This window comes from Arachis stenosperma, chromosome 3, assembly GCF_014773155.1.
Source record: "Arachis stenosperma cultivar V10309 chromosome 3, arast.V10309.gnm1.PFL2, whole genome shotgun sequence".
Classification (NCBI taxonomy): domain Eukaryota; kingdom Viridiplantae; phylum Streptophyta; class Magnoliopsida; order Fabales; family Fabaceae; genus Arachis; species Arachis stenosperma.
Genome location: NC_080379.1, coordinates 166,496,163 through 166,626,286, shown reverse-complemented (window position 1 = coordinate 166,626,286; position 130,124 = coordinate 166,496,163). Strand labels below are relative to the sequence as shown.

Below are 130,124 nucleotides of genomic sequence, written 5' to 3'. Positions count from 1 at the left end.
GAATTTTCACGATTTTTCTAAGACAAAATTTCTTCATTTGATTCTTTAACATTACTCGTTAACAAATACTACTATTTTTTTTTCTTTAACATCAAAATTAAGAAATACTATCTTAGTTTGTTTTGCAAATCCCAATTTCGCACGTGATGCATTGCCTTCTACTTCACCTTCCGTCCTTCCAACTTGCATCCTCCTTTTTATCCGCTCCAAATTCCAGTGTTATGTTTCTTTTCCTTTTCCCTACTCTTCTCTCATCTGATCCGTGCCAAACTTGTTGTGTCTCTTTTTCACAAAATTAAAAAGGCCAAATCAAAGGGTACGGTATTATAGTAGTACAATAATCGCGAATCATCTTCTTTTTCTCTTTTTGATTTTTATTGACCTCGTTAACTTTTTGCATGTTTGCTAGCTTTAATTGAATTTGGCTTATTATCAATGTATAAAAAATCTAACTCAAAACCGACTTAAATTCTTCAACCACAAATATAAAGGCGTGGAACGCATTGATGCTGTACATATAGTTATGGTCGCCAATAATGCAGCTTCATCTTTCATAATTTATAATTTTAAAAACTAACGGACTAGCATTTTAATTAAAAAAAATATCAGTTAATATTGATTTAAATTTAAGTCAAATATACATAAAACAATAATTAATGAAAACATTTTGTTAGAAATTTAATTTTGCTATAACGTGTAAAGGATTTGAAATTTAGTCGAATATTTGCATCTTTGCTTGAATTCGAATGATCACAACATGCCACCTCAAAACTTTCAAGGCCCCATTTAAGCTGCTTGTGATAAGCATGGGAAAATTCCTAGAGCCGACATCGTCCCAACATGTTCTTTGAAAATTTCAAACTTCATAACGTTGCTAGGTGAAAAGCATAGTATAGTAGTAGTAGTACTATTTACTTACTATTTTATAGTTTTCAAAAAATAAAAAAGTAAAAGTAATGTGATATTGAAGAAAAGAAAAAGGCTATAGCTAAACTCAAGGGAGGGAAAAGGTTAGACACACTTTTTGAGAGGCTAAGCCCACCTGGGCTTGGCAAGCCCAACAGCTGTTTTGGAGCTACATTAAGCGGACCTCCATAGATTCATGAGTCATCGAACCTGCTTCCTCCTTGGACCCAACCCCCAGCAAACCTCACGGGCATAGTATCGAAAATCCAAGGCCATGTGGACCCTACAGATTTTATATTGAAAAATCATAAAACCCTGCACTATATAAGTAAAGAAATATAAAAATAAAGTCCCATGGGCATGCGCGGCTATGATAAATTCGTTGAAACACTCCCTCGAACTCTGCATCTGACGTCAATCTCTCAGACTCTCCCTTGCGGGCCCCAACTATTCTGAGCGAGTTCCAATTATATGGTTTAGTCGCACCGTTGGATTCCCATCCGAAGGTTAATATCGCGCGTGGAATTTCCCACAGGGACCCACGCGACTCGGTTGAAACCTGTGCTGAAAAGCATGGTATTATAGCATTCTGGGGATTGAGGCCACCCACAATTTCAAATACCCATCATAAGAGTGAGGGTAAATCAGTAAAATCCCCAAAAATAAAATAAAAATACCCCTTCAAGAGAGAACCGAGTCCCCGAACGCCAACATCGACGTCGTCGTCACCGTGGACCGCCACGTCACACGGATTCTCACCCCTTACAGGCTGGCAGACAGTATACCGAATGAAAAGCGACCACGTGTCCAGGCTAGATGGTGACACCTCTTCCATTACAGCTGTCTTCTCAGCCTCGGCATATAAATATCACTCAAACGTACTGGTGTCCTTCATCCAATCCAAACTCTCTCACACTATACAATCTTCTCTCGTTTCGTTCTGATCCCTTTCCTTAAAACACTGACCCTCAACATGACTCGTAATTACAATTTTGCCATTTTGCTCTCTGTGATTGCAGTGCTGCTTCTTCCCGCGCTAACTTCAGCGGCGCTGGTGGAGCAGCAGCCGCTGGTTCTCCAGTACCACAATGGCCAGCTCCTCAAGGGACGCATCACCGTTAATCTCGTCTGGTACGGTTCCTTCACTCCAATCCAACGCTCCATAATCGTCGATTTCATAAACTCGCTTAGCTCACCGAGTGCCAAGCTTCCCTCCGCCGCATCGTGGTGGAAGACCACCGAGAACTACAAAGGTGGATCCTCTGCGCTCGTCGTAGGGAAGCAGTTCCTACACTCTGCATACACACTCGGGAAGAGTCTCAAGAATAAGGACCTAATGGCCTTGGCTTCCAAGTTCAACGCTCAGAGTAACGAACTCTCCGCCATCACGGTGGTTCTCACCGCCAAGGACGTTGCCGTCGAGGGATTCTGTATGAGGTGTGGAACTCACGGTTCGACCCGACCCGTAAACGGGAAGCCACGAACCGCTTACGTTTGGGTCGGGAACTCCGAGACTCAGTGTCCTGGTCAATGCGCGTGGCCGTTCCACCAGCCGATCTACGGTCCACAGACCCCGCCGCTAGTGGCGCCTAACGGCGACGTTGGCATCGACGGGATGATCATTAACCTTGCCACTTTGCTCGCCGGAACTGTGACAAACCCGTTTAACAACGGATACTTCCAGGGTCCGGCGACGGCGCCGTTGGAGGCTGTGACGGCGTGCACGGGGGCGTTCGGGAGCGGGTCTTATCCGGGTTACCCGGGTCAGGTGTTGGTGGACAAGGCGAGCGGTGCGAGCTTCAATGCGTACGGGCTGAGCGGGAGGAGGTACCTGTTGCCGGCGATGTGGGACCCTCAGACTTCAAAGTGCAGGACGCTCGTGTGAGGGGAGGTGCACCGAAGTTTGCTGTATGGACTCGGGCTTACGTGGCACAATCTGGTGTGCGCTAATGGCTTTGTAGATATGGAAATATTAAGTTTGTAAGGAGAAGTGGGGGATGGAAGTGTGTTGGCTTTTAGCTGCTTTTGTCGTTTAGTATGACGTGTAAATTCTGTTCCTATATACTAAAGCGGATGAATGAATATTAAATATTAATGTTATAAATATGGAAAACGAGGAAATAAGTTTTAGACCTAGCATAAAGAAGAAACGAGGCATATTATTGCTGATATTACTCTCTTTCTAAAATTGTATAATAAATGAAAAATATGTTTGTACTGTTACAAGTTATAACTTGTACTAAATAAATAATATTTTTCTGCTGTATTAAAGCTAGTTTTGTGGCGGTGATTTTGTTGGTTTGTAGAACAGAGGGAAAATGGAGTGGTGTTGGACTGTTGGGGCCGTGGGAGATCATCATGGGGACTGGGAGGGAGCAGTGATGATGATATTGACAAGGGACGAGGTGAAGTGAATCTAATTCTCATGTATGTCATAGAAAATGCATGTCTTTGTTCTTTCTGATCGGTTTGGTGGGGTCCCCTTTCTCTGCAATCATGCATCGGATAAGCTTTGCTCTTTCTTTGGATGATGTAATGTACCCTCCCCCGTTGTGTACTATTCAGGGTGCGATAGAGATGGCTTTCGCCATTCCTTTACTGTTTGAGAAAGAATGAAAACCTTATTGTCACTGTTACCCTAATACAGAAAGTTGATTGTAATTTATTTGATGATGGCAAGGGCTTTCTTCACCGAATCTTCAAATCTGGCGGACAACTCTGCGTCTGATGGGAGGATGGAGCTACATCTCATGTCTCTTTCTGTTTCCCATTCAGACAAAGCAGATAATCTAATGCAGCATCCACTTCTAGATTCATACACTTAAAACATTTATTGATTAGAAACTGGAACGTGCATACTTCACACTTACTCCTGTTCATCGGTGGTTATGTCATCTTTAGTAATTTTTTTTTACCGAATAATACTTTACTGACAATGTGTCATCTCTGAGGTGACCTATTGTTCAAGATTGTACGTACACAAATTTGATTTTTCCATGAAGTGGTTGTCACCTTATTGGACAATCATAATTGGTTCTTTTAAACTAAGCCCGGCTATCACATGAGAATTGAGGCTTACTTAAACCAAAACGGTGGCCAAGACCCAAAAAAAAACCCAAGACCGTGCACACAAGGCTTTGGTTTAGGGGTGAAACTCTTTGCCTTGTAATAGGTGTATCCGGATTTGAGACTTAGCCAAATATTGTGATATCATGTCTAGAGTGAAGAGCTGTATATCCCAGCCTGACAAAAAAGAGAAAAAAAAAGAAGCAAAACGGTGCAAAGATGAAAGTATAGCATGTAATAAGTAACACAGAAACCCATATATTAACCACTTGAACGATGGATACTTTTACAAAGAACATTTGGATATGCCAAATACCAAAGGCCGCGAAAGAAACATTAAAAGTTTACAATGTTTGCTGTGCTCAGAACCAACCACATCAGTCTAGGTGGGGCAGATAGTTCCCTCGTACTTATGCCCAAAGCATCGGCCATGATGCCATACGAGGGAGCAGATGATCAATATGTCCATTCATTTGTCAATCAAGGATCCATATCTGTATAGCTGCGCATTTAATAATAGGGGCTGTAGCGCATTGCCATCCTGAACCTTGGAACCTTTCTGTAATTGAAGGAAAAAGGTGCAATAAGACTATTGTTACATCAAGAAGAGAATGCAACAAAAAAGACAGAACTCAGTACAACATACCCGTATCCATATGGGGAAAAGGCAAATGGAGGAGCAAATGGAGCTCTGCCTCGAAACCCCATGTAAGGATTGGAACGGCGGGGTCGATACTGCTTCATCCCTGGTATGTTGGTCCTCTTTGCAGTCACCTGGTACAAAGTCAATATATATTATGATTACATAAAAGAAAGCAAGATGCTTTTGAAGACCGAACAAATGACATAAGCCTCTTAATCTAACCTTCAATTGGCGCCCATGTAGTTCAGATTCATTCAGCAGAAGAGCCTCTTGAACAGCCTCAACTTCAAGAAACTCTACATATGCATAACCCTTGGGTTGGCCAAACTTATCAGTGCGAATGGTGACACGGTTTACTGTTCCACATGATTGAAAATGTTGCTGCACTTCTTCGGGAGTACATGAATAGTCCACCTGTGGAACATACAAAATCATATAGATTATATGATAGTATAGCTTTAAGTCAAAAACTCCATATGATGGCCTTTTAATGTTTGCATGCGATTACTAATACCAACTTTGTAGTGATAATTTCATCTAGCAAATAAACCACACATAATGCACATCAGACTTCACCATGAATTTTCACTTGCCCTGCAAATTAAATTCCAAGTTATTTGGCCTTGGCCATAAAGATAGTAGTGCAGTGCAACAAGAACATTATGCCGATGCTAATATCATAAGTTCCTAGTTGACATATATCGTCTGGCTTTTTACATACATTTCACATTCACTTTATAAAGTAGGATAAAAACATTTAATTTCATTAACATACTTAACCATATTTATCACGAGAATGAGACAACTAAGCAGGAAAGAAAGCTTTTGATGTAAACAGGGGAAGAGACTGCTCACATTGCCTACAAAGACTGACCGAGCATCTACTTCCTCTCTATTGCTCTGACTTGCACCAGCAGTAGCAGGATCTATTTGGAGGTAAGAATCAATAACAAAGACAATACATTCAAGGGGGGAAAAATCGTAATAGAAACTCTTGCACATTAATAAGCACCACATGCAATTGCTAGGAGAGGATGAAAGAGACAAGAGGGGAAAATCAGCATCATAACATATCCTTCTCCATATTGGAATGTTTAAAAGCTTTAAGCGATGAGGCACTGAAGAACCCCTTTGACATTTTCCCCAATCAAGTAAGTCAAGCATTAACCAAACCTCATTCAAATTTCATTTTATTTAAACAACTGGCAAAAATCATAACAGAAAATTCTCTAAGTGGAATGTAAGAAAATATCTCCTCATTCATAACCAGCCTAGAAAATCCTTTCCCAACCTCTAACTGAAACTTTTCAGTCACAGTCAAGAAATGTATGGATTACACAATGCAATACCAAGCAACAAGCCAAATCCTAATTAGCTAGTTTACTAACTAAGAAATCATTAACTGGAGAAGTTAGTCCCCACCAAAATAAAACAACTAGTGCTAATTTCAGCCGGCATTGAGCACAGCATAGCCCATTCAACCTAGCTCAAGCCAAATGCAGATCATTTCCCGGAAAACAAAATACAGTATACAGTGTCACGAAACCCCAGAAAAAGGTGCAATTTACGCCATATAGAAAAGCACCAAAACTGCAAACAAAAAAAAATAAACATTAAAAAAGGAATGGGAAAAAGGAAGAACCTTGCATAGATCCCATCTCCTTCTCGACCTTGGCTTGCATCTCCTTCAAAGCAGCAGCTTCATCTTCCATCTCCTTCAAGCGCCTCTTCATGTCGTCCAAGTCCTGCAACCATTGCAATCCGCATTGAAGCGCGAAGCAATTAGGGTTTATGGAATTGAACAGCAGCAGCGTGGAAAGGGGGAATTGGAGAAAAAGGCATGAGGAAACTAAATGCGCAAAATAAAGACGAATGAAAAATTAAAGGAAGAGGAAAGGATGGAAAGCATTGCATACAGCTTCGGTGTGTTCGGCGCCGAGCATATCAACGTCGTCGTTTTCCATGGTGAGTGCGTCGCAGAGGGTATACGGCGGCACCTCTCAGACCCTCTTGCTCTTTTTCCTATAAACCCCCTCCCCCCTGTTTAACGTATCAGCCAGTTTTTTTTTTTTTTTTGTTCTGTTTATATTTTGTGTGTGACTTTTTTTTTTTTTGTCAACGTATGAATTTTCATTTTATGCCCCTTCTATCTTAGTTGCCCTACCAAAACTCAAATCCTTTTTGGGTCTATGTATATGGATGGGCCCAGAGGCCCATAAAATAGAGATTATATGGGTACAATTTTAGCCACGGTTCACTGATCTTTAAAAAGAATTATAAAATCTTTTAGATTTAATTATTTTATATGTCCTAATATCCGATTTTACCGAATTTTCAATTAGGTTCTTATATTTTTTTAAATTAGATTCTTTTATTATATAATTTTTTTTTAATTTAGTCTCGATTAACATTTAACATCTAAAAAATATTAATAAATTGTAAATTTACTTATATACCATTGTCTTTCACTTATGATAGATTCATATGAATTGAAATTTCTCCCTTCCTCATTTTTTCTCTTCTATTTTCTCTGAGACACACACATAAGAATTCTATTCTAAAAAAAAAAATTCATACTTTTTGTTTGGAGGCCGTTATCAAACACAAGCCAATGGATGTTTCAACAATACACTCTATTAGGTATCTACAATTTTCAAATAGAAAAGAACTAAATTTATCACAATGCTCTGGACATCACTAACATGAAATTTCATAAGAAAATTCATCACAACCTGAATATCACCTACATGAAAATATGATATATGCATAATTCACATATATATAATCACATATGTAGTTTCAGAAGAAAAATCCATCACAACCTCAATAACACAAAATCAAAACACTAACTAAAACCAACAGGGCATAACATGAAATAATCGTATGTAAGTTTTAACAGAAAATTCATCATATCCTAAACACAGATAGCAATGGAACTTATCAGTTATTTGTAAAAAAGAATAAAAATATGCACAAAATTCATCACACACTCAAACAATTCACTATAAGAAAAACGCTAAGTACCGTCGGATTTTTCATTGAAAAAACGAGAAAAAATTGACAGTAGTTAAGTTACTGTCACAATCAATCAGATGGTATAAATTTTTTCGATAACATAATCCCGGCAGATTTCTTGCGTCCGATGGTAATTTCTATCGGATTTAGTGACAAAATATAGTTAGTACAAATTGGAATCTGTTAAACGTTACCAAAAAAATTTTTCGACGGTAAAGTTGGTGCTATGTCATACGTCTCCCGCCAATTTACTGGCAGATTAATCTGGCGATAATGCCGACAAAAATGTTTTTAATTTTTTTTTAAAAAATGGTTGGGCTCCGACAGTAGTCTTTTTTATTTATTTTAATAGTCTTTTTTCCCTCTGTTTATTATGTACCCCTGATAATTAATAATTGAAATAGTGCTTTAAACCTAATGTGAAATATCAAAATATAAATTAAAAATATGGAGTGACTTGGAATTGAAATATCTAAAACAATGCTAACTATATTACATTTTTTGCAAAGTTTCTTAAAGAAATACATATCACAGAACTATGTTTACATTAAATCTATTCAGATTCATCATCTTCTTTCTCTCCTTCACCATCCTCCTTTTCCGAGGTAGTTTTCTGATTATTATCAAACTCGTCTTCCTCTTCTTCGTCGCTATCAACCTCATCTTCTTCTTGAAGATCGTCGTCCTCTAGTGGAAGTGCGTCGACATCTACTCCAAGGTCAATGATGTCATCATCCATAACAGCGAACCTAAGGGTGATTAGATCACCGTTATCAACCACCATTTTTGAAGGAGTTGAGTCGTCAATCTAGTAAGGTTCCTGTCCCTCGTCCTATTATCAGACTAGATGCGGCCTCTTGATTTAGTCTTAACTACAACCACCCAACTAGACTTGCATGAATTCGGATAAGGCAAATAATATACTTGTCATGCATTTTGAAGTAGAATAAAAGGATCGTAGTGCCAATATTTTTTTGTTATATTAGCTTCAGTGATATCATAGTCGTTGTACTTTCATGTTCCTTGTTGCCAACTTGGATCATACTATTCACATTTAAATATGCACACCTTGTACGTAGCGCGACAGAAATACTCTAATTCAATTATGTTGTGCAACAGATCAAACCAATCAGAATGACCTCCGCTTGAATCCCCCAAACCCCAACTCTGGGGTCATCTATTTTCTTTCCAATCGACCACTGTAAGGTATGGAACCAATATCCATTAACATTAATATTGTATATCAGGTAGCTAGTGTCCTTATTTATTGGGCCCCAACTATGTGTAACTAGTTTCTAATCTGTTGTGTCAGTTAGCTGTACGCTGATGTATTCTCTAAACCAACGTAAAAAATTGTTCAATGAGGTATCAAGATTTGCCTCTTAGAATAACCTATATGATTCACCATAAGATAAAGAAGTTTTAATTAGATTAAGAAGTTATTATCTTGCTGATTGCAATGTTTATGAAGACTTAAAAGAATCACATGAGTTAGGATGAAATTTGGTCACAGTTAAGCAACATATACAGATGTGCGGCATCGATTTCCTTCTGCTCTAGCCAGTAGTCACTACCCGCACCCATTGCAGCTCCTTTTGGCAAAAAGATTAGGTATGTTTTTTCACTTGACGAGGATTCTCCTCTCTCATCGTTCCTTGCAACCCTTATTATACGTGATTTAATATGAGACTGAAAATAGAATAAGCAAAATGCAGATGTTTTCTTAGTTAGGAATACTTCACAGATGCTGCTCTCAATCCGAGCTTTCTTCTTCACGGTGCGCTTAAATGAACTAACCATCCTCTCAAATGGGTATATCCACCAAAATTAGATCGGCCCACATAGTATTGCTTCATACGGTAGGTGGAATGCTAAGTGTTCCATAATGTCAAAAAATGATGGAGGGAATATCCTTTCTTGCTTACAAAGTATGATGGGAATGTTATTGTCCATGACTGCGAGATCATTAATGCTAAGTTTCGTAGCACATAAGTCCTTAAAGAACTCAATTATTTATGTGATGGTTTTTCAAATGTTGGTTGGAAGTTTTCTAAACGCGACAAGAAGCAAAGATTCCATGAAGACGTGACAATCATAATTCTTTAACCCAGAAAGCCTACCCTATGACGTTTGCACACCTGCCCAAGTTAGAGGCGTAGCCATCAGAAAATCTTAATCCTTTAATCCACTTACAAATATTTTGTCTCTGCTCATTCGTTAGAGCAAACACCGCCTTTGGTTTAGCCCACTGATAAACCACAATTTTATGGTTTATTTTCTATTAAATTTGGTGGATTTTGTCAACTTTTCTCTCATTTATTCACTAAAATAGCATGGTTTCATGAATTTCTCCTAATTGTGCTTATTGGTTAAAAATATGCTTTTTAGGCTTTTAATTAGTCAAATTTAATTCACTTTTGATTCTACTTGATGCCTTGATATGTTTGTTAGTGATTTCAGGATTAAAAGGGCAAGGAATGGATCAAGAAAATGAAGAGAAAATCATACAAGATGGAGAATTCATAAAAAATAAGGATTTGGAAGATTCAAGGTGATGCGTACGCCTGAAGAAGAAATCCGTCAAGGCAACGCATATGCGTGACTGACATGTGCGCGTGATAAGGAGAGTTGCCAGGTGATACGTACGCATGACAAGCGGCACGTGACTAACTTAAAGGCAATACGCTGGGGGCGATTTCTGAGCTCACTGATGCCCAAATCCAACTCAATTCTGAAGTATTTGAGGCAAAATTCAAGAGGAAACAAGGGGGAGCAATTAGTGTAGGTTAGAAACATGCTTTAGGTAGTTTTCTAGAGAGAGAAGCTCCATCTTCTCTCTAGAATTAGGGTAGATTTAGGTTAAACTCTCTTTAACTTAGATTTAATTTCTTATTTTCAATTAGTTTTTCTTACAATTTCTTGTTATTACATCTTTGTTCTCTTAGTTCTTCTTGTTAATTTCCCTTTTTATGTCACTTTTAGTTTTATGAACTCCTATTAATTTTCATTTCCTTTAATATAATTGATGTCTTTTTATGTTTCTTGTTGTTGTTTGAGTCATTCTTGTTATTTTCTTACATTTGGTAGTAGTAGATTTTATTATTCATGCAATTTATTATGCTTTTATTTTTATGCACAACAAGTATTTGATAAAATACTTAGGTTAGATTTAGAGTAGATTTTGAGCATTCTTGGCTTGGAAAGAGAAATTAGGTGATCTTGAGTTATTAATACCCAACTTATGTTGGTAATCTAAAGTGATTAGTTGGTCTTGTATCCATTAACATTACTTATGGATTAGGATTAACTAGGCTTATTTGACTTTTTCCCAATGTTGGAGATAACGAAATAGGATTAACTCTTGGTAACTATTGTATTATAATTAATAACTAGGATAGAAAGCCTTAATTCTCAATCCTTGCCATGAATGCCTCTTTTTATTAATTGTTATCTTTAGGTGTTGATTTACTTTATTGTCATTTAAATTTCTTGCTTCTTTATCAACCCACCCCGTGAAATTTATAACCAATAATTGAACACTCGATTGTAATTTCTTGTAGTATAGCATATAACCATTCAAACAACAATCAATTTTCACTGCATTTAGACCCAATTTTGAAACCAATTTCTTTGCTTCGTAGTGGTTTCGGGGGATGCCATTGGACTCGACAAATACCAGTTTGTTGCAAAGCGTGGCCCACTTATCAATAGACTCTCAGGTATGATTTGACTCCGACTTAATACTCATCATTCTAACACATGCAGACAACTCCGAATGAACACACTTCACGTACAAAGATTTCACAGCAGATTTTAATAGATGATAAAATCTTTTCGCCTCTGAGTTAGGCTCTTCTTCAGTCTCTTCCAATTCCGTAACACCTGTTGCATCATACACCATCTCATTGTATCTCTCTTGGTGAGCCTCCCAAGTCATTTCATCCATATATATGTCTCTCGCTACCTGAACCTTCGTTGATTGACAATCAAACCTATTCAAATTAGAGGCAAACCGGTTCATTCCTTGCTCCTCCACTTTTTCGTGTTCCGTCCACATCTAAAATCCATCCTTGAACCCATTACGGTAGAGGCAAAGAGTTATGTCCGCAGGTTTTAACTATTTAGTCAACCGACACTTTTGACACGGACACCTAGATACCTCTTCAGACTTAAACGATTCCATGTTGAAGACATGCGCGACAAACCGTCAATCCCCTCAAAGAATTCAAATTTTAAACCTCCCAACCACTGTTATCCCTCTCGTATATCCACAGACGATGAGTTGGAATCATATTAAAACACACATTCTAGAATTCAACGAACAACACAAATTATTAAATTTTTTAGAAAATTCGGCAGAGTGTACCCTGTAATTAGAATCTCTCGTCGAATACAATTATCATTTTCTGACAAACGAAACATGTGTTAAATAATTTAAACGATAGTTTGGTAGAACTTCTACTTAATTCAGAGACATCCGTCAAATAAATATAATAGTTTTCACATAGGAAACTATTGTAGGCATAAATTATAACATACACGCATTTAATAAAACATAAAATCCTAACTGTTCTAGTGCGCAACTCCTTATAACTCCACAATTTTCCAACAAACAAGGGTTTCGAGAAGGCGCCACTATGTGACCTTCTCCCACTTCCGTCCTAAAACTCTATCCTAGAAAAAGTAAGTCCAACATAAAAATTAAACAATTCATTATTATCAGAGATAGAAAATCAAGCTGGAATATTACTGCACAAACAACAAAAAAAGCAAACTCCAATTGATGTCAGAGAAAATAGCACCGTCCTATTAAAAATGACAACGTATTAAATTCACAAGTTGAAACTAAATCAGAAACTTATTTGAAAGAATAAGTAAAACTCATTCTTCCAATTAATTAAAATCTAATTCTATTTCACCAAACTAACAAGAGGCATGACAAAAATAAGCGATGATGCAATTAAAAGAAACTTATCCACTAAACTCAACTAAAATCTTGCAACAACTCAAGCACTCTTAACCTCACCTTATTTAATCTACTCTAACATTATTTTATTTTTACATCCATTAAATTAACACAACAAATCCTAACCACACACTTTATTAAATAAATTTAACCACTGATTTAAACTAAACCCTAACAAAATGCTAAAGTCATAAATTAATATGTAAAAATAAAATAACCATACTAACAATAAATTCGATGATAGTGGCTGTAGGGTCTCTTTAACGTGGTGGTGATAGAGGCGACAATGACGGCAACATGAATGGCAACCACAATGAAAGATGCTGCGGGAATAGCAACAGCAGCAGAATCAATGACAACGTGCAACGGCAGCTTCAGCGGGTTCAGTTGGTACTCCAAGCGGTTGCAACAACGACGATGGGGTCCCGGCGAGCTCCCAGCAGTGGTGACAATGCCCTCTCGACGGCGACAGAGAGAGCACGAGAAGAGAGAGAAAGAAAATAGAGAGAGAGCGCGTTCAGACAACTGAGGAAGAAGGGTTCCACATTTGAATTTTAACCCACACTTATCGTCAGATTTATCGTCGAATTTTTCCCATGGTAACTCACCAAAACGATGTGTTTCAATAAACCGTTATACTGACAAAAAATTCGACGGTAACATTGTCGTCCTTGAGTTATATTTTTGCGCCAACAATTATCCTCGATTTTAGCAACAAAAAATCTCTTCCAATGGTAATCTTTTATGGTGACAAATTTCTCTTCTTTTCTATCAGAAAATTCGATAGTATATCCGCCGGTATAACTCGACGTTAAATCCGACGGTAATTCTGATGGTATTCAGTATTTTTCTTGTAGTGATTACCACCTAAATTAACAGCTATCAAGTGATAAAAAACGAAACTTTTCCTTTCTATCAATGATAAAGTAATAGAGTATATGTATCAAGATTAAAATCAAGAATAATTCAGCTTTTCTTTTCTTCTTCACAGGTAGCCTGAAGTCACTTTTCCTTTTTCCTTTTGTTCATCTTTACTGATTTCGTCTTTGATTTTGAATCATCTAATGTAAGACCATAATCTGGAGGTCCAGTGTGTGATGCCATCTCTTTCTTCAACTGCAACATTATCGAAAAGCTATAAAGTTAAACATTTCCATCGTTAATAGAACAAAAACATACTTCTAGTGAAGCGTGCTGGTAAAGATCCAATCTTTATTAATGAAATTGCTTTGGATTCCAAGGGCTATAAAAAAATGTTTCAAATAAGTCGAGTTATCATAGAAAATTAGAAACGGAATAATGGGTTTAGTAAAAGGGGAAAAATTGGGCTTTGGAAAGAGAAAACGATTAGGGTACTAAAGCAGCTTTGGGTTGAAAAATAGCGACTTCTTCTCGAGGAGTATAGCCAACTCTGATGCGACTGGGTTTTTCGAGGGTTCCATCAGGTCACCGCGTAGGAGCAAGAATCCTTTAAATACATAAAGTTCCTTTTCCTTTTATAAAGAAACAAAAGTTTGCAAGAGGGAAGACGAGCACGCGAGGGATGCCGAACGGAAGAGACACAATGAGATGGGACCGTGCGGTGGATCGGCGGGAGCTCAACAAAGAACTTAGGGTTAGGATTGTGTGAGTGTGGAATAAAATGACAAGAGTTTTTTTTTTTTGGAATTTTTAAAATATGGAGGTGTCCTCAATTAGCTTTTTTACTCTAGTGATGAGAATATTCGTTTTTTTACAGAATATTCTATTATTTCAAATATTTTTGTCACGGTATAAATTAAATTGAAAAAAATTATATGATATAAAGACTTAATTGAAAAAAAATATAGAAATTTAATTGAAAATTCAATTAAATTATAAAGACTTGCACAGTAATTAAACCAACTTGTTACTACTGCAAAAATATGAAACTAATCATCAATAAGAAACCCTGTTCAGATGACCCGTTGGACATTGCATTTCTATAGGTAAATTTCAATATATTTTTCGAAAATATACTATCTTAGTATCTTACACATGTATCTTTATTCTTTTTTTTTTTTTTTGTCTTTTGCACGTATATCTTTATTTAACACATTTTATATCTTACATCTTCTAAACCGCTAGTAACAATAATTTTACTTGAATATATCTTGTGTGGAAGGTCTTCATACATATTATCCATTGAAATTCCTTATAACTTTTTTTTTTTCACTCTTTAGTAATAAACAAACAAAATATATAAAACCTAAGTGGTTACAAAAAAAACATTCAAGTAACATGCATCATTGTTCTGGTAAGCTAAATTAAAGTCGGGAGGCCTAACGACATATATGAAAAGTTGAATGCATTCATTTGCAACAACTATGTTCCATGTTCATACCTTGATGACGAATAAAGAGGTGCAAATTAATAGGAAGATAGACATTACTTTATCATACACCTAGTTGATGTCACAACAATTTGATTGGCCATGTTATATTCGTGTCTCTGTAATCACTGACGATTACTTTCTCCACCAGTGTTGTTGCCATTCATCTTAAGTGTTCCAACTTTTAAAAATATTATGAATACAGAAACCACTTAATTATATATTTGAAGTACTAGTAGTGCAATCTAAAAATATATTATTAGTCAATACTGTCTAATTCATTGAGCTTGCTTATGTCGTTACAATTCAATAAGTGTGCCAGTAACCCTTAATTATTTATCAGCTATAAACTTATGTGTCTATCTACTTGTTTATTAAATTCATGCATGTCCCAGCATTCATGTTGATTATATTATTGTCGAGCCCCACCCTGTACTACGTGATTGAATTTTCTGTTCACCGTGGTTGTCTCAATATTAATAGCTTTCAGATCAATCAATCAATTGGTTTGAAGTTTTGTGTATACATTTTTCTAAATACTATTGGAAGGTTATCAGGTGTACCAGGAACACCGGTATTCCAGTTATTTTAATCGTTGATCTGAATTATAAAAATTATATATAATATATATTAATTAAAATCAACGGTTAAAACAACTGAAACACCGATGTTCTCAGGAACACCTGATAATTTTCCAATACTATTATTTAGGAGTATTTGTCTGCTGCTAAACCAAGAAGGTGCAATTAAGTCAAGGATCAAAGGGTTTACTTTCACAATCTTCTTTAATCACACGGAAATCAGAGAACAAAAGTGCATTTTTAGTTTGCAATATCACAGGGCCTACATTTGCAAGAGCATTTTAATTTGGAAAAACACATTGGGTGATTGAGCAAGCAAGAATTCAATTTTTCTTTTTCTTACTAGACTATTTCTGAATCAAGCTCTTCTAAAAAAACAAGGTTGAAAAAAAAAAAAAAAAGACTCCAATTACAAATTAAATAATGTGTCTATCTTCCCAACTAATAAATTTTTCTCCTGCAAAGATAAAATGCAAATTCTGCCAATTGCAGTGAAGTAGTTGCGCAATGGACTTAAAAATCTTTAATGCAATCAGGCGTATTGTTGGAGCCGTACGTTGACAGGTCTTATTACTTAATGTTGATTTTTAAGGGGTTAGGTTCCGGAGTCCGAATTTAAATATATAATTAACTATGGTGTATGCATAATTACACAATTCCTTTAGATAATTAACAGAGAAATATAGTCAATGTATCTTATTGGGTTGCATTCTAAAGTTCACTAAATATAAAAAAAAAATATTTTAATTTATTTAATTTCTCTTATCCTAATTTATCTTTCATCTTTTATTATTTACTACACAAATCTTAATTTCTCTTTTCACATTTAACTAACAAATCCTAATCTCTCTCTCTCTCTAGATTCCCACCAACCACCTCGAGTCCTCGATCACTCCATCATGATGCGCATCGTCTTTAACCACGGCAGTTTCTCACTCGTGACGAAAAATAAACATTTAAAATAAAAAAAACATCTAAAATTATTTTTAAATTTTCAAAATTTATTTTAAAAAATCGAGAACCATTTCTAACAATTCTAAAACTTGAGAAACGTAACCAAAAAAAATCCAAAACTTAATAAAAAAGAGATATCTAATAATTTTAAAAATTCCAAAACCTGAAACGAGACATTTAAAAAAATATTAAAAAAATATAAAAAACTAAAAAAAAACATTTAAGACAATTAAAAAAATCATTCAAACCGTCAAAAAAAAAGAAACATTCAAAACATAAAGAAAAAAAAATCAGTTAAAACTAGTAAAACGAATTATCTGAAATTAAAAAAAAACATCCAAAATCAGTTAAAAGAATCATTCAAAACCAAAAAGAAGAAGAAGAACATCCAAAACTTAATAAAAAAAGAGATATTCGATAATACTAAAAACTCCAAAACCTAACAAAACGAGACATTAAAAAAATATTGAATAAAGAACATATCCAAAAACTAAGAAAAAATATCTAAAACTATTAAGAAAATCATCCAAATCCCAAAAACAAAGAAACGTCCAAAACATAGGAAAAATTATTTAAAAATAGTGAAAAGAATCATTCGAAATTTAGAAAAAAAAATCCAAAACTAGTTAATAGAATCGTCCAAAACTAAGAAGGGTGGTTGGCGATGAAGACTTCGTTGGCGCTGAGTGGACGATGGGAGACTCGCGGTGGCATTTGGCGGTGGCGCGTCATGGGACGAAGCCACGAAGGTTGCCCGTCACAAGTGGAGGAGTCACCGTGGAGTGGTTGATCGTCCATCACAAATGGGGGCCCCACGGTGGCTGCATCGCGATGGATGGAGAGCCATGGGTGCGGATTCTGCGCTTCCTGGTGCGACCGATGGGGATCACGAGACAGCAACAGTGGCGCCATGAGGATCGTGTGATTGCGTCACTCACACGACTTCTTTCTGCAATAGCAACGTGGACAATAGAGAGAAAAGGATGCGCGAGAGCTTCCACCAGCGATGACGGCGGTCTGAGCGGCAAATGTTTGACACGATGAGAGGGAATGGAATGTGGTGTGAAGGTGTGTTTAGAGGAGGTTACGTTGCCTAATCTTGATTATTCAAATTCAAAACCTGATTAATTCAAATTAATTTAAAATAAGATTTTTATAATTAATTTAAAATTAATTTTTTTAGATGTTGTTTATTGTTGAGTTTGGAAAACTTGTATAAAATTTGATGATCAAACATTATTAAACAATTACTAAAAAAAAAGAGTGTTTTTATTAAATTAAGAACGCCCTGTGATCTTCAACCAATTCTGTGCTTCAATATAATTATCGGGGGTAAGGGCTATAGCTTGTTTCCAATATTCAGCGGCTTGATCAAACCAAGCCTCAGCAATTTCGGAATCTCCCTGTCGAATGGCCTGTTCTCCGCGGTCGGAATAGGTGAGTAAATTCCTTCCCTTAGAACCGTACTAAATTATTATTTGCCTCCAATTGTTTGGTTAATGTGTGTGTTAGTGTGTAAGAAATAAAATGAGTTTTCTATTGGGTCAAAAGGCAATATAAGCTCAACTTGTTATTAATCAAGCCTTGTGCAAAATTAATATAAATGGCTGTGCATTGAAATAAAAGAAAACCAAATTGGCCCGAATCACAAGCCCAAGCAAACTCTTAACTTGGTCCAACTTAGTGGTCTGAATTAGAAGAAGAGAGAAATGGAGCATGCATGCTTCGGTTACCTACTTCCATGGACTAATGGATTTAAAATTTTAACTCAATTAAGTTCATGCTTTGGTAACTGAAAAGATAAAATTCAATTTCGTTAAACGCATGCATATGTTACCGAAACTCAAAATTAAATTGGGTTTAATATTGCATTGAAAGCTTTGTCTCTTCTCTCTCTTCTCTCTTGCTTTCAGTCATATCATGTCAATCAGAAAAGAAGATAGAAGCAAGTTATTAGAGGAAATCATCAGCGGCCTAATGGAAGAAAAGGTTAGGATGAAGAAAGGCTAGTAAAGTTCATCTCAAAAGGAAGATCTAAAGTAAGGCATGGTAAGATCTTTGCCATTGAAGGCAAGATTTTGAAGAAGAGCTTCAAGATATTCCATACCAAGAAAAGAAAGAATCCGCCTCTGTCAGAGAGAAAGATCTCAGTTGCAAAAGTTCACTTCCATTTTTGTTCATCAAAGAAAGAAGGTAGCCACCGAGCTACGTATAGGAAGAAGCAAAAATGGAAAGCAAGAAGCTGTTATGGGTCAAAAGATCATCAAGAGTCCGAATCCTTTCTTGGAGCCAAAGACAAGATCAAGGGTTCAGATTGAAGGAGCTTGATGAAAAGGGTTGAGAAAGGTACATTCATGTTGATTTTTGGTTTTCTCTCTCTTCTCTTTGTCCGAACCAAAGCTGCTTTTGATTGGAGAAGAAGTTACTTGGTTGAACCTGTTTCAACCTTGGAAGCTTCCCCTTCTATATTAAGGGTGAACGGCCAAGTGTTGAGATCAAGGAGAGAAAAGTGTAAAGCATAGAGTTCTCATAGCTACCCGAGCTTCTTGAGTTCTTCTCCTTCAATGATGTTCATTTTGTTTTCTTTTTTTTAGTATTGTCTGTCTGAGTCTCATGGTGAAAAAGGCAAACATAATGAGGTTTGTAAGAAAAAATCAGTGAGAGAAAAAATGCAGTGATCAATATTAGAAAAAAATCATAGATGTCTCAGAGTTTCTTTGTACATCTGTATGTTGTGTTTCATGATCCTATGGGGATTCCCTTACAAGTTGGGTTAGCACTCTGCGGTTGAAAGCTAGGTTTTGAGTCCTAGTCAAATTCAGATTGAGTGTAGAATCTGGGTTTGTCCCTGATAGGATTAGGTAGATCCTAGGAAAAGAATTGGTGTTTGTAATCTTGTAAAAGATAGTGAAATTCCATCATTGTTGTGATGGAGACTGGATATAGGCTGCATAGTACTTAGCAGGTGAAACAGGATACTTCTTAGTGTGATTCTCTCTTCTCTGCTTCTTCTCTGTTTCTGGTTTGCATGAGACAAAATGAAAAATGTCTCTCAACTTGTTACGAGACAAAATAAAAATGTCTTTTAACTTGTTACGAGACAAAAAGTGAAAATATCTCCTGAAGTTCCTTTAAAAGTCAGAAAGTAATATTCAACAAAAAGGAAAGCTAAGATTCAACCCTCCCTTCTCTTAACCACTGATTACCATCATTTATGTTAGCTGGTGGGTGTGTTGTCCCCCTATACTTTCTCATAATCATATTATTCTCATCATTAGGGGTGCACATGGGGTCAGGTGAAATCGGGTTCGTCTTAATCCGGACTTGACCGTAAATAATGACCGAATCTATTTATTAGACTCTTACCTGGTGCTAGACCCAGTGAAATCACACTACTTTCGGGCTACAATAAAATCGTGTCTCAACTGGGTGAAGTCCGAGTCTTGATAAATTTATGTCAAAAAATTATGATGCACTTATTTATAAAGAAGAAAAAAAACATACTTGTCACAGAGAGGTTGATAACCATACTTGAACTTGAATTTGTCCATAAATTCTAATTTCATGCTTCTTTGCTCTATTTTCTAATTCAACTAATGTGATTAAAAATAAAATAATAAACTTATAATTAATATAACATAATATTGGAATTAATTTAAAACAAATATACCTTTTTTAGTCTCCTAGGGTGCACATGATGAATTAGGTGAAGCTGGGTTCACATTGACCCGAATCCGACCCTAAATAATAACCAGATATATTTTTGAGACACTTTTTGGGTTCTAGACCTGGTGAAAATACCAAATTAGCCCCAAAATATTCGAATCCAGGCCGGGCGGATCATGTGTACCCTATCATTGTTATTCATTATATTGAGTCTTAACCCAAATTTTATCAAGAGATGTTGGTCTCATGAAGATTTTTTTAAGAGAAAGTAAAAGGACCAACTATACCATCAATCAATTTGAACAACTTATTAAAAATTAGATTTTGAATTTTTAAATATTAGAATTTTAAATAATTAGGGTTAGTGCTACCAAATTAAGATTAGCGAAACGTAATTTTTTGCTAACTATCATTGCGTAATTGGTTTGTCAACGTGAAGTATTCACTCAACGCGTTGCTGGTACTTTGTCTTCAACCTTCTGTTGTGTTGCCGTTGTGCTCTCTGCTACTATTTTTCTGTGCGCCACGTCGAGTTGACCTGCATCGAACAAAAGAAACATTTAAAATTTAACAAAAGAAACATCCCAAGTTCTATAAAACATTTCAAGTTTTACAAAAGAAACATTTCATGTTTAAGAAAAGAAACACCCATGTTTAATAAAAGAAATAAATGAATTATAACAAAAGAAATATCCTACTATTACCTTTGAATGTATTCATTGCAATCGGCTGTGAGGGGTTCTTTGTCAACCTTTCACAATGCATCAACAACAACAGTAATAAAAAAACGATGAAAATGAAACACGCGAAGAAAAAGGAGGAGAAACATAAAGAATAAGGAGAAGAAAAAGAAGGAAGAGGAGGAGGAGAAGGAGGAACGTAAAGAAGAAGTGTCTTCCATAACGGTGAGTGAGAGCGCGCGAGTAATACGCGTGTTATCATAGATTTTTTGTTAAACTTGACCCAACTTGTAAGACTTGTAAACCAAAAAGACTTGTATTTGTAGCATATGTTAGATAGTTAGTCAAATATGTTAAATTATTTGATAAATATAAACATGTTATATTAAAGAATTCAATCAAACATATCCAATTTTCTAATAATTTTTAGCTATCATCCCATCTCATGAGCAGCACAATAGTATTGTCACTTGAGCCAGTCCCCACTCTGTCCGTGGGTTATTGTTATAGTTGGTTAATTATGGTTATCTTGATGTGACAGGGTTGTTAGTTTGTTAATGAAAGTTAGTTGGCTTGCCAAATCAGGAAATTAGTTCATTTAGTGCTATTTATAGTTAGTTGGCACATGATTGTAATTTAGCATAGATTCAACTTAATGAATTTATATATGATGACTTTTGGAACAAGAAGTAACAAAACTTCAAGTCACATTCTCTCCATTATTCTTTCTCAGCTTCATGAAGCTCTTCTCCTTTGTCTCTCTAAGCTCACTGGTTTAACAAGTATAAACCAAAACGAAGGCAATAATGATAATGGTTTCGGTCAGAAATGATGGACGAATGACTTGAAAAAAAATATATAAAAAATATTATTTATACTTTAAAATTAGTAATTAAAATCAGTCATTATATATTTATGTATAAAATATTTATGTAGTTTAATTTATTTTTAATGTGTATTTTATTATTAGTAGCTAATTTTAATATGTATACCTAACTAGTAAAAAAAAAATACTTCTAATACTCAAACTCAAGTTAGTAAAATTGTGAAAAATGGTGATATATGTCATATGCAAATGAATGTGAGAGATGCTGAGAGAGTACGAGTTTGCAATGTGGCAGAGAATAATAATGAGGACTCCAAAACGAGGAGGAATTCAAGTGAACCAAGAACGCAAAAGAGAGCCTCTTGCATGTGGCAAATTTGCAAAGAAAAAATTTAGGAGGCTAATAATTTTTGCATTTTTGTATCAATACTTAATAATAATAAAAAAGTGAGTGATTTTTTATAATTAAATGTAATCTCACACCATTAAAAATATTTTTAATAACCAATTAATAATTACAAAATACAAAAATTACTAATTCCGTCGCACTCCTTGTTAGCAAATAACAATAATTGTAGTTGCAAATAGTAAGAGCAATATAAATATAAAAAAAGAAAATATATATACAAGTACGAAAAAATTGAAGAAACATATTTATTAAAGATGTTAGCATCTATTAATTAAAATTTTCTTATTTTTTATTTGCTATTTTAAGTAATTTGTTTTAATATCTCTGGTTCTTTTTTCTTACGTTGTCGTTATTGTCTTTATTACTCTTGAAACCCAGAGTACTATATATTGAAGGGTATTGATATGAAAAGAATAAAGAAGTACCAAAATGAATGGTTTAGGGTTAGTTGAATGAGTGAATAGTGAGGCATTATTCCTTCCACTTATTATCACCTATCCCTATCTTATTATTGATACAAGCTAAAAATGGATTCCCATAATGAAGCAATTCCACATGCTCCTACTAGGAGTGATTCTGATGATGATGTCATAGTAACCGTCATGGAAGCTTTGAACATTTCAAGAAGAAGTAATAGTGGTGGGAGAGAAGAAGAGGTTCCAATATACATGACATGGAAGGATGTATGGGTGAGAGCTTGGGTGGGAAAGAATGAGAGCAAATCAATCCTTGAGGGTCTGACTGGTTATGCCAAGCCAGGACAGCTTTTGGCCATTATGGGTCCTTCTGGATCTGGCAAGTCTACTCTTCTTGATACTTTGGGAGGTATCTATCTATATTTTTATGTATAAAAAAATGTTATTCATATACCAAAATCGGTCACCAATATATTTGTATATAAATATATATTATTTAATTTATTTTTAATGTATATTTATATTTTAATATGTATTTTATATTGGTGGCTGACTTTAATGACTAATTTTAGTGTACACATAGTATAATCATTTTATGTATATCTCCGTCGTTCACATATTAACTCAATAATTTCTTTTAAAAAAGTTTTATTATTACATATTCTTGTATTTAACCATGCTAAATATACACTAAAATTAATTATTAAAATTAATTAAAAAATATATATTAAAGATGAGATAAATTATATATAAATATATTTAAATTACATAAATATATAGCCATTGATTTTAATATATATATATTATTTTTTGAAGTATTATAATAATAAAATTTTTGTTTTTACTTTATTTATGTCACCATTTGTTACAACTTGCATGTTTTTATTAAGGAATTTTCTTTGTAGTTCCTCCATTTAAAAACACTACTTTTAAATTTTTATTAAATACGAGGAGACGAAATATATATAGAGAGAGAACTTTTAGTTAAATTATAATAATATATTAATATTTTATTAAAATTAAAATATACACTGACTTTTTTAATTGTATAAAATATTTTAGATATCTTTATTAATAATTACTAATATATATTATTCTCAAGAATAAATTTATATATACCACGCGTAATTGTATTTGGGTGAATTTGACAACTTCAATTTTAGACGTTACATTTCATACTCACACATACATCTAAGAGTTTTATCTATTATTTTGTCATAGTCAATATTTAAATCTTGGTGTAATATATTAAAAGATAATATATTTAGTCACTCAACCAAAATTTCAGTTGCTATTTGTTTGAAAAAAGTATATTTTTACTTTTTTTTTTAATTAAAACACGATACAGTAAAGCCCAAAAGAACTTCTGTTATATTTAATATATATGTACATGGGTGATAGATGTGATTCATAGTAATTTAAGAAAAATGCTAGAAGATGATTAAAATTTATTATATTTAGTTATTAGTTAGTTATTAATGTTTAAAGGTATAGAATAAAGTATATTATGTTAAATTGTTAAACTAAAAGAATTAAATTGATGACTAAATAAGAACTAAAAATAATAAATTTTGATAATTTTTTAATATGTTTCATAATTTATTCGTACATAAATTTTCCTAAAATGTCTTAAAACAAGATACAATTATCTAATGAGAATCACTCACATAAACACCTTAAAATGCCTTTTTTTATAGACATTTTTTAATAATTAAAATTTAACTTATATAATTTATCAAATTGTGTTATTTTTATTAAAATTAGACCTAAGAAATCGATTTGACCGAAAAATCAGTAAATCAAATCTTGAACTGATCTAAATTAATATTCTTTTTTATAATAAATGACTATAATACTCTTATTATAAAAACTAAAATACTCCTATTATATATATTAATTTTGAAAACCCTAAATTCTAATCTTATAACAATATAGAGAGAAGAGAAGGGTTAGGATTTAGAATTTTTAATATATATATATATTAAGTCATTTTCTATAATAGAGATATTATAATTATTTTTATAAAAAAATATTAATTTAGATCAGTTCAAAATTTAGTTTATCAATTTTTCGGTCAAAACGATTTATTTGGTCTAATTTTGATAAAAATAATACAATTTAATCGATTATATATGTTAAATTTTAATTACTAAAAAACGTATTTAAAAAAAGATGTTTTAAACGTCTTTATACGAGTGGCTTCCTTATCTAATAGACTAAGTAGTGGCGGCAAGTTTAAATAATTTAAGGTTGCAAGTTATAGTCAAATTATGCTATATATATATGAACTCCAATTTCAGGGAGATTAAGTTCAAACACAAGACAAACAGGGGAGATTCTAATCAATGGTCGCAAGCAATCATTGGCTTATGGAACCACGGTACAAAATCTTATATAATCTTTATATCCTTTAACAAAAAATTCAAGTTCTAATTGTTATTTCCATGTATGTGACTGCAGGCATACGTGACACAAGATGATACCTTAATAACATCATTAACAGTGAGAGAAGCAGTATACTATTCAGCTCAGCTTCAGTTACCTGATTCCATGTCAAAGGCAGAGAAGAAAGAGAGAGCAGAGTTCACAATAAGAGAGATGGGTTTGCAAGATGCCATCAACACTAGAATTGGTGGCTGGGGTTGCAAAGGAATCAGCGGTGGTCAGAAGAGGCGTGTAAGCATCTGCATTGAGATATTAACACGCCCAAGGCTCTTGTTTCTTGATGAACCAACAAGTGGACTTGACAGTGCTGCCTCCTATTATGTCATGAAAAGAATTAAATCCCTTGATCATAAAGATGGTATTCAAAGGACTATCATAGCATCAATCCATCAGCCAAGTGCTGAAGTTTTCCAATTCTTTGATAATCTCTGTTTGCTCTCTGCTGGAAAAACAGTTTACTTTGGACCTGTTTCTGATGCAATTCAGGTTAATATACAACTAAGAACTAACTAACTAAGAATAAATTATCATTTGTATTCATAAAAAATACAGATACCGACAAATGTACTCATATAAAAATAAAACAACAATTATAATCATGGAAGATGGTTTCCGTGTGCAAAAAGCACCCAGACGTTGGTTACACAATTGGTCCGTTAGAGTATTCTTAGCACACAGAAATTATCTTCCATGAGTACAATTGTCGTTTTATTCTTATATGGATACATTTGTCAGCGTTTGTATTTTTCATGGATACAAATGGTAATTTATTCAACTAACTAACTAACTAGTTCATATTTTCAATGTCCATGATTTCTATAATACTATCATAAGTACATCATCTTGTATGTAGTTTTTCGCTTCCAATGGTTTTCCTTGTCCTGCTCTTCAAAACCCCTCAGATCATATGCTAAAAACTATAAACAAGGACTTCGATCAGGTAATAAGCTTTCCCATGCCACTTTTCTTTTCTTTAACAATTCAGTTGTTCTAAATGAGAAACTTGTTGTGCAAGGAAAATGAGTTGGGTCCTGATGATGGTGGGAATGGAATCATACCAACAGAAGAAGTAATCCGGATTCTTGTAAACTCATATAACTCATCTGAGATGAACCAACAAGTTCAAGCTGAAGTAGCAAGACTTTCTGAAACGGTATAAATTTTTTCATAACTTAATGATAAATACCACAGTTAAAGATATTCTTTGTTTTATGTACAAATGAGATTTTAATGAGTTGGTACAGGAAAGTATTTGCCAAGACAAGAAGAGAAGTCATTCTGGGTTTATTAGTCAGTGCATTGTTCTGAGCAAAAGATCATTCCTAAACATGTTTCGTGATTTAGGCTATTACTGGATACGCCTTGTCGCATATATGGGGATGGCTATTTGTTTAGGAACTGTCTTCTATGATATAAGAACCACCAATAACTCAATTAAGGTAACATTATTTCTCTCTTTATGTAATTAAACACTGCATCATTAGCTCTATGTGTTAGATTTTAATAGATTTGTATTAAGAGTAAGAATATCAATACAATATGAATATAGATCCAAAATATATATTAAAAATGAGTTAAATTATACATATTTATATATAAATACATAATAGCTGTTTTAGTGTATAAATAGTATTTTCGATATAGATTAATAATAATGCATATTTGTTGCAAGTTATGGCCAATTAGTGTTATGAATAAATTCAAATGCAGTGCTTTATGGATATTAGTAGGCGAAAACACTATCTAATCTCTTCAAGAGTGACACTCATGAATTTCTTAGCCGTGAAGAAAATTAAATAGGAATATGGATCATAATTAATAGTTCAAGTAAGTCTTGAATGAACCCCAAAAGATTTATATAAATAAACGAATTTTTGTCCTTAATTTTTGAATTATATACCTTCGTTTAATTTTGATGATTAAGTAAATGATACTTTGAAGAATAACAATTCGATTTTTTTTTGCTTAGTCTATTAATAATAAAAATAGATTCTTCTAATATATAAAGTAAAAATTTCAATAACTTTTGCTACTTTAACCCTTTTTATCACCATTTTTTTCTTTTTATATGAAAGCTTTTAACTTATTCATATGAAAGTGTATTGAATCGGAAAAAAAAATTTACTTTACTTATATGACTTAGATATCTTGTATTTTTTGAAAAAACAATTTGATTGGTGGAATTTTGTATAATACTTATAACATTGAAGAGATTTCAATATTTCTTCTTATTATATACATTAATCATCAGGCTCTAAAGCCCAATAATACATGTCCAAAATTCAAAGTACATTATTTAGTCACTTTTTTGAGTTTAAAGTCTTATCGGAGTTAAACATTCAACTCATTTAGAAGTCAACTAAAAAGATTCTTACATACCTTCACTTTTGATTATTACAGGACAGAGGTTCATTTCTTACATTTGTGTCTACATTCATGACTTTCATGAGCATCGGTGGATTCCCTTCCTTTGTAGAAGACATGAAGGTACGTTAAAGACATGTGTTTCTAATTTCAAAAAAAAAAAGCCTAACTAATAATTGTTATGGCAAATGAAAGGTATTTGAACGAGAAAGGCTAAATGGGCATTATGGTGTGTGCGCCTTTGTAATTGGAAACACATTTTCCGGCATCCCATTCGTATTACTAGTTTCATTGATTCCGGGAATAATTGCATATTACCTAGCTGGCCTTCAACATGGATACGAGCATGTTCTTTACTTCTTGAGCGTCTTGTTATCTTGTGTTATGTTAGTGGAAAGCCTCATGATGATAATTGCTGCCATAGTCCCAAACTACCTTTTGGGAATCATGACAGGTTCTGCAATCCAAGGACTCATGATTCTTCTTGCTGGCTTCTTTAAATTGCCCAGTGACATTCCTAGGCCACTTTGGAAATACCCTTTGCACTACATCGCTTTCCATCGATATGCCTTTCAAGGATTGTTCAAGAATGAATTTCAAGGCCTAAAGTTTGGTACCAAAAACAACAATGTTATTACTGGTGAGGAGATTCTGAGGGATACATTTGAAGTGGACAACAGTTACTCAAAGTGGGTTGATCTATCAGTGTTGGTGGGGATGCTTGTTTTGTATCGAGTTCTATTTTTGGTAATCATTAAGGGTACGGAGAAGGTTAAGCCTTTTGTTGCATCCTTCAAACTGGTGTCTCCCAAGAAAACGATACATGTCATGGAAAATCCAAATGCCACCCCTCCTACCCATGGACACTACCTTCTATAAGTATAATCATATATATATGAAGACGATTATTTAAAATTAAACTACTGGTTAGCGTTTTTGAAACCCTTTTAAAATGTTAATGTTGAATTATTTAAAACTTACATACTCACTAATAATATTTCTCATATATGAATCCAAGTTTTTGTATATTCTGTGGTTCATGAATCTGAACCTCGAGCAGCCCCTATATCTTTTGATGAAATGGCATGCAGAGTAGAGTATGGAGTAATGTTAGGTAAATAATAATCTAAAATTATCTTATTTAATTTAATATCTATAATTTTATATATAATATGTATTTAAAATTATATTTTTATTATATTTAATATTATATATTTATTTTAATAATAATTATTGACCACGTATAAATGTATAATGATGAGTCGTTCAGTGACACGTGACATGTTGACATGGACAGTTGTGTCACATGTTACAATATTATTCATCCACGCGTCACTCGTTATGTCATTATTATAGACTAAATCTTTAAAGTGGTTATTGAGATTGACGCCGTGCAAATCGTCCTTGAGATTCCAATTGCACCAATTACGTTCTTGAGATTGAAAAAATTACACCATATTAGTCCCGGACCCGTTTTCCATTAACGATGCGTTGACGTGACTTGATGACGTAGATCTTTGGTGACACGTGTCACCTCATGATTTGACCACGTGTAATAGTATGATGTCGTGTCGGTCAATGACACGTCGCAATGCTGATGTGGTGGTTATGTCACGTGTCACAATACTATTTTGCCACATGTCACAATGTTATTTGTCCACCTATCATCCACTATGTCATCGTTACATATGCACCAAATTGGTCCCTTACTTTGCATCAAATGACTTATTTTAGTCTGTGAAATTGAATGCCGTGCATTAAATTAGTCCATTCATAAGTTTTTTTTCATTTTTTTTGCAAATTTAAAATTCTCAATATTTTTTGTACACTAATTTTAATTATATTTTTTATTATACAATTTTTTATAATAAATTTTTTAATTAATAATTTTAACTTGTATCATTAAAGCATATGTTAACTAAAACTAAAACTTTATTATTGCCTCTTATATTTATTTGTATCTATTTTAATACTATTCAAGTCATAATTATAATAAGTATTTATATTGATTAATAGTGTAATATATGAAAATGTCGCCTAACTAAGTTATAGATAAAATAAATTATTATAATCGACAATATAAATCTATCTTATTAATTTAGTGAGAAGTCAATTATATGGGGAATCGGACATTCTTAAAACGAATGAAAATAATGAATTTATATTAGTTAACAAGTGCCTTATCAAGTATTCTTAAAATATTTATTAAGGTGTTAAATATTTAAAAAATTGTATTAATAAATATTATTATACTCTTAACTTACACTCTTTACTAAATCAATATCAATATCTCATATAATTCTTTTAATAAAATATTGTAGAAAAAAATTTATATAATTAAAACTAAAATTTTAAAAATATTTTATAAAAGCAATTATATTTAAATAACTTGTGAAAAGATAAAATTAAAATTAGTGTATTAAAAGATATAATGAGAATTTTAAATTTACAAAAAAAATGAAAAAACTTATGAATTGACTAATTTAGTGCACGACATTCAATTTTAGGGATTAAAATGAGTCATTTGATGTAAAATAAGGGACCAATTTAGTGCATATGTAATGATGACATAGTAGATGATGTGGACAAATAATACTGTGACATGTGGCATAATCCAACACGTGGCAAAATAGCATTGTGACACGTGATATAATCATCCACATCAGCATGCCACATGTCGTTGACCGACACATCATCATACCGTTACACGTAGTCAAAATATGAGGTGATATGTGTCACCAAAGATCTACGTCATCAAGCCACGTCAGCGCGTCGTTAACGAAAAACGGGTCAATGACTAATATGGTGCAATTTTTTCAATCTCAATAACGTAATTGGTACAATTGGAATCTCATGAATCACTTTGAAGATTTAGTCCATTATTGTATATGCACTTTGGCGTTAAATGATTCATTTTAACTCCTGAAATTAAATGTTGTACACTAACTTAATTAATTTACTTTTTTTTGTAAATTTAAAATTTTCAGTATATTTAAATTTACTAATTTCAATTCTATTTTTTTACATATTTTTTAAAAATAAGTGCTTTTGTCATATATTTTTAAGATTTTAGTTTTAATTATATAATTTTTTACAATAATTTAACATGATAAATTTTATAATATATAAATATATTATTTTTAAAAAAAATTATATGATTGATTAAATATATATTTTTTTTAAAGTAGTTTAAACTGACTCATGTAAGAATTGAGTTGAGAAATATTTAAAAAGAGAGATATTGACTTAGCCATACGAGTTAATAATCTTATCTAAAGTACGCGTAATTTTTTTATTATTGTAAGATAAGTTAATTAGTCCATTTTGTGTAGTTATCAATACTAAAATATTATAAAGAATTTATATGATTAAAACTAAAATTTTTAACCTATTTATTAAAAATACTTAAATTTAAATAATATGTGAAAAATAAAATTAATGAGGCAAATACTTATCATTACACTGAGAAAAATATTTAACATTGGATATATATATGGATGTTATGAAAGAAAAATTATTCCTCTGTCAAGCATTCAAGAATTGCCTCAATAAATATAGGGATTTGATCCAAATAATGGTCTTTTTCAGCTCTCCAGCAAGAATCTGTAAAAGTCAGAAAGAATTAGCGTTTTTCTGTCATGAACTCATGATGGGTGTTTATTTGGTGTTATGCGGTTTTTCATTGCAGCCAAAGATGTGTTCAGATTTCAGAATGCAGACACTTATTATTATTATTATTATTATTATTATTATTATTATTATTATAGGACAAATAAACAACCATTCTCGTTTAGGATGAACAAGTCATTACACTTTTGTGGGAAAGGGTTCATCAAATTCGGATTTAGATAATATATATTTCTCTTTTCAAATTTTTTTTATAAAAAATATTATTTATATATTAAAATTAGTACATAAAAAAATTAAAAATTTTAAATTTATAAAAAAATAAAAAAATTAGTCAGAAGATTAATTAAATGCACAATATTTAATTTTATAGACTAAAATGAGCCACTTATTACAAGTTCAAAGACTAATTTATTAGTGCATCTGCAATAATAATATAGTTGATCATACATGGACAAACAATATTGTGACATGCGGCACAAGATGACACATAACCAAATAATATTATGACACGTAGCACAATCGTCTATGTTAGCATGTCATGTGTTGCTGAAAATATGGCACAATCGACTAATTATCATATTATTATATGTGGCCAAACTATGAAATGACACATGTCACTAACGATCTATATCATTAAATCATGTAAGTACACTATTAGCAAAAAATAAGTTAAGGACTAACGTAGTACACCTTTGTCAATCTTACTATTAGAATATTAATTAGAATTAGATCAACTAGCATCAATTATAATTATTTAGCATATCTATATATTTATTATGCTTGTATTACTTTGATTCTTCTAGAATCTATATACAACCTTGTATATTGTATTATTCTTCAACTTACTCGAAAACAACCCTTTCTTTATATTACTGTTTTGTTTCTAATATGGTATCAAGAGTATAGGTTTTTCTTTTCTCTATAGAAATTAGTTTATAGCCGTTTTGTTTTTTCTTTAAGCAATGTTCTTTGTCTTTAATTTTCGATACTTTTCCGACATTTTAGTTCATCACTATCCTTTCAACCGTGTTCGCCTCGTCGTCACGAGTCCAACGAACCCAACCCCCATCACTAGAGACATCCAGACGCGCCGCCGCAAGTTCCTACCGCTGCTATTTTCTTCTCCTCTCCAGACGCATTCAGTGCCGTTGGATTCGACACCAAATCAACGGCACCAAAGTCTCCACGTGTCACAACCTGCGCATCCCACAGATCTGCATCCAACCCGCGTCTAGATCCGTGTGTTGACCCAAACCGGCCTGTTTGTTGACCCACGTATTAGCCCCGTTGTGTTAGCACTGCCATGTTTTTTCTCCTCCACTCAGATGCTGCCATGTTTTCTTCATTGCTGATGTGTCATACAGTAGGACCCTCCCTAAGATTTTTTAATGAGCTCTTTTCGATTTTGTCTTCCGTTTTTTTCAATTTTTGTCCCGATTTTGCAGTTTTCTCTCTTTTTGTCTCTGTCATTATAAAAAAAATCAGATATTTTTCAGCCACAGATAGGAAGGTAAATTTTGCCGAAACTATCATCGTTTTTTGTCACATACTCCAAGATTGCCCCTCTATTGAATGTCGAAAATGCAAGCAGAAAGGACACATTGGCTTCAATTGCCCAATATTGTTTTGTCATTATTGTAAGCTCTTAAGACATTTGATTACTTCTTGTCGCACCACGTCCTGAACAGACCAAGTATCATTCTCTTCCTAACTTCTCCAAGAATGTGCCTGCTTTTGCTGCTGCTACTGCTACTGAATCTACCAGCTCTGCTTCTCTCAACTCATCTCTTGCCTCTCTATCTGATATTGAGTCTCTTCTTAAGTAACTTTTCTCCTTTTCTCGTAATACTGCCGCTCCTATTGTCATGCCTTCTCCCTCCAATTGTTCTTTTAGGGTAAGAAATCCACTTCTTCATATTCTTAATTATCATTATTTTTTTCTACTATTCTTCATCACCATGAACCTAAGTTGTTCCGAGTGTTAGGATTTGGTTGAATTAGTCCCACATTGCTTAGGATAGCAAATGGAGTGGGTGGCCTAGACTATAAATATGAGGCTAAGTTCTCCATATTTTTTGCACCAGTCGGAAACACTTAAAGCTTGTATCTGACTTTTCTTTTTCTCTATACCTTTTGATTAGAGAGTGTTGTGAGGTGTAGTTAAATATTTGCTTTAAGAGTGTGGGTGTACTGGGGTGCCAGTGTTAGAGAGAAAGAAGTCTATATGTTGTAACAATTTTCACATAGTGATATTCTCTGATTGTCATTTGACAACGGCCGTGGTTTTTTTCTCCAGTAATTGGAGTTTCCACGTTAAATTCTTGTGTTGTGATTGTGTCTATTTTATTCTCTGTGAAAGGTATTTTCTCAAGGGGGAATGGTGGATTATTCCCAACAAGTGGTATAAGAGCTTTGGTTCGGTGGGATTTATTCTTAGTATGCTCTGTGGTTGCAGCCTAGTCTGACCTTCCACATCAAAAAAATAATTTTGTCCTATAGCTTGAGGTTGATCTTTGGTTGCTGTTGTTGTTGCTAGAAGGTAGTGTGACACTGTGAGAGTGCAGTTTGGAAAGGTTCTGGCTAAGGAAAGACTTGGTATTTAAGTGTGTCCATTGTGACCCACCTCTCTTTCCTGGGGACCCTTCCTAGTGCACAGTCTACAGTTGAATTATACTATTTCAGTATACAGTTGCAACAATGTCAGGATATTCAAGTGCTATGAAGCTTGAAATAGAGAAATTTGATGGAAGAATCAATTTTGGCTTGTGGCAAATACAAGTCAATGATGTGTTGATACAATCAGGTTTGCACAAGGCGTTGAAGGAGAAGATCTCTGGTATGATTGCTCTCTCTATGAGAGAAGATGATGTTCTCTAGAAGACAAGAAGTATCCTCATGGTATTGCCGCACTGCCAAGGATAAGGATAAGTTGTGGCAATCGGGTCCACAATTGCACACGGGTATTGGTTGGCATTGAGATGCAAGATGTGTGGCGGAGTTATGTCGATGGCTGAAAAACTTCCAGAAAAAGCCAATTTGGAAGTTGCACCATGAATTTTCAGCAAGGTTTCGATCTGTACCAAGGCGAAATGCTTGGAGTGGTCTAATTCCAAGTGAGTATACTTTCATGGTGGAGTATGATAGTTCTTTGAACTATGATTGTCGGTATAGACAATTGCAGCAAAAAATTGTCGGTGTTGACTATGGAAGCTGAAGATGTGTGGCTATTTCAATCAAGGTGGAGATTGTTAGGATTTGGTTGAATTAGTCCCACATTGCTTAGGATAGCAAATGGAGTGGGTGGCCTAGGCTATAAATATGAGGCTAAGTTCTCCATATTTTTTGCACCAGTCGGAAACACTTAAAGCTTGTATCTGACTTTTCTTTTCCTCTATACCTTTTGATTAGAGAGTATTGTGAGGTGTAGTTAAATATTTGCTTTGAGAGTGTGGGTGTATTGGGGTGCCGGTGTTAGAGAGAAAGAAGTCTATATGTTGTAATAATTTTCACATAGTGATATTCTCTGGTTGTCATTTGACAACGGACCGTGATTTTTTTCTCCAGTAATTAGAGTTTTCACGTTAAATTCTTGTGTTATGATCGTATCTATTTTATTTCTCTGTGAAAGGTATTTTCTCAAGGGGGAATGATGGATTATTCCCAACACCGAGAAACCTCCACAAATTCAAATTGGCAGCAAGTAATGCAGGAAGAAATCCAAACACTTGAAAAAATACACACTTGGGACTTGGTTGATCCTCCTTCTGATCATGAAATTGTGGGTAGTAGATGTATATATAAGATCAAGACTCACTTTAATGGTTCTATTGACCATTATAAGGCACGATTGGTTGCTCAAGGATGTACTCAAGAGTATGGTATTGATTATGAAGAGACGTTTGCTCATGTTGCTCGTCCTACATATGTTTGCGCTCTCCTTGCCATTGCTGCGGTAAGAAAATAGTCTCTCAGACAGATGGATGTGATGAATGTATTTCTTCATGGAGATTTGAAAAAGAAGGTTTATATAAAACTACCTCCGAAATATCCTTGTCCTTCTAGCGAAGTCAGTCTCTTTCGTAAGGTACTTTATGGTCATAAGCAAGCTCCTCGTGAATGGTTTGAAAAGTTCAACACCACTATATACAATCTTGGTTTCACTTGCAACCCTTATGAGAATGTTCTCTTTATTTGTAAAAGTGAACATGGGTTGTTCTTCTATTTTTGTATGTCGATGACATGATCATTACTAGAGATGATATTGATGGTATCTCTGATCTTAACGTATCCCTGTACCACACTTTTGAGATGAAAGATCTTGATTCTCTCAGTTATTTTCTTGGCCTTGAAGTCATATCCTTCGATGTCGGCATCTATCTCTCTCGAGCTAAGTATGCTTCTGATCTTTTTGCTCGAGTCAAAGTTACACATAGTCGCACTGAGTCTACTCTTCTTGAGCCTAATATTCAATTTACTCCTATGTATGACACTGTTTTGGATAATCATACTCTTTACGACAGTTAGTTAGAGATCTCGTCTACTTGACTGTCACACGACCAGACACCGCCTATCCAGTTCATGTTCTTAGCCAGTTCTTGTTAGCTCTTCATACTACTCACTATGCTGCAATTCTTCGCATTCTTCGCGACATCAAAGGAACTATATTTCATGGTCTTCATTTTTCTGCCCATTCATCCTTAATCCTTCAAGTGTATTCAAATGCTGATTGAGCTGGTGTTCCCATTGATCGTCATTCTACTACTTGTTATTATTTGTTTCTTGGTGACTCTCATTTTCTGGCGAGCCAAGAAACAAACGTTCACTGCTCGATCAAGCACCGAAATTGAATATCATGCTCTTGCTGACACCACTGCTGAGATTGTCTCGATTTGTTGGCTTCTCGAAGACTTAGGTGTCCCTCAGTTGTCCTCAACTGATGTTTATTGCGACAACTGCAGTGCTATTCAGATTACTCATAATGATGTTTTTCATGAATACACCAAACACATTGAAATTGATTGTCATTTTGTTCGGCAACGTCTTCTTATTGATGTTGCTCGTCTCGTAGCCGTTGAAATTCTGATTCAGATTGCGATATCTTCACGAAGGCTCATTATCCTACTCGTTTTTGGACTTTAGTGTCCAAACTCAAGATGATATCTTTATCTCCCACTTGAATTTAAAAAAGGATATTAGAGTATAATTAGAATTAGATCAATTAGTATCAATTATAATTATTTAGTATATTTATATATTTATAAGGCTTTTATTATTTTCATTTTTTAGTATTTATATATAACTTTGTATATTGTATTGTTTTTTAACTCATTCAATAATAAATCATTTTTTTTAAATTACTGTCTTGCTTTTAATATTTATAGATATAATTAATGTAATTAAAATCTCAAAAATGATTTTGATGCATGACACAAATTTAAATATTATTTTAAAATTTAACTTAAATGTAAAATAAGATATCTTTTAACTGATTTTTATTGTCTGTGCGTACTGGGTGGTGCAATTGATTTCTTATTTCATCGTGGTTATTAGATTTATCGCATATAATTAATGGTATGTCCCTGGATGAGTAGATGGAATCCATAGATGCCATTTCAAGTTGTGTCATTGATAAAGTGGCAACGCGTTTAATTATCCACCAATTTCGTATATTATGTATTTCTGTATTAATATATTAACAATGATAGATATACACTAAAATTAATTATTAGAATAAAATATGTATTAAAAATTTAAAATATAAAATATATATTAAAATTAAATTAAATTAAATATAAAATAATTAATTTTAATAATTAATTTTAATATATAAATAATATTTTATAAATATATATTTTTTTACATATTTTATATATTTATTTTATATTTTAATATATATATTTTATATAAATTTAATATGATTTTATGATTTTAGGTGAGGGGAAAAAGTGTTTTTAAGATATGCTACTACAAATAAACAATTTTAGATTTTTCATTTGTTACGAGTTATAGGTTAATTTAATTTAGAATTTATTTGGGTGAGTTTTTTTTTTTAAAATCTTTTTGTTGATTTTTTTTAAAATACTAGAAAGTTATTAGAATTTATTATTTTTGGTTATCAGTTAGTTATCAATGTTTAAAAATATGTGCTAATAGTATGTTGTTGAATTACTAGTTATGAAGCAACATCATTTTTTTTTATTTGCCGACACTTTCTGACACGTGTGTTTTATGTGGCTAATCGTGTTTTAATAAAAAATTAAAATTTTTGTCTAAACATGTTTGGACACATCTAAATACCATCATGTGTCAACGTGTCCAACCTTATTCTCAATATGCATTTTTAAGATGAGTTTAGAAATAGTATATATTATTTATTAAAACAAAAAATATTTTAAATACTTTATATAATTAAAAAATATTAAAAATAAACAAAAATTAATTTAATTTTTAATATCAATAAAATATCAAAATATAACTACAATTTATCTAAACAATACTTTATATTTTATATATATATATATTGTGTTCCTGTATCTTATAAGAATTTTAAATTTGTGTGTCTGCGTACCGGTATCATATCATGTCCTGTATCTGTGTTGGTGTCTATACATCATAGATTACTAGACTAAAGAAATTGAATTAATGACTAAAAGTGATTGTTAAAAATAATAAATTCTAATTGTACTTAAATATTTATCTTTTTTAACTTATTCTTTAAAAACATAATTTATTTATTTATGGATGAATTTCTACTAAAATTTTTTTTTAAAAAAATATATTTAAATATCTCATATAAAAATATCTTTTTATTTAATAATTATATTTAAATACAATAATATAAAAAATAATTTTATTTATTATATTAAAAATATTTTTTAAGTAAAAATATAAATTATAGCTTTTAACAAAAAAATAATATTTTTATTTTTATTATCAAAATTTTATTAAATACATTAAAAAAATCTCATTACAATTTTTTTAATAATTTAATCACATTCAAACAAATTCTTAACTCTATTTAAATATACCAACTTTAAATAATGAAGAAACGAGAAATTCACAAAATAAGAAGAACAATGATTATTTATGAAAACAAAATAATAATATTAGAGAGACAAAAAATTTTAATTTATTTTATTTATTATTTATAAATTATTAATAAATATTATTAAAATAAGATAAATTCCGATTATTGTTAATTAGCTATTTCTTTTTATTATCCAACCTTTCCGAATACATTAACAGAAACTTTCTTAAGTGAGAACGCAACCCTTTATCCCTCTAACAAGTAACAACTTTTAATGGAACTTTCAATGAAAAATTCAGCAACCTCTCCTGCGCAGTTGGGTGCAATTAATTTCAATGTCCTTTTAGATTTGTACAAATCGTATGCTACATCACTATACTTGAAGACGTCTTCAACGGGTCATGTATGTGCTTATTATTGTGGAAAATATGGAGATATATAAGTCCAGTTTAGATAAACAACTTAATTAAATTTATTTTGACAAAATAATTTAAATAATAAATAATTATATTAAAAATATTTTATAAATAAATTATTTTATGTTTGAGTTTTTAATTTTAAAAATATTTATTTTATAGAAATATGATAAAAAATAATAATATTATAAAAAAAGTTATTTTTTATAATTTTTTTATAAATTTTTAAATAATTTTTTAGAAAATTATAATTTAATTTTGAATTAAACATTAATACTAATACTTTTTATAAATAAAAAACTTAAAAAATTACTTTTAAAACTTTCCAAACGCACACACAGTATTGATTAAATTTAGTCTTTAACTTATATGGCTGTGAAGGTGATCTTTCCCATATACCCAGAGATAATCAGCAGGGGTTTGGATATCCCTTTTATAGTTGTGTTCCACAAAATATACTTTGTATTAAAATTTTGCCATATAAATAGTAATGTATGGTCTTATTTTTTCTTTTGAAATTATGTGTTCCACAATTTGGTCTTATTTTCACCAACCTGCTTAGTGTTTGATACTGTTAACAGACTATTAATATCATTATATCAACTATTAATATCACTAGTAGTCTGTTTAAGTAAATATCGAGTATTCGAATTTCACTTTATACATATAATAATTCATTGACTAACAATAAATTTTTAAATAAAATTTTGATCTGCTATTTAAATTAAATAAGTGTCTGAAATTTAAATCTCATATAACACTAACTCAATTTGATATTTGAAAAAACTAAACTAAATTAATTGCAACATCTATAAGAGTAAACCATGACAATGATTCTCAAGATGCACTACGTCTTCATTCTTCCTCCTCTACTTTTTTGAGCATATCCACATCCCGACAAAGTAAGGGTTGTTTAATAGTTAATACTGTAATTGTCACGTTGCGCTGATAATGATGACTTTGGATTTTAGAAACTTCAATTTGGATACGTGGCTCCCCTATATGACTATATCAATCAATATATAAAAATATAGGAAAAGTCTAGGGGGCAGCAGTTTTATTGAATTTTGGCCAGCATGTAACCAGCAGAGGAAGGTGAGTCATTGGATGAAATTTCACACCCATCTCACACCATCAAATCATCATTGATGACTAATTAATAGCTAACAATCACAAAAATTGCTGGCCCCTAGCATTGCTCAAAAATATAATATGAATTAAATTTAAACATACAAATAATAGTCGTTTTTTATTTTTAATATTAAAAAGAAGATGGTATTTTACAATGTTATTGACATCAGGATGCGGAGAACTAACAAAAATTAGAATATTAGATTTATCACTTAAAATATAAATTTAATTCTTAGATTTGTATATTTTAATTTTTTTGAAATTTTTAATACACAAATAACAAATCTGATTCTTAAAATTATGTATCTCACCAAAATCAAATTTTTAGATTTTAATATTTTTTTAATATATTTGATCGTTCGATTTGTTTGGTAACCATTTTTAAAAAAATCAATTTCATATTAAAAAAATACCAACTTTTTCAGTAAGTATGCATTTTCCGCCAATTTGCTGCATATATATATATAAAAAAATAGAAAAGTATAGGGACTAGCAATTTTATTAAATTTTGACCAGCATGTAATTAATAAAAGAAAATAGAATAATTTTATACTATTAGATGAAATTTCACACCATTAAAAATATCATTAATGACTCTTTAATAACTATAAATCATAAAAGTTATTGACCCTAGTACTTCTCTAAAAAAATTTAGCCAATAATAGTATCATATATATGTGGAGAAGACACCAGTTTCCATTTAACAGCCACAGAATACGGTTTGGCTCTCCTTGTCTTCATAATAAATGCTTATTATTATATAGTTTTGTGCATGCATGTTACATGTGACATCAGATCAGCAACATGCACGAGATAAATATGTTCCCAACCCCCTCTCCTCCATCTCAGTCTCCTTCCTTTTTGCATACAGAATTAAAACTGGACCCGAAGGAAGAAAGGAATTAAAAGAGGAGGGCGTTTATATGGACCCGTAGGCATATGTTTTTTTTTTCTTCGAAATAATAACTATTTAAGAATGTGATATATATTTGGCTATTTGCATTTTGTCATAAGTTAGTTAATGAAAAGATAAAACCAAGTACAAGTAATTTTATATAAAATTGATAGTTGATAATTGTTAGATAATAATAATTTAGTCAAATTATATAATTAACAATTTTCGACTATAAATTTTATATAAAAATGTCTTTATACACATAAATTTTCACTATAAAAGATAGATTTAGGAATATAAAAATGAAGGGGTCAAAAATTAAAATATTGTATAATTAAATATAAGATTATATATTTAATAATAGATATAATTATAATTAATTTTTTAATTAAAAATTAATAAATATTTGTCAAATAAAAGAATTATCTCAATCTTTATAATTTTTTATAATTTTTTATGATTTTATCTAATAAAATATAAAAAAATCTAAAAATTAATAAATATTTGTCAAATAAAAGAATTATCTCAATCTTTATAATTTTTTATAATTTTTTATGATTTTATCTAATAAAATATAAAAAAATCTATTTTTAAATATTTTGTTAATTAATTTATTTTATTACGTATTTATGTGACAATAAATTATATTTTTATGTTTTATATTATTAAAAAATATAACATAAAATAATATAAATATAATTCATTATGTTTTATATTATTAAAAAATATAACATAAAATAATATAAATTAATTGCACTAATAATTTTATTATGTGAATTTAAAATATTTTAAAGTATTTTTATATAATAATAGAAATAAAAATTAATAAAAAAAACTAAATAAAATTAAAAAAAGAATAATATTATTATAAATAATATTAAAATATTTTTTATATAATTATAAATGTTAAAATTAATTTAAAAAAATACAAATAATATAAATGTCTGTAGAAAATTTTGAACTCTAATACATAAAGAATACTAACTTTTTTTTACTATTATTACACTATTAAATTTTACTCTATACAATGCATTTATTATAATAATATATGAATTTAAAATTTGTTGCCAATAAATTATAACTCAAATAGCATAGTCTTCCTATACTCACCTAAGAGATCACGAATTTGAATCACCTTATCTTTAATATGAAATAAAGAAAAGTTTAAAATTTATTAGAAAAACAAGACCATTACTTACCCTTTAAATCCGTCCCTGTTCACCACAAGAAAAATATTTCTAGGCACATCAATCATTTTCACCAAAATTTTATAAATCTTGTTAAAAGTATTTATAACATTTTAAAAATATTATGAAAAAATATTTTATTTAAAATAGTTTAATTTAAATGTACCAACAATATTATACATTTTATTAATATATTTGTTTAATTATATTTTTTATAATTATTTACTCATTTAATATAAAAAGTAATTACTTTAATTGACATAATATTATATAATTAGATGTACGCATAAAAATATTTTGTAATAACACTATCAAAAATAAATTTTATTAAAAATTATTAAAAAATATCTTTTTATATTTACACTACTGAATACATAAAAAAAAAGTAAAAACTTTTTATTATATATTATAAAGTGAGAAACCACGTACGAAGAGTGTCTATATAAGTTGTTACGATTCCATAAAAATTATTATGCAGAGATCGGAGCCATTCCTACTAGTATTATTTTTAGTTCCTATCTTACTCATTACTCTCAAATAATAGTTGATGGCTTCTCTTCATCATCACCCTCTTCCATATTCTGAAGCCAAACCCAACAATTCAATTGTTCCAGAGATTCATCACGATGAGACCATCACTACTACTACTACTACTACTAGTGCTGTGGCACATATGGAGGAGGCTTCAAGAAAGAGCAATGGAGAAGAGAAGAGCAATCCTATCTGTTTGACATGGAAGGATCTTTGGGTGAATGCTTCCATGGGGAAGAGAGGGACCAAAGCTATCCTTCAGGGGCTAACCGGTTATGCCAAACCGGGTCAGCTCTTGGCCATTATGGGTCCTTCTGGTTGTGGCAAGTCAACACTTCTTGATACTTTAGCAGGTATATATAACAAAATTAGTTAAGATTTAAGAGTAGTAATACCCTTCATCAAGTCACTAATAAGAAATTTTTAATCAAGATATTTTTATTTTAAATAAATTTTAATCAATAAATTACTCACCAAATTTTTATTTTATTAAACAAATCAATTTTACATCATATTATATGTTGGTTTATATATACAAAGAATTATTTGTCTGAAAATTTTAAAATTCATAAAAGTTAATGCATCTTTATTACATAGTTATACAGATAGATTTACCTAATTTTATACTAAATTTTTAATATATGAGTTGATTTGTATAACAAAATAAAATATTAAAAATTAATTTTATGATTAAAGTTATATTAAGAATTAAAATTTCAACCAAAACTAAAATTTTTTTGAAAATAGATTTGAGTTATTACTTATTACTCATTAATTAATTATATATCTTCATAAATTCTTTTACTCATCATCTTTACTTTAATTAAACAAGGAAACTTTTTCATTAAAAATTTTAAGTCATTGATAAAATATATTTACATTTTTCACATGAATTAGTTTTATATGTATTGAGAGCGTAAAATTCTATATTATTATTAACTAATAAAATAGCCCCATCAATTTCAATAATAGAACCATAACACTATTATATAAATAAAGAAAATTCATTTTTCTTTTGTCAAAGATAGTATTTATTTATAAGAAAAATGAATGACTACTAAATATCATGATTTTTTGAAAAAAAAAAAAAAACCACTAAAGGTATGTTTTTACACTTGATCCACATCTTGAAATTCATAATAATTCAGGTAGATTGGGTTCAAACACAAGACAAACTGGAGAGATTCTTGTCAATGGTCACAAACAATCACTGGCTTATGGAAGCACGGTACAAAATCTTAAATCCTTATTAATTAGTTTCAACAGCATGATAAAATTCAGCTTCTTCTAATTATTATTAGTCCTTGTGTGCATTTATATAGGCATACGTGACACAAGATGATAGCTTAATAACATCATTAACAGTGAGAGAAGCAGTGTACTATTCAGCTCAGCTTCAGTTGCCTGATTCGATGTCAAAGGCAGAGAAGAAAGAGAGAGCAGAGTTCACAATAAGAGAGATGGGTTTGCAAGATGCCATCAACACTAGAATTGGTGGCTGGGGTTGCAAAGGAATCAGCGGTGGTCAGAAGAGACGTGTAAGCATCTGCATTGAGATATTAACACGCCCAAGGCTCTTGTTTCTTGATGAACCAACAAGTGGACTTGACAGTGCTGCCTCTTACTATGTCATGAAAAGAATTAAATCCCTCGATCATAAAGATGGCATTCAAAGGACAGTTATTGCATCAATCCATCAGCCAAGTGCTGAAGTTTTCCAATTCTTTGATAATCTCTGTTTGCTCTCTGCTGGCAAAACAGTTTACTTTGGACCTGCTTCTGCTGCAATTCAGGTTACTAATAAACTAACTAACTAAACGACTATAATGTTTTTTTTGCTAATTAACTATTGATTTTGAGTGAGTGCAGTTCTTCGCTTCAAATGGTTTTCCTTGTCCCGCTCTTCAAAATCCATCTGATCACTTATTGAAAACTATAAACAAGGACTTTGATCAGGTAAATGCTAATTACTCTTTATTTTAAGTTTGTTCTTATTGTTTTAATTTTCTTAATGAGATACTTAATTATATAGGTTCATTTTTTTGGATATGAGAAGTATGTGTGTGTTGTGCGTGGTTGTGGAGGATGTAGGTGCTAGACATGAATGTGGGACAGTTTTTTCTGAATCAAGGATCTGATTTCTTTGTATAAAAAATTAAGTCTACGAATCTGATTAGTGTGAAAGAGAAAATTTAAATTTTGGCGAAGATAATCCGACCCTCCAATTTGTGTACCTAAAAATTAGACAATCCAATTTTTGTTCTTTTAACACCAAGTTGTGTAAAGCACTTATACACTCTCATAACTGCGTCCTGCACCATTTCTTCTTCCACGTCTAAATTAAAAAGTGAATTATATAATATGGTAGGAAATGGAGGTAGGTTTAGCCGGGACGAGTGGAGGAGCATTACCGGCAGAAGCAGCAATTGGAATCCTTGTGAACGCATACAAAGCCTCAGAAATAAACGAACAAGTTGAAACGGAAGTAACTGCCATATCTAAAATGGTATTGTTCAATCGAAGTGAATAGATGTCATAGTTTATTGTTCAATAGTATATAGTAGCAACCAAAATCCAATGTTTATTGATTTCAGGAAATTAGGTCCGTAGAGAAGAAGAGAGGACATGCAAGCTTCCTTAGGCAGTGCATTGTTCTTACAAAAAGATCATTTGTGAACATGTCCCGCGATCTAGGCTATTATTGGCTGCGCCTTGCTATATATATTGCCTTGGCTATAAGTTTAGCCACTATCTTCTATCATTTAGACACAAGTTATGCTTCAATTAAGGTAAGACCAACATTAGCTAGCCTAAGTTTGTTTACGGGCATGGAACATTGAGACTGGAACACAGAAATATAAAATCATTTTTGTTTTGACTACACAAAATTGTATTTGGTAAATAAGACATGTATAGATATATTGTGTCTATAAATATTGAATTAGTATATTTTGTATCCATTTTGACAAAAATAAATACAGAGTCATTAATAAAAAATATAATTTATTATTTTTATTAATTTTTATAATTATGGAAGGGTATTTTAGAAAAAAAATTATTTAATCATTAAAAAATTTTAAAAAAATATTTTCATAAAAATACAATTTAACCAATAAAAAAATAATTTGTTAAAGAATATTTTAGTAAATAAAATTTACTCACGAAAAATTATTTTTTATTACAAAATACCTTATTTTTTGGTAAAAATAGATAAAAGTTAATGTTAGTTAATAAAAAAAATTTAAAATAGATTAAAGAGGAATTTTTTAAAAGTTATAAAAAAAAAGAGCGTATATTTTTCAAATAAAAAAAATAATAATTATTTTAGTATTTCTCAGAAAATTCTTTTATTATTATTATTATATTTTTTTGAATTTTTTTAATAAAAAATTAAATTTTTATAATTTATTTTAATTTATAACCAAACAAAATATAAATATATTTTTATTTTTATATTTTATTTTTAGTATCTTATTTTATTTTATTCTCCGAACTAAACGTAGACTTAAAGTTTACCTCTATGTAATGTTTCAAGGATTAATTTTGCTTCCAGTTTTGATATAACTATTAATTATTATTTCAGGATAGAGGGTCACTTCTTGCATTTGTATCCACTTTCATAACTTTCATGAGCATTGGTGGATTCCCTTCCTTTGTGGAAGATATGAAGGTATTCGAAAGAGAAAGGCTAAATGGGCATTATGGTGTGACTGCGTTTGTCATAGGAAACACCTTATCAGCCATCCCATTTGTGTTGATAGTTTCTTTCATTCCGGGAGCTATAGCATACTACCTCCCTGGTCTTCAGAGTAGATACGACCACTTTCTTTACTTCATTTGTGTTCTATTTTCTTGCCTCATGTTAGTGGAGAGCCTCATGATGATAGTTGCAAGCGTGGTTCCAAACTACCTAATGGGAATCATAACCGGCTCTGGAATCCAAGGCATCATGATCTTAGTTGCTGGCTTCTTCAAACTGCCAAGCACCATTCCTAAGCCATTTTGGAGATACCCTTTGCATTACATAGCGTTCCACACTTATGCATTCCAAGGATTGTTCAAGAACGAATATCAAGGCTTGAAATTCCATGGAGGCTCATCACACAAGTACATTACGGGTGAAGAGATTATGAGGGACACGTGGCAAACGGACATGAGTTACTCAAAGTGGGTTGATCTTGCAATATTAGTAGGGATGATTGGTGTGTATCGTGTTATGTTTTTGGTTATCATAAAGATTACTGAGAAGGTGAAGCCTATTGTTGGATCCTTCAAGCTGAGGTCTCCCAAACAAACAATTTATGTCGTCGAAAATCCCAATGCTACTCCTTTGCATGTGGAGCTTGTATGACACCTTTCAAAATTATGTTGAATTTAATTTTATATTATATGTAACTGTTAAGAATATAAACAAAAATCTAGCCCAGGCCTATTGTAGTTCGGTTTAATGTCGTTTCTTCTTTTCTGTGTTTTTTTTTTTGTTTTCAAAATCTAATATTCTTTCTTTTGGACTCCGGCCCATTGTAATACCAAGAGAAAAAGATTATTTTTGGTTTTTTAATAATGCAACAAGGTAAATGCTTGGAGAGTGTTTGATTTACATAATTAAACAAATAAAAAAATTGAGGCCTCTCCATCCAGGCCAATTCCAGTCGAGTTCAGCTCCAAGAAGATACAATCTGGATTGACAACTCTTTACAAGGGAGGACTTACAGAAAAATAAAATTACTTTTGCACTTATAATTTAAGTTCATTTAAAAAGTTTTAAAAGTATTTTTTTTAATTTTTAATTTATGAAAAGTAGTAGTATTAATATCTGATACAATTTTTAAAATCAAATTATTGTTTTCTAAAAAGCTATTTAAGAATTTATAGAGAATTTAAAAAAATAACTTCTCTTATAATACTAATATTTTTTTATCACATTTCTATAAAATAAATACTTTTAAAGTTAAAAATTTAAACACAAAATAATTTATTTATAAATTACTTTTAATATAATCATTTATTATTTAAATTATTTTTTTAAAAGAAGCTTAATTAAGCTATTTACTCAAACTGAACTTTTATTCATTTCGAAAATACTTATGCATTTAAAAATTTTCAAATATCCGCAACCAAATTTATTAGCAGTAAAATGTACAATAACTATAACATTAAGCAATGCCATATGTCTTCTGTTCATTAGTTAGTCAATTCTTAGCCACCAAAAGTTATTATATAATAAATGTAGCCACAAGAGACGTGGCCTTTTTAATTATATGTACCACTCTATGCAGGACAAATTACATAAATAAATCAATTGACACTTAGACGATTACAACAACTGAAAATGCTTTATATGTAACTGTAATTTTTTTTTTTATATAAACTTCTACAACTTGCAAGATTTTTCAAATTTTCATGTAAACCACTACAAGTACATTATAGGTGAAGAGATTGTGACGGACACATGATAAACAAACATGAGTTACTCAAACTCTCAAAGTGGATTGATCTTGCAATATTAGTAGGAATGATTATTGTGTATTGTGCTATGTTTCTGGTTATCATAAAGACTACCCAAAAGATGAAGCCTAATGTTAGATCCTTCAAGCTATTGTCTCCCAAACAAACAGTTTATGACATCGAAAATCCCAATGCTACTCCTTTACATGTGGAGCTTGTATGACACCTTTTAAAATTATGTTTAATTTAATTTTAAATTATATGTAACTTTAATTGAGAATAAATAAATAAATAAATCAATTGACACTCAAAATTACACGATTACAATAATTGAGAATATTTTATATGTGAGTGTAATTTTCTTTCTATATAAATTGCTACAACTTGCAAAATTTTACAATTTTTTATGTAAACCATTATAAGTACATTACAGGTGAAGAGAATTATGAGTATGAGGGACATGTGACAAACAGACATGAATTATTCAAAGTGGGTTGATCTTGCAATCTTGGTAGGAATGATTGTTGTGTATCGTGTTATGTTTTTGGTTATCATAAAGACTACCCAAAAGGTGAAGCATATTATTGGATCCTTAAAACTGTTGTCTCCCAAACAAATAATTTAAGACATCGAAAGTCCCAATGTTACTCTTTTGCGTGTGGAGCTTGCATGACTCCTTTTAAAATTATGTTTAATTTAATTTTAAATTATATGTACCTATAAGAATATGAACAAAAATCTTGTCTAGGCCAGGGGCGGAGCTGGAAGAAATATTAGAGGGGGTCAAAAATATTTACACACTAAAAAAAGACTAAAATAAAATTTTAAGAGAGGCTAAACTGAAATTTATATATAATTTACATGTAAAAAATTAAAATTAGGGGGGACGATTGCCCCCCTTTGTATGTATGTAGCTTCGCCCCTGGTCTAGGCCTACTGTAGTTCGGTTTAATATCGCTTCTTCTTTTCTTTTTTTTTCTTTTTTTTTTTAAATCTAATGTTCCTTCTTTCTCGGACTCCAGCCTATTATAATACAAAGACAAAATAAAAAACATAATTTAAAAATTTTAATTAATATTAAAATAAAAAAAGATAATTAAGTCGAGTTGATTTTGTGGTTACTTATTAGTCCGTTTAAATAAATAATGGGATTCGTATTTTATCTTGTATTGACTAACAATAAAAATTTAAATAGAATTTAAATTTATGACAAATTAGTTCTTAACCTATCGAGTTAAAGATACCGTAAAAAAAATTTAAATTGTCATTTTTTTTGTTATAAAATAATTTATAATTTCATACTATATATATAGATATATATTGACGATCTCATCAAATACTTATATTTGTATGCCTTTTAATATAAGAAGTATTTATTTACCATGATTTAATATCACAAAACAAAATTTTGCTATTAGTGAAGAAACATATAAACCATGAAAAAGGAAAATCATTTATTAGCTGCTAGTTCTAAAATTGCATTCCACCAATCAACGCACAAGAGGAAATGCACAAGTTCATGAAGAAATATATCTACATAATATTATTATATTAAGCTACTTTCATGTTCAATCTTGGTATTCCTTAATTTTATTTTAATTTGTGAGAGTCGGTTATTACTTATTACTCATATATACATCCACAGGGTAAGATTGGTCAACTTCTTTCCATGGTTGACTTTCTCAGATGATATCTCAAAGTTGAAATTTCAACTCGTTGACGTTGAGGAGTATACTTAAATTTGCCGTTGCCGACGCAAATGAAATGGATTAGTGTATTATTAGGAATTACAATATAAGGAATGATAACATAAGGGATTTTAAAAATATAATTTAAATATTTGATGCACAGATATATGTATTTTGGAATAAGAGTAATTATGGATCCAATTGGTTTGAGTTTGAGAAAGAATAACAACCGAATTGATTAAATTTTAATGGGTTTGGATTGTTTGAATTTAAAATTTTTTATGAGTAGATCCAAACCATTTCAAATTTATAAAATTTGGATTGGATCTGTTCGGATTATTATTAGATACCTAATTAAAAATAAAATTTTAAAAAGTTTAAAAATATAGAAAAAGTGAAAAATATTTGGAAATAATATATAATTGTAAAAAGATAAAGAGTAATATATCATCAAAATTACACTTTAATAAAGATCATAATTTGGTATAGAGGAGGATAAAGTTACATATATATTATTATATTTTATTCTTTTAAATTAATATAAATTTATCGAAAAATCGAATTGATTCGGGTGGTCCAAAACTGATATTTGACTTTGGTTTTAACTGGGTTTAATTCCATCGCACTCAATTATCTAATTGAGTACAGAATTAATATAATTAGATTAGATCAATTTTGATCAATTAATCGAATTATCTGTATCCATAAACGTTTTTATTTTATAAGATATAGTTATCAATTAATTATGTTAGGTATACACTAAAATTAGTTACTAATATAAAATTTATGTAAAATATAAAATATAAATTGAAAATGAAATATATAATATATGTATTTGTATACAATTATATAATAGTTAATTTTAGTGTATAAATAAATAGTATTTTTATTTACTAATTTATATTCTATTACTTATCCTATTTATACTGCAAACGAGTTAATTAAATACATATATCTCGTTTATACAATAAATTCGATAAAACACAAATTTTATGAACCGAAAATAGATACAAACAAAATACCTGATAAATATTGAAATCCACATATCTCATTTATAATTAAAGGAGATATATGTGCTATCATTTTATTTATAATACAAATAAGATATATGTTTAATAATTAACTTATTATTTTCAGTATAAACGTGATGTAAAACAACAATTTTTTGCATCTATATATGAAGGTTTATTTAGTAGCTTTCCTCACATAAATTTCACTACTTCTTCTAAATTCTTTTAATAATTTTCTTAAGAATGGCGAGTAATAAATATGTATTTATCAGTGTATATCCTAATCTCACATCAAGAACAGTGATAAAGGGAATTTGTTTGAGTGCGATCCCAATCTTTTTATAACAGAGACTACAATTTTCTTTTAAAAAATAAATTTATATAAAAACAGATATTTGATTAACTAACAGTACAGTAAATCCTTAAAAATAGCTAGCACCAATTACAAACCTAATAAGCTAGGCCTTTAAATTATGTTCTTAGTATAACAATAATCCCAAGTTCCTAACTTTACAGACAAAAATAATATTAATAAAAGATACTTTAAAATTTGTATTTAAATAAAATAAAATAAAATAAAATTAACAACACTCATCTACAAGTCAAGAACCTAACAATATGTCACGTGTCATTTATTTTTTGATACATAGTTTATTTTTTAAATAACTTTTTTCTATGTTATTATAATACAATATTGCAGTACATCAATAATTAAAATTAATATTTATCAAAATTTGATATAATTAATAGCATTATATGAAATAAAAAACCATTCAGAATTTTATGTAATATTTTTGTACTACCCCTTTCTCGGGTTTAGAGTATTTCTTGCATTCACATATATAGATTATTTGACACGCAAATAATCCAAATATTATTTAAGGAAAAAAAATTTAATACTCAAAATTTTAATTATATTGACTAATATTTTTAGTAGTTTATATTTTTAGTTTAATAACCAAATTTTATATTTTTATTTTACATTTTTAAATATTTATAATTAATTATTAATTAAAATAATAAATTATACTAAAATTATACCCATTATTCATTATTTAAACAACTTGCATCTGCAGAACCCACCGATGATAAGGCATTAAGGCCGTGGGGCGATATTAAATTTATATTTAAAAAATTTAGATTCATATAACGTGGACTACGGCGGCTTTTGAGCCTCTTGTTCCTTTTTCAATAAAATTATTATAATGTTCAAAGAAAAAGTAAACTATATATCAATAATGTAAAATAATTTTATGCAATATTATATGAATAAAATATATTTATTATTTTAATAATGATACGGTAAAATTAAAACAAAATTTGATTTCAGAAAATAAAATAAATGTAAGTGGGTAGAGTGTGTTTAGCAAACACGTTGAAAGAGAAAAAGTACGTTACAACTTCTTGAACGCTTCTATTTTTGATTTGGCTAATTTTTATATTTATAAACGTTTACAAGAAGCAAGAATTTCAAGCGTCTGCGTTATACTAACTGGCTTTTAGCCATTAACATTTAACTTTTATTTTTCTTTTACCAATTTTATCCTTTATACATATTATTGTATTACTTATAGAATTCTTATTATTTCTCATGAGTTCTTTTTTTCTATTATTTATTATTTATATTTTTTACTAATTTTTTTATGTGACATTATATATTTTTATAATGGTAATTTTTATACATTATATTTATTATTATCTTTTTATAATATAATTTATTGATCCCATTAGATAAAATAAATTAAACAAAAAAATTAACCATAAATAATAATAATAAAAAAAATTATAACATACTAAAAAAGAGTACTAAAAATACTAAAAATACACTATATAAAAATATATATGAAAAAAGTATAAAAAAATTAAAAATATATAAAAAATAACATTATAATTTAATGTCATGTCCTTTTTAGTAATTATTTATCTAAAAGTGATTTTAACTAATATTATCCAAATAAAATTTATTTTATCAAAATCAATTCTAATATAGAGTTACCAAATATAAATCATGTTAACTTCTACCCAAAATCAATTTTATAAAATTACTTTTATTCAAATTTCAGTTTAACCAACTACAATCTAAACAGACATTTAATTATACTTGTTTATTAAAACACGTTTGAAATTTATTATGGCGATTGAAGTTAGACCTTGAACAACTAATTGGGAAGTGGAAGTCTTAATTAAAGACATTCAAGAAAAACGACACATTGCGTGTATAAATAAGGAACGTGGGAAGATGGGAGTAGAAGCTGAAATTGACAGGCATAAGAATAATGGCATCTGAAAGCATGGTGGTAGAGATTGAGCATGATAATAATGATGATGAGAAGGGGAATAAGAGAAACGAAGAGAAAGAGGAGAAGGAGGGTATGTGTATGTGTATGACATGGAAGGATGTGTGGGTGACTGCATCAATGGAAAACAAAGGAAGCAAACCAATTATTGCCGGTCTAACCGGTTATGCCAAACCGGGCCAGCTATTGGCCATAATGGGTCCTTCTGGTTCTGGCAAGTCTACCCTTCTTGATGCCTTAGCAGGTATTTCATATTCCTTTTTCATTTCATTCAAAGGATCGGAATACATTTTAATTTTGGTAAAAACTCACTACAGTTCTCTTCTTATATAATCTTATATTGTCATATTTATAAAAATAACTATTTTTTGATTCACTATTTAAATGATTAACAAAAATAATAAACTCAAATAAATTATTTTAATTGTCCGTATTTAAAAGATTTATTTTAAGAATTTAAATAAAAAATTAATTAATTTTGATATCTATTAGTATCCAAAAAAAATTTACACAAATATAAAATGATTTAATATATATGAACAAAAATATTTAATTAATAACTCATATACGATTTTAAAATATACTTAAAAATAGGCATGCAGTGATATGTACTTAATTCCGTATTTTTAGGTACATGGATCTAAGATGGTATAAAATAAAGATGAAAATTTTTATGTTTTTATGTAAAGTTAATAATTGATAATTGTTAAATGATAATTAAGTTGAATTTTTTAAATTATCTAAATAATTTTTAACTATTAACTTCACACGAAGATAATTAGAAATAATTGAACTATAATGAACCCATCATTGAAACTCCTGATTGATATTTTTATTGACATTATATTATTTAAGATAAACTAAGAACAAATTTTAATACCTTTCCATTTTTTTTAAATTATGTGCTATCCCTCGATCGAGTGACATGATGGAATATCAAATATAAAATACAACACACACGTAACCATAGAATACATTTAAATTTATCTTAGAAATGTTAATTAAGAATTAATAATACAAAGTTTTACATTGTGATCATTATAATAAAATGTCTGTACTTACTAAAAGAATATAAGATTGTGAATAACTGAGTTATATACCTTTTCTAATGCAATCATATATACTTAATAATATATATTTGTCAAAAGAATTTTAATATTAAGATATATGTAAATGCATTATTAATAATGAGCTATATGTTGAACTCATTTCAGGTAGATTAGATTCAAACACAAGACAAACAGGAGAGATTCTCATCAACGGTCGCAAAGAAGCGCTGGCCTATGGAATCTCGGTACAAAACCATACACTATAATACTTAACATAAACAAAATTCTTTTATAAGCGCAAATATTATCATTTTTTACCAATATTTGGTCAGTAATAATTCGCATTCATATTTACATGAGTTTTGCATACAAAAAGTATATAATTTGCACTTATGTTTATCATAATTTATATACATAGATCAATACAGTTTTCACTTTTCAGTAATATTTTTCAAAATTCGCACACATGAATTAATAAAATTTATTTGTTAAAAATAATTTAGTATTTGTGCTGATTAAATAATGAAAAAAAATACTAAAAATTACTGACCCGAATAATGATTAAGTAGTCTTAATTAATTTGAATAATTAGCAAGAGTTTGAATGTATGGCATAGGCATATGTGACACAAGATGATACCTTATTAACAACCTTAACGGTGAGGGAAGCAGTGCACTACTCAGCTCAACTCCAACTACCTGATTCCATGTCCAAGGCAGAGAAAAGAGAGAGAGCAGAAATTACAATAAGAGAAATGGGTCTGCAAGATGCCATTAACACAAGAATTGGAGGTTGGGGCATTAAAGGAATCAGTGGTGGTCAGAAGAGACGTGTGAGCATCTGCATTGAGATCCTAACACGCCCAAGGCTCTTGTTTCTTGATGAACCAACAAGTGGACTTGACAGTGCTGCTTCCTATTATGTCATGAAAAGAATTGCAAACCTTGTTCAGAAAGATGGCATTCAAAGAACCGTTATTGCTTCAATACATCAACCAAGCACTGAAGTCTTTCAACTTTTCCATAACCTTTGTCTTCTGTCTTCTGGTACAACTGTTTACTTTGGACCTGCCTCAACTGCTACTCAGGTTCGTATCTTTTTTTCTTCTTTTAATTCATTTAGTTTTAGTTATAATATTAAACTCTGGTTTTGTTTCAATGTATGTAGTTTTTTGCTTCCAATGGTTTTCCATGTCCTGCACTCCAAAACCCTTCTGATCATTTACTGAAAACTATAAACAAGGATTTTGATCAGGTAACTAAGCTTAGCTTCACTTGAAGGTACTTGAGCATTCAAAAATAATTTGATGGTATTTTGAATTAACTACTATTTCAGGATACTGACATGGGTTTATCTGGCACTAGAACAGTGCCTACAGAAGAAGCAATTAGAATCCTTATAAGCGCATATGAATCATCTGAAATTAAGCAACAAGTTCAACAAGAAGTTGAAATGCTATCTAAGCAGGTTTCTTTCATTTCATGTCTATTGCGTGCATTCATAAGCTATAATAAAACCATTGATCCATAACTCAATTTATGTTTCAGGAGACTAGATCAGTAGATCATAAGAAGAGAAGGCGTGCTGGTTTCCTTAATCAGTGCATTGTTCTTACCAAAATATCATGTGTGAACATGTTTCGTGATCTAGGCTATTATTGGTTACGTCTTGGAATATACATTGCATTGGCCATAGCCACTGCCACAGTTTTCTATGATCTAGGTACAAGTTTCAGCACAATTCAGGACAGAGGAGCACTTCTTATGTTTGAATCTTCATTCATAACTTTCATGACCATTGGTGGATTCCCTTCCTTTGTGGAGGTCATGAAGGTAATTTAAAGAATTATTCATCACAATATAGAATTTAATCTTGATGCACCATGGGTGTAAAACCGTTTTGCACATGCATTCAATCTAAGTGATTGGACGACTATGTAAAACATTTTAGATTGTCAGTGCATCAAAATTAAACTCCACAATATATACTTACTGGATCCATTTCTTGAGAATTGAATTGTTGTTATATATATACGTAGGTATTTGAACGAGAAAGATTGAATGGGCATTATGGTGTTGTGGCATTTGTAATTGGGAACACAGTATCTAGTGTGCCATACTTGGTTCTAGTATCAGTGATTCCAGGAGCCATAGCTTATTACCTTCCTCATCTTCAAAGAGGATTCGACCATTTTGTTTACTTCATATGTGTTCTGTTTTCTTGCCTCATGTTGGTTGAAAGCCTAATGATGATAGTTGCAAGCATAGTCCCAAACTATCTAATGGGAATCATAAGCGGCGCCGGAATCCAAGGAATCATGATGCTGGCCGGAGGGTTCTTCAGATTGCCCAATGATCTTCCCAAACCATTTTGGAGATACCCAATGTTCTATGTTGCATTTCATAGATTTGCATTCCAAGGATTGTACAAGAACGAGTTTCAAGGGCTAAGCTTTGCAACAAATGATGGAAATGGCTCCTACATTAGTGGTGATGAGATTCTCAGGGACACGTGGCAAGTTGACATGAGTTACTCCAAGTGGGTCGATCTTGGAATCTTGCTTGGGATGATTTTGGTGTATCGAGTGTTGTTCTTCTTGATCATCAAGATTACGGAGAAGTTCAAGCCATTTTTTGTGTCATTCATTTCAGGGTCTCCCAAGCGAGCAACACTAGTGATGGAGAATAATGATAACTCTGCACTAATTCATCAAGCATAAACCCAAACATAAATCTAACTGTATGCTTATAATTATTTTCAAATTAAATCTAGAGTAGCTAGGTTTGTGATTTATTTTGATGATTTTAATTTGTATATATATTGTTGTTGATTGGTACATAAGTATTGTCTTGTAAACCAATTTAGGTTGGTTGAATAATCAGTTCGCTCATCCAATTAGTTCAGGAATTATGCTTGAGTGTTGAAGGCAAGCTTCAGATTTATTCATCCAAGGGCAATGCAATCTTGTAATCCATACGATAATCATAACCACTATTACTCAGTATCTGATCTCCTTAAAAAAGAAATAATTATATGCAGTTCTTCTCAAGTATTATAATAACCTCAGTTCACACATTAATATACTAAGCAAATATATGATTCTATTATATGTTATTATGGTTCTGCAAGGCAAGCAACAAATGAATCATGCCATTGCTCCCAGTCTAGTCACCTTAGTGAACCTGAACTTTGCTTGCGGGCAATTATTCATTGCTGTCACAACAATAGGCTTCACTTTCTCAAAGCTCTTGATGATCACCAAGAACAAAATGCTGTATGTCACTGCCATTCCTATCAATATAACAACATCATTCCATTTTGAGTAACCAATTTCCACTTGCCACAAGTTTCTAAGTATCTCTTCCCCACTAATGTTTTTCATAGCTCCTCCATCTTGATTATTGCCGGTGAATGTTAGGTCTTGAAACTCGTTCTTGAACAATCCTTGGTATGCATACTTGTGGAATGAAATGTAATGCAAATGATATCTCCAAAACGGTTAAGGGATATCGCTTGGAAGCCTATAGAATCCACCATCCAACATCATCACTCCCAATATTCCGGTGCCGAAGATTATGCCTAGCAGGAAATTGGAGACAATGCTTGCAACAATCATCATGAGACCCTCAACCAAAAAGACAGAAACAAAGAGTATAGATGTAAAGTAGATGAATTCTTGGTGTCCTTGGTGAAGTCCAACTAGGTAATAAACCACTGCTCCAGGGATCAGTGACATCAATAGCAAGAATGGAACTGAAGATAATGTGTTGCCAATGGTGTATGCAGTTACCCCATAATGTCCATTCGGTCTTTTTCTTTCAAACACCTAATTATGGATCATTTCACCAACATATTCAGTAATTTGACATGATCATATTTAGAATGTTTCTTGAATACAGTCATTATTGCGCTCTCTGCCTAAATATTGTTCATCCACGTTGGATGGGGCGTGAGTTCCAATATAGGCAGAGCTCACGCCCCATTCAATAGTGGATGAATAGTACGTAAGTGCGCATAACAGGTTGGTGATAATTATGTCACATAGTTTGTTCTTAACAGAAATAGTAGTTTACCTTCATATCTTCCACAAAATAAGGGAATGCACCAACAGTAATGAAGGTAAGGAATGTAACAACAAATACAAGCAGTGAAGCTCTGGCCTGACATCAAATAAATTAAGATTTAAGCCTTTAACATTAGGTTTATTAAAATTTTTGCTGCAAATAATGTAGCTATGATTGCTGAATTTTGTGCATTATGTGTCTCAAGGTTGATTTGTGTACCTGAATTGATTCACTGCTTGAGCCAATGTCAAAGAACATGGTACCAAGACTTAAAGCCAGAGCACCATAGATAAGTAGGCGCAACCAGTGATAGCCTACTTTACTTTACATGTTCACAAAAGATCCCCTGGTAAGGACCATGCACTGTTATAAAAAATCAGCATGACTTTTCTTCTCTATTGCATCTGAGTCCTGCATCCATTATTAAGACCTTCAGCAATTGTACAATTTCTACTGCATATGGATATTAAATCAATTTTTTCAACAAGCAGTACTCACCTTTTTTTTTTATTTGAACTATTTCTTTATGAACTTGGTGACTAATTTCAGATGAATCATTTGATTCAACAAGTATGTGAATGGATTCTTCTGTGGTTAGCCCTCTAGCTAATCCTTTCTCAGGGTCCTCCTCCTGAAACAAAGAGGTGAATCAGTTGAGTTTCTTTGCAATCTAGCATTGTAGCATTGAAAAATAAATTAAATTCATATAACTCAAAAGTAATAATGCTATCTTGCCAATGTTCTTACTTCGAAAAGTTCCATGTTAATTAAGCAAAACTGAGAAGCTAGTCTTCAAATTAAAATGTGAATACTTACAAATAATACATTTGCTGTAGATAAAGAAATATCAGATAGTATTCATAGAAGTTAAAAGGACATCACAGGCCCCATGCCGGATTTTCCCAATTGCTGTCTTTCAAATTGAAGTGTTAAAGAACCCTATGAGGCAATGAGATTTAGCAGTAATACGTTTAATGGTAGCTGGTTAGTTCTCCGTCACTCACATCAGCTACTTCTGATGAAAGCATAAAATATGTTAAATGATTAACACAATCAAGTAATTTCATTATTGATTTAGAGGCAAACCATGATATATTGATCCTTCGCATGATCGATGCTAAAATAGTTAAAGCTCAATGGTCTCTCGAGAAATATTCAGTTCAGTGACCAAATCAGAAGTAACATAGGATCTGCAGTTTGCAACTTTGCATTATTCATGATGTTTGCCGTTGCTGCTATAGAGATAATTGAAGGGTATGCTAGAATTAATGGTTGCTGCTAAATGCTCTACAGTTGCATAAATAACATCAGAATAAGGATGTGTTTTATCCTCTACCAAGAACAGATGAATATTGTTTAATTCAATCCAGCTGCACCCTGGATCTTTTCTCAATTTTACACTCTGCAATCTCTTCCTAAGAATTGACTTCTGCCCCCATCTACCTAGCACCGCATACATATTTGACAGAATTACCAAAGGCACTGTTGGGTTCGGATCCAAGCTGAACAACTTTTCAGCAGCTTTCTCCCCTACTTCCATGTCCTTCCAGAACCAACATGCATGCAGTAAAGCTCCCCAAATCACCCTATCTGCTTCAATAGGCATCTTTCTAATAAACTCTTCAGCTTCTCTTACATGGCCTGATCGACCAAGAAGATCCACCACACATGTGTAATGTTCTATGCTTGGGGTTACTTTGTAAAGTTCCTCCATCGAGTGGAAGATTTTCAAACCTTCATCAACTAGACCGGCATGGGAGCAGGCAGAAAGTATGCCAACAAAAGTAGCTGCATTTGGCACAACTCCTTGAACTAACATCGAGTGGAAGAGTAAAATTGCCTCGGATCCAAGTCCATGATATGCATACCCATTAATAAGAGCTGTCCATGCTGCTACATTGGGTGAAAAAATGCTGAGGAATGACCTTTGAGCATCAGCCAAGCGACCACATTTGGAGTAGAAGTCTATAAGGGCAGTCCCAACATAAACATTTGCTTGGAACGGTGTCTTGGTTAAGTGGCCATGAAGCAACCGTCCTTGCTGAAAAGAACCTAGAGATGAACATGCACGAAATAAAACAGAGAACGTCGATCTGCTATAATCAACTGATAACCTACGCATCTCCACGTATAATTTTAATGCCTTCATGTACTGGCCATTTTGAATACAACCAGACATCATCGAATTCCATGTCACAGGGTTTTTCTCATCTTTAGTTTTGTCAAAAAGCTTCACAGCTTCATCAAGTTCACCGTTTTTGGAGTACACAGATATCATGGTATTTAAGGAAGTTAAATCCTTGAGACTCATTTGATTGAATAATTTCTTTGACTTCTCAAAATGACCAATCATAGCATAACCTTTAATCATCAAATTATATGATACGTGATTCGTCTCTCTCAACCTGTAAAATATCATCTCAGCTTCTTCAATCTTCCCCGCGGAGATAAGGCAACCAATCAACAAGTTAGTCACATTCAAATAAGTTTCACCTCTCATGCTCTCATGAACTCTCTTGGCATCACCTATGGCTTCACAATCACAATAAAACTCAATCAACCCGCCACCAATCGCATTATCAAAAGCAAACCCTTCCTTGATGCAATGCCCATGAACAACCTTCCCCTGCCATAGAGCCCTCAGTCTAGTGCAAACTCTCACAACAGAGCACAACGTGACCTCATTAGGCAACACTCCAGAATTCCTCATACACCAAAACAAATCCAAAGCCCTCTCACGTCCATCTTCCCTCTTCGCATACCCAGAGATCAACATGGTCCAAGCCACAACATCACGATCAGGCATCTTTTCAAACATGTCCAGAGCCTCACCCATATTGTCACGCAGCACATAACCCGCAAGCATCAAGCTCCATAACACATCATTCCCGCCATGAAGCTCCTCAAAAATTACCTTAGCTTCTCCAATTCCACAACACTGAACGTAAAAATACAACAAAGCACTCCCCACAAGGCCAAATCTCTCGTATCCAGACCTCAAAAGCAATGAATGAACTTGCTTCCCATGAACAAGTGACCCATAACGTGAGCATGCGCTCAACACCGAAGAGAAAGAGACCTCGTCAAGCTTGACGCAAGAGTGGTGCATGAGGGAAGCAAGGGCCAGAGCTTCAACGTAGCAGCCCCATTGCGAATATCCGGAAATCATAGTATTCCAAGTGGAAACAGTTCGAAGCGGCATATCGTCGAACAGGTGGCGTGCTAATTCAGGTTCGCCGGATTTAACTCTCCTGCTAATGGAAATGTTGGTGGCGATCACGTGACGGAGACGAGGGGTATCCAAATCTTCCAAAAGGGTGGTGAAAAGTCGAAACCTTTGCTTCCAGCAGTTGCACTTCCAGGTGCCAAGGAGGAACAGCTTCTTCATAGTGTGGAAAAGATGGTGGTGTTTGGGCTTTCGGAGGTAAAACTTGTGTTATTGTGCTCTCATCAATCAGAATAGACATTAAAATAACTAGAATGAGACCCACGCGATGCGCGGACAGTAAATTAATGATAGTATATAATAAATATTAAAAATGGCTGTTTTGTAGAATTAAATTAAATATGGGTAAACTAAAGTTAAATTTAAAAGGTATTTTATTTAAAATAATTTATAGTACAAAAGATTTGGATATTGGAGTTGTACAAAGCAAGTATCTGAGAACCGAACCGGTCATCAAACCGTTCTAGTCACTGGTTCACTAGATCATTGGTCCAACTGGTCTAACCGTAATTCAACCGGAAAAACTGTTTTAGAATAAAATAATAAATAAATTACAAATATACATACTAAAATATAATTATAGTCTAATATAAATCTTAAAATATCTTCCAAATTTAAAACACTACATGAAATGTCATAAATCAAAACCATATGATCTTATCAAAATACAAACTCAAGTTTTTTTTTAAACAATTCACAACCCTAATTCTCTATGATTTCTTTTGGAAAAATAAAATCCCATCCAAGAAGGAAACCATAGCTGTAAGTAATTGAGAATATTTGTCAAACTCAGAACAACTATACATATAGAACAGTCCCAAACAATCCAATTCTCAATTCCATGAATCATAAACAAAAAGGTGTCTAAAATATCCATAGAATCAATCAAATTTAGCATTAAAAAATATCAAAAACCAAATTTTGCAGTTAAACAAAATAAAGTAAAGATGGGATTTATACTCAAATTCTCCTTAATCTTAAACCATGTCTCAGCACATACTTTGTGAGCAGCAACAAAATCATCTTTACAAGCACAACCCAATTCAATTGGAACACCAGACTCAGAACTATCACTCTCCAAACCTATGTGACAAATTCTACAATCCCTCTCCACTTTGTGATTAATATTATTATTAATATTATTAATAATATTAACATTGCCAACGAACAAATGGATATTGGAGCTTTAAACTTTATTTAACAACAAGCTGTAACATGGCTCAAATAACAAATTAACCAATTTAATTAATAAACAACTCCAAACACAGCAAGTAATCTACTTCATACACTCCTCAAAAGCAGTCCCAAATCATTTGCAATAACAGTGAACTATGCTTCATAAACTACTCAAATTATCAAAATCAGAAACATGAAACGCACTATTTAGAATCTACAGAGGCATACCAATTTCAAGAAATGCATAATTGGCACAATTTATCAAGTATAGCAAAGGTAAGTTCTCAAAGAAAAATTTTAATTGAACACAGAAACACAGCACAACAGTCAACAGAGCACAGCAGGACAAAACAGGCATACCCCATGTGCAACATTTAGTTTCAAAGGATTCAAGCTTGAAGACCCCATCATCTTCTGCAGATGAATGATCAGAATCATTAACAATGGAGTAATTCACAGTAAAAACATCAAGATTCACAGATTAATTAACACTTATTCAACAATTATTTAACCCATAACAAGTTCACAAATTAACTAACAACAATTATTCAATAATTATTATTAAAAAAAATACCTAGAAGCTAGAAGCCCTAGAACAGAGCAGGGCAGATCCTGAGCAAGAGGGGGACAAGAGCACGGCCGAAGGGATGACAGGTGGAACAGAGATAGCGCCGGCGATGATGGAACAGAGCTGCGCGAGGGTGCTTTCAAAGCTGAAACAGTAGCTGCACGATGGTGGAACAGAGCTGCACGATAACGACGGTGGCTTTGAAGCTCGTTTCGGTGACGGCGGCGGGAGATGGACGGAGGTGAGGGAGTGAGATCAATGACGGTGAGAGGAAGGAGGAGCTCGAGGGTGATGGGAGGGATGGGTTCACGTTTAGTCGTTGTGTGGAGCTAAGGTTGCTGCCTTGCTGGGTTGGGTAATTGGCTGGGGCATCCCAGCAAAACGATGGCGTTTTGCAAAATTTAAAAAAAATCGGCCGGATCCAACCGACCGATTTCCGGCCGGTTCGATGATCCAACGTCGGTTTTTCAAATCTTCTGTTTCAAGCAAGGTTCTGAGAATCGGACCGGTCATCAAATCTCTTTAGTTACTGGTTCACTGGTCCAACCGGTCTAACCGGTGATTCAACCGAAAAAACCTGTTTTAAAATAATAAATAAATTATAAATATGCAAGTATTAAGTTGAGGGTATAAGGTAGTATGAAGTTTTTCTAATGGAGTGGTGAATTACTCTCTTTGGATTTTCCTTTTTTTTATATTAAATGCAAAATTGCCGGATGAAAGCATGATACCAAGCAAGTACAATCCCTCATCAGTACACAAAATGTTAAAAGAAATATCTGACAAGAATAGGAAGAATATCAAATGAATTATCATAAATCAAACTAAAAAATAAACATAGTACTCGGATAAATAAATTTGATAACATTATTAATAACAAAGTGGTAGTGGACTAGTGCTAGAAAGGCTTCACCAAATGAAGGTGCATATAGGTTTTTAGAGACAATAGACTTGGATTTGTGCAGTAGCATTTTGGATGAGTTGTTTTGAAGACCATTTGGTAAATCTAAGCTTTGAATAGGTACAATACAGGCTTCACCAAATGCTCATAACACACAGAAAGACAGTTTCTCAAGATACATAAATAAGTGCTCATCCTCTGAAAATAATCATCTGAATCGGTATAAGCAGGAAAAAATGACCATAAGTCCCTTTACCTAAGTCAAAATAAACAACCATATCTGAACTCAACAATCAGCATTCAGCACCAAACATTACAAAACATTAACCAATAATCACACTAAACATGCAACCAGCAATTACAAAACAGCAACAAACATGAGGACATTATAAAACATTCCAAAACAGTGATGACACTAAACCTGCATAGTAAATAATCTCAAAGACAATGATCACCAATATCCAGCAAATAAACAATAAATACACAACAACAATTTAGCAAATAAACAAGAACAAGACCTAAATAGAAAATCCAACAAATTAAGTCACAGCAACCTAACAATTTGACAAATTAAAACAACAGCAGCCCAACAATTTACCAAATTATCAACTTAACAAATTCAAGAACAGAAAATCACAACAAAACAAAAAAAATTACAAGTAACAGAAGAACACAAGAACAATTAGCAAATTAACAAGTTCACAATAACAGTTAAAAAATTTACCAGAAGAACACTAATGCAAGTGGAATCATCATGCTAATATGTTTTCTGCAAAGATGCTATTTGTACAGCTAAAATTTCCTAATTACTATGATCCAATTATTCTAATTTCACATGCAATCAACTTAGTAAGTTTCTAAAAGCTAGAAATTATAAAACCAACCAGAAATATGGTTAAAGCATTTCATCAAACATGTTGAGTGCGGTAAAATTAAAACGAAATAAGAGAATTCAATGCTTAATTTCAATGTGATAGAGATGAGAACATAACTATTGTAACTTTAATTTAGTCTATGAAAAAATCCAAACCACTACCAAATCAAATAATTACTTATTTTAATAGAAATCAGAAGTTGCAGAGTTTGAAGAAGAGTATTGGTGTTGTGTGAGTGTATTGTCCGGTGGCGGGTTTAGGAAACTCACGGCGGGGACAACAGATAGCAGTTCGACGGCTGAGTGGAGGCGCGGGTTGGTCGCAGAGTTTGAAGCAGAGCAACGTGGCTTCCAGACGAACGCGAACGGTGAACGCCGAGCGAACGCGAACGAAGACGCGAACGTGAACGGCAAACAAACGGCGACGGAAGCGCGGCTGAGCAGACAAAGACGACGGACGCCGAGCTTGAGGAAGCAACCGCGATCGGTGACAGCGAACAGGGGTTGAAGACTTGGAGCACGAGGGAAGCTAGATGACGGATTGCGAACTTTGAGTGCGACGGACGGCGGCAGTATGCCACTCCTTGTGGCGGTGGTGTAGGCTTACAGTGCTAGGGTTTTGTGGTTGCGTTGGTGTGATTTCTCTGACTTGAAAGAAAGAAAGGGAGAACGGGAGAAAGAAACGAATTAGCTACCCTCTTTTGTGTAAACCGGCCGGATTCCGGTTCGGTCTGACCGACCGGTTCTCTTCCGGTTCAACGGTTTTTTGCCAGTTTTTTTATTAGCGTTTTATATGCCTGACCGGACTGTTAATACTGACGGTTCGCGGTTAAACCGGTCCGACCGGTCGGTCCGGTCCGATTTTTAGAACATTAGTTTCAAGTTTCAACGTCTGTCCGAACCGCTATTCCATTCGGTTCTCAGGGACACGTGGCAAGTTGACATGAGTTACTCCAAGTGGGTCGATCTTGGAATCTTGCTTGGGATGATTTTGGTGTATCGAGTGTTGTTCTTCTTCGTCATCAAGATTACGGAGAAGTTGAAGCCATTTTTTGTGTCATTCATTTCAGGGTCTCCCAAGCGAGCAACAATAGTGATGGAGAATAATGATGATAACTCTGCACTAAGTCATGAAGCATAAACCCAAAATTAAATCTAACTGTCTGCTTATAATTATTTTCAAATTAAATCTATAGTAGCTAGGTTTGTGATTTATTTGGTGATTTTAATTTGTATATATATTGTTGTTGATTGGTACATAAGTATTGTCTTGTAAACCAATTTAGGTTGGTCGAGTAATCAGTTCCCTCATCCAAGGGTAATGCAGTCTTGTAATCCATACGATAATCATAACCACTATTACTCACTATTTGATATCCTTAAAAAAGAAATAATTATATACAGTTCTTCTCAAGTATTATAATAACCTCAGCTCACACATTAATATACTAAGCAAATATATGATTATATTATATATTATTATGGTTCTGCAAGGCAAGCAAGCAAATGAATCATGCCATTGCTCCTAGTCTAGTCACCTTAGTGAACCTGAACTTTGCTTGCGGGCAATTATTCATTGCTGTCACAGTAATAGGCTTCACTTTCTCAAAGCTCTTGATGATCACCAAGAACAACAATCTGTATGTCACTGCCATTCCTATCAATATAGCAACATCATTCCATTTTGAGTAACCAATTTCCACTTGCCACAAGTTTCTAAGTATCTCTTCCCCACTAATGTTTATCATATCTCCTCCATCTTGATTATTGCCGGTGAATGTTAGGCCTTGAAACTCGTTCTTGAACAATCCTTGGTATGCATACTTGTGGAATGAAATGTAATGCAAAGGGTATCTCCAAAACGGTTTAGGGATATCGCTTGGAAGCCTATAGAATCCACCATCCAACATCATCACTCCCAATATTCCGGTGCCGAAGATTATGCCTAGCAGGAAATTGGGGACAATGCTTGCAACAATCATCATGAGACCCTCAACCAAAAAGACAGAAACAAAGAGTACAGATGTAAAGTAGATGAATTCTTGGTGTCCTTGGTGAAGTCCAACCAAGTAATAAACCACTGCTCCAGGGATGAGTGACATCAATAGCAAGAATGGAACTGAAGATAATGTGTTGCCAATGGTGTATGCAGTTACCCCATAATGTCCATTCAGTCTTTCTCTTTCAAACACCTAATTATGGATCATTTCACCAACATATTCAGTAATTTGACATGATCATATTCAATAGTGGATAAATAGTATGTAAGGTGGTGATAATTATGTTACATAGTTTGTTTTTAACAGAAATAGTACTTTACCTTCATATCTTCCACAAAAGAAGGGAATGCACCAACAGTAATGAAGGTAAGGAATGTAACAACAAACACAAGCAGTGAAGCTCTGGCCTGACATCAAATAAATTGAGATTTAAGTCTTTAACATTAGGTTTATTAAAATTTTTGCTGCAAATAATGTAGCTATGATTGCTGAATTTTGTGCATTATGTGTCTCAAGGTTGATTTGTGTACCTGAATTGATTCACTGCTTGAGCCAATGTCAAAAAACATGGTACCAAGACTTAAAGCCAGAGCACCATAGATAAGTAGGCGCAACCAGTGGTAGCCTACTTCACGATACATGTTCACAAAAGATCTCCTAGTAAGGACCATGCACTGTGTTAAAAAATCAGCATGACTTTTCTTCTCCATTGCATCTGAGTCCTGCATCCATTATTAAGACTTTCAGCACTTGTACAATTTGTACTGCATATGGACATTAGATCAATTTTCAAAAAATTTGTACTCACCCTTTTATTCATTTGAGCTATTTCTTTATGAACTTGGTGACTAATTTCAGATGAATCATATGATTCAACAAGTATATGAATTGCTTCTTCTGTGGTTAGCCCTCTAGCTAATCCTTTCTCAGGATCCTCCTCCTGAAACAAAGAGATAAATTGGTTAAGTTTCTTTGTAATTATCATTGTAACCTTTAAAATAAATTGTTGTTCAGTAAAAATCTTAGAGTGATTCATATTCTACCTACCTGTTCAAAATCCTTGTTAATAATTTTTACAAAGTGATCAGGAGGATTCTGGAGACTTGGGCAAGGAAAACCATTTGATGAGAAAAACTGCAGCCAAAAACAGAATTCAATAAGCCATTGATTTACAGCAACAAATACATATATGGACAAACCATACTGATTTCTAACCTTATTGGCAGCTGAGACAGGTCCGAAGTAGACTGTTTTACCAGAAGAGAGGAGACAGAGATTGTTGAAAAGCTGAAAGATTTCATTACTTGGTTGATGGATTGATGCAATAATAGTCATTTGAATTCCATTTTTTTTATTTAAGCTTGCAATTCTACTCATAACATAATAAGAGGCTGCACTATCAAGTCCACTTGTTGGTTCATCAAGAAACAAGAGTCTTGGATGTGTTAAGATCTCAATGCAAATGCTAACTCTCCTCTTTTGTCCACCACTAATTCCCTTAGATCCCCACCCTCCAATTCTTGTGTTGATGGCATCTTGCAGGCCCATTTCTCTTATTGTGAACTCTGCTCTCTCCTTCTTCTCTGATTTGGACATGGAATCTGGTAATTGGAGCTGGGCTGAGTAGTATACAGCTTCTCCAACTGTCAGTGTTGTCAAGATAGTATCATCTTCTGTGACATATGCCTGATTTGATTTCATATAGTTAGAGTAAAAACAAAAGATTAATATATATAGATATTTCTTTAATAGTATGTATAAAAAAATAAGTTTATATTTTCTAACAAAGACTAGAACATTATTCTTACAGATGTTCCATATGCCAGTGCTTGTTTGCGGCCATTGATTAGGATCATCCCAGTCTGCTTTGACTTTGAACCTAATCTCCCTGCAACACATGAGAATACTTTAGTTAATTTCATTTTGAGGTAAATACCAAATTGGTATCCGAAAGATTCTAGTGACAAAATAGTACTTGACTTTTGTTATTGATAAAATAGTCACTGAAAAATTTTTAATTTTGACAAAATCACCCAACCATAACAGGATGACGTCACAATGAACAAAAAAACACTGGCCGTCGGAAGAGAGCTCTGACGATGATAGCAGAGAGCTCTGGCGACGTTTTCAGTTTCTTCTTGGTGGTCTGGCAGAAGGGGACGCGAAAGGGAACGCAGGGGCGTGTTGAAGAAGAAGAATCGGCCAACACAAAGAATGCGACGAGGTGCAGTGGTGTACCATTGTAGTCTTCTTTTTCAGCTGCCATGGTAGAAGGGACGCAGCGGCGTGTTCATGAAGAAAAGCAGCAAACACGAAGAAGAAGAAGAAGGTTGCTAGAAATGGCACCGGAAACATCGCCATCATCGGAGTTTTCTTTTGGTGGCCACATCAGCGTTTTCCGTTCATTGTGACGGCATCTTTTTAAGTTGGGTGATTTTGCTAAATTTTAAAATTTTTCAAGGACTATTTTGTCAATAACAAAAATTTGGTATCATTTTATTAGTACTAGGAGCTTTCGAATACCGATTTAGTATTTACCTCTTTCATTTTATAACTAGAACTTAAGAAAAAGAAAAAAAAAAGGGAAAATGCTAAAAGTGAAAGATTTTGAGTGGCTTAAAAGTGTTATATGTGACTGACTGACTGTGACATCAGCATGCTAAAAGTGTCATTAGTTGTGGACAATTATAGTAAATTTGACTCTAGAATGTCAACCATTTAAGGCTTCATGATGAATAGTAGTAGCATGTTATAATTTCACAATCAAATGACTCATAAAGTCAAGTGCATGCATGTTATAATATCAAAGTCTGATATTTAGTTTGGTTTGCTAGTAAACTATGAAAAAGTCATGTTATTTGTATACTCAAAAGTAAGTATTAACTAGATACTTGATTTAAAAGTGAAAAATAAGATTTTAGATGTTAGAGTGGAAATGATTTAAAAAATTAAAGGCACAAAACGAAATGTTGATATGAAAAAAGGATTACCTGCTAAGGCATCAAGAAGAGTAGACTTTCCACAACCAGAAGGACCCATTATAGCCAAGAGTTGCCCTGGTTTGGCATAACCTTTTAGGCCCTGAAGTATTGCTTTCCTTCCATTCTTGCCATCTGAGACTGTCACCCATAGATCCTCCCATGTTATGAAAACCCCCTTCTCCTCTTGATGATCCACCTCGTTCAAGGCTTCCACCTCAAATGTGGTCTCATATTCCAAAACGGGTAGCATGTTGTTTGGTAATTCACAATCACTAGCATGAGGCTGAAGAATAGAGCTCATTGTGAGATCAGAGTAATATGCAAGTGTGTATGTGTTAGTGTAAGAGTGATGACTAGTAGGGGAAGGTAGGAGAATTTGGTACACTGAATCTGCCAAGGCTACCTACTATATAGTAACATGTTTTGTCTGTTATGTAGTAATTGCTAGTAGGAAAGTGAAAATATGATAATGGAGATCAGAGTTAGCTTAGAAGGTCAAAGAATTCAATGTTCTTTCAATATATACTTGGATTCCTTATTGTGATATGTGAATTGGAGAATTCTCTTACTATATTTACTATTTCTAGATAGGTCATAGGTAAATATATTGTTTTATTGAGATTAATCACTATGCACTAATTACCATGCAATAAAATGCTTCATAAAAAATGTATACAAAGATGATATGTATATATAACATTTCTTTGTAACTGAGAATATATAGCTTTATACTACCAACTTTTGTTTGGTAAGAGTAATAAGTGATGAAGACCAGCATAGATAGTCACGTCATAAGCACGTCATGAAGCAGTAATGGATGAAGCAACCAAATTTTTCTCTTTTTTCAGTCTTATTTCCTGATTAATAAACTTGGGTTAATTAACAACTAGTATAATGTATGTATCTATTATATGTTTCCGAAAACATTCTAATGCTCTCTCCTTTAATTTCACTTTCCTTAAACATATTGTCTTGACTTAAAACTAAACAAGGTTTAGGTAAATGAGGCTCTTTAAACAACTTAGTACAGGTGATAAGCGTATACAAATTGATACATATTGTAACACTAGATAGATGAATGGAATTAATTTTATAAACAATAAAGGTAACAACATATCTCTATCTCATTTTTTCATCTACTCCTACCTAACACATATAGGGATAGGGATAGAGATAGGCCTCCTTAGTTGAAAGTTTGTAGTCATGTAGAAGGGTCCACCGTTACTTCATTCATAAATTAGATAAAATGATCCTTATTATGAAGACAAGGAATGGAGTGGAGACACATCATTTACAGCTTGTATTATAACCGGGAGTGATTTATAGCCAGAAAACCTACCTGATTACAACTTAGAAGGTGGTCCCATGATGAAACCCAACAGTAGCTCATCAAGTTTGGTTGTATTTGAATCCACACTTAATTCTGGGCCACACCCCAAACCCACTCCTCACTTAACAAACTTTCAATAAGAGAGACTTTGATCCCAAAAAACAAGTTTAATACATAAGAAATTAACTAACTTAAATTGGTCTAGTAATCAACTCACTATCTATCTAACCAAAAAAAAAAAAAAAAACTCACTATCTTTTTAAACAAATATTTGAATTTTAAATCTATTGATTTATCAGGTTGAAAAAATAACTTTATATCCGAAAAGTATAGTGTTGGATTATTGGTAAATCCAAAAGTAAAAAAATAACATAAAAAAAATAAAATAAAAAAAAAGGTGTATGAAAAAGATTAAATAAATTCAAAAGAGATTTATGTTTGAAAAACAAAAAAAAAATTCACATTTTAATTGTTTAGATATGAGAAAAAAATTGCTCAATTTTCATGCTATACAAAAAGAAAAAAATCTTACCTACAAGAAGATTTTGTACAAATTTCCTCTTATTTATAAAAAAAAGACAAATAAATCCTTAACCTTTTGATACGTAGATATTGAAATTTTCAAAAATTTGAAAATACATTTAAGTCTCTGACCTTTTTAAAATTTGGACATATCGATCCTTCATATAGTTATATTCATTTGGATCTGTCAGACTCAACGAAAAATCAAACATGACTCCCATTGCACTAACCTGGTTGATACGAATGCATATGTGAAAAAGTTTTTAAAATTTGACAAATTTGACTCAGGAATCGATATGTTCAGATTTTAAAAAAGTCAAATACTTAAATGTATTTTTAAATCTTCAAAAATAAAAAAAAATCAAAAATCGATTTGTCCTTTTCTCTTTATTATCTATTTTAGTTTGGTGAATTATATGGTAAAGATGTAAGTTTACAGATTTTTCCTTTAATAGAATAAGAAAGATATTAATAAAGGTAGGACTTATATTTTAAATAATAATAAAATAATAAAAATAATTATAAAATAAATTATATTCTCTCCCTGTACCACTCCAATCTGTATAGGAGAGTCTCCCTTTTAGTTTTTTTAATTAAATTACGACATCTAGTGCTCATTAAATGAAATGTAGGGTTTTCATTGATTAGGTTAGGGCAAAAGCGAAAAAAAAAATTAGCTAACAACAAAACGGGGGACGAATCCGATTTTTTCAAGAACGTGTTTTTAGAGTGTAATTTAGTCATGAATTAAGAGAAAGAGAAGCTAAATCCTTGTTATGTTGACAAAAATATAATATAACATAATGAAACATTGAGAACGAAAGGCTTATTTACTTGAGCAAGATAGGTTGAACTCAAGCACAAGTAGCTTATTCTAAGATACCATGGTTTTCAGATACAGGGCTTGCTCTATCATTAATTCTAATCTCTCTGGTGAAAACTTTTGTTGGGTGATTGTTAATGGAAGCAGCAAGAGGTTTCAACTTCTCCTTGCTTTTTGTAATAGCCAAATACACAACCCTATAAACAACAATCATCCCAAACATGATGGCAAGATCAACCCACTTGGAATGCCCCATTTCCACCTGCCATGTGTTTGTCAAAATGTCTCTACCACTAATAATGGTTTTTGCACTTCCACCTTCTTCCATGGAAAATTTTAAGCCTTCAAATTCATTCTTGAAACATCCTTGGAAAGCATACTTAAGGAAAGAAAGGTAGTAAAAGGGGTATTTCCAAAATGGTTTTGGAAGATCGTTTGGCAGCCTGTAGAATCCACCAGTTAAGATGGTTAGTCCTTGAATTCCGCCGGCAATGCTCATGCCGGTTACGAAATTGGGAAACATACTCCCCACAACCATCATCAGGCTCTCAACCCAAAGCACAATGGCAAATAGAACAGAAGCAAAGTACACAAAGTGTTCTAAACCTCTCTGCAGCCCTGAGAGGTAATATATTATTCCTCCAGGAATTAGACAAATCATTAGCATATATGGAAGTGCTGAGAATATTTTGCCTGTGAGAAAAGCAATAATACCATAGTGACCATTTAGTCTCTCTCTTTCAAATACCTACAACAATCAGAGGAAATATTTTCAGTTAGTTAATTTATACAAGAAAGTACAGGAGCATAGCAATCTTACCCTCATTTCCTCCATTAATGGAGCGAATCCTCCAATAAGAGCCATGAATGCCAGAGTTGATATCAAAAAAGTAAGCAGAGACCCTCTTCCCTGAACCATGCATGAAGATATTATATTAACTTGTTAACCTTGTGCATTACAAGTCATAATGTTAATTGCTTTTCATAGTTTACTTACTTGAATTGATCCATTACTTGAGCCAATGTTATAGAACATGGAACCCATGCTAATAGCTACTGCAATAAAGACAACAAGAAGCAGCCAGTAATTGCTCAAGTCACGAAACAATCGCAGCGAAGATCTTCTCATAAGAACGAGGCACTGAGTGAGGAATGTGGCGTTGACCCTCTTCTTCCCAACTGCTCCTGAATTCTGTAGGTATGCAAAGGTTAGTTTTTCATATTTGGCATAGAGATATAGGTTTTGAAAAGTTTGGTAAGGAATGTATGTAACATGAACTTACACTTTCAGTTATTGTTGCCACTACATTATTAACTTGGTTTTTAATCTCAGATGATCCATAAGACTTTACAAGGATGTCAATTGCTACTTCAGCAGTAACTCCGAATCCAAAACCTTCTTCAACATCCTGAATAAATAACAAGAATTTGATGTTCAGTATAGTATCAAACAAGAATGATGAGGTAAAACTCAGAAGTAAAGGTTACTTGCTTACTTGGTCAAAATCTTTGTTTATGATCCTTAAGTAATGATCAGAGGGATTGTGGAGAGCTGGGCAAGGAAAGCCATTTGAAGAAAAAAACTGCGCTTGGATAAAAAAAGAATTCTCATTATATAATATTAATATCTATCTGGTTGGTTCTGCATAAGAATTTTGGTGGCTAACCTGATTAGCATGAGACGCTTGACCAAAATATACTGCTTGACCAGAAGACAGAAGACAGAGATCATGGAAGAGTTCAAAGACTTCACTACTTGGTTGATGGATTGAAGCAACAATAGTTCTTTGGATGCCATCCCTTAGGCTTAGGCTTGCAATTCTTTTCATGACATAATAGGAAGCTGCACTATCAAGTCCACTTGTTGGTTCATCAAGAAACAGAAGCTTTGGGCGTGTTAGGATCTCAATGCAGATGCTGAGTCTCCTCTTTTGTCCACCACTTAGGCCTTTAGAACCCCATCCTCCAACCCTTGTATCAATGGCATCTTGGAGTCCCATTTCCCTCAGTGTTATATCAGCTCGTTCCTTCTTCTCAGAAGTGGACATGGAATCTGGAAACTGGAGCTGAGCTGAGTAGTATAAAGTTTCCCCAGCAGTCAAAGTTGACAGCATAGCATCATCTTGTGTTACATATCCCTGAAACAAAAATAATATTTATTAAGAATGCATACAAATATATAAACTAGTAAATTGCCAAAAATTGATTTCTTAAATGTCTTGTCTAAAATATAAAAACAACAAATAAACACTTGAAAGATTTAAAAAAAGTGATAAAATTAAAGTAACTAATTTTTTTTAACTAAAATTCAGCTAGCTGTGTTTTTTCTCTAGCTTTTACTTATTCTTCCTCTCTCTTGTTGGATTAAAAACATTATGTTTGAATGATTAATTATAAGTGTTAATTTCTTAAATGGAACGGTCTTGTCTATATATAGTAATTTTGTTGTTGAAATTAAAAAGGTTTAAAAACTAATTTCTCATAAATTAAACAACAATTTGTTAACTTTATCGATAGATATTGTTTCTCTAATGTTACTATTTTACTAAGAATTTGAACTCTTAACTAGTTATAATTTTATATCTGGGAAGGGAAAATTGTAGTTTGGTTTACCGAAGTTCCATAAGCCAGTGCTTGTTTGTGGCCATTGATTAAAATTTTACCCGTCTGTTTGACGCTAGAGCTTAATCTCCCTGGAAGAGAAAAAAGAAAGTTATTATGCAGAGCAGCAGATGATCCTAATATATTTGCTAATCAATAAAATAATAACCTGATAAGGCATCAAGAAGTGTGGATTTGCCACAGCCAGAAGGACCCATTATGGCCAAAAGCTTCCCCGGTTGAGCATAACCGGTGAGACCCTGCAGAATTGGTTTCCTCTTGTTTCCATCTGCAACAGTAACCCACAAATTCTGCCATGTCACTGTTACGTCTTCCTTTTCTTCTCCCATTGCTACTCTACTACTACTCTAGTTGTAGGGATATAAATATATGAAAGAGCATGGGCTTATATAACGTACGTACTAGTTGCCATGCATGAAGGAACTTTAAATGTTGGATCGGAGTTTGATAGATGTGGAAGCAGTTAGCAGTTAATGCTCGCTGGGACAAAGAGTTATAGCTAGCTAGGCTGCATGCATGCATGCATATGCTCTGCAACTCTCCACTTCCACCGCTGCAAACTAATTTATGACCAACCAAACACTGTCTCCTTTACAACATGTTTTATTTTAACAACCAAAAGTCAAACCCAAGTACAAAAAAAAAAAAAAAATGTTTTTCTATCATTATTCTTCTAAAATATGTTTCAAATTTTTATCATTTATACCAACTTTCTTTAGCTTTAATATATTTATACTTATTATTATTATTATTATTATTATTATTATTATTATTATTATTATTATTAATTGATATATACATATAAGATAACTACTCACATGAAAATTATAATTTATTTATTTATTTTTATTATATAAAAGTTGATATTAACTCTTTGTACATTATATTTAAGCCATATTTTTTCTTTTAATGATGTCGCATCATTAATTTTAATTACTTGACAAAATCTTAAAAATTAACCAATAAATTTTTAGTAAATAAAACTATAACTCCATGCATAATTAATTAATTAACTTATTACATATTATTTTTCAATAAAAATATAAAATATTTAATGTAATAAATATCTACATTAAAAGTATCATAATAATAATATTATCATAATAAATTTTAAGTTACAAATATATCAAATTTCATCCTATTTGACCTATTTATATATCATATATGATACTTTTAACATTATTACTTTATTTCACAATTCGTAATTTGTCTATAAAAAATATTTACACCAACAAATGAAGAGAAGTCTATCTACCTAAAAATGATTCTATTAGATAATTATAAAATAAAAATATTTATTATATTTTAAAAATAAATTTATAAAAAAAACTTTTATTATTTTTACTATTTATAATTTTTTTAAGTTTTTGTAGTACTTTACATATAATAATATTTTAAGATTCTTATAATTATACTTATTTTAATATGTTATTTAAATCAAAGAATTAATTTTGATCATTTTTTAATATTATTTTGAATTTGTATCGCTCGAGACATTGTCTGATAGAATAGATTTAAAAAAATATTAATAGGTATTTTTATTTTATACTATTTAAATTATTTTTATTAAAAATAACTTGTTCAATATATATCACACACACAAACCAATAAATATTCTAAACTTACTATTATAAATATCATTGAAAACCTATACGTATTGGAAAAAGAAAAACAAGTAAATGTAAAAAAAAAATCTAAATAAATACAAAAAATAAAATTTTCGTGCTACAACATAAAAAATTATTATAATTTCAAATTATAAAAGAATTCTATTATTCTTACCTTATATGTCATGAAAATCTGTATACACTAATAAGAGAAGAAAAACAAGTAGATGTAAAAAAAAATCTAAAAAAAAAACAAAAAATAAAGTTTTGTGCTACAACATGAAAAATTATTACAAATTTAAATTATAAAAAATTCTATCAAATTTCATCAAATTATACTTATCATAAAAAAAATTATCAAATTATAAATTACTAACTCAATAATTATTACATATTTAAAATTAAATTAAAAATTACAAATCAAAGTCCTACAATAATTTTTTGTACTATTTGATAAAAAAAATAAAAAAAAAATTATTAGACGCAACTGTTTCAAATCTAATTACACTCCAAGTTATATGACACTAAAGCATCATCTCAATTGAAGAATTTATACAACCTCATACTTATATTAAAAGTTAAAGTAAATGATTTTAACTTTTAAAAAAGCTCTCAACAATATATTGTTACTAAGACATTTGTCCCAATAAAACATACTGAAACTCAACCCTCTATTACAACAAATCTTAGAGGTAATACTAAAAAATTTTATTTATTCAAAACATCATTTTTATTGCTTATTTATATTCTTTGTTAATTATAAGAACCAACTTTACCAACACTAATATGATTAGATCTAAATGATATATCAATCAAGAGATTAAAAAAAAATAAATAAATCCAAGACACATCTTCAGATGAAGAACATACATATAAAGATGGAACAAAAGAGACAATAAAAAAAAACAAATCTAACAACAATCAAAATAAATAAATAAATACCACATAAAAAGACTAAGTTTATTCATTAAAACAAATGTAAAAATAAAAATAACAAATGAAGATGTAATTTTATACAATTTTAATATAAAAAAATTGTATTATAAAATATTTTAAATAAAAATACTTAAAATTTAATACTGATTTTTATATATATTAATTAATTTTTAAATAATATAATACTATTAAAATATATTTTATATTATTATTAATTTACCCGGATCTCAATCTAGTTAAAATATAAATACGTATTATATGTCAAATAGTTTAATTTAAATGTATATTAAATTATTCGATGATTTTTAACTAAAATTTTTATCATATTTTTATGTAAATAATAATCTTAAATGTTCTTAATGTTTTGTCCTATTATCATGGTGGATATTGGATATTATCATAAAAATTTTATAATTATCTTTATATGAAGATGTTTTTTTTTATCATTAGATTATAAATTGTATGATTCGATTTTAATGTGTTATAAAAATATTTTTTTTTAAATGTGGCTAAATAAATAAAATACATTTTAACACAAAATTTTTTATAAAAAAATATTTTTAACATCTTCAATTTAAGTAAGTGCCAATACCATTGCTGCGAAAAGCTCGTTGCGTGCACAACCTCCAACAATACCCTTTGTGGGAGCTAGATCAATGCAAATTATCATCTGATCTGGAACAATATGACATATATATATATATATATATATATATATATATATATATATATATATATATATATATATATTGATGACCATGCCATTTAGACTACTTTATATTTATCCATTCGTATAAATAGGAAGCTCCCTATATATACAAAATATTCTTTTTATCCGAAGATCTTTGGGATGAAACTTTAATTAATAATAATACAATAAGATTATTAATTGACAAATAAGAGGTTATATAATAAGAAGAATATTAGAGGCTAATAAAATTTGATATTTTTTACTAATAATTAATTGTTAATATTTAAAAATATATTATTAAATTATTATATTACTTATTAAAATAATAAATTTTCCTTACCGTCGAAATTTTCTCTTCTAAGTTCTAATAATGGAGTAGTACTAATTAAAGAGCGCTCCGTCATGAATGGTGGTATGGGTGGACGCAATGGTTTGTTGAGTAAACTGTTAACCATCACGTCCATTTGACCATTTGGGATCCATTAAAATCATCCACTGCATGATAATCATTCTGATGACGAATCTTAAAAGTTAAAATTGATAAATATTAGCACTAGCCATCCAGAAATGGAAAAAGAAACGTACATGTTCTGTTATATATCACATCAGAAAAACTAATAAGAGCCCACAGCTTTTAATAATTTTGACTAATATATGATCCGTATAAATATTAAATTATTTTTAATAAATAAATTTTATTAATTTAATTATATGTATATATTTATTAAAATATATGAGTATAATTTATGTTAATTTATATATGTAAATTTTAAAAAATAATATTGATATAATAAATGATGTATTTTATGTATATAAATTTTTATAAATATAAATATATATAAATTATTATTAATTAAATATTAACTAAGATAATATTTAATAATTACTTAGCATTGATTTTTTTGGATATGAAACATAGGATAGTGTAACGCAACGTTATGGATATTAGGGGTGTTATACACTATTGTGATGTCGGTGAATTGACGGCTAAAAAATCGGACGACTCGATTTCTTTGAAGAGAGAAGGAAATATAAATTGGACCGTCCGATTTATGTTGAGCATATATATTTTGGACAAGGAAATCAGACCCATCAATTTCATGTATGCAAATTTTTTTTGCTATGACATAACTCTAATCGGAGTGTCCGATTTAGGTTCTTTTAAAATTTGAAACGGTAGAAAGGTGGTCGGATAGCCTACTTTCAATGTTTATATATACTAACTCCCTAACCGAGCTCTCCACTTCATATTCTTCTTATCACAATCTTCAAATCTTCTGAAGCTCCTTTCTTTTCCTTCTCTTCTCCGGTGTTTCAAAAAAATTAATATCAAAGTTGAGAGTGTTCAATATGAGTATATTATCATGAATGATAGAGTTATGTTAAAAGTATATTATCATGTATGGACAGATTTTATTACAAACATTTGAAGGAGTAAAATTTGCATGTGAAAATCCATTAGATATTATTATTCCATTCACACTGTCCTTTGAAGAACTAAAAGGTGTGATTTGTGAGAAGATTGATTCTCAAATACATAGGAGAGTGTTGTGTATTTTATACAGATATTCTAAATCAGTATTTGGTGAGTTCGTTCAATTTCAAACAAAATACGTGACCAATGAAGCGAGCATGTAAGAAATATTTTCAGTATATCTTAAAAGTCGGTCCTAAATATCATTCATCGAGCTGTACATTGAGTTCGAGCAATCTGCAACGGACCGAGATATTGAGTTGGAAGATTATAACAGTGATAGCGAAAAAGAATTTGAAAGTAACTATGAGGTCGTTGATCCGGGTGTAGACGAAGATCAAGCTGACGACACTATGGCGGCAAATGTGGCGGCCATGGCAAATACACTAGCAAACTAGCATCCGTTTGAGGAGTTGACTTTCATGCAGTCATTGGATTTGGAGGCTATGCATGCACCGGAATTTCCTCAATATATAAATGCAGATATTTAATAATTTTAAATTATAATTTATACATAGATTTTGACGTTTGAGACAAATATTTAAGGATTATGTAAATAGGTAAAATATAGCATATAATTATCTGTCTAATTTTTATTTATCAAGTATTTATGTATGTTGAGGAATTTATTATTTCACATTTTTGTGTGGCTATTAATTTATTAAATAATATTTGATGACTTAATTTATTAATTTGTTAAATTTCAAATGATTGTGCTTGATTTACGGATCATAGATAGATTTTGTTATTAAGACACGTATTTAAGAATTATTTATCAAAATATAAATTTTGTGGTGTGATTGCAGCAGAGCTTCCTGTTGTGACGGATGGTAAATCCACCGTCGGAATGGAATTTAGTTCTAAAGAGGTAGTGATTAAGGCGATGAAATATTATACCATCCGTAAGTAGATTATCAAATGCATGAGTCGGAACCGACGACATTCTATGCTAAATGTACCCAATACGGCGAAGGTTGTGATTGGCTGATCAGGGTTAGCAAAATGTTTAGGAAGTATTGTTGGGAGATAAGGAGGTACGATGATAGTCACACCTGTACTAGGGGTCTAGGTCCACCATTTCTCAAGATCATTCGAAACTGGATTCCAACACAATTACATAAGCAAAAAAAGCCATTGGTAGAAATTTACCCATCTATAAAGGTGAAATCAATGATTGCGGAAGTACAATTAAAGTTTAACTATACCATAAGTTATCGCAAAATATGGTTAGCAAAGCAAAAGGCAATGGAGTCAATTTTTGGAGGTTGAAAAGTTTCGTATGAAGCTTTGTCCATATGATTTGAGACCATGTGTCACAATGAGCCATCAACAGTCGTTCATTTTGAAACACTGCTTACGTACTAGGAGGATGACTTAGTTCTTAATATTCGTATACTACACCGAGTCTTCTAGAGTTATTACCCTTATATTAGAGCATTCAGACATTGTAAGCCAGTAGTACAGGTAGACGAGACTCATTTGTATGAAAAATATAAGGGTTATTTGTTGGTTACAGTTTCATAGGATGGCAATAACAATATCGTGCCTATTGTATTTGCGATAGTGGAGGGAGAGACATATGAGGCTTAGCATTTTTTTCTTAGTAACTTGTGACAACATGTGGTGACACGTGATGGTGTAGGTCTTATTTTCGATCGACACGAATTCATTAGATCAGCTATTACTCGTAGTAACAGAACTTGGTCTCCTCCCAAAACTTTTCACATGTTTTATATCAAAGCTTGATCCAATAAATTTACAATAAATTTATTAATAACATTTTTAACATTATCATTATTATTTTAATTAAATCAAAATATTTAATAATAAAAATTTATATAATTAGGATGATTAAAATAATTAACAATGTAGAGCTCCAAACGATTGACGTCTTTTATTTTTCTTTTCTTTGATATTGTTAAAAGTTGGTGGTCCAATTTTTTTTCTCCAAGGTCTGATTTCTGCATTAACAAAGTGGAGTCGAAGGTAAATAAGAAACGAGTGAAATAAGAGCGAAAAGAATGAGATTTTCATCGAGTATATAAATAGAGAACAGGATGCAGGCATGTTTGACGTGTAACATACGATGCGCAAATTAAACGATCTAATTTATATATCTCAGACGGTTCGATTATTCTCCTTCAAATCAAACCATTCGATTTGTTAATCACAGTCGTCACATTTTAATTATACACAATCGAACTATACATACACCACACTTGTTCCAATATCAAAAAAAAAAAAAGTGTAGTATTGTTGTATATCACAAACCACAATCACGGGTCAACGCTCAATATCTCTGCATTGCACGAAGCTAAGCTAGGGCTGTCATGCATCTTTCTATTTGAGGAAGAGAAGATCTAAATTATTATGACAGTCACATGAGTAATTAAGACGTGGGTTCTACTACCGACTTCAATTTAAACAACATTTATTTCTCCGCAATTAGCAACTTAACTTTTATTTAATTTAATCATGTGTTCTCTATTTTAAATTTTAAAAAGTTTAAAGCAATTTCAGGGCGATATATATACTCTCTTATATTTCTAGTAAGTGTTCATATTTAAATATGTACTTAAATAAAAAATTATTAGAATTTGTTGAAATTATAAAATTAAAATTGAATTTGCAAGATTACTTTTTAGACTAGTATAATTAGGAGTGTTTAAATTTAAATCGATTTAAATTAAACCGTTCATCCAATTCAATTCAAATCGAAAATCGATTAAAACTGCATTAATTCGGATTTGATTAGATTCTATTTTTTGTAAACCGCTGGATCGGATCGTATTTTGGATTTACTTTTCATAACCGATCCGATCCAATCAAAACCGAATAATGTGCTATAATATTATTATTATTTTATTATTATATTTATAATTATACTTATAACATGTTCAATTTATTATACGTTTTTATATTATTTATGTATTATTATTATTTAATAAATATTTTATGTTCAAAATATTATTGATTTATTTATTTTAACTAATCTATAATTTTTATTTCTATTGTTATGTTATCGTTGACTTTTTAAGATATTGTTGAGATTTATTATATATATTTAATCTTTTTAATTTACAAAATTATACCGCAAATCAAATCAAATCCAAACCGTTTGAAATTTGATAGGTTCAGATCGGATTTTTTTTTTAAATTATCCAATCTAAACCACACCACAAATAAAATTAGTGTTCGAATCGAAAGACTTTTTAATTCAAAACCGATTTAAACCGCACCGCAAACACTCCTACCTATAATAATAATTCTCTCGATAATAGTTGCTTTGTCAATTTATTTTTTCTCGTCACTTATTCCAAATTGATTAAATATTATTAATATAGAATATATAACTGAAAAGATAAATTCTTATTTTAAAAAGAGAGGATAATTTCATTATATCAGTCCAAATATATTTGAGGTCAACGTCTCCAATAAATTTCAAATCGAAAGTGAAAATGAGAGGATATGTAATTAACTAATTATTAATGCCCCATGCTGAGATGCTCCCATAAGGCCATGACTATAATGAGTCAAAGAAAATAGAGAATCCAGGCGGCGGCAACAAGATTGTAATTTTGATGAATACCATTATCTTACACACAGCAGTGTTTACAAACTATTTATTCCAACCCAAATGGATAACTCTCATCATTTTACATTTATGACATTACCTTAACAATATATAATCCACGAAATCTTCTATGTGCACATAGTTTTCTCCAATTCAATGAGTAGCCTTTAGATTTTATCTTTATGACTATCGTTTTTCATTTTTGTTGGTGTCAAAACTCAAAACTTAAAAATGACAATAATCTATATTTTTTGTGTAGTGGAAAAATGACAATAATATTTTGGTTTGCGGATACCTAACATTTTTTCCGGGAGATACTATTATGAGTTTCATTATCAAAACGCATTATATTTGATTAATATGAGCAAAAATAAGGAACCGCAGAGAATGTGATGCTAACTTGAAAAGTATATAATGGATGCAATAAGAGGAAACAACATTTTCAATTATAATATATTTGTTTTATACAATTTAACTTGAGTTGACTAAATAGTCAATTTATTTATTTACTTAAATAAATGTTAAAAATTTTGAATTTTACTTTTTATGTGTAGTAATTTATTGATAAACGATTAATCTTTAATAATAACATAATATTTATTTATAGAAAATGTTAATGTGCTTTAGATGTATTTCTTAAAAAATAACTTGTTATTAAAAATAATAAATAAAATAATAAACTCTGACTTTTATTAAAAAAAACTATAGTTAAGTTAATTAACAAAGTATTCTTTAAAATCTATAATTTATTCATATAAAATATAATAATATAAAAATAATATTTATTTAATTAATAAAGAATATAGCATTTTTTACTTCATAAAAATCATTTAATTAAAAATAAACATTTGTCTGTGTTTTTACTCCAGCTAATTAATTAAAGAGAATGGAACCTTGGAATGATCTTGCAGTCTTGTGATATGAATTTTATAAAACCACAAACAATCCGTAAGTACATCAAGACTTATCAAGTAATATTATAGGAATGGATTATTATTTCTATGCGAATTAATGGATTAAGTAAGTAATAGTTAATTAATTATTTTAGTCAGACAAACACAAATTTAAAATTTCAATAACAAATAGCATGAAAATAGAGAATTAAACAAGAACAAATTAAAGTTAGTTGAAAAAGTAATATGATTAAGAGAGTTAAAGTTTCATAGATGTTGAGATTTTTGGAAATATGTTTTTCACTTTTTACCTTAATCATGCAAATATGTATCTATGACAAATCATTAGTAATCAAACTCTAATTCTTTGGTAATTCAATTTCTCTTTAACCTAATTAATCGCTAATCTCTTAGTCAATTATTTAAAAAAAGAAGTGAAACACTTTCACTGATTTAAGAATCACACAGTTCACAAGAATTATTCCTAGTTGATTCGATGTTACTTATCAAGTCTAGTTTTCAAAATTAAGAACTGTGAGAAGAAGTTTTCAAACTTAATTCAATTAATTAACTTTTTCTAATATAATAAAAGAATTCAAGTAAGAGAAGAATTGTTTTTCAACACATTCAAATCCATTGGATGAAGAACGAAAATTTTTTCTTAAAAAAACATCAATGCATTAATCAAAGGTAAAAAAATTAGAATATTTATCCATAGGAATCAACAGAACTCCTAACCTTAATTGAGGAGATTAGTAGCTCATGCTTTAAGAGAAAACCTAAACATTATAAATGGTCAAAACTGCCAAAGAAGCGAAGAAGGAAGAAGCAACAACAGAGGAAGAAGAAGACAACTCATGTGTGTGACTCCTCTCCTATTTATGCTAACACTAAAACTACTTCAGAATTTAAAATAAAAAAACTAAATTAAATTCAATATAATTAATTAAGTCTTAATAACTCTTAATTAACTAATGGTCCTTCTTGTAATTGAAATTAAAAATTTAGTGTCTTGCTTAGTTGAAATCATTGGCTTGAAACTTTAATCTTAGCAACAAAACACTTGAAGTTAGAGAGATTAATGAAGGATTAGTAAAGCATTGAAGGTCCTGAAAGGTGGTCCATTTGGTACGTGGACGTGCCTCATATAGCCGTGCAATGTGGCCTGAATTTGGAGAGTGTGGCCTCTGTTTCAAGCTTGATGTCCCACGGTTGTGCCTCCCACATCCGACGACTGCTTCTATAGGCTCAAATTTTCTCTCTGTTTGCTCCTAGGAATCCCACGGTAAATTCTCACGTCCAACGGCTTGGTGAAATCATGCGTACGCATGCCAGATGTGTATGCACAAAGTTTCTTATGGTGCTAGTCGTACGAACACATGCTAGATATGTACTCATGCTAGATGCGTACACATGACACCCTTTGATTGCTCTCAAGTAGCTATTGTTTCTCTCTTCGCTTTGCACAGCAAGGTTCCTGCGTACAACAGCTAGTATTATTGTGCGTACGCATACCAGATGTGTACGCATGATACATTTTTTGCATCTCTTGATTTTTGTTTTGTGCTTGATTCTAACACTTTTCTACACATACCAAAACTCAAAGCAACTCCAAAAAATATTGATTAAAAGTATGAGAATCTTAATAAAAATAAAGAAATCACTAATTTTATTCAAATAAATAATAACTAAAAATAACTAAAGATGCTCATGTATCACAACACCAAACTTAAAATCTTACTTGTCCTCAAATAAGAAAAGAACTATGCATAAGGAGTCCTCTAAATTGGAGTGGGTTGAAGAATTGCTTGACATTTCAGTGAGTGAAGTGATCAAGTGATAATGGGGTGAACTCCAAATTGTGTGATCATGTACAGATTTCAATGCTTGCTAATCTTACAATTGAAAGTTTTAGGATTTAGGAATTCCATTCGGATGATATTATGGAGATCTCTTTATATATTTTCACCTTGAAGACAACTTTTCCTTTTTTTTTTGCTTGAGTGGTTTGCACCTTGAGCCTAGCCGCAACTCTAAATGTTTTGTTTCAAGTTTTGCTCGACACAGAAACACCACAAACACTTAACTGAGAAACTTTTGAATCCGTGCTTCTTTTTATTCTTCCCAGTTATTGGTGCTCAGAGCCATTGTTTTCTCTTTTATTTGCACTTGACTTTGACTCTAAATATTCTGTTTCAAGATTTTCTTGGCATAGTCACACCACAAGTACTTAACTAGAAAAATAACTGTTTGAGCTTTGGTTCTTTTTTACTTTCATAGCCATCGGTGCTCAGAGACTTGACTCTTGCTTTTTGTTTTTCTTTCTTTTCTTTTTTTGCTGCTTCTTGATTTTATAGATTTTTAAAAATCTCCATAATACTTCTTTAAACTTCATTCCATGTCTTAGAGCTCTCCCTGTAAATTTTCACAAACATATAATCTCATGACATAATCATACTATCAGAATCTCTACTTCTCTTAATTTTTACTTGTCCTAAATTTTAAAAATTTTCTTCAACTTTATCCATTCAAAAATTCTTTGTTGCATGCTTAACGATATTGGGTGCAAGCAATTTCAAAAGTGAGGTGAAATGAGAAAGATTGAATCATGATAACAGATGTAAGATATATATAAGAAATAAAATTCCAAAGATAGAGTCACCTCCCTTTTTATCATCTTTTAGGTTATGTAGAGTATAGCTTCCAACACTAAACTTAGAGTAGTTGCTTGTCTTCAAACAATAAATAAAAACAGTGATGATGTAATTATGAATAATCATGGTTAGCTAGTAAAAACGAATAAATGATGCAAGAGCTTATTCACATAAAACAAACAAAATTAAAAGCAAAATGAAATTAAAGACACAACGACTTAAAATAAGTAAGTTGCTAATGCGTTTGCATGGGAAAAGTGTAGCAACACCAAACTTGATGTGAGGATACCAAACTTAGTATGACATACTCAATGAAAAGCTGGGCCAAGTATCCTGTAAAAAGTAAGTATCATGTTGGTATAGCAACACCAAACTTAATCCATGAAACACATATGCAATATGAAGCAAAGCAAAAAGAAAGATAAAAAGAGGTTACCTAACATTGAGTTGTCTTCCAATAAACGCTCTTTTAATATCATTAACTTGACGTGTGGTTCTTGCTAAACTTGAATTCTCTTTCTCTTCTTCCAATTGGTTAAGAGAAAAGATTTTAAGGAAAAAAAAGGAGAAAAATGATACCATACGATTTGGTTACCTCTCAACAAGCATAACAAGCATTCTTTTACTGTCTTTAACTCGATTCAAACTGCTTTTTAGGATAGAAGTAGGATTAATTTTTGTTGATCGTCTCCTTCTCACAAATATTGTATGTCTTTTGTTCATTGACCACAATCCTTCTTTCTATGTTTTCCTCGATTTTCTTCACTTCTTTTAGTTCTTCTTCCTTTTCGGGACTTAAGCGTTGTGTAGTGTTTAAAATGATCCCTTCATCAAGAACTTCTTATATTAATGGGTAAATTAAATCAACCCCATGCAGCTCTTTAATTTATTGGAATATAGACACTTTTGATTGATTTTCTCACATTTTTTGTAGGATTTTACATTGTTTCTCTTGGGAGAGAATTTGTTTGTTCCTCTGTCACTTGCTTGGTAATCAATTTCACATATTTTTTAGATTTTTTATATTTATTTTTGTCTCATGTGCAACTTTGAGTGTATTGAGTAAACTCAACAACAATGTTCTCTAATTTTTTTATGACAAACTCAAGAGATAATGGTGTTTGATACGAATAAAGAGTTGATGGTTCTTAGTATGAATAAAAAGATGATGATTCTCGATATTGATAATTAGGAGGTGAGGTTAAAGCTTTTTGTATAAATTTAGCGAGAGATTGCTCTAATTTTTTCATGGAAAGATCAAGAGATGATGATCCTTGATATGAATAGAGAAATGGTAATTCTTGATATGAATAATTGGATGATGGTTCCCGATAGGAATAAAGAGATGATGGTTCTTGATGGATGAGATATGGAACACGGAAGTTTTCTTGTTCTTAATTTTTCCAACCAAAATTCGGATAATTCCTCCATTCACAGTAATATGAATCATTCTTTGAGTGTGAGTAGTAACTCATGTGGTATCTCTCCATTATTTTTTGGCATAAAATACCAAATTGAATTAAGTTCATCATGTAGTAAAAAGAAAATTAAAGAGAAAATAATAAAAAGAAAATTTTAAAAGAAATTGAAAAAGAAAAAAAACGTCTAATATAGGTAATCAATTAACTGGTAGTTGTCAATTGCAATTAATTCCTGGCAATGATGCCAAAAACCTGATGCGAATTTTATAAAACCACAAACGATTGGCAAGTGCACCGAGTCGTACCAAGTAATATCACAAAAATGGGTTATTGTTCCCACGAGGATTAACGAATTAACCAAGTAATAGTCAATTGAATATTCTAGTCAGACAAGCACAAATTTAGAGTTTCAATAGAAAATAGCATGAAAACAGAGATAAACAAGATCAAACTAAAATTGGTTGAAAAAGTAATATGATTAAGAGAATTAGGGTTTCAGAGATGTTGAGACTTCCGAAAAAAAAAATATTTTTCATTTTCCACCTTTATCATGCAAAGATGTATCTATGCCAAATCATTAGTAATCAAACCCCAATCCCTTGGTAATTCAATTTCTCTTTAACCTAATTAATCGTTAATCTCTTAGTCAATTATTTAAGAAAAAAGGTGAAACGCTTTCACTGATTTAAGAACCGCACAATTTACAAGAATTATTTCTAGTTGATTCAATATCACTTATCAAGTTTAGTTTTCAAACTTAAAAATTGTGAGAAAAAAAATTTTAAGTTTAATTCAATTAATTAACTTTTTTCAAGATATTAAAAAAATTCAAGTAAGAGAAGAATTATTTTCCAACACATTCAAATCCTTTGAATGAAGAATGAAATTTTTTTCTTAAAAAAATATCAATGTACTAATCAATGGTAGAAAAGTTAGAATATTAGTCTATAGGAATCATCAAGCTCCTAACCTTAATCAAAGAGATTAGTGGCTCATGTTTCAAGGGAAAATCTAAAAATTATAAATGGTCAAAACTGGCAAAAAAGTAAAGAAGAAAGAAGCAACAACAGAGAAAGAAAAAGATTTTACTCACGTGTGTGACTCCTCTCCTATTTATACTAACCCTAAAAACTACTTCAGAATTCAAACTAATAAAAAAAACTAAATCAAATCCAATTTAATTAATTAAGCCTTAATGACTCTTAATTAGCTAATAATTTTTCTTGTAATTGAAATTCAAAACTTGATGCCTTGCTTAATTGAAATCATGAGTTTAACACTTCAATCTTAGACCAACAAAATACTTGAAGTTGGAAAGCTTAATGAATGATTAGGAAGGATTAGTGAAGCATTGAAGGTAGCCCATTTGGTATGGGGGACTGCCTCATGTAGCCGTGCAAAGTATGGCCTAAATTTGGGGAGTGTGGCCTCTGTTTCAAACTTGACATTTCACGGTTGTGTCTGTTAGACACCAGACAAATAATGCAGCAAAATATAAAAATAAAAAATTAGATATTTATATAAAATATAGAAATAAGTGAATAATTTTCTTTGAAAATTACAATTTTTTCTAACACAACGAAATTACTATAACACTCTCTCTTGATAAAAGGAGAATACATTTCTCTCTATATATAGGAGAATACAATCTTGTTTATATATCTATGTATATAATATAATGAGATATTCAATATAATGATTAATGAATGGCCTTTTAAAAAAATAAAAAATAAAAAAAACTCAAAAAAAATATTCAGAAAAAAAGTTTAGGAGATCAACAACTTTATTAAATTTTGACCAGTATATAATCAGCAAAAGAAAAGTGAATAATCTTACACCGTTTGATGAAATCTCACACCATTAAAAATAGAGAAAGTATAGGGAGCCAATGAAACATCTGTATAATATGTACAATGGAGGTTTAGTAATGTCCGATTCAATATTAAAGATATAATTATTAGTGTTACATTTTTTTATTAGTTTAAGCTTTAATTTTAAAATAAGTGATATCATGACATGATATTAAAATTTTAGATCGAAAAAGTTAAGAATAATTGCTGACCCTAACATTCCTCATATTCGAAAGGTGGTAAGGGTAAGTGAAATATTATTTTCATTCTTCTTTTCAATTATTCATTCAAATAATGTCTATCTCATCAATTCATTATCATAACTCATAAGTTATAACCTCGACCCTCAGTTCAAATCTTCATATAGATCATCTGTCCTTTTATTTTATTTTCTTTCGAGATTGTTAGAATAAAATCTTATTAGAGTATGCATGTTAAAATATTTGAAACATTTGTCGAATTAACTTTAAATCACAATATAAGGCAACTTATTAGCCAATGTAAAAAATTATTATAGATTTAATTATTGGTATTGCCTTCTTCTATTAATTGAAATTTTTGGGATGAATAAATAATTTTATGATATAGTATTAAGATTTTATGTTTGAAAAATTTAAAATTTGATTATTAGTGAATTTCAAAAATAAAAAAATAGTATAAAAAAAAGACCTAGCAAAAATTAAACAAATCCAAAAGAAGTTTTTGTTTGAGAGAGTGTATTAAAGATATAATTATTTATGTTGTCTCTTCCTATTAATTTAAATTTTGGGATAAATAATTTTATAACAAAAGTTAACTCACTAATTTACTTAAATAAATATGGAGATTTAAATTTTATCTTATATATACAATAATTTATTGGCCAATAACAAATTCTTAAATAAAAAACTTTAATTTACAATAAATTAATTCTTATTCCACCTATCTAAAAAATATCGTTTGCAACCAAAAAATAATATAAGACAATACTTATATATGTGTATTATCCATGTCTAAATTTTTATAGTACACGCAAAGCGAGAATCTTTTTTTATTCCTTTTCTTAAACCAAAATTTGAAATTATCAACTATTTGATTTGGAATGTGTTCAAAAGTTTGATTTAAAAGAGGAGAAAAAATGGGAGAAATCAGAGAGAATTAAGTGTGAACTTTAATTCTTATTCCTAAATAAAAGCTTTAAAATAGGTAATTCTTATTCCAACGATTTTTAATGTTTGATTTAATTTTCAAATAAAAGCTTTAAAATTTTGCTTAACCTTATTTTATGAAAATTCTAGGTTCAAATAAATATCATTGATGTGGATATATATATAATTATTAATTTTGTGGTTGAATTTTTACATACATATATATTATTTAAGTATGTGACTGATGTTTGTGAATATAATAAAAGAATAATAATATAATTTTATTTAAAATTTAGCTAACATATACTTTAAGATTGTGTTTGTTTTCTAAGTCTGAAATTGGAATTGAAAAATTGAGATTGAGTATTTTATTTGGTGATCAGAGGTTAGAACTAAAATTTTAGTATTAAGACACAAAATTTCAATATTTTTAATACTTTTAAAAAGTGAGAATATATGAGACTGAAGTTTTTAGTAACGTAAACTGAAATTTCAATAACATTTATTTTAAAAAATTCTCTCATTTAACTTTTTAAATTCTAAATCTATCATTCAATCTCCAGATTTATCTTAAACTAAATATGATATTGAGATATAATTTATTTTTGTATATTTTACACCAAATACAATATAAAAGACTTAATTTAATTTCTGTCTCTTAGTTTTTATTTTTCGGTCTCTATTTCTGTGTCTTAATCTCTCTTTCAAACGTAGCCTAAAAACACAAATTAAAGTTATTAATTGAAAATAAATTTATAGAGAAAGATATAAAATTGAATTTCTAATGTATTTATTATGCATTATAAAAATAAAAAATTTAAAATGTTTAATTAATAACAAGTTAACAACCTTAATATATGCCTTAAGACAGCTCAATCCTTTTATTTATTATCTTTTGTTATTAAAATAGTGTGCTAATAAATGCCCGGAGAATGATCGTTGAGGACGACCACTTGCTTGTTAAAAAGGTTGTTGCTTAACTTGAATCAATTTGATAATTCACCTTCTATTGACATGACAAAAACATGCATAAATATAAAATGATAATGCTGCTATTGATTATTCAATTTGTGTGAGTATCATGCTTGGTATGGAATAATAAAAGATTATGAGACGTGCTTTTTTTTGTGTGTATACGTTAACCTAATCATTATGTGTGATGGGTTTAGGTTCCACAAAATATATAGCCCAATAAAAAAATTGATTCAATTTTGGGTTTTATATCGAATACATGTGTAAATGAGTCATGCCAAAACATGTAATATTATTTGTACACTTAAATAAATATTTTATTTCTGTATATCTAATTTATCATCATTAATTTGATTGTAGTTTACAGACACACTTCTGTTTTTTTTTTACACACTAACTTAAAGGTGTAACTATCTAATCATATTATTTGATAACTTTACTCATTATACACACAAAATAAGTTTATTTGCATTTAAATATTTTAAAAGTGACCAAAATTTGTCTATGATCCTTGAATAATAACAGAAAATAAAAGAATGTTTGCTTCCAGTGTAAACCCCGCTAAAATCGGTATATAATTAGTCAATAAATCGAATTTTCAATAGGAAAATTAAATACGCAAAACTGATATCAAATTAGGATAGAGCTCGTCGAAACGAGAATTTTGGTACCAATTTCGAAAAGTTTGGCCCAAGATTGGGCCGGATGGGCCGAACTGGTTGAACCGGACCCAAAATGGGCCCAAGGCCCAACCAAACCCAATCCACTAAAGAGGCACAGCTTCTTATTTCCTTTCTTCTTCATTATTCACGCTGGGAAACATTCTTAGGGGGAAGAACACAAGCAAAAACCTAACCCTCACTTTAATTTCAAATCCATGTAACTTTTGATCCGGAGCTCCGATTGACGAACCGTTTGCGACCACGCGTTCACCGTGACGAGCTCTATGAAACCCATGGAACAATTTGGTAGGTAACTCATTATTTCCTTCTCAGCCAGCTTCTCCTAATTTCGGAAATTTATGAACAATTAAGTTAAAAATTGTTCAATTCTTGTGTTCTAGGTTCAAGTTAGCTTCCGGAACTTGTGGGCTCAAGCTATTGAGCATATGGGTATGGTAAGAATACCCTAACCCTAGCCCAATCTTGTTTTAGTAATGGAGAACTGAAATTGGAATATGTATATGTGTTAGGTGTAGATTAAGTGGGTATATATGCATTGGGAATATTTAGAGGCTTGTTGGTGATCAAAGCTTAGTTTGTGGCTATTTTACTTGAGCTTGAAGAGGCTGTAATTTTGTGTTGAGAAGCTGCCTTGGGTGAATTAAGTGATCGGCCAAGGTATGGTTTAAGTTTCGTACGCTTAATATTTACGGTGTTGTGAAAGCTTAGGTTAGAGATACCATAGGATAAGTTGAATTGTTTGTTGTATTTAATGATTAGCCTTGTAATGTTATTGGAAAAGATTTGTTGGTGGATATATATTGGAATTATGAGGTGTGGAAGTTATTAATAGTGTGTTCTTTATTTATTTATGATGGATTAGGATTGGTATTTGTTAATAAGGATGTAGAGCTGTGTTGTGGTGGTATTGCATGTGCTGTAACTAATTATGTAATGATCGGAATTGCATGAGACTAAGTTTGGGTTAAACTTGGGAATATAAGGAACTAAACTGGAAAATTTGGGACCTTTTTGTTAAATAATCAATTTATGGAATTTTTTTAAAGATAGGTTGTTAAATCTGTCCTGCAGCAGAAAATGTCAAACAGGGCAGCAACTTGTTTGTCTTGCTGCGACTTCTACGAGTTGAGTTTTGGAGCGAAACCAATTTTGTTATAAAATTTGATTAATTCTCTTTATTTCTCTAAAACTTCATAATTTTAAGAGTTGAGGATTGGGAGTTGTGAGTTTTTGAATATCGGTGGTCAGAGCTAAAAAGAAACAGATTTCAGCAAGTTATGCATCAACTTCCAATGCTTGTAACTCTTAGAATTGAATAGCAATTGGGTTGCAACCAAGACACACTTGTTTCTGGATGAAGTAAAGTTTAACTACATTAATTTTTAAAGTCATTGGAATTAACTTGGATTTTATATTGAATTTTGAATATCACATGCTGCTGCTGTTTTTCTGGTTTTATGCACTGCAGAGCAGTCACGGTTTTTCCTTTATTCCCGAGGCTAGAAAAATCAGAAAATTATGATATTTAGTTTGTTAGAAAGCTTATTTCAATATGAACGCCTGGATATAAAGTTTGTGCAATTCTGAGTTCATTTGCTATATTAGAAACAGAAAAGAAAATAGAGTGTCGAGGATGTCTTAGTGATAGTCATGGGTTCGAGAAGTTAAAGTGCAATCCTCGTGTGATGTGATTGATTTAACGTTAGAGTTGGGTTGATTTTAAAGATTATTCGATATTAAGAAGTTTGAGAAGAATTTGATAAATAGTTTGGTCAGGACCTGGAAAGTGTAATCAAGATGAATTATAAGGGAATGATGATGAAAAATGTGAAAGGGAGGTTGTTAACAAAAGGAGTTAACATGCCATGGCTTGATGAATGATTAAATAGTGATTATGACTATGAAATGGCTTATGAATGATGATATCTGAGATACGAGTTTCCCTGGGTAAAAACCGTGGCTTGCCACCACGTGTTCCAGGTTGATTCTCGATACTCTGTTAACCCTACGTCGTAAGGGTGACCGGGCACGTATAAATTCCCGGGTATGGATAACCCCCATTGAGTGATTATATGATGAATGTATGTGAAATCTATGCATAGACTCTTGGGGATGCGCGACGAGGGACAGTCTAAGGTTTTCGGACTTGTCGGGTTGGCTGGATAACCGACAGATGGGCCCCATCAGCCATAGGACAGACATGCATCATATGCATTTGTTTGTTTTGATTGCTATGCAGTTCCTGGGTATGCCTAATTGATATATATTACCTGCTATTTGTTATACCTGCTATTTGTACTATTTGATCATTACCTGTGCATGAAGTTGTTTGGTTGCTTGTGCTTGTTGATTGAGAATTGAAAATGAAGGATCAACCACATGAACGTATTTCGGTTCGGTGGCTATTGTGATTTCGGTTCTATGCAAGTATGATTTTCAGTTCAGTGGTTTGTTGTTAGGTTAAGTTACCACATGAGCGTATTTCGGTTCGGTGGCTATTGTGATTTCGGTTCGATGCAAGTATGATTTTCGGTTCAGTGGTTTGCTGTTAGGTTAAGTTTGAACTTGAGTAAGTTAGGTAGATTTAGAATACCTACCCTTGTTTATGGCTTCTATTTTAGTGCTTAAGTTGGATAATTGAATAACGGAGTTCTAGGAGTGCCTATGGCATTCTCAGGACCGTATTTCTTATGCGCGTGGCACTTTTACCATGCTGAGAACCTCCGGTTCTCATTCCATATTGTATTGTTGTTTTTCAGATGCAGGTCGAGAGGCTCCTCGCTAGGCGTCTGGATTCTGGAAAGCGAAGTAGTTCTTGGGTGTATTTTGGGTTCTATTTGTATATATGTATATATATGTGTAGCTTACTCTCCAAGTAACTTATGTATGCTGCTCCTCTTAGAGGTTGAGGGAGAGACAGGAGTTTACTTTGGTATTTTGGTATATTTTGGGGACACTTATGTATGTTTATATGTATATATGTATCCTCCGATCAGCCTTAGCTTCGCAGGCTGAGTCAGAGGCTAGTTATGCTGTTCCTTGGCTTTTCTTTATCCCTTCGTTTATTGTTCTATCATATTCCTATTAGGTTTCTTAGCACGCAAGTAATCCTATTTCTTGAGCGTTGAGCTTTTTATTTTGCGATTCTTGTTTACCCACTTTGTTTCAAGGCTCCTAGTATATTAATTTTTTTCAGTATTATATGTATATCCTTACTATTAGAGGTCTGTAATACCACACTACCTCTGTTCTATGACTTAAGCGTAAAACATTGTGTAGTAGGGTGTTACATTATGGTATCAGAGCAGTTCGTTCCTATAGAGCCTGAGGGACAGACTGATTATGCCTCTGGGCATTCTCTGGGTGTCTATACATGCGATTTAGGGTATCTAACTGATATACGAGGCATGAATGCTCATGAGCATGCATTTGGGACTTTGAAATACTAAACTTGAGATATTGAGACTGATCACCTTGATATCACTTGTTTGGAGTGAACAGGAACCAAATGGCATCTCGTAGGCGCCGTCGTGAGCGTAAGCAAGGTCGAGGACGGAGAGCTGATGAGGTGACTATACCGGTAGGTAGTTTAACCGATATCGTGACCGCAATGACGAGTGTTGTTGCTGCCGTTGGCGCTGTTGCTGTCGCGACCATCCGAGTAATGGATGGGATGCAACCACAAGCTGGAACTGGCAACAATGATGATAATGAATATGAAGGTGGACATAATGCTCCGAATACAAGGGTACCACCGAGTTATCTGGAGCAGGTTAACGTTGGTCAGGCAACGGGAGAAAGCTCAAGGAGGGCTGAGGTAGCAAGAAGTGATCACCGAGGACCCTTCACAAAGAAAAAGGGAAAGATTACACCGAGGAGCCAAACTTTCAAAAAGAATCGCTTTGTCACTTCACATTCTCAGCGCCGGAACAATGACCGAAGGAACGATAATCGTTCGGACCCGAATTCAGAAGGGCAAACTAGTGCTCAACCGGGTGACTTAAGGTGCTCAAGTTGCAAGAGGTACCATCCAAACAGACCATGCAGGGCAGGATTAGGTGTATGTTATAAGTGCGGGAGGCCGGGGCATATGTCTTGGAATTGTTCGTACAGAGGAAGCCGGGATGCAACCGAACCCGATTTTCAAACGCGAGGTAATTATGAACCAACAGTTGAATTTTTAATTTCCGTGCCTACCATTGATATGTAATATTCCTTCGTGATGCATGACGAGTTTCAGTAATTATGAGGTCTAAGTCGATGATTAGTCGAAAACTATTGGTTGTTGAGACGGAGTAACATTTAGCTAACTTAGAGGAGTGGTTAGGCTTGTGAAGGTTAATGATTAAGTGATGTAGTGGAAGCAGGTTAGACCGTATCATGGAAGCAGGTTGGACCATATCTAAGGAATCAGGAGTGTTGAGGGCTATGTGGAGTTATTGTTCAGAATCCAGTGACGGCAAAACTTTGAGGAAAAGGAATAGAGCGAACTCAATCTTTAGCTGTTAATTGTTAAGAGGTAAGTGAAGATGAAACAAATCCCTATACGAGAGAGTTTCTAAGACAATTCTGGAAGGTGTGTCAGAACTTCTATTTCAGAGAGAAAGCGTGTTTGCGATAGGCTTAGTACCGGAAGCCGGATTAACTTCAATCGCACCACAAGCAAAGACATCATCATAATCGGTAGAATTTAGGATTGAGTGGAAGGGAGTACTAGAAGAGGGAATCACCTAACAAACTATTTCTTTGTGGGAAGCATCGGTTATGCTAGAGAAGAAAGAAGAGAACGGTAGGAAACCTTATGCAGAGAGAGTGTGCTAACGAACCTTCGCGACTCGATCTAATCCTTCTTTTGAAACCTATATTGACATTCGATCCGGAGCTTTTCCTAAATAGCTTGACTACCTTTCAAACTTTATTCCTTGTGCACATAAATATTGTTTCTTCCAAGATGAGTCTGAGCTTGTCTTGGTATAAACGCGTAATCCTTGAATCTTGTACCCTCGCTATGACTAGAGTTGCCTTGTTCACAAACCATGTTCTTCAGAATCAGCTGAAATTTCTTTGACTCTATACGCTCTGTTCTCTCTACCAAGGGTCTTTAATTTGAACTCTTTTCTTGAGATGCACCTAGGTTCTTCTCCTTGTGCATTTCATTATTTCGGTATAATCCTGATTAACCGTGTACAAGATTTTCTTTTAAATCCTTACGAACACCGTTTGTATTGCTCATTCATTTTTCGAGCTTAATGTCCTTTTGAAAATTAACTCGAGCCTATATTAGTATCATGTATAAAGTATAGCTGCAACTATTGAGATGTTGATTCTTTAAGAGCAAGACTTTTGGATACGGAAAATGAAGCAGGTAAGCATGCGCCCCCAAAAAGAGTTTTGGAGCATTAATTCTTGCAGACCACAAAGCCTATGATTAGTTTAACACGCTAGAAAATACACCGGTTACATAGATACCCGAATATGAAGAGAGCTTTCAAACTCCAAGAGAAGGATTAACCCCAAATCCAGTAATTAGAATACTCGAACTTATTTAACAACTCAGAATTAGTGCGATACATTACCAGAGGGATTTAAGATACGTGTAAATACAATATCGTGAAGTGGTAACAGATGCTTTGAGTAAGGAGTTTTTGGGGAAATGCTTGGATATAAATTTCGGAGAATGGAAGGCTAGATAAGTTGGAACTTTATATTGGATATTACGGGTATAGATAAAGGAGTCAAACTAAATCTATTGCAGTTTTAAAACATAGCAAAGACGAAATGCAGGAAGCGTGAGGGGACGATAAAGACCTACCGAGGATGTCGAAGTCTGGCAAACAAAAGGGAATTAAGAAAAGATTTATATGTTTAATGTCGAAATAGAGATCGTAGAGTCAAGGACTTAAGGAGTGCAATAACAGTGATAAGGAGCTACTAAGAGAACCGAAGCCGGCTGAATCAAGAAGACACCATGAGTGGGTTATGTGTCGAGATTAGGAGTTAGAGTAAGAAACTGTTGTCCGAAGAATACAAGAGAGGATTTTTGAAGTTACCTTGGGTTTCTAAGACGTATCGCGAATTCAAGAAGATATTTTGAGCCGCCAGAAGTGAAGAATAAAGTGACGATCCATGTGATTACATGTTCGACGCATGAGAAAGAAAAGAGAGACCACCAGAAGCCATGCGAATGCTACAACTGTCGAAAATTCAGCATTAAAGGTAAAAGAGAATAACCATCGATTTCATAATAGGTTGCCGACGACTAGGACAAAAGGTGATACTGTTAGGGAACTGTGGATCAAGTGACCAGGCCCGTTTTGCCCATCGGAGTAAACCACTTCTTGGGGATATCAAAGAGACTATACATCAGGGAGAAGGTGAGACTTCACAGTATGTTAAACACATTTGAATTAACCGAAAACTGGAATACCAAACGTCTTAGTTCCTGAATTTGACAGCCGAAACAACGGAGGAAGAGTGACACAAATCTAAGTTAGAATTCTCACTATGAAAGCCGACAAAAGAGTTAGGCAGATCTAAGAAGAAGACTTCTCAAGTTGGAAGGAAGAGGATACCTATTTCTGAAGATCACTTCAACGAACTAGAATCGGATGATCAATCAAAAACTAAAAAGCTAAATCCCCATCACATCGGACTAGTGGCGTATAGGATCGCTTTACTATCACAATGTTCGAACCTGCATGATGTGTTTCACATATTACAGCTTCATAAATACACTTTCGACCCAGTTATGTCCTACAACCAGAATCAGTCCAAGTAAGAGAAGGTCTGACGCTTCTAGTAACTCTGGTTAGGACTGATGATACTAGCATTAAACGTTTACGCGGGAGAGAGGTTTTCTTAGTGAAAGTAGCTTGGTGTTGGGCTGGTATTGAAGAATACACCTAGAAGCTTGAGAGAGAGATGCGGAAGGACTACCCACACCTCTATTCAGGTAGCGCACTTTGAATTTTGAGGACAAAATTCCTAATTAGGTGGGTAGGATGTAAACCCCGCTAAAATCGGTATATAATTAGTCAATAAATCGAATTTTCAATAGGAAAATTAAATACGCAAAACTGATATCAAATTAGGATAGAGCTCGTCGAAACGAGAATTTTGGTACCAATTTCGAAAAGTTTGGCCCAAGATTGGGCCGGATGGGCCGAACTGGTTGAACCGGACCCAAAATGGGCCCAAGGCCCAACCAAACCCAATCCACTAAAGAGGCACAGCTTCTTATTTCCTTTCTTCTTCATTATTCACGCTGGGAAACATTCTTAGGGGGAAGAACACAAGCAAAAACCTAACCCTCACTTTAATTTCAAATCCATGTAACTTTTGATCCGGAGCTCCGATTGACGAACCGTTTGCGACCACGCGTTCACCGTGACGAGCTCTATGAAACCCATGGAACAATTTGGTAGGTAACTCATTATTTCCTTCTCAGCCAGCTTCTCCTAATTTCGGAAATTTATGAACAATTAAGTTAAAAATTGTTCAATTCTTGTGTTCTAGGTTCAAGTTAGCTTCCGGAACTTGTGGGCTCAAGCTATTGAGCATATGGGTATGGTAAGAATACCCTAACCCTAGCCCAATCTTGTTTTAGTAATGGAGAACTGAAATTGGAATATGTATATGTGTTAGGTGTAGATTAAGTGGGTATATATGCATTGGGAATATTTAGAGGCTTGTTGGTGATCAAAGCTTAGTTTGTGGCTATTTTACTTGAGCTTGAAGAGGCTGTAATTTTGTGTTGAGAAGCTGCCTTGGGTGAATTAAGTGATCGGCCAAGGTATGGTTTAAGTTTCGTACGCTTAATATTTACGGTGTTGTGAAAGCTTAGGTTAGAGATACCATAGGATAAGTTGAATTGTTTGTTGTATTTAATGATTAGCCTTGTAATGTTATTGGAAAAGATTTGTTGGTGGATATATATTGGAATTATGAGGTGTGGAAGTTATTAATAGTGTGTTCTTATATTTATTTATGATGGATTAGGATTGGTATTTGTTAATAAGGATGTAGAGCTGTGTTGTGGTGGTATTGCATGTGCTGTAACTAATTATGTAATGATCGGAATTGCATGAGACTAAGTTTGGGTTAAACTTGGGAATATAAGGAACTAAACTGGAAAATTTGGGACCTTTTTGTTAAATAATCAATTTATGGAATTTTTTTAAAGATAGGTTGTTAAATCTGTCCTGCAGCAGAAAATGTCAAACAGGGCAGCAACTTGTTTGTCTTGCTGCGACTTCTACGAGTTGAGTTTTGGAGCGAAACCAATTTTGTTATAAAATTTGATTAATTCTCTTTATTTCTCTAAAACTTCATAATTTTAAGAGTTGAGGATTGGGAGTTGTGAGTTTTTGAATATCGGTGGTCAGAGCTAAAAAGAAACAGATTTCAGCAAGTTATGCATCAACTTCCAATGCTTGTAACTCTTAGAATTGAATAGCAATTGGGTTGCAACCAAGACACACTTGTTTCTGGATGAAGTAAAGTTTAACTACATTAATTTTTAAAGTCATTGGAATTAACTTGGATTTTATATTGAATTTTGAATATCACATGCTGCTGCTGTTTTTCTGGTTTTATGCACTGCAGAGCAGTCACGGTTTTTCCTTTATTCCCGAGGCTAGAAAAATCAGAAAATTATGATATTTAGTTTGTTAGAAAGCTTATTTCAATATGAACGCCTGGATATAAAGTTTGTGCAATTCTGAGTTCATTTGCTATATTAGAAACAGAAAAGAAAATAGAGTGTCGAGGATGTCTTAGTGATAGTCATGGGTTCGAGAAGTTAAAGTGCAATCCTCGTGTGATGTGATTGATTTAACGTTAGAGTTGGGTTGATTTTAAAGATTATTCGATATTAAGAAGTTTGAGAAGAATTTGATAAATAGTTTGGTCAGGACCTGGAAAGTGTAATCAAGATGAATTATAAGGGAATGATGATGAAAAATGTGAAAGGGAGGTTGTTAACAAAAGGAGTTAACATGCCATGGCTTGATGAATGATTAAATAGTGATTATGACTATGAAATGGCTTATGAATGATGATATCTGAGATACGAGTTTCCCTGGGTAAAAACCGTGGCTTGCCACCACGTGTTCCAGGTTGATTCTCGATACTCTGTTAACCCTACGTCGTAAGGGTGACCGGGCACGTATAAATTCCCGGGTATGGATAACCCCCATTGAGTGATTATATGATGAATGTATGTGAAATCTATGCATAGACTCTTGGGGATGCGCGACGAGGGACAGTCTAAGGTTTTCGGACTTGTCGGGTTGGCTGGATAACCGACAGATGGGCCCCATCAGCCATAGGACAGACATGCATCATATGCATTTGTTTGTTTTGATTGCTATGCAGTTCCTGGGTATGCCTAATTGATATATATTACCTGCTATTTGTTATACCTGCTATTTGTACTATTTGATCATTACCTGTGCATGAAGTTGTTTGGTTGCTTGTGCTTGTTGATTGAGAATTGAAAATGAAGGATCAACCACATGAACGTATTTCGGTTCGGTGGCTATTGTGATTTCGGTTCTATGCAAGTATGATTTTCAGTTCAGTGGTTTGTTGTTAGGTTAAGTTACCACATGAGCGTATTTCGGTTCGGTGGCTATTGTGATTTCGGTTCGATGCAAGTATGATTTTCGGTTCAGTGGTTTGCTGTTAGGTTAAGTTTGAACTTGAGTAAGTTAGGTAGATTTAGAATACCTACCCTTGTTTATGGCTTCTATTTTAGTGCTTAAGTTGGATAATTGAATAACGGAGTTCTAGGAGTGCCTATGGCATTCTCAGGACCGTATTTCTTATGCGCGTGGCACTTTTACCATGCTGAGAACCTCCGGTTCTCATTCCATATTGTATTGTTGTTTTTCAGATGCAGGTCGAGAGGCTCCTCGCTAGGCGTCTGGATTCTGGAAAGCGAAGTAGTTCTTGGGTGTATTTTGGGTTCTATTTGTATATATGTATATATATGTGTAGCTTACTCTCCAAGTAACTTATGTATGCTGCTCCTCTTAGAGGTTGAGGGAGAGACAGGAGTTTACTTTGGTATTTTGGTATATTTTGGGGACACTTATGTATGTTTATATGTATATATGTATCCTCCGATCAGCCTTAGCTTCGCAGGCTGAGTCAGAGGCTAGTTATGCTGTTCCTTGGCTTTTCTTTATCCCTTCGTTTATTGTTCTATCATATTCCTATTAGGTTTCTTAGCACGCAAGTAATCCTATTTCTTGAGCGTTGAGCTTTTTATTTTGCGATTCTTGTTTACCCACTTTGTTTCAAGGCTCCTAGTATATTAATTTTTTTCAGTATTATATGTATATCCTTACTATTAGAGGTCTGTAATACCACACTACCTCTGTTCTATGACTTAAGCGTAAAACATTGTGTAGTAGGGTGTTACATTATGGTATCAGAGCAGTTCGTTCCTATAGAGCCTGAGGGACAGACTGATTATGCCTCTGGGCATTCTCTGGGTGTCTATACATGCGATTTAGGGTATCTAACTGATATACGAGGCATGAATGCTCATGAGCATGCATTTGGGACTTTGAAATACTAAACTTGAGATATTGAGACTGATCACCTTGATATCACTTGTTTGGAGTGAACAGGAACCAAATGGCATCTCGTAGGCGCCGTCGTGAGCGTAAGCAAGGTCGAGGACGGAGAGCTGATGAGGTGACTATACCGGTAGGTAGTTTAACCGATATCGTGACCGCAATGACGAGTGTTGTTGCTGCCGTTGGCGCTGTTGCTGTCGCGACCATCCGAGTAATGGATGGGATGCAACCACAAGCTGGAACTGGCAACAATGATGATAATGAATATGAAGGTGGACATAATGCTCCGAATACAAGGGTACCACCGAGTTATCTGGAGCAGGTTAACGTTGGTCAGGCAACGGGAGAAAGCTCAAGGAGGGCTGAGGTAGCAAGAAGTGATCACCGAGGACCCTTCACAAAGAAAAAGGGAAAGATTACACCGAGGAGCCAAACTTTCAAAAAGAATCGCTTTGTCACTTCACATTCTCAGCGCCGGAACAATGACCGAAGGAACGATAATCGTTCGGACCCGAATTCAGAAGGGCAAACTAGTGCTCAACCGGGTGACTTAAGGTGCTCAAGTTGCAAGAGGTACCATCCAAACAGACCATGCAGGGCAGGATTAGGTGTATGTTATAAGTGCGGGAGGCCGGGGCATATGTCTTGGAATTGTTCGTACAGAGGAAGCCGGGATGCAACCGAACCCGATTTTCAAACGCGAGGTAATTATGAACCAACAGTTGAATTTTTAATTTCCGTGCCTACCATTGATATGTAATATTCCTTCGTGATGCATGACGAGTTTCAGTAATTATGAGGTCCAAGTCGATGATTAGTCGAAAACTATTGGTTGTTGAGACGGAGTAACATTTAGCTAACTTAGAGGAGTGGTTAGGCTTGTGAAGGTTAATGATTAAGTGATGTAGTGGAAGCAGGTTAGACCGTATCATGGAAGCAGGTTGGACCATATCTAAGGAATCAGGAGTGTTGAGGGCTATGTGGAGTTATTGTTCAGAATCCAGTGACGGCAAAACTTTGAGGAAAAGGAATAGAGCGAACTCAATCTTTAGCTGTTAATTGTTAAGAGGTAAGTGAAGATGAAACAAATCCCTATACGAGAGAGTTTCTAAGACAATTCTGGAAGGTGTGTCAGAACTTCTATTTCAGAGAGAAAGCGTGTTTGCGATAGGCTTAGTACCGGAAGCCGGATTAACTTCAATCGCACCACAAGCAAAGACATCATCATAATCGGTAGAATTTAGGATTGAGTGGAAGGGAGTACTAGAAGAGGGAATCACCTAACAAACTATTTCTTTGTGGGAAGCATCGGTTATGCTAGAGAAGAAAGAAGAGAACGGTAGGAAACCTTATGCAGAGAGAGTGTGCTAACGAACCTTCGCGACTCGATCTAATCCTTCTTTTGAAACCTATATTGACATTCGATCCGGAGCTTTTCCTAAATAGCTTGACTACCTTTCAAACTTTATTCCTTGTGCACATAAATATTGTTTCTTCCAAGATGAGTCTGAGCTTGTCTTGGTATAAACGCGTAATCCTTGAATCTTGTACCCTCGCTATGACTAGAGTTGCCTTGTTCACAAACCATGTTCTTCAGAATCAGCTGAAATTTCTTTGACTCTATACGCTCTGTTCTCTCTACCAAGGGTCTTTAATTTGAACTCTTTTCTTGAGATGCACCTAGGTTCTTCTCCTTGTGCATTTCATTATTTCGGTATAATCCTGATTAACCGTGTACAAGATTTTCTTTTTAAATCCTTACGAACACCGTTTGTATTGCTCATTCATTTTTCGAGCTTAATGTCCTTTTGAAAATTAACTCGAGCCTATATTAGTATCATGTATAAAGTATAGCTGCAACTATTGAGATGTTGATTCTTTAAGAGCAAGACTTTTGGATACGGAAAATGAAGCAGGTAAGCATGCGCCCCCAAAAAGAGTTTTGGAGCATTAATTCTTGCAGACCACAAAGCCTATGATTAGTTTAACACGCTAGAAAATACACCGGTTACATAGATACCCGAATATGAAGAGAGCTTTCAAACTCCAAGAGAAGGATTAACCCCAAATCCAGTAATTAGAATACTCGAACTTATTTAACAACTCAGAATTAGTGCGATACATTACCAGAGGGATTTAAGATACGTGTAAATACAATATCGTGAAGTGGTAACAGATGCTTTGAGTAAGGAGTTTTTGGGGAAATGCTTGGATATAAATTTCGGAGAATGGAAGGCTAGATAAGTTGGAACTTTATATTGGATATTACGGGTATAGATAAAGGAGTCAAACTAAATCTATTGCAGTTTTAAAACATAGCAAAGACGAAATGCAGGAAGCGTGAGGGGACGATAAAGACCTACCGAGGATGTCGAAGTCTGGCAAACAAAAGGGAATTAAGAAAAGATTTATATGTTTAATGTCGAAATAGAGATCGTAGAGTCAAGGACTTAAGGAGTGCAATAACAGTGATAAGGAGCTACTAAGAGAACCGAAGCCGGCTGAATCAAGAAGACACCATGAGTGGGTTATGTGTCGAGATTAGGAGTTAGAGTAAGAAACTGTTGTCCGAAGAATACAAGAGAGGATTTTTGAAGTTACCTTGGGGTTTCTAAGACGTATCGCGAATTCAAGAAGATATTTTGAGCCGCCAGAAGTGAAGAATAAAGTGACGATCCATGTGATTACATGTTCGACGCATGAGAAAGAAAAGAGAGACCACCAGAAGCCATGCGAATGCTACAACTGTCGAAAATTCAGCATTAAAGGTAAAAGAGAATAACCATCGATTTCATAATAGGTTGCCGACGACTAGGACAAAAGGTGATACTGTTAGGGAACTGTGGATCAAGTGACCAGGCCCGTTTTGCCCATCGGAGTAAACCACTTCTTGGGGATATCAAAGAGACTATACATCAGGGAGAAGGTGAGACTTCACAGTATGTTAAACACATTTGAATTAACCGAAAACTGGAATACCAAACGTCTTAGTTCCTGAATTTGACAGCCGAAACAACGGAGGAAGAGTGACACAAATCTAAGTTAGAATTCTCACTATGAAAGCCGACAAAAGAGTTAGGCAGATCTAAGAAGAAGACTTCTCAAGTTGGAAGGAAGAGGATACCTATTTCTGAAGATCACTTCAACGAACTAGAATCGGATGATCAATCAAAAACTAAAAAGCTAAATCCCCATCACATCGGACTAGTGGCGTATAGGATCGCTTTACTATCACAATGTTCGAACCTGCATGATGTGTTTCACATATTACAGCTTCATAAATACACTTTCGACCCAGTTATGTCCTACAACCAGAATCAGTCCAAGTAAGAGAAGGTCTGACGCTTCTAGTAACTCTGGTTAGGACTGATGATACTAGCATTAAACGTTTACGCGGGAGAGAGGTTTTCTTAGTGAAAGTAGCTTGGTGTTGGGCTGGTATTGAAGAATACACCTAGAAGCTTGAGAGAGAGATGCGGAAGGACTACCCACACCTCTATTCAGGTAGCGCACTTTGAATTTTGAGGACAAAATTCCTAATTAGGTGGGTAGGATGTAAACCCCGCTAAAATCGGTATATAATTAGTCAATAAATCGAATTTTCAATAGGAAAATTAAATACGCAAAACTGATATCAAATTAGGATAGAGCTCGTCGAAACGAGAATTTTGGTACCAATTTCGAAAAGTTTGGCCCAAGATTGGGCCGGATGGGCCGAACTGGTTGAACCGGACCCAAAATGGGCCCAAGGCCCAACCAAACCCAATCCACTAAAGAGGCACAGCTTCTTATTTCCTTTCTTCTTCATTATTCACGCTGGGAAACATTCTTAGGGGGAAGAACACAAGCAAAAACCTAACCCTCACTTTAATTTCAAATCCATGTAACTTTTGATCCGGAGCTCCGATTGACGAACCGTTTGCGACCACGCGTTCACCGTGACGAGCTCTATGAAACCCATGGAACAATTTGGTAGGTAACTCATTATTTCCTTCTCAGCCAGCTTCTCCTAATTTCGGAAATTTATGAACAATTAAGTTAAAAATTGTTCAATTCTTGTGTTCTAGGTTCAAGTTAGCTTCCGGAACTTGTGGGCTCAAGCTATTGAGCATATGGGTATGGTAAGAATACCCTAACCCTAGCCCAATCTTGTTTTAGTAATGGAGAACTGAAATTGGAATATGTATATGTGTTAGGTGTAGATTAAGTGGGTATATATGCATTGGGAATATTTAGAGGCTTGTTGGTGATCAAAGCTTAGTTTGTGGCTATTTTACTTGAGCTTGAAGAGGCTGTAATTTTGTGTTGAGAAGCTGCCTTGGGTGAATTAAGTGATCGGCCAAGGTATGGTTTAAGTTTCGTACGCTTAATATTTACGGTGTTGTGAAAGCTTAGGTTAGAGATACCATAGGATAAGTTGAATTGTTTGTTGTATTTAATGATTAGCCTTGTAATGTTATTGGAAAAGATTTGTTGGTGGATATATATATTGGAATTATGAGGTGTGGAAGTTATTAATAGTGTGTTCTTATATTTATTTATGATGGATTAGGATTGGTATTTGTTAATAAGGATGTAGAGCTGTGTTGTGGTGGTATTGCATGTGCTGTAACTAATTATGTAATGATCGGAATTGCATGAGACTAAGTTTGGGTTAAACTTGGGAATATAAGGAACTAAACTGGAAAATTTGGGACCTTTTTGTTAAATAATCAATTTATGGAATTTTTTTAAAGATAGGTTGTTAAATCTGTCCTGCAGCAGAAAATGTCAAACAGGGCAGCAACTTGTTTGTCTTGCTGCGACTTCTACGAGTTGAGTTTTGGAGCGAAACCAATTTTGTTATAAAATTTGATTAATTCTCTTTATTTCTCTAAAACTTCATAATTTTAAGAGTTGAGGATTGGGAGTTGTGAGTTTTTGAATATCGGTGGTCAGAGCTAAAAAGAAACAGATTTCAGCAAGTTATGCATCAACTTCCAATGCTTGTAACTCTTAGAATTGAATAGCAATTGGGTTGCAACCAAGACACACTTGTTTCTGGATGAAGTAAAGTTTAACTACATTAATTTTTAAAGTCATTGGAATTAACTTGGATTTTATATTGAATTTTGAATATCACATGCTGCTGCTGTTTTTCTGGTTTTATGCACTGCAGAGCAGTCACGGTTTTTCCTTTATTCCCGAGGCTAGAAAATCAGAAAATTATGATATTTAGTTTGTTAGAAAGCTTATTTCAATATGAACGCCTGGATATAAAGTTTGTGCAATTCTGAGTTCATTTGCTATATTAGAAACAGAAAAGAAAATAGAGTGTCGAGGATGTCTTAGTGATAGTCATGGGTTCGAGAAGTTAAAGTGCAATCCTCGTGTGATGTGATTGATTTAACGTTAGAGTTGGGTTGATTTTAAAGATTATTCGATATTAAGAAGTTTGAGAAGAATTTGATAAATAGTTTGGTCAGGACCTGGAAAGTGTAATCAAGATGAATTATAAGGGAATGATGATGAAAAATGTGAAAGGGAGGTTGTTAACAAAAGGAGTTAACATGCCATGGCTTGATGAATGATTAAATAGTGATTATGACTATGAAATGGCTTATGAATGATGATATCTGAGATACGAGTTTCCCTGGGTAAAAACCGTGGCTTGCCACCACGTGTTCCAGGTTGATTCTCGATACTCTGTTAACCCTACGTCGTAAGGGTGACCGGGCACGTATAAATTCCCGGGTATGGATAACCCCCATTGAGTGATTATATGATGAATGTATGTGAAATCTATGCATAGACTCTTGGGGATGCGCGACGAGGGACAGTCTAAGGTTTTCGGACTTGTCGGGTTGGCTGGATAACCGACAGATGGGCCCCATCAGCCATAGGACAGACATGCATCATATGCATTTGTTTGTTTTGATTGCTATGCAGTTCCTGGGTATGCCTAATTGATATATATTACCTGCTATTTGTTATACCTGCTATTTGTACTATTTGATCATTACCTGTGCATGAAGTTGTTTGGTTGCTTGTGCTTGTTGATTGAGAATTGAAAATGAAGGATCAACCACATGAACGTATTTCGGTTCGGTGGCTATTGTGATTTCGGTTCTATGCAAGTATGATTTTCAGTTCAGTGGTTTGTTGTTAGGTTAAGTTACCACATGAGCGTATTTCGGTTCGGTGGCTATTGTGATTTCGGTTCGATGCAAGTATGATTTTCGGTTCAGTGGTTTGCTGTTAGGTTAAGTTTGAACTTGAGTAAGTTAGGTAGATTTAGAATACCTACCCTTGTTTATGGCTTCTATTTTAGTGCTTAAGTTGGATAATTGAATAACGGAGTTCTAGGAGTGCCTATGGCATTCTCAGGACCGTATTTCTTATGCGCGTGGCACTTTTACCATGCTGAGAACCTCCGGTTCTCATTCCATATTGTATTGTTGTTTTTCAGATGCAGGTCGAGAGGCTCCTCGCTAGGCGTCTGGATTCTGGAAAGCGAAGTAGTTCTTGGGTGTATTTTGGGTTCTATTTGTATATATATATATATGTGTAGCTTACTCTCCAAGTAACTTATGTATGCTGCTCCTCTTAGAGGTTGAGGGAGAGACAGGAGTTTACTTTGGTATTTTGGTATATTTTGGGGACACTTATGTATGTTTATATGTATATATGTATCCTCCGATCAGCCTTAGCTTCGCAGGCTGAGTCAGAGGCTAGTTATGCTGTTCCTTGGCTTTTCTTTATCCCTTCGTTTATTGTTCTATCATATTCCTATTAGGTTTCTTAGCACGCAAGTAATCCTATTTCTTGAGCGTTGAGCTTTTTATTTTGCGATTCTTGTTTACCCACTTTGTTTCAAGGCTCCTAGTATATTAATTTTTTTCAGTATTATATGTATATCCTTACTATTAGAGGTCTGTAATACCACACTACCTCTGTTCTATGACTTAAGCGTAAAACATTGTGTAGTAGGGTGTTACATCCAGAATATATAGTCTTGTTTAACTTTGGACATACTTGAAAATTCTTTATTAAACTTAGTCATCAATCTTGAAACTTCGAATGCACTTCATGATTCTTCTAGTATAGAGGTTATGAGTGCAACTTTCATTCAATTCCAATTCAATTTGATTTTGAACTTCTTCAATGTTCTAGTATATTGTAGTTGTACTACTTTCTTGAATATTCTTGATTTAATTTTCTAACATCTACCAGTAATAGCAGCAAAAACAGGCTTCAACTTCTCCTTGCTCTTAGTGATTGCTAAGAACAGCATTCTGTACACAACAATCATTACAAACAAGATTCCAAGATCAAGCCACTTAGAGTGTCCGATTTCCACATGCCATGTCTCTCTTAGTATTTCCCTACCACTAATGTTCATGTTATTACCAATCACAAATGTTAAGCCTTCAAATTCATTCTTGAAATACCCTTGGAGTGCATACTTCTGAAAAGACAGATAATACAAAGGGTATTTCCATAAGGGTTTTGGAATATCATTTGGTAACCTATAGAATCCACAAACTAGGATCATGATTCCTTGGACTCCACCAGCAATGAACATGCCTATAACATAGTTAGGGGACACACTCCCTACAACAAGCATGAGGCTCTCAACCCACATAACTATGGCAAATAGCACTGATACAAAGTATATCAAGTGTTCTGCTCCATTGTGGAATAGTCCTTTGTGGAGTCCACAAAGGTAATAGGATATTACTCCCGGAACCATGGTTACTATTAGCATGTATGGAACAGCAGAAAATGTGTTCCCTGTGAGAAATGCTGTAACTCCATAGTGTCCATTCAATCTCTCTCTTTCAAATACCTGATACATTTGGAGTCCTATTAGTGTCAACTATTTTAAGGCTCAGACAACCTTGTATATGTTATTGCATATGATGTAGTGAAATAAACTTGGAAAAAGTTCAATTAACATTGAAATAAAGGACAAGGATACCTTGATTTCCTCTAGCATTGGAGCGAATCCACCAACAAGTGTCATGAAAGACAAAAGGGAAATGAAAAAAGTAAGCAGAGATCCTCTAGCCTGAAGCAAGTGCATGACAAGACTGTTACTAATCAACCTTGATTATTGAAAGCTATAATTAATGAATATCTTAATTTCCTATGTTTGTTAACCTGAATAGATCCAGCACCAAAGCCAATATCATAGTAGATAGAGCCCAAGCTTAGAGCTATTGCAATAAACACAGCAAGGCGCAGCCAGTAATTGCTCAAGTCGCGGAAATAATTCAGTGCAGATCTTCTTATAAGAACAAGGCACTGAGTCAGGAAGGCAGCATGGACCCTCTTCTTCTCTACTGCACCAGAATCCTAGAGACATGAATGAAAAATTAAAAGTTATTGTTATATTAGTCTTTTGATTCTGTTTGGAAAATTCTTCTTCTTTGGGATTTGACTAAACATTACACTTTGGTTTATGTTTGCCACTTCTGTATTGACTTTGTTTTTAATCTGAGACAAGCTATAAGACTTCACAAGAATATTAATAGCTTCCTCTGCCGTTATTCCACTACCAAAGCCTTCTTCAGCATCCTGATGAAAACAATGATACAAATTCACAAAGTGTACAAGTTCATTTTCTTAAGCACAAGATTTAACATGTTGCACTGAACTCACAAATTCTGCATACCTGTTCAAAATCTTTGTTTATGATCCTCAAGTAATGATCAGAAGGGTTATGGAGTGTTGGACAAGGAAAACCATTTGAAGAAAAAAACTGTGCAGCAAAACAAGAAAGTATTAATTGTTAAGCATACAATCAATGTATGCTTCTTGCTTCACAGAAAGTTTTAGTTCCAAACCTGATTAGCATCAAAGGCAGGACCAAAATATACAGTTTTACCAGAAGACAGAAGACAAAGGTGATGGAAGAGTTCAAAAATTTCACTACTAGGTTGATGAATAGATGCAACAATAGTCCTTTGAATGCCATCTTTCTGAACAAGGTTAGCAATTCTTCTCATGACATAATAAGAAGCTGCACTATCAAGTCCACTTGTTGGTTCATCAAGAAACAAGAGTCTTGGATGTGTTAAGATCTCAATGCAGATGCTTAGTCTCCTCTTCTGTCCCCCACTGAGTCCTTTAGAACCCCATCCTCCAACCCTTGTGTTAATGGCATTTTGCAGACCCATTTCCCTGAGAGTTACATCAGCTCTTTCCTTCTTCTCTGATATGGGCATGGAATCAGAGAACTGAAGCTGAGCTGAGTAGTATAAAGTCTCCTGAGCTGTTAAAGTTGAAAGCAAAGCATCATCTTGTGTTACATATCCCTGATATCACAACAAAACTCATCAATCATTTCTTAAATGTTCCGTTCTTCTTTCTTAGGATTGAGAACAACTTTTGGGACATATTTCTTACTGATATTCCATAAGCCAGTTCTTGTTTGTGCCCATTTATTAGAATCTTCCCTTTATGCTTTATGTTTGGGCTCAATCTTCCTGATAGAAATAAGTCAAATTTTCAAAAATTAAAGTTTGTCTTTTTACTATTATTATTACAAGAAGTGCATGGGGCATGCATGATCACCTGATAAGGCATCAAGAAGAGTGGATTTGCCACAACCAGAAGGTCCCATTATAGCCAAAAGCCTCCCTGGTTGTGCATAACCGGTAAGGCCTTCCAGAATTGGTTTCGTTTTCTTTCCATCAGAAACAGTGACCCACAAATTCTCCCATGTCACTGTTATACCTTCTCCCTCAGTAATGCCTATGTGGCTTTCTGTTGAGGGATCAAGAAGCTTGCTCATGTTCAAATTATTTCACTTTGTGTTTCAATAACATGCGTGTGTATATATTATTGACAAAGCACATGTATGATATTAATAAGAATTAACGTGCGTCGATTTAAACAAAGGATCACTTGTTTACAATGAAAATTGCCTTGTTTTCTTTGAATTGGCCTTATTTTTGTGTAGCTGCTAAATACAAGAGGAACAGAACATGATTGATGTAACATGTCACATGTGCAAGCCATGTCGGAAGGGAGGATTCTACTATGTTCTTTAACTCCAAATTGTTGTACGGATTGAACAGTTATTATCATACTATTCGGTTATTAATTCAATTTCTTTAGGCTAGTTCTTTTAGTTTAGTAATTTAACAACATATTTTATTTTATATTTTTAAATATTAATGATTAAATAATGGTAAAAACAAAAAATTTTGATGATTTTTTAGCATTCTTCTAAATATATATTAGGTAAATTTAATATCTCTATACTTACGGTATCTATAATAGTTTATGAAGTATTATTAAAAATAAAATCATATTTTTTTTTAGTTTATGAAGTATTAATTTTTTTTATTTTTGATATTAGAGAAAAAATGGTATTTTATAAAGTTGTTAGAGTATGATGTATTTAATTAGGATATAAAAAACACAAATCAGACCATTAAATTCGTAACTTAAAATATTATTTAATATTTTAAAAAATTTTAATGCACAAATTTAATCCTTAAATTTGTATACTTCACTTAAATTAAATTTTTAGATTTGATTTTTTTTCCTCTCTTGTTATTAACTGATCCTCTAATTTTTATAAAAATTTAAAGAAGTCATATCATAACTACCGTAGAATAAATATATTATAATGATCCTATATATTAGTTGATTAATACTAGTTATAACTAGTTTTAGAAGTAAATTAAAGTTTGAATGACGATGTTGTACTCCTTAGTTTTGGATGCAGAAAAACAGCATGAGGGTGGGTACAACCGTACAAGTTAGGTCGAGGAAGAAAAGTTTTAAGAAAGAAGGATGGTAGAATTGTTAATGCCTGATTGCAAGCTGGTTACGACTTATGAGAGTAGAGCCCACACTAAGTAGGCTTACGTGGCAGTTAGTACATAGATTCTAAAGAGATAGGATTATGATTCTTTTACTCACTTGAAACTAGAAAGGGAAGAGCTTCATCTCATAGTACTCAGCTCATTTCTATCTCTGAAAGATGAAGAAAAGTTTGATATAAATGGCAGCCACTTGCTATAACCTCATCCATGGCTTTGGTCACAACAAACTCAATGGCCAACTCCACATACAGAGAAAGCTTGTTCCTCCCTACATGCATACATATTCAAAGTCATTATTCTTTTTCAGCTGCAACCTGGATTACAAAAGGATACATACAAGGCACTTGTTGCTACACGTGTCTCCTTCTGGGTTTGGAGAGGAACAACTTGAAGAGTCTGTTTCAAGGACAACCTTGATTTGGAGGGCAATCAAGTTGCCAATTTACTCTGTTGCTTTGGTTCCTCTAACTGTCAGTATTTCGGTTACAAAATTCATGTATCCTTAATTAGAAATTCACATAGTTTTTCTGACTTTGCTGCTGCCACGAATAGGTAGGCAGTGCAGCAGCTTATTTGCAGACGGGTATGTTCTCTGCTAGGACCTATTTTGTGCTCTTGGCTTCTTCTGTTCTTGTTATTACCTGGCTTAATTTAAGGTGATTTTCTATGCTGTTTCAAAGATTGTGTGACTGAATATCATAAAAACAGATTTAGAATTGTTAATGACTTATGGCAGCAATGATGTTTATGATTTTGATACTGGTGCTGACAAGAACAAAAAGGAATCTGTTGTAAATCTAGTTGGCAGGTGAGTTTCTCTCTAACTTGTCTATTACTCTATTTTCATTTGCAAAGACTTGTCTAGTATGAGAAATAGTAACTAGCCCTGTTTATTCCTTTTGTTGAATTGGAAAGCCGGAATGGAACCTTTGTTGCTGCCTACTTGTGCTTTGCTCTTGGCTTCATTGGCCTCACTTGGGCTTCTGTTCAAGCACGAAATACGCCTTCGATCGTGCTTCTTGCTTGCGCAATTATATGTGGCTATGTATATCAGGTGTAAAAAGCTTTTGCTGGTACTAGTTAGAATCATTTTCAAGTTTATTCAGAATCATAAGTTAGATTACCAAGTCTTTTACTTTTCCAGTGTCCGCCGTTTCGCTTAAGCTACCGAGGGCTGGGAGAGCCCCTGTGCTTTGCTGCATTTGGTCCTTTTGCTACTACTGCTTTTTATTTATTACAAGGCAGTGCAAGGTTACTTCAGTCACTTGTAATATTTGATTTTTTTTTTCATGGTTGATTGCTAATACTAATTCTTTTTACCCTAGTGCCATGAGCCGTTTGCCCTTAACTGGGACAGTTATCTCGGTGTCAATTCTAGTTGGCCTCACAACTTCCATGATCTTGTTTTGTAGTCATTTCCATCAGGTAGTTCCATTCCCAAATTCTTAGTTTTTCTTATGAGAGTAACTTCAAGTTGATGACTTTTCTTACTTGTTTCTCAGATAGAAGGGGACATGGAAGTTGGAAAAATGTCACCATTGGTATATAAAATCAAACACATTTATCTTATCAGTGTCAATGATGCATCAGCCTATAATTTTGATTTCCCATTGTCTCTTTCAGGTTAGACTAGGCACGGCAAGAGGCGCAGAGGTAGTGAAAGTGGCAGTCATGGCACTCTATGCTCTTTTGATTGCTTTCGGTCTGTGCAAGGCGCTTCCCCTAGCCAGTATTGTATGCAACTCTAAACACTTCATTTCTGATATCTTCTCATCTCGTTATGAGCTTATGATTTGTTTCTCTTCTCTCTTGCTATGACTATGGTGGTTCTAGTTCCTTTGTGCCTTGACCTTACCAATTGGAAACTTGGTAGTGGGATTTGTGCAAGAAAATCATAAGGCAAGTCCAAGACTTTGTGTTACCCTTTTATGATTGCTAGAGTTTGGTATTAAGCCTTGGTTATGTTTTTTACTTACAGGACAAAAGCAAGATCTTCATGGCAAAGTACTTCTGTGTGAGGTTACATGCTTTGTTTGGAGCAGCTCTGGCTTGTGGGCTGGTAGCGGCTAGAGTGGTTTAACAACAATTCTATGCATGCAAGAGTCTGAAGATGGAAGCTGTCTCACTATTTTATTCTGATTCTTTGCATTCTTCTTTTCAAGTGTTTTTCATTTGCCTCCACTTCTTATGGCCAAATAAATAGTGGAGAAAATTTATATGTTGAGATACCAATGTAGTTAGGAGTCTCACTTAGGCTTTTTTGATAGTTTAACATTTTTTGGTGTTACATACAAGGGACAAATGCCTTTCTTTGTTTTCAAATCTGATTGCTCCATGTCCCTAATGATGTAACTGCATAGTTTGTAGTCCAAGTGAATCTATGCACGGTTGATTCTTCTATGTTACCTAAGAAACTCTAGAATGGAAATCCAATTTACCACATGTTCTCTACAAATAAAATATGTGTTATTAAATTTTTCATTCCCCTCGGAATTTTTCATTATGTGGTCTCACCTTGGTTTTTCTAGGCAAACCAAGAATGTCTATATCTCATATCATATAGTATTAAAATTAAAAGGTATTTTAGTAAGTCTCTGTGAAATATTAAGGGTTAAGTACAATTTTGGTTCTTGGTATAAGCAAAAAAAAATTCATTTCCAATCTTTTTTTGTATACAAAATCGTCTTTTTTTACTTAGATGTTAAAATTTTGGACCAAATTATCCATAACAAAAAAATTATAAAATAAAAAAAAAATAAGAGAAAGAGTGTTTCTGCTCATTCGAAAGGGGAAGCGAAGAATAAGAAGGGAGAAGGGAAGAAGAAGAACCTCTGCCTCCGCTTTCACCGTCATCTCTGCTTCTGCTTTCGCTGCCATTTTATATGGGACGATTTTCTTAGGGACGATTTTATATGGGACGAAAAAAATTTTCTGTGTATATCTTAAGGCGTACTTAATCCAAATATTAAATTAATACACTGCTAAAAATATTATGAATATGATAAGGTGATTCTGATATCAACTAAACATACAGCCTAAAATGAAAGTGACACTTGGTATAAGTATGCTGAATGAGGTAGTTAATATTAAAAAAAAGCTCATCTTGACCGGTTCTCATTGCACTTGAACAAGTTAAACGCTAACCTAAAGTTTTCTTTCACACTTTTTTCAGACATTGTTCTCTTCTGATGTGATGTTCTACACAAAGGGGAAAGAGAAAGAACAAAAGAAACGACATACATGCATGCATGCATGTATTGCGTGAAACATTAGTGAATTAAAAATGTGGGTGTTCTATTTAATATCATTGCCTATGACATTAGGCATGGTGATTTTAACATTGTTATATTTTTCTGGACCTGATGTGCCAAAATATGTGTTCTTCACCGTTGCATACACCTGGTTCTGCTCTCTCTCCATCATCATCCTCGTCCCCGCCGATATATGGACGGTATTATCAACTACCCATATTAATGGTTTGTTTTATTTATTTAATTGAATGATTGTAACTATTTTCCTCTGATTGCTAGACATTAAGAGGTGATCATAACGTTGCAATTTCTGTTCTTTGGAGTTTGACATATTGGAGTACCTTCTTACTTACATGGTAAGATTTCCTTCTTATTTCTAACACCTTATATGTACACATAAACACTTACTCAGAACTTTCCTAATTCATATGTAGTATGTTGTCTAGATTATTTTTTTATTAGTTTAATGTCGATGGTAACTAATTATAGTAGGAGTACATAAGGTTATCATAGTTTTGTATAGAACATATATGGCAGCTAGATAGGTTAACTAGAAATGCACACTCATAGTTTTGTATTAAATTATTTCTCTAAACAGGACTGTGATTCCAACTATTCAGGGTTTTGAAGATGCTGGAGATTTCACAGTTAAAACAAGATTGAAGACCAGCATACATGCAAACCTAGTCTTCTATCTCTCTCTTGGTTCTGTAGCACTCATTGGTCTCATATTGCTCATAACTTTCCACCATGATTGGTTTGCTTCTTTCTTTGTTAAAGATTTGTTGTTTCTCTGTTCATTGAATGTACTGATTGATTTCTGCACTTCCAAATGCTTAATAACTTGCAGGAGTGGTAACATAATGGGTTTTGCCATGGCTTGCTCAAATACATTTGGACTTGTTACCGGCGCGTTTCTACTTGGATTTGGTTTGTGTGAAATTCCCAGGGGAATTTGGTTGAATGCAGATTGGAACATTCAGCAGAAAGTCCTTTCCCACAAAGTTGCAAAAATGGCTGTCAAGTTAGATGATGCTCACCAAGATTTTTCAAATGCCATTGTTGTAAGTTAGTCACACCAACACTATTGCCATAACTTCTATTAGACATCTCACTCACTTATTTATGTGGTGCTGCCATTGCCAGCTTGCACAGGCAACATCAAAGCAAATGCCAAAACGTGATCCTTTGAGACCATACATGAATATAATTGACAAAATGTTGGCACAGATGGTAACATCTATAAGCAAATACATCATGCTGGTTTGTATCTAAATGTTGTATTACTCATTTTTCATGCAATTTTTTTTTTCTTTTCTAGTTGAAGGAAGACCCTTCCTTCAAACCACAGGGTGGAAGACTAGGACGTGACATGGGTTATGACACAGACGAGAAAACCATGGCAGAATTAAGACGCCATCTAAGAAGAGCTCGAGAGCAGTATTACCGATATCAAAGGTGTTCTGGATTCTAATAACATGCACTGTCTTGAATCCAAACTTCATTTTCATACTGAAAGTGCTAAATATCATTGTTATTCTTTTCTTTTTACTTAGTGAATATACCAAGTTTGTGTTAGAAGCCCTTGAACTGGAGGATACCATAAAGAACTACGAGAGCCGTGACTCCACAGGATGGTTTGCTCTTAAATCTACATGTTCTTATCTTTCTTGGTACTGATACTAATTTTCTGGTTTAAAGATACTTGATACTATTCTTGCAGGAAATATATTTCATGCTTGAGGCCTGAACGCACTGGCAGAGTTGGTGCTTTTTTGGAAACAACTGGTACTTGTTTTTTGTTACAAATTCAATAGAGATTAGTTTTCTCACAATGATAACTACCTGAAATAATATTGATTTATAACAGAATTTCTATGGCGGTGTATATTAAGGAAGCAACTACAAAGATTAGCTGCTGTTATATTGGGATGCATGTCATTTTCAATTCTTTTAGCAGAGGCTACCATACTAAATGGTGTTGATTTATCCCTTATCTCTATCCTAATACACGCTGCAGGAAAAGATGAGATTCTTGTGCAGGTAATAATAATTTATGCATCAAGTTACTACAACTTATCTCTTAAGGCTCATGTGCTTTGGATTCTTCTTTTGCAGTTAGCTGCATCCATACCCTTGATGTATATGTGTGTTTGTACATATTATTCCTTGTTTAAGATGGGAATGATGATGTTTTACTCAATCACACCAAGACAAACAAGCTCGGTCAGCTTGCTTATGATATGCTCGTAAGTTTTCCACTTCTTTTGGTTTTTTTCAGTCATTTCTGTAAACTGGGATTCTTAATAATTGGTCTTTGCATCTCTCTTCCTTGTAGGATGGTTGCAAGATATGCAGCACCAATTTCTTACAACTTTCTTAACCTTATTGATATCGGCCGCAACAGAAAAACCATTTTTGAAAAGGTTCTTAACTCTGTCTGGTGATTAGCACTTTTTTTTATCTCACCTAAGCGTTGCAAAGTAGATTCCTTAGATTGGTTAATTTACTTAATTGTGTATGAACTCTTATAACTTCTGTGCAGAGGATGGGAAACATTGATGATGCTGTTCCGTTTTTCGGGAAAGGATTTAACAAAATCTACCCCCTCATCATGGTTATATACACTTTTTTAATAGGCTGCAATTTTTTTAACTGGCTCATCAGTTATTTTGAGAATTTGATAATCTTCAAGTTTATTAAAGATGATGCAGAAGATATGGATGGATTTGACCCATCTGGAATACTAATCTTGCATAAAGGTGATTCAAATCCTTCTTATTTTTGTGAATGCAAGTAATGCTTAAAATCAATAGATACTAAGCTTCCACCCTTAGCCTGTTCATACAAGTTTGGATAACCATAGACATTTGCTGTCATTTAAGACCTAAAATAACAACATGCTAGTTTATTTCACCACTTTCCTCTCTTCAGAGCGTTCTCATCTTCAACAAGGCCACAAAGTCGGCGAGCTTGTTTTCCCTTTAGCAAGGAGTTTCAGCGCGAGTAACCCGGATCTAGAATCAGCAGGCAATACTGTGGTACATATCTAAACCCAATAGATTTAAAATCTAGTTTCAATTTGTACAATGTCAAATGCAAAACTCCCTCAGAGGTATGTGAAGATTCATGATTTTTACCACTGAAGTGGCCTAAAAGGCTAAAAGTATCTATTTCCTTCTTCAGGCTCTGGATGAGACTCCAAGTGGAGTTGACACTGCCAAAACAGCAGAAGAGAAAAATAATGAAGGCGGCGAAGGCGACAGGAGCAGGAGATTCCGCGGCAGAAAGTATGGAGCGCTAAGAACACATTCTATCGAACAGTTGCCGGGCGGTAAAGATTTGAGAGAGGATAATAATGATTCTGATAAAACTAGTTCAGGGCAATCATCTTCATTATCCTCAAAATGGGATTCAATGATGTCCCAGTTTAGAAGTTTAAGATCAAACATGGATTCCAATAGGTTCAATCCTCTTGCTGTTCAAGGAACCACTCTAAGCTCACACTCTTCATTTGAATCCTTTGATGAAATATTGAAACATCCAAGCTCAGAATCACAGTTTCCAGTGACTAAACTTGATCATGAAGTATTCAGAAGTGACTAAACAAAAATGTTAAGTTCATTTTGGTTGTTCTACAAAATTAACTGCATAGAAATTTTAAGTTGTAGTTTCATAAAGTGCTAATATTTCCAATTACCATGCATGTAACTGTAATAGTAAATCTATTTAAGCTAGCAAATTGCGGAAAAGAAATACTAGTAGGATATTCAGCTTCTTGTAAAACTAGTTTAATTTGTTGTCCATACTTTGTTTTTAAATTCAACTTTTTTTTTTTAATAATATATAACACGAAAATTGAATTTAAGTAAGAGAAGGCTAATATTTCGCAATCAATCAGAGCCTTAGGTAGTCACCAAAAAAAAAAAAAAAAATCAGAGCCTTAGGAACATATTTCAAAATTCAAATAAGACTAATTTCTATCCATTAACAATATAAATAACTTTACACAATTACCTGTAAAAAACACAAGAATATGTAAAATCATTTCAAATATTTTTTTATAAAAATATTGTGTACACATAAAAATTAGTTACTAAATTAGTTATTATATATTTGTGTATAAATATATATTAATTTATTTTTAATATATATATTATACTTCAATATATATTTTATACAAATAAATAATTTGATAATTAATTTTTGTTACACTTATTACATAAATTCACGTCAAAGAACTATTTATTATCGGTGATGCTAGGTAGCCAAAGAATAATTATAATATAAAAATGTCACATAAAAATTTATAAGCAAGTGACATACACTTCCTTATCACTTATCCTTCTTATCACCTACTATTTTGCTGCATATTTGGAGTCATTAATATTCTTTCCAAAATCAATTTCTCTCCCAAATCAAATCCTTAACATCTCTCAATCACATTATTATCCATTAAAATGCAATAATTCTCTGAAAAAATTATGAAAATTAAATAAAAAAATTTTAACAACTTCTACTGTACAACTTATATTTTACATATAGACTATTAAAAAAATAAAATATAAAATATAAAATATAAACAAAAATTAAAAAATAAATTTTTAAAAATAATTATTAACTCGTCATATTAAAATCAATAAATAAGCATATATATGAATATTAAATAAAAATATTAAAATAATTAAAAATCATGACCTATTAGTATACATATGAGATAATTTGAAAAATACAATAAGACATATAGTTTAAAATTTGATAATATTAATTATAGACATCATATGTATGAAATTATGAATATTATGAGTATAAATTATAGATGTTATTAACATAAAATTATGGATGTTATGTGTATGAATTTATGAATGTTATGAGTAAATTTATCAATTGAATAAATTAATTTAAGAATTTGATATTTTTTTAAATTCAATTATGATCAAATTTAAAAATATCTGTATTAACTTTATAATTACTTATGCAAAAACTAAAAAATGATATGTGTATGGATGTAATCTCTAATAAACATTAATTTAATTTTTAGATGTTAATTTTATGTAATTATGGATGTTATGTATACGAACGTATGAATATTATGTATATAAACTTAGTTAGTACAATATAATAATAAATGCACATAAAAGCACAAAAAAATAAATCAGTTTATTACCATACCTCATCAAAACTAATGTGGTTTTTCATATTCTCGAAAATTGATTGACTGACAACAACCTCGTTGGGTGAGTCCGTCTGTTGTTTAATTCTTCATCAACATCTTCTACCATAAGTACCGTATTAAGGTCGAATTCAAATGCCATACTATTTGCAATGATAAACTTGACTTCTTGTAAAATTCCTTGGCTTATACACTATTGTACTTGCAATGATATTAGAGTCATAATTTTTAAATGATTATAATTGAATTAATGGAATGCATATATTACAAAGAATCAAGTGCAATTAAATGCCTTAACGGAAATAGATTTTTTCGTATCTCTATTGATTGATATTAAATGCCTTAAGAGAAACAGAGAATCAAGTGCAATTAACTTAATTAATCCATTATTATTATTATTATTATTATTATTATTATTATTATTATTATTATTATTATTATTATTAAATTATAAAAAGAAATATTAAGTATTGATTACAAGAATACCTAATAATAAGGGATATGATATTATAATTAATATCATTAATAAGTGAAATTGATAAAAATATGATAAGTAGAATGATAAGAAAGTGGAATAAAAAATACAACTGTTAGTAAATAATGTAAATAAAATAAATTATAAAAATTTTTGGCTAAGTATGATTAAAAATTTTTTGTTATCAAACTTTTTTCATAAATTAATTATAATTTTTTGGCTCAATAAAATAAGTTAACTAAATATAAATATCTTATAAACATGTCATGTATAAATTATAACACTTTTAAAAAAATCAAAATACAAAACACAAAAAATAATATAAATTAAAATAAAATCAATTTATTTATTTAAATCAAATCAAATAATTAAATAATTAATTAGTTATAATTAATATAGATGTTACGGCCTGGCCCAGGATTTTCGCGGGTCAACCCGACCCGGGCTCCACCCGGCCCGGCTACGCGCCCTTCAACCGACCCGGACACGCGTCCCGTACGGCTCACGCGCAGCTATAGGACAGCGTCCTTGAGGATATGGGCCTGTCCCCATGAGGGGCCCACTACTGACATGTATATAAGGGGAAGACTGGCTCTTCCCCCAAGATACGTCACCTTTTCTCCTATCATTTTTCCCCATCTGCACGTTATCTGACTAGAGCGTCGGAGTGTCTTTGCAGGTGGCACCCCCTCTTTCCTTTCACAACGGGAGCTCGGCTACACGGTGAATCCGAACCCAGTACGACTGCGACCGAGGCGTTCTCACCCCCTTCAAACACCACCCGACCTGTCCGGCAACCGACAACCGAACATTGGCGCCGTCTGTGGGGACGCCTTAATGGACGTTGTGCCGGGTCCCGGAGACCAAGGCCGAGGGGCCGGAGCAGAAGGGGCGGCCTCTGTCGCCTTGCTAAGAGGACGACGAAGGTCCCCCCGACAACACGCTGAACAGCACACAAGGACGCGACCCTTTGGAGGAACAGGCGGCGACACCGCCATAATAATGCAAGAGCTGCGTCACAGGGTCCAGAACTTGGAGCGGCAATTGGCCGACCAGGAGCGTGACGGACGAACTGCCGATCCCACCTACACCCCATCCTCTGAAAGCTAAGAAAGAGACTCCTACCGAAGCCGTCTGCGACGCACTTCCGCATCCCGAACGAAAGCGGAGAGCACCCGGGAAGAATCCCCGATTCCGAGGAGATGGAATGACACGATAATCTACACCCGAGGCAGGGAAACGCGCCACACAACACGAGACCGCGAAGACGGGAGGTCCAACAAGACACGACAACCTGTAATAATGGGCACCACCCCATTCCATCATTCCATCCTCGAAGTCCGGTTGCCGAAGCACTTCGACAAACCAACGGACATGAGGTACGATGGAACTCAAGACCCTCTAGAACACCTCATGGCCTTTGAAGCAAGGATGAATCTAGAGGGAGTAGGGGACGAGGTGAGGTGCCGAGCTTTCCCGGTAACCCTCGCGGGACCCGCGATCAGATGGTTCAACGGCTTACCGCAGGGATCCATCCACGGGTTCTCGGACATCAGTCGTGCATTCCTCGCCCAATTTACAACACGAATAGCAAAGGCAAAGCACCCGATCAACCTTCTGGGGGTAACCCAGAGACAGGGAGAGTCGACCAGAAAATACCTGGATCGGTTCAACGACGAGTGCTTGGAAATCGACGGCCTAACCGATTCGGTGGCCAGCCTTTGTCTGACGAATGGCCTCCTCAACGAAAACTTTCGAAAACACCTTACCACGAAACTAGTTTGGACGATGCACGAGATCCAGACGGTAGCTAAAGAGTATATAAACGATGAGGAAGTCAGCCGAGTCGTGGCTGCTAATAAACGGCAGTCCGGCTACAGCCAATCCCGACAACCCGGTAACGGAGAAAGACTGAAGGAACAAACCAGGGAGGAGGCGCCAAGCAGGGCTCCCAGGTCGTTCCCCCGGGTTGGGAAATTCGCCAACTACACACCACTTACTCTTCCCATTATAGAAGTTTATCAACAAATAGCCGAGAATGGGATCCTGCCGAAGCCCCGACCACTCAAGGACCGTACGGGAGGAAACAAGAACCTCTATTGCGACTACCACAAGGGTTATGGTCACCAAACGCAGGACTGCTTTGACCTGAAAGATGCACTAAAACAAGCGATAAGGGAAGGCAAGCTAGCAGCATTCTCCCATCTTATCAGAGAGCCGAGGAGACGCTATCGCGACCATGACGAAGAAGCCAAAACCCGTTCGGCAAAGCGGCGGCAAGAGCCAGAAGATGGAGACCACGGCCTCACTGTGATAAACGTGGTAACAGCCAAAAACACCGCGCCAAAATCCCGATCGGCGCGCAAGAAAGATGCTAAGGTCTTGGCGGTCTCCTCCTCGTCGGTGCGAAACTCTAAGAAGCCTCCGTCCATTTCTTTCGGCCCGGAAGACAAATGGTTTGACGACGCCCCGGAAAACCCTCCCATGGTCATTACGGCCAGGGTGGGAACCGGCCTCGTCAAACGCATCCTTGTCGACACAGGGGCTGATTCAAACATCATGTTCCGCAACGTATTTGACGCACTGGGACTAAGGGACGCCGATCTGACGACCCACCAACACGGGGTCATCGGATTGGGCGACCACTTCATTAAACCTGACGGAGTAATATCCCTACCGATCTCAGTAGGACAAGCCCAAGGTCGAAGGTCGACGATGGCCGAGTTCGTGATCCTCCGAGATTCCACCGCCTATAACATCATCTTGGGAAGGAAGACGATAAACGACGTCGAAGCGATAATCAACACGAAGCTGCTAGTCATGAAGTTCGTTACTGATGATGGATCTATAGGGTCCATAAGAGGGGATCTCGATACGGCGGTCGCATGTGACAACGCCAGCCTCTCCCTAAGAAAGAAATTAAAAGAGGCGTCCGGTGTGTTCCTAGCTGACCTGGACGCCAGAGTGGACGACAAACCTAGACCGGAACCAGAAGGAGACCTGGAAAAATTCATGATCGGCGACACGGAGGAGAAATTCACGTTCATCAACAAGAACCTCCCACATGAGTTAAAGGAGCCCTTGATCGAAATGATAAGGGCCAATAGGGATTTGTTTGCCTGGACACCTGCCGACATGCCGGGCATAGACCCAAAAATCATGTCACACCATTTGGCCGTCAGGTCGGAAGCACGCCCGGTAGCACAACGCAGAAGAAAGATGTCGACAGAAAGGGCGGAGGAAGTGGCCAGGCAGACGGCCAGCCTCCTAGAAGCAGGTTTCATACGAGAAGTAGACTACTCGACGTGGCTCTCGAATGTTGTTCTAGTGAAAAAGCACAACGGCAAGTGGAGAATGTGTGTAGACTACTCTGACCTTAACAAGGCATGCCCAAAGGATTGTTTTCCCCTCCCTAACATAGACGCGCTCGTCGACGCTGCGGCGAGCTACCGTTACCTGAGCTTCATGGACGCCTACTCCGGTTATAACCAGATACCGAATCACCGTCCAGATGAAGACAAGACGGCGTTCATAACACCATGGGGAACTTTCTGCTACAAGGTGATGCCGCTCGGCCTGAAAAACGCAGGAGCAACATACCAAAGGCTGATGAACAAGATATTCCATGATCTTATAGGCAAAACAGTAGAAGTCTACGTTGATGACGTCCTCGCGAAAACAACGCGACCTGACGACCTCCTGAGGGATCTGGAAAACATATTCGCATCTCTCCGGCAACACGGCATGAGGCTGAACCCCCTCAAATGTGCCTTCGCCATGGAAGCTGGCAAGTTCCTAGGATTTATGATAACTCAGAGAGGGGTAGAGACCAACCCGGAGAAGTGCCAGGCGATACTCCAGATGAAGAGCCCAGGATGTGTCAAGGACGTCCAAAGGTTGGCGAGGCGGCTGACCTCATTATCCCGGTTTCTCGGAGCATCGGCAACAAAGGCCCTGCCATTCTTTAACCTCATGAAGAAAGGGATGGCGTTCGAATGGACACCCGCATGTGAGGAAGCCTTTCAGCACTTCAAGGAAATCCTGGCGGCACCACCTGTGCTCGGGAAGCCAAAAGACGGGGAGCCACTATACCTGTACCTCGCCATAACGGGAGAAGCCCTGGCCGCAGTTCTGGTGCGAGAGGAAGGGAGGGCTCAACAGCCGGTCTATTTCATAAGCAGAGCACTCCAAGGGGCAGAACTAAGGTACAGCAAACTGGAAAAGCTAGCTCTAGCGCTCTTGACCTCCTCACGAAGGTTAAAGCAATACTTCCAAAGTCACCAGGTTGTCGTAAGAACGAACCAAGGGATCCGACAAGTACTTCAAAAACCCGACTTGGCGGGGAGAATGATGACTTGGTCCATCGAACTCTCCCAATATGACATACGATACGAACCCCGGCAAGCCATCAAGGCGCAGGCGATGGCAGATTTTCTGGTAGAAATAACTGGGGACCCAACCGAAGAAACGAGCACACGGTGGAAGCTCCACGTGGACGGAGCTTCCAACCAGACATTTGGAGGTGCCGGGATCATCCTGGAAAGCCCGGTTGGAGTCGTATACGAGCAGTCGATCAGGTTCGAATTTCCCATTTCGAACAACCAGGCAGAATACGAAGCCCTTATAGGGGGCTTGACCCTAGCAGCGGAAGTCGGAGCAACAAAGCTGGAAGTATCCAGCGATTCTCAGGTCGTCACCTCCCAGGTAAACGGGAGCTACCAAGCCAAAGACTCGTTATTACAAAAGTACTTGGATAAAGTCAAAAACTTAAGCAAAAAATTTGAGGAGGTCACGGTCCACCACGTGCCTAGAAAAAGGAACACACGGGCAGACCTCCTATCAAAGTTGGCCAGCACTAAACCGGGAGAAGGGAACCGGTCTCTCATCCAAGGTATGACGAGAGAGCCAGCGGCCACTTTGCACGTGACAAGGCTGGGCTCTTCATGGTTAGACCCCATCACTAGCTTCCTAGAAAATGGCAAACTCCCTGACGAAGAAAAGGACGCGGCGAAACTGAGAAGGGAAGCAGCCAAATACGCCGTCATCCAAGGACAGCTATTCAAGAAAGGGCTCAACCAGCCCCTATTGAAGTGCTTACACCCCGACCAAACGGACTACGTCCTCAGGGAAGTCCATGAAGGCTGCTGCGGACACCACATAGGAGGCAAGGCCCTAGCAAGAAAATTAATTCGAGCCGGATATTATTGGCCGTCAATGATGGCAGACTCCAAAGAGTTCGTCAAAAAATGCGTGAAGTGCCAGGAGAACGCCAATTTCCACAGAGCACCGGCCTCCGAGTTAAGCCTGTTAACGACCTCCCGGCCGTTCTCTCAATGGGGAATCGACCTCTTGGGACCCTTCCCTGTCGGTCCTGGGCAGGTCAAGTACCTCATAGTCGCCATTGATTACTACACCAAATGGATAGAAGCTGAACCACTAGCTAGCATATCCTCATCCAATTGCAGGAAATTCATGTGGAGGCAGGTGATAACGCGATTCGGGATCCCAGAAGTCGTCATCTCGGACAACGGCACGCAGTTTACCGACAAGAAGTTCACAGAATTCCTCACCGGCCTGGGTATAAGACAGAGGTTCTCTTCGGTAGAACACCCCCAGACAAACGGACAGGTGGAGTCCGCGAACAAGATTATCCTCTTAGGGCTGAAGAAGCGATTGGATAATAAAAAGGGTGCTTGGGCTGACGAACTAGCCTCGGTACTCTGGTCTTACCGAACAACCGAACAATCCTCCACTAAGGAGACTCCTTTCCGACTAACATATGGGTTAGATGCGGTAATACCCGTAGAGATCGGGGAACCGAGCCCCCGGCTACTTTTGAAAGGAGTGGAGGAAGCCGTGGAAAAGGACCTGATAGACGAAGCCAGAGAAATGGCCCATTTGACAGAGACGGCGCTAAAGCAAAGAATGGCCCTACGCTACAACACCAAAGTGCTCAAAAGGAAATTCGAGCCGAACGATCTCGTCCTGAGGAGAAACGACATCGGCCCACCGACCCCTGGAGCAGGCAAGCTGGCGGCAAACTGGGAAGGCCCCTATAGGATCAAAAAAGAGATGGGTAGAGGCGCGTTCAAGTTAGAAAGGCTTGATGGTAAGGAAGTCCCAAGAACATGGAACGCAAACAACTTGAGAAGGTTCTACTCTTAACACACTGGGCGACACGCCGACCAACTAAGCTAAGTGGTTAAATCGCAGATTTGAACTTTCCATTATGACCTATGGGTCCTTTATGCAAATTACCGAATAAGATATACTTGTGCAAATTTTCTCTCGTGTCTTGTTCCCTTTCCTTTTTTCCCAGGCAACCCGTCCTATCACAACCCGACAACGATGCACGGCCCCGGGACTGATCACCCCGGGAGCCCGTCAACTATCGCGATAACAAACGACTACACAAAAAGGCCACGACTCATTAATATAAGCGACAGCTATAAACCAATAACGGTTAATAGAAACGATAACACGACCAGACGAATAAGAAAAAGTTAACTACATTAAAGCGGGCAAACGACTAAAAAGTCATTGTTCACAAAAGCCAAAATAAAACGGCTAAACAAAAAAGTTTGACAGAGGATTCATTTCTTGGGGACGTCAACAACCTTGCCGTCTATAATAACCTTGTAAACGTCGATCGCCGACGTGTCAAACTCGGGGGCAACAATTTTAACCTGGGCTTTGAGAGCCTCCTCGGTCGCCAAAATTGCACCCTTCCCTTGCTTGACGACGTCTTTATACTTCGCTTTCCATGTTGCCAGCTCGGCCTCCGCGGTTTGCTTCTCCTTCTCGATTTCGGCCACCCGTTTCTGTGCCGCGCCGACCTGACTCTCTAAAGCCATTTCGCGCTCGACAAGACGAGAAACCGTGGCGTCTGACTCTTCCAATTTCTTATCAGCAGTAGTGGCCTTCTCTTTGGCAGCAGTAGCTTTCTTCTCGGCGGCATCAAGCTTCTCTTCGGATTGGGTCAACTGCTCCCGGAGAGTCTCAACTTCACTTTTGAGCTCGTTATTAGCCTTCCAAGCAGACTCCAACCTCCTGCGGAGGGACTCCATCCCAGACAGTTCGAACTCGGCTTTTCGAGCTATCACTGCGCCACGCAAGAGGGTATGGTACATCCACCTCGCCTGCCCGGCAAGTGATGACTCATGAAAATACTCTTCAGTACCGGGAATCAGCTGGGAATCTATAAAGTTCCCGGCGTCAAAATTCCTTTCCATTACAGTAAGGACCCCCTCGGGA

At 33.5% G+C, this 130,124-nt stretch overlaps 14 protein-coding genes and 2 long non-coding RNA genes across 21 annotated transcripts; 10 read left to right on the top strand and 6 right to left on the bottom strand.

The window, feature by feature from the left end:
* Positions 1-1,789: 1,789 nt before the first annotated feature.
* LOC130969022 (protein EXORDIUM-like 2) lies at positions 1,790-3,245 on the top strand. The gene has a single exon (XM_057894575.1). It carries the CDS (start codon positions 1,880-1,882, stop codon positions 2,789-2,791), a length of 912 nt encoding a protein of 303 aa, XP_057750558.1. The 5' UTR covers positions 1,790-1,879; the 3' UTR covers positions 2,792-3,245.
* Positions 3,246-4,205: 960 nt separating this feature from the next.
* LOC130969023 (polyadenylate-binding protein 2-like) lies at positions 4,206-6,706 on the bottom strand. Its single transcript, XM_057894576.1, has 6 exons — positions 6,532-6,706; positions 6,258-6,360; positions 5,471-5,541; positions 4,838-5,029; positions 4,619-4,746; positions 4,206-4,531 (listed from the first exon to the last, which is right to left on the bottom strand). The coding sequence occupies exons 1-6, from the start codon at positions 6,577-6,579 to the stop codon at positions 4,483-4,485; spliced, it is 591 nt and encodes a 196-aa protein (XP_057750559.1). The 5' UTR covers positions 6,580-6,706; the 3' UTR covers positions 4,206-4,482.
* A 15,787-nt stretch (positions 6,707-22,493) lies between these two features.
* Positions 22,494-28,348, top strand: LOC130969020 (ABC transporter G family member 1-like). The gene is made up of 8 exons (XM_057894573.1): positions 22,494-22,887; positions 24,779-24,858; positions 24,939-25,409; positions 25,777-25,863; positions 25,939-26,076; positions 26,168-26,362; positions 27,324-27,410; positions 27,483-28,348. The coding sequence occupies exons 1-8, from the start codon at positions 22,590-22,592 to the stop codon at positions 28,164-28,166; spliced, it is 2,040 nt and encodes a 679-aa protein (XP_057750556.1). The 5' UTR covers positions 22,494-22,589; the 3' UTR covers positions 28,167-28,348.
* Positions 28,349-42,021: 13,673 nt separating this feature from the next.
* Positions 42,022-46,668, top strand: LOC130968203 (ABC transporter G family member 1-like). The gene is made up of 7 exons (XM_057893369.1): positions 42,022-42,457; positions 43,253-43,332; positions 43,427-43,897; positions 43,974-44,060; positions 44,473-44,610; positions 44,699-44,893; positions 45,688-46,668. Exons 1-7 carry the CDS (start codon positions 42,121-42,123, stop codon positions 46,453-46,455), a joined length of 2,076 nt encoding a protein of 691 aa, XP_057749352.1. The 5' UTR covers positions 42,022-42,120; the 3' UTR covers positions 46,456-46,668.
* A 5,819-nt stretch (positions 46,669-52,487) lies between these two features.
* LOC130968204 (ABC transporter G family member 1-like) lies at positions 52,488-57,083 on the top strand. The gene is made up of 7 exons (XM_057893370.1): positions 52,488-52,791; positions 53,762-53,841; positions 54,213-54,683; positions 54,764-54,850; positions 54,932-55,063; positions 55,144-55,428; positions 55,635-57,083. The coding sequence occupies exons 1-7, from the start codon at positions 52,527-52,529 to the stop codon at positions 56,313-56,315; spliced, it is 2,001 nt and encodes a 666-aa protein (XP_057749353.1). The 5' UTR covers positions 52,488-52,526; the 3' UTR covers positions 56,316-57,083.
* On the bottom strand, positions 56,742-57,918 carry LOC130967242 (ABC transporter G family member 1-like). The gene is made up of 4 exons (XM_057892058.1): positions 57,880-57,918; positions 57,670-57,756; positions 57,147-57,422; positions 56,742-57,053 (listed from the first exon to the last, which is right to left on the bottom strand). The coding sequence occupies exons 1-4, from the start codon at positions 57,916-57,918 to the stop codon at positions 56,742-56,744; spliced, it is 714 nt and encodes a 237-aa protein (XP_057748041.1).
* On the bottom strand, positions 57,126-65,063 carry LOC130968202 (putative pentatricopeptide repeat-containing protein At5g59200, chloroplastic). 6 transcript variants are annotated; one of them, XM_057893365.1, is made up of 8 exons: positions 64,676-65,063; positions 62,637-63,207; positions 58,747-62,476; positions 58,477-58,675; positions 58,159-58,291; positions 57,880-58,071; positions 57,670-57,756; positions 57,126-57,422 (listed from the first exon to the last, which is right to left on the bottom strand). In XM_057893365.1, the coding sequence occupies exon 3, from the start codon at positions 61,046-61,048 to the stop codon at positions 58,871-58,873; it is 2,178 nt and encodes a 725-aa protein (XP_057749348.1). In that variant the 5' UTR covers positions 61,049-62,476; positions 62,637-63,207; positions 64,676-65,063; the 3' UTR covers positions 57,126-57,422; positions 57,670-57,756; positions 57,880-58,071; positions 58,159-58,291; positions 58,477-58,675; positions 58,747-58,870. The 6 variants fall into 6 exon arrangements, with proteins under 6 accessions (XP_057749348.1, XP_057749349.1, XP_057749346.1 ...); XM_057893366.1 differs by having other exon boundaries at positions 58,477-58,599; XM_057893363.1 differs by having other exon boundaries at positions 58,477-61,410; positions 62,423-62,476.
* Positions 65,064-65,838: 775 nt separating this feature from the next.
* Positions 65,839-69,652, bottom strand: LOC130968205 (ABC transporter G family member 1-like). Its single transcript, XM_057893371.1, has 8 exons — positions 69,396-69,652; positions 68,214-68,293; positions 67,621-68,091; positions 67,453-67,539; positions 67,214-67,345; positions 66,936-67,127; positions 66,726-66,812; positions 65,839-66,597 (listed from the first exon to the last, which is right to left on the bottom strand). The coding sequence occupies exons 1-8, from the start codon at positions 69,634-69,636 to the stop codon at positions 65,917-65,919; spliced, it is 1,971 nt and encodes a 656-aa protein (XP_057749354.1). The 5' UTR covers positions 69,637-69,652; the 3' UTR covers positions 65,839-65,916.
* Positions 69,653-72,107: 2,455 nt separating this feature from the next.
* Positions 72,108-75,012, bottom strand: LOC130967241 (ABC transporter G family member 1-like). The gene is made up of 8 exons (XM_057892057.1): positions 74,832-75,012; positions 74,675-74,754; positions 73,729-74,199; positions 73,558-73,644; positions 73,345-73,470; positions 73,059-73,253; positions 72,882-72,971; positions 72,108-72,809 (listed from the first exon to the last, which is right to left on the bottom strand). The coding sequence occupies exons 1-8, from the start codon at positions 75,010-75,012 to the stop codon at positions 72,108-72,110; spliced, it is 1,932 nt and encodes a 643-aa protein (XP_057748040.1).
* Positions 75,013-92,472: 17,460 nt separating this feature from the next.
* On the top strand, positions 92,473-96,775 carry LOC130967240 (uncharacterized). Its single transcript, XM_057892056.1, has 3 exons — positions 92,473-92,850; positions 92,946-92,999; positions 95,325-96,775. Exon 3 carries the CDS (start codon positions 96,074-96,076, stop codon positions 96,773-96,775), a length of 702 nt encoding a protein of 233 aa, XP_057748039.1. The 5' UTR covers positions 92,473-92,850; positions 92,946-92,999; positions 95,325-96,073.
* A 1,976-nt stretch (positions 96,776-98,751) lies between these two features.
* On the top strand, positions 98,752-103,849 carry LOC130969234 (uncharacterized). The gene is made up of 4 exons (XR_009081823.1): positions 98,752-99,985; positions 100,081-100,134; positions 100,210-100,357; positions 102,461-103,849. It is a non-coding gene; the product is annotated as an uncharacterized LOC130969234 (long non-coding RNA).
* A 1,785-nt stretch (positions 103,850-105,634) lies between these two features.
* Positions 105,635-110,070, top strand: LOC130969235 (uncharacterized). Its single transcript, XR_009081824.1, has 4 exons — positions 105,635-107,123; positions 107,219-107,272; positions 107,348-107,495; positions 109,600-110,070. It is a non-coding gene; the product is annotated as an uncharacterized LOC130969235 (long non-coding RNA).
* A 238-nt stretch (positions 110,071-110,308) lies between these two features.
* On the bottom strand, positions 110,309-112,953 carry LOC130969232 (ABC transporter G family member 1-like). The gene is made up of 8 exons (XM_057894878.1): positions 112,710-112,953; positions 112,542-112,621; positions 111,980-112,450; positions 111,808-111,894; positions 111,585-111,710; positions 111,294-111,488; positions 111,112-111,201; positions 110,309-110,979 (listed from the first exon to the last, which is right to left on the bottom strand). Exons 1-8 carry the CDS (start codon positions 112,927-112,929, stop codon positions 110,350-110,352), a joined length of 1,899 nt encoding a protein of 632 aa, XP_057750861.1. The 5' UTR covers positions 112,930-112,953; the 3' UTR covers positions 110,309-110,349.
* Positions 112,954-113,888: 935 nt separating this feature from the next.
* LOC130969233 (2-carboxy-1,4-naphthoquinone phytyltransferase, chloroplastic) lies at positions 113,889-116,437 on the top strand. Its single transcript, XM_057894879.1, has 10 exons — positions 113,889-114,441; positions 114,524-114,627; positions 114,708-114,779; positions 114,887-115,025; positions 115,116-115,222; positions 115,297-115,396; positions 115,474-115,512; positions 115,595-115,705; positions 115,805-115,870; positions 115,950-116,437. The coding sequence occupies exons 1-10, from the start codon at positions 114,151-114,153 to the stop codon at positions 116,049-116,051; spliced, it is 1,131 nt and encodes a 376-aa protein (XP_057750862.1). The 5' UTR covers positions 113,889-114,150; the 3' UTR covers positions 116,052-116,437.
* An 817-nt stretch (positions 116,438-117,254) lies between these two features.
* On the top strand, positions 117,255-120,828 carry LOC130967239 (uncharacterized). Its single transcript, XM_057892055.1, has 14 exons — positions 117,255-117,422; positions 117,502-117,578; positions 117,821-117,979; positions 118,073-118,286; positions 118,369-118,455; positions 118,544-118,680; positions 118,779-118,859; positions 118,946-119,010; positions 119,093-119,265; positions 119,341-119,471; positions 119,561-119,648; positions 119,768-119,984; positions 120,157-120,263; positions 120,409-120,828. Exons 1-14 carry the CDS (start codon positions 117,255-117,257, stop codon positions 120,826-120,828), a joined length of 2,124 nt encoding a protein of 707 aa, XP_057748038.1.
* Positions 120,829-124,172: 3,344 nt separating this feature from the next.
* Positions 124,173-125,524, top strand: LOC130967237 (uncharacterized). The gene is made up of 2 exons (XM_057892053.1): positions 124,173-125,372; positions 125,465-125,524. The coding sequence occupies exons 1-2, from the start codon at positions 124,173-124,175 to the stop codon at positions 125,522-125,524; spliced, it is 1,260 nt and encodes a 419-aa protein (XP_057748036.1).
* Positions 125,525-130,124: the final 4,600 nt, after the last annotated feature.

Bases quoted from the DNA above. Each gene is read 5' to 3' on its own strand.
- LOC130969022 (XM_057894575.1), top strand. From the start codon at position 1,880: ATGACTCGTAATTACAATTTTGCCATTTTGCTCTCTGTGATTGCAGTG.
- LOC130969023 (XM_057894576.1), bottom strand. From the start codon at position 6,579: ATGGAAAACGACGACGTTGATATGCTCGGCGCCGAACACACCGAAGCT. The intron at 4,747-4,837 runs GTTAGATTAAGA...ACTTTGTACCAG, and splicing joins TACATGGGCGCCAATTGAAG to GTGACTGCAAAGAGGACCAA. The intron at 4,532-4,618 runs GTATGTTGTACT...CTTCAATTACAG, and splicing joins TTTTCCCCATATGGATACGG to AAAGGTTCCAAGGTTCAGGA.
- LOC130969020 (XM_057894573.1), top strand. From the start codon at position 22,590: ATGGATTCCCATAATGAAGCAATTCCACATGCTCCTACTAGGAGTGAT. The intron at 22,888-24,778 runs GTATCTATCTAT...CTCCAATTTCAG, and splicing joins TCTTCTTGATACTTTGGGAG to GGAGATTAAGTTCAAACACA. The intron at 26,077-26,167 runs GTATAAATTTTT...GAGTTGGTACAG, and splicing joins TAGCAAGACTTTCTGAAACG to GAAAGTATTTGCCAAGACAA.
- LOC130968203 (XM_057893369.1), top strand. From the start codon at position 42,121: ATGGCTTCTCTTCATCATCACCCTCTTCCATATTCTGAAGCCAAACCC. The intron at 42,458-43,252 runs GTATATATAACA...ATAATAATTCAG, and splicing joins ACTTCTTGATACTTTAGCAG to GTAGATTGGGTTCAAACACA. The intron at 44,061-44,472 runs GTAAATGCTAAT...ATAATATGGTAG, and splicing joins TAAACAAGGACTTTGATCAG to GAAATGGAGGTAGGTTTAGC.
- LOC130968204 (XM_057893370.1), top strand. From the start codon at position 52,527: ATGGCATCTGAAAGCATGGTGGTAGAGATTGAGCATGATAATAATGAT. The intron at 54,851-54,931 runs GTAACTAAGCTT...CTACTATTTCAG, and splicing joins TAAACAAGGATTTTGATCAG to GATACTGACATGGGTTTATC. The intron at 55,429-55,634 runs GTAATTTAAAGA...ATATATACGTAG, and splicing joins CCTTTGTGGAGGTCATGAAG to GTATTTGAACGAGAAAGATT.
- LOC130967242 (XM_057892058.1), bottom strand. From the start codon at position 57,918: ATGTTCTTTGACATTGGCTCAAGCAGTGAATCAATTCAG. The intron at 57,423-57,669 runs GTAAACTACTAT...ATCCATAATTAG, and splicing joins ATTTTGTGGAAGATATGAAG to GTGTTTGAAAGAAAAAGACC. The intron at 57,054-57,146 runs GTGATGATGTTG...TCATTCCACAAG, and splicing joins TCGGCACCGGAATATTGGGA to TATGCATACCAAGGATTGTT.
- LOC130968202 (XM_057893362.1), bottom strand. From the start codon at position 61,048: ATGAAGAAGCTGTTCCTCCTTGGCACCTGGAAGTGCAACTGCTGGAAG.
- LOC130968205 (XM_057893371.1), bottom strand. From the start codon at position 69,636: ATGCTACCCGTTTTGGAATATGAGACCACATTTGAGGTGGAAGCCTTG. The intron at 68,294-69,395 runs GTAATCCTTTTT...CATGTGTTGCAG, and splicing joins TCTTCTTGATGCCTTAGCAG to GGAGATTAGGTTCAAAGTCA. The intron at 67,540-67,620 runs GTTAGAAATCAG...TTTTGGCTGCAG, and splicing joins CTGTCTCAGCTGCCAATAAG to TTTTTCTCATCAAATGGTTT.
- LOC130967241 (XM_057892057.1), bottom strand. From the start codon at position 75,012: ATGGGAGAAGAAAAGGAAGACGTAACAGTGACATGGCAGAATTTGTGG. The intron at 74,755-74,831 runs GTTATTATTTTA...TTTCTCTTCCAG, and splicing joins ACTTCTTGATGCCTTATCAG to GGAGATTAAGCTCTAGCGTC. The intron at 73,471-73,557 runs GTAAGCAAGTAA...TTATTTATTCAG, and splicing joins TAAACAAAGATTTTGACCAA to GATGTTGAAGAAGGTTTTGG.
- LOC130967240 (XM_057892056.1), top strand. From the start codon at position 96,074: ATGGCATCTCGTAGGCGCCGTCGTGAGCGTAAGCAAGGTCGAGGACGG.
- LOC130969232 (XM_057894878.1), bottom strand. From the start codon at position 112,929: ATGAGCAAGCTTCTTGATCCCTCAACAGAAAGCCACATAGGCATTACT. The intron at 112,451-112,541 runs GTAAGAAATATG...TTGTGATATCAG, and splicing joins AACTGGCTTATGGAATATCA to GGATATGTAACACAAGATGA. The intron at 111,711-111,807 runs GTATGCAGAATT...TGTTTTCATCAG, and splicing joins TAAACAAAGATTTTGAACAG to GATGCTGAAGAAGGCTTTGG.
- LOC130969233 (XM_057894879.1), top strand. From the start codon at position 114,151: ATGGCAGCCACTTGCTATAACCTCATCCATGGCTTTGGTCACAACAAA. The intron at 115,026-115,115 runs GTGTAAAAAGCT...TTACTTTTCCAG, and splicing joins TATGTGGCTATGTATATCAG to TGTCCGCCGTTTCGCTTAAG. The intron at 115,397-115,473 runs GTAGTTCCATTC...CTTGTTTCTCAG, and splicing joins TTTGTAGTCATTTCCATCAG to ATAGAAGGGGACATGGAAGT.
- LOC130967239 (XM_057892055.1), top strand. From the start codon at position 117,255: ATGTGGGTGTTCTATTTAATATCATTGCCTATGACATTAGGCATGGTG. The intron at 117,579-117,820 runs GTAAGATTTCCT...TTCTCTAAACAG, and splicing joins AGTACCTTCTTACTTACATG to GACTGTGATTCCAACTATTC. The intron at 119,985-120,156 runs GTGATTCAAATC...TCCTCTCTTCAG, and splicing joins AATACTAATCTTGCATAAAG to AGCGTTCTCATCTTCAACAA.
- LOC130967237 (XM_057892053.1), top strand. From the start codon at position 124,173: ATGGGCACCACCCCATTCCATCATTCCATCCTCGAAGTCCGGTTGCCG. The intron at 125,373-125,464 runs GTGGGAACCGGC...ACTGGGACTAAG, and splicing joins CCATGGTCATTACGGCCAGG to GGACGCCGATCTGACGACCC.